Below are 144179 nucleotides of genomic sequence, written 5' to 3' on the forward strand. Positions count from 1 at the left end.
TTTTCTTTCAGTCTATTGCTTGTCTTTTCATTTTGTATGTAATAACATTTGTCATATAAAACTTACGCATTATTTTATAGTTCAATTGTTAATCTTTTATGGCCTCTAGATATTTTGTCTTCTTTAAGAAGACTTCCACTGTTACAAAAAATATTCTTCTATTATTATTCTTTAATTTCGCTTTTTGATGTTTACACCTGTAATCCATTTTAAATTTAGTTTTGTGTATGGCTTTAAATATGGACCATAACGTTATTAACATTATTTTATCCTCAAATGGATTACTAATTTTATATGCTGTCCTATTCCCTTTGATTTGGAATGTCCTCTTCATAGAGTAAATTCCCAAATGTACGTGGATGTCTTACTCTCTGTTTCATCTAATTGACGTATCTATTTTTTCCTTTCCTGAGACCACACGGTTTTAAGTAATACAGCATTAGAGTGAGTTTTAATAGGTAGTATGACAATATCCCATGCTCACTGTACATTATTAGAACTGTCTTGGTATTCTTATGCATTCTCTCTCTTCCACATACATTTATGAATCAGATCGTCTATTATTTAGTTATTTATTGCCAGTTTTTAGATAAATGTGGAATTTATAAACTAATTTGGGCAGAATTGACTTTACCCTTTGACCTTTTCATCCAGAAACATGTTATGTCTCCCCATTCACTTAGGTTTTCTTTTATTTCCTCCAGTACAGTTTTACGATTTTCTCGATATGGGTATTTCATATTTCATGTTAGATGTGTTCCTGGCTGTACTAGGGTCTTCTTGCCATTGTTAATTGTTTTCTCCTGATGTTTTATAATTAATTAGTTCCCCTCTTTATGAAGTTATTGATTCTTGGAGGTTGCTTTTGATTGTGGTTAAATCACTCAGCTCTCCTAGCAGTTGTCAAAGTTTTCAGCTGAAATCCTTGGGTTTACAAGCAGGTAGTGCTATCATCTGAAATAATGAGAGCTTTGTCTCTTCCGTTTCAACATCATGCCTCTTCCTTCTTTATCTTCCGGTGTTGGCAGCACCCCGGTGACCTTGGGAATGTGTGCTTGGTTCCCCAGGTCCTAAAGTTTCATTATTTGCTATTTCATGTTTTGTCACAACGAATATCATTATTTGTATGGTATCCAGAAGTCAAGTAGCGTGTTTAATGACTGCATGCTGGGAAAAAATTTAGCTTGCAAGCTCTTCCAAATACATTGGTCTTAGAAATTTTGCCTGTTTTATAAAAATCACAAAATAAGCATTATATTTATTTTGTTTCATTAAGTGTTTCAATCAGATTTTTATATTTCCTTTATACTATATTTATATAATAGAGTTATTGACACAGCAGTTTGGCTGAAGGTCTGTGTGGATAGAAGAATCACAAAAATGCATTTATTTATCCGATCTCACCTTTTAAATAATGTAGAAGATGGAGGTAGCTTCCTTGATATGAAACCTTTGCCCCTGTCATAAAATGCTACCACAGAGACTCCCATTAACAATAAAGAATTCTTCCACACCCTCCCCTCTCTGCTTATGTTTCCAAATGCGGTGACCTTGTTTGTAGTATACATTCGCCTTCACCTGCTCATGGTAATTTCAGCCTTTTTCTGTTGTGGAGCAGAACCCTAGCGTGGATTTTTGCCTGTGTTCCCAGCAGTTTTGCTTTTCCTGCTAAATGCACGAATCCGAATTCCAGTAGAGTTGCTGAGTATTCCAAATGTGAAAAATACATCCAGAATGCCCTACTCTGCCAGTGGGGTAGAAAGGTCCCTCCAGGCCGCCTTGCTCAGCTCAGGACTGCAGGAACCACCCCCTGGCTCTTTCTCCCCATGGCCCGAGAGACACAAAGATTTAATAAACTTCAAAGCTAATTGCGCCCCAGGCTCAGCTTTCTGCAGCAGAAATCTCTTGCCCATCAGCCGAGGAGCAGTTCCTGGCCCCCACTCAGCTGGCAATATGCCTCCTGTCAACATGCTGACTATTTCATAGTGCCTTGGCTTTGTGGGTTTCCCTACCCTGTCAGCAGCTGGCTGTTCTGTTAGCGACTTTGGGAGGAAACCCCTCACTGTGGGATGACGTGGAAAGCTACATCTAGAGTCAGCAGAGGGGGAACACCATGGCGGTTAAGAGCATGGGTTTCCGTGGGGTTTCAACTTGAATTTGAATTCCAGCTCCTTCACTTAGGAACTGTGGGTTGTTGGACAAGTAAGTTCACTTCCCTAAGCCACAGCTTCCTTATGTGCTACAGACAGTTCATCTTACGTGGGTCGCTGTGAGAGTTCAATGAGAAAGGAGAATAAGACGCCTGTAGCAGTACACAGTCCATGGGAAACATCAGTATCAGTTTCCGAGGGCTGCCAAAACAAAGTGTGGCAAATTGGGTGACTTAAACAATAGAAATGTACTCTCATAGTTCCAGAGGCTGAAAGTCCAAAATCAGTGTGTTGGAAAGGTGGGTTCCTTCTGAGGCCGTGAGGGGGGAGTCTGTTCCAGGCCCCTCTCCCAGCTGCTGGTGGTTTCCTGGCACATCTGTGACTTTCCTCGGCTTGTAGAAGCATGACCCCGATCTCTGCCTTCACCTTCCCATGGTGCTCTCCCTTGTGTGTCAGTGTGTCTAAATTTTCTCTTTATCAGGACACCAATCATATTGATTAGGGGCCCACCCTAAGGACTTATTTCGACCTGATTACTTCTGCAAAGACCCTGTCTCCAAAGAAGGTCACATTCAGAGGTCCTGGTGGTTAGGACTTCATTATATAAATTGGGGTGGACAGGGAACATAATTCAACCCGAGACAATATACAGTACATATTATCAATTTCAAAATTTTCCATAATAAATCAAAGCCTGGAGAATTGTCACCAGATGAAAGATGCACTTTCTCCGCTGGGCCGTAGACATTCTTGAGCAGCCAGAGAACGTTTAGACAGAAGAGTCAATTTCTGTTGAGCCGAGTCACAGGGAAAGCTTGAAAGTGGTGAGAAATCCAAGGATCTTCATCTTAAAGGAAAGCAGCCAGTGAAGCTCAGACAGGAGACTTCGGTGCTCACCCGCTGTCACCGGGAAAGCGCGAGGGAGGAGAGAAAGGAAGGCTCCCCTGCAAAGCCTTTGCTCAGGCAGCTGCAGGCAATAGCTGTGTCTATTAAAGATGTTCCATTTTAACAAGAGCCAGGTAACAGGCTGGAGTCTTGTGGGGGGGCTGGGTTGCTAGGCAACAGCTTTATCATTTCCTGGGAAATCCACAAACCATCTCATTCCCCTTGTGAACGCCTCTTCTTTGGTAAAGGTTACATTTAGAGAATTGCTGATAGTTTAGAACTTTTGCGGGGGAGGGGTGCAGGGCGGGAAGGGAATGTATATATGTAATCAGTTCACAAAACCTAAATATAAGTCCCTCCTGTTGGAAATGACATGGTGACAGGTCCTTTGTTGCTTTTTGGCCCTTTTTTGTATTGGGTTGTGTGAGCACCAGGGCAGTCTGACTATTGGTCCATAGCAGACGTGGAAGTTAAGGATCTATGGGCTGCAAAGTTTAGGTGTGATGTCGAGCCTCTCTCCTTCTTTACTTTCAGATTTCAAGTGCTAGTGATAAAAAAGCAATTACCTGTTATCTTTTGTTGGAAAAGAAGATAAGCACCAAACCCACTTGCATTACCCTTTATTTTTACGTCCCCACGTTTGTTTAATCTCAGGCATTCCTATTCCAGCTTCTGAGGACTTGGCAGTATAATGGACTTGTCAAATCCAGCCCTTGGAAGCTTTCTGTTTTAGGGGAAATACAAAAGCTGCCTGATGGAGGACCCCGAGTCTCCTCACAGGCCAGGCTTCCTGCTGCGGGATCTTCAGGGCTGCCTTTGATTGGCAGATGTTTTATCAGACTCGGGCTCTGAAAGAATTCAAGGGCAATCTCGTCTGGAAGAACACAAATGCAGCTTTACGCATGGTTTGCGGGGGACGGTCTCGGTGTCGAGACCACAGGCTGAAACAATTTTTCTTGAGGCCAGTGTAGCTTGGTGGGGCAGTTTGGTTGGAGTCGGGCAGGGCTGGGTTTGAATCCCAGCTGCACTCAGGAAAGCGGAGCAACCTTTACTCTTTCCTGAAGTCCAGGACAGAATCGAGACTAGGGATGACTGTTGGCAGAGTGTTTGCTAAAGCAAGGCGTGTTCACTGCCCACCGCCTCTTACTGCCACCGCCCCGACCTCAGCCCTCTCCCAAGTTCAAACTTGTATCGAGGCCAAGTTCAAAGTTGTATCATGGCCCCACATTGACAGAGAGAGGATGTTCTGTGACAAACACTGCATCTGGGTGTCCCAGACTGAAGACCTGGTTTCTGATCTCAGTGCCCCCTGATCCCAGTGTAGGACCACCGCAGAGACCCCTTCCGGAACCGGTAACATGCAAATGGGGGCTTGCCTGCTCTCCTGGTCGCCACCCTCTTGTAGGATTCTGCTCTACCTGTCACCTAATCGTGGGCTCTGCAGTGACAGCTCAGATTGTTCTTGGAGATGAGGAACCCCTGGCAGGAATTTTAGCACTCATGCCTAATGTGGGCCTGAGCCAGCAGGCGTTAGAAGTTCAAGGGCAGCCGTGCTTCATATGGGGGTTTTATGGCTCATCACTATTCAGCCGGTGTTGCCTAATGGCGGATGCTCAGAAGGGAAAGTCCTGACTGAGGAAGGCGAAGAAGGAGACTGCGTCTCTGTCACCTGCAAAAGAAATAGCCCTATTTTCTCCTCATTTATTTCTGATGGGAAGATGCAAGACAGACTAAAGAAAAATGAATTTTTAGAAAAAACTCTCTATTGAATCAGCATTCCTGTAGCCATGGTTTAAATTGTGAATACTTTCCTCAGTATTTGCTTTCCATCCAGTCAACTCGAACAGTGCACTTGATTGATAGAGGTGTGAGCACAAGTTCGTGTTTTACAGCCTTGTAGCAGGAGTCTGTTAAGATGGTGGGGATCTGTTTACAGATTTCCTGAGACCGAAATGAAAATAGGTAGCTCTTCACGAGCGGGAGCTTGGTTGCCCTGCGCAGGCTACCTGGGTACCATTTTCTTCTCAGTGAGGTGGAAGTGGCCTGTTTCTGCTCCTGGGGGATTGGAGGGGGCATGGGGGGAAGGTGCTAAAGGGGTGGCTGTGACTTCCACATAGACTCACCGAAGGAAACAGCCATGCGCAGACCCCTGGGTATGGAAAGGCGGTGCTCTGTTCCCACTGTGTGGGTGCATGACGAAGAGCAGCTTGCTGGAAGTTTCCAAATCCACCAGAGACTCCCCATTTCTGTCCATTAGCGGGGTGGCTGGGAAGCAGAAGGAAAACAACAACAACAAAGAAACCTGGAGTTCATTCTAGAAATTTCTATATTCTTATGAGAAAAATGAAAGTCATGTGGACCCAATGGCACTATTATCTTTTCTCCCTTTGGGAGTGAAAGAGAGCTGGAGGGAAGCTGTCTCTACGGATGTCATAAAACAGCTGTCTGTGTCTATTGGATCTTGGTTACACCAGCAATACTCCTGTGAAATGAGGGACCGGGTATCCCAAACACAGCAGTAGCCACTGTTTGGCAGAACAGCTTCCAGCCATATCCAAAGAACTGAGAGATTTGGAAGCAAACATGCCCAGTTACAATGTTAAGAGCAGGCGTGGTGGAGAATGGCAGATGTGATGCCAAAGAAAATGAAATGGCAGAGAAGATGCCCAGAAATTCCCAAGGGATAAACCAGAGAAGTAGTTAGGGCACAAGAGGTGGGCGTGCTGAGGCCTATATTGGAAGCACAGAATATGAGATGCCAAACAGACTGGGTTTGCACAAGCAGGTGGCCCCTGATGTCTCAGGGGTCGGGGTGGGGCCTTGGTGGGACGGGACTTGTACCCTGGATGTGAAAAGCCAAGGTCTTCTCCAGGGAGGCTGATCTGGTGAGCAAGGAGGAGGTTCCTCAGCAGGAGGGCATAGCTGTGTCTGGAGCTCCAAGGAAGGGGAGGGGAGGGAGAGAGAGCAGGTGCCTCCTCGCGCTCACAATAGGTCACTGTATTTCCTCCTTCCTCCGCTTTATATGTAGATAACATCCTGGGGGCTCTGGTCCAGTCTGGCCCCAGCTCTTACCGGGGATCCTGGCCTCAAGAGATGCCAGGTGAACACCGTGGTTTGGGTCCCACCCCTGGAGAAGCAGCACATGTCATTCAGCCCAGTTCAGCAAACATGTCATCAGCTCTTAAATTGACGGGCAGCTGCCACTTCTCAGCTTCTGCCGTGTGCCAGGCGCTTGTGCTGAGAGTTTCCCGTGCAGGAAGCAATTCCGTCAATTCTCATTTCACAGATGGAAAATGGGCTCTGAGAGGTTAAGTTTGCTAAAGTCAGAGTTGGGGTCAGGTCCTCCAATGTCAGAGTCCATTGCTCATTGCTTTACCTCCCCAAGCACAAGATTTGGGGTTGGGGGGGATACAAAGATGGAGGCTCTTGCCCCCAGGAGGTTACGGTACACTGAGGACCACAGCGCAATGTGGAAGAGTGCCCTGGAAACACAGAAGAACAACTGGTTTGTTTTTTTCTGGGGGTGAAAGCTTCTAGAGGGAAATAGTTTGAGCCGAGCCTTAAATGATAAGACAGATTTCCACTGAGTTGAAAGGGACTTACTTCTATGTTTAGAGAACTTAAGAAAGATATTACCACCTTGACATGGGTATGATATGGTTGGGAAGAGATTTAAGCATAAGCATATGTGAGTATTATCTGTGAAGCCGAGAGAGGATCCCAGAACGCCGCTGTCGGGAGTCCTGCTGGCTTTATATGGGGCTTAGCGATATAGTAGCAAGATATATATTTTTTAAGAACACTTGCTTTGTGCTCACTCTGCATATGAGTCCTGACTCCACTTATTGGGGTTGATCTGGGGTGACCCCGCTTTGATCAAGCCCACTAAAGACACCAGGCTCGAGCTCAGAGAGCGTGAGGGAATTGTCTTCTCTGAGTTTCTGGGGCCAAGGAAGCGCTGGGAATGAGAAAAAGATGCAGTGGTGATGCCAGCCACTGGGAGGGGGCCGCAGAGCTCAGGCTCCATGGCCTCTTGGAAGGTGAAATTGGCAAGGAGGCAGCGGCTCACCCACTGAGCATCACGACCACCCAAGAGAATCATCATAAAGTTACCCACCAAAGGCAGATAGAGCCAGAGGTCAGGTTAGAGACAAGGAGGCTGGGATGGAATGACAACATACAATATATGTGTTTTTAAATATTTTCTTGATTGATTTTGTTGATTTTCCCTTCCCCCCAAAACCAACTTTTGATTTTGTTGTTTTTTTCTGTTATTGTGCTTTTTTCTGTTCTTTCATTGATTTCTACTCTTATTTTAATTTGTTTTTTGTCATCCATATTAATATATGTACCTGTAGTTTATATATTTTCACTGACGGATAGTTAACTATCTCGCAATTGATTTATAAATTCTCCTGTCAAAGAACATTTTCGTTGTTTCCAGTTTTTTTTTTTGCCATTAAAAACAATGATGCTGGGGCTTCCCTGGTGGCGCAGTAGTTGAGAGTCCGCCTGCCGATGCAGGGGACGCGGGTTTGTGCCCCGGTCCGGGGGGATCCCACGTGCCGCGGAGCGGCTGGGCCTGTGAGCCATGGCCGCTGAGCCACGGGAGAGGCCACAGCGGTGAGAGGCCCGCGTACGGTGGAAAAAAAAAAAAAAAGATGCTACGGACAGTCTTATAGACACCAGTGCAGATGAGGAAGAGTTTCTTTTACTTACATACCATATTTCACTAATTCTAAGATGTATTTTTATATTTTAATATATCTGAAATCAGAATGTGTATTAAAATTAGTGGCATCTTAGGATATAAATTAGCAGTTTTTTTCCGTTTCTTGGTGATGCATAAAGTAATTGTACATCTTATAATCAATGAACTGTTAGATGTTGATGAAATACTGTAAATAAGAGCAAAATTGCTCATCCGCACCTTTACTGGGTTATTTTTCAAGTATCAGTTTATGCTCAGCAGCCGTGCACGGGAATTGCTGTTACCTCACAGCTTTACTGATATCTAATATTGTTGATTTTTGGCCAGTCAGATAGATGTGACATGGTCTCTTGCTGTGATTTTCTTTTCCTTCCTCTATTTGCTAATGAGGTTGAATATCTTTTCAGCTGCCCAGTGACCATTTCTCTTCTGAGAAGTGTCTGTTCTGTCCTGGCCTGTTTCTTCCATTGGGTTACTAGTATTTCTCAAATTAATTTACAGGAGTTTTTAAAATTAGTTTTGATGCTAATAACCCTTTCATTGTCTGTTATATGGGTTCCAAATATCTTTTTCTAATTTGTAGTCTGTTTTCTCTCTTTATCACATCTATTGATGGTCAGAAATTCTTGAATGAAAAAGACTTGAATTTATTTAGTAGTGTTTGCTTTGGGAACATTTTAAAGATATCCTTTCCTACCCAGGATCATAAGGATATGAACTATTTTATCCCTTAAAGGTCTTTAAGTTTCATCATTCATATTTAGGTTTTTAGATGCTCTGGAGTTGATTTGTGGGTGTGGTAAGAAGTATGGAACTGATTTGGTTTTTGAAGTAATAACTAATTCTCCCAGCATCAGTTTTTATATTTTGTTTTTATCCAAACCACCTCATTATTTTTCACATTTTCTTATATGTAAGGATCTCCTTCTGGGTTCTTTATTATTTTCCATTAGTCTGTTTCCACTTATTCCTGTAGCAGTGCACTATCATTTTTCTACATCTTTAAAGTAACTTGATATCTGACAGGGCAAATACCTCTCCCCTGCCTATTTGTGTATCTTTCTCCAAATAGTAGCCTTATTGATTTTCCTCTCTAACTAGGTTTGACATATCGCCTCACACTCACAAAGAGACTGCCGTCATCCGGACGTCTCAGAAAACCCCACAGTAAGCTGGGAATCAACCACTGGGTCATGCTAGAGGCCTTACTTCCCAGGTGGTGGGAATGTTCTTTAGAAGGACTCGAGAGTCTACCCTGCTTGATGAGGTCAGAATTGCTGAACCTGTTTTGCAGATGAGCAAACAAAGAGAAGGTCAGTGACTCGTTAGGTGACTCGGCTGGTCCGTGGCGGAGCCGGCCTTGAGTGCAGGTCAGCTTCCTGTGTTTCCAACGCAGAACTGCTGACCTGCAAACACAGCAGCGTCTCCCGTGATTCCTCAACCTCATGGGCCGCAGTGGATTTTGCTCCCACTCCCCAGAAGAGTTCTCAAGGCCAGCAGTTTGACTCTTCATTCAATTTCATGTTCAGTCCCACCCAGCCCCACTGGACCGGCTTTTCTAGCTGCGAGAGCTGCTCTGCTCACTCTTTCTTCCCAAGCACACTTCTCATTTACTTCTTTATCCTATTTTTGGCTTTAATGATCTGTTCCTAGGTTTCTAACTCCCTCCCCCAGATTGGTAAGTGTGTATTATCCCTCCTTTTCCCTGGACACCTGGAAGTGCTAAATCTTGGTGTTCGCACCTTTTTTTCACCTTCTTGAGCCACTGCCAGTGGCTTCTCCCCTTTCATGTCTCTGTGCAAGTATAGAAGAAAGGCCACGCTGGGGCACTGGCAGAAGAGCTGTAATTACTGAAGCTAATGCCGAGTCTCTCCAAAGTTCAAGTTCATTAGTGAAACTTCTTTTATCTTGTCATTCTAGTTTCTGATGAGCATGTACTTATTTTGCAATCAAGAGTAAAAATGTTGAATTATAATAATAACAGCATCATTAACTTTTGCCAGAATGTTAAGCTGCATATAATCTCCATGAAGGCAGAAATTTTCTCTCTATTTTGCCTGTTGCTGTGACTTTGGGGTCTAGACCAGTGCCTGGCCCATGGTGATGCTATAAAAATATTCGCTGGATACATAAAGAAATGAATTTTATTGGGTATTTTCCACGTGAAAAGTCACATGCTGAGGGCTTTCAGTATGTCTCCTCTCTTAGCTCTCACACCAATCCAGTGAATTGATATCGTTCGTGATCCCTGTTTGGGAGATGGGGAAGCTGAGAAGTTAGGTGGATCGTCTAACTCACAAACTTTGTAAGTGTTCAAGCTAGATTCAAGCCATATCTGTGGAACCCCAAGAACGTTCTCTTAAGCCTTCATGCAGTAATGCTGCTATCATTGAAGGTACATAGAAATGAGATGCTGCCTTAGGGGGGTCTGGGAATCACTGTTGTTCCTTTCACTCATTTGAGGGGAAGGTGAATGGAGACCATGATAGTCTTCCTTTTCCTAGAGCTGCTTTTGTAAAAAGACAAATAACCCAACTTAAAATTTGAGCAAAGGACCTGAATAGACATTTCTCCAAAGAAGATTGCAAATGGGCAGGAAGCACATGAAAAGATGCATAACATTATTAGTTTTCAGGGACATGCAAATCAAACCCACAATGAGATACTACCTCATAGCCACTAGGAGGCTGTAATTAAAAAAACGGATAATAACAAGTGTTGGCAAAGATGGGGAAAATGGAGCCCTCATACTTTGCTAGTGGGGATGTAAAATGGTGCAAACAGATTGACATTTCCTCAAAAAGTTAAACATGTAGTTACCATATGACCCAGCAATTCCACCCTTAGGTATATATCCCATGAGAAAGAAAACCTGTGTCCACATAAAACCTTGTACACACATGTTCATGGTAGCATTGTTTATTATAACCAAAAAGTGGAAACAGCCCAAGTGTTCATCAGTTAATAAACAGATGCACAATATGTGCTCTATCCATACAGTATGAATCTTGAAGCAAAATGACTATTATTTGGCCATAGAGAGGAGTGAAATTCTGACACATGCTACAACACGGATGAACCTTGAATCCACGTTACTCAGTGAAAGAAGCCAGACACAAAAGCCCACAGACTTATGATTTTATTTATATGAAATGTCCAGAATAGGCAAATCTGGAAAACATGTGTTAGTGGTTTCCAAGGATGGGGAGTGATGGGTATGGGGCTTCTTTTGTGGACGATGAAAATGTCCTGGAATTAGATCGTGGTGATAGTTGCACAACTTTGTGAATATACAGAAACCATTGAATTTTACACTTTAAAGGCTAAGTTTTATGGTATGTGAATTATATTTTTTAAAGAATCAACTCCAGGGAGCGAGCAGCTCAGCCCAGCTAGACAGGGTGTGGTTAGAAGGTAACTTGACGGACAGCCAGCAATCCGGCGTCTTTATTAGACTCAACTGAGCAAGCCTGACGCTGCCACTTCCCAGCTGAGAGCTTCTCTGGCAAGCCGTGCCCCTCTTTGAGCCTCTGTTTCCTTTTTTTGTAAAGCGGCAGGTGAGGACATGGCTATACATATAAGGGGACAGTTGTTCTTGCCCAAGTTTTGGATCTGTTACAGCAGGAGGGGCTAGTAGGGGACACAGAGTGCTAATAGGATCTTTTCTCCATTAAACAACAACGGCTCAAAACAAAAATCACAGCCAGAGAGAATAACAGCCTTCTTCTAACTGTTCAGCACAGCTGATGAGCTGTTGGCAAATTCAGTAGAGAGGCCACTTTGGCTTTCCAGGTAGGAATACAGGATAATGGCAGCAGGCTGTGAGCATCTCCAAGCACGGGTATTTTCCTTGAATGCTGGGCTCTTGGGTATGGTCCTGTGACAGCAGCTCTCTCCCCAGACCCCCGATGTGCAGTGCGCGGCCCATGGCTCCTATAATGGGAGATTTACAACTTGGAGCTTCAGACACCGCACGGACCTCCTTTGTCCAGCTCATGGCAGAACGTGTAATCATCTCTGTGGGCTCCCGCCCCAGGCTCCAGACAGGCTCTGGCCGAGGCAGCTGAAAGCACAAGAAGCAAGAAGCTCCACAGCCCCACCAACAAGAGTTACGTCGCCCTCCCGGAGGAGAGGAAATCCGTTCTGACACCTTGTGAAAATGCTTCGGTGACTTGTTTACAGAATGAACCCGAGCTGACAGCTTCTCCTGGTCTGTCTGGAGCACGTGGCTTTGCAGCTGGGCCAGATGTGGCTCCAGGTTCTTCTGCAGGAGGTTCCAACGACGTCCCGTTTTTCTTCTTCATGTGTCGCTTGTGATCCAGCGCTGGGCTAAAGGCACACAGTCCGCCCCTGCTCCTCCTGCTGTGAAAGCTGCCTGTATAACCAGCAGGTGATCGGGACCCCACTGCAGCCTGGATCTCAACTGGGGGGACGGGGGGGCAGAAGCGGTCACCTCTGAAATCAGCCCACTCCATGACGTTCAATACAACGTAGTGATGATGCTTGTTCAGTGAGCTCGATGTTCCTTGAAGAAGAGAGGGTGTCACGATGCCATTTTCCAGTTTATGAAAGAAGCAAGCTGAAGTGGAGATGCCGCTCCCACACCCCCTCCCTCAAATGTACCCGGCGCCACCCCCCCTCCCTCAAATGTACCCGGCGCCACATCCCCTCCCTCAAATGTACCCGGCGCCTCACGGCCCAGCCACCATGGACAAGACCCCTGGCAGAGCCAGGTGGTGTCCTGGAAGCCACGCATGTGACATGACTCCTCGTGTCACAGATGGGGAAGCTGAGCCCAAGAGGTGCTGAGTGGCTCAAGAACAGTGTCTTAGCTGCTTGTCTGGACTTGTCCTGCTGAATCGTGCTGTGTTAGGACCAAAAGAAAGGAAAAATCCTCCTCTTTCCGCCTCTCCCACTGCTGCCACTTGCTGCCCACACACAGGCCCTCTGCTTAGGTGAGGCTGCACGTTCCCAGAACGTTCAGCAGCCCCCTCGCCCCCCCGCGCAGGCCCTGGGCTGCTCTGACCTGGGCTGCCTCCCAGCTCACAGGGTCCTTTCTGGGGGTGGGGGGGTGGGGTGGGGAGGTGGCACCTTCTTTCCTTTTCAGGTTGGAGCCCATGTTGAAGACGTTTGGGTTACATGTCAGAGACAACCTGTGCTTAACTGCTTCCCCCTGTCAAGGGCTTAAAACAAGACCTACTCCTTCTCCCCGTGCATGTGGGTAGGAAGGGAGGAAAGGATAGTTTTTTGAAGATGACTACTAAACTTATCTACCCATGGGGCTATCTCTTTGCCATATGTACCCCTCAAAAAAAGACTCTAGTGATTGCTAAGAAAATGTTGGGTTATATGACCAAGGCAGGACCACAGAATGAAGGGCAGAAGACAACCTGTAGGAAGAACTGAAAGCAGGGACTTGAAGTGATATTGGTGCAGCCATGTTCACGGCAGCATCATTCATAATAGCCTAAAGGTGCAAGCAACCCAAGTGTCCGTCGACAGATGAATGGCTAAACAAAGTGTGGCCCATCCATACAATGGAATATTATTTACCTCCTTAAATTTTTATTAAAAAAAATTTTTTTTGGCTGTGCTGTGCAGCATACAGGATCTTAGTTCCCTGACCAGGGATCGAACCCGCATACCCTGCAGTGGAATCATGGAATCTGAACCACTGGGCTGCCAGGGAAGTTCCTATTCACCCTTAAAAGGAAGGAGATTCTGACACATGAAACAACATGGATGAAGCTTGAAGACATTAGGCTGAGTAAATTAAGCCAGGCACAACAAGACAGACACTGTATAATTCCACTCATCTGAGGTCCCTATAGAAGTCAGATTCATAGAGACAGAAAGTAGAATGGCCGTGGTCAGGGGCTGGGGGAGGGGGAACCGGTTATGACTTAAGGTGGACAGAGTTCCAGTTTGGGAAAATGAAGAAGTTCTGTGGATGGATGGGGGTGACAGTTGCCCAACACGGTGTAGATGCATGTGCTTAATGCCACAGGACTGGACACTTAAAAATAGCTAAGATGGTAAATTTTGTGTTTTGTGTATTTTACCGCAAGTAAGGGGAGGGGGGAAGCCCGTAAGAGGAAATAATCAAATCCGTGTTGCATTGAAAAAGGTCTCGTGATGCGTCTCATTCCTTCATCGGACTCTGAGCTCTTTAAAGATGGGAACTCCTATGCTCTATTCATCTTTGTTAGCCTAGCACCTGACCTAGGTCCTCAAAGACGTCGGATTCCCAGTAACTGTTGGCAGAACTGAGGTTGTGGCGTGACCCCGCCAGTGCCGCCCATGTGAGCGGGGCCTCGCGGTTTAGAGGAGTGACGCATGCGCGCGAGTTGCGCCCGGTGGTCTCACTCGGTCCTCCAGGGGTGACCCTGCTCCTGCCACAGAAAGGCAGACCCCAGAGCCATGCCCGGGCACCAAGGGCAGAGGCACGGTGCCTCCAGTTCCGGGTGTCTCAGAAATCAGCTAGAGCCCAAGTAGACAGAATTAGTGAGCAGGTTTTTATTCGTTATTGGGCAGGTCTTATTATACTCCGTCATTTTCTGGAAGAGATGAAAATTATGTAAAACTGCAGCTAATAACACATTCCGTTCTGGGGGGTCCCGATGTTGACAGGCAGTGTGCTGGGCCCGTGAAAACTTTTCATATTTCTCAGCCCTTCAGCTTGCCCCTTTAACTGAGGAGCAAACAGCGACAGTGAGGGAGCTCCTCTGACACCCAAACCCAGTCTGTTCCGTCCACTTTCTCAAGCTTCATAGGAGAGGTTAACAGATCCTACAGATTCTGCTCCCTTTCTACCTTTTCTACCTGTGCAGTGATCATTAATATTGCAAACTCTCAGCTTGAAGCTTATTGGACAGGTGATGATTGGCAGGTTACTTCAACTAGGCCCAGCTTTCTCATCTGTAAAATGGGGATAATAATTGTGCCCTCCTCCAAAGGTCCTTCTGAGTGTTAAAGGAGATAACCTTTGTATCCGATATCTGTCTTGCTGTGATCGCACAATAAATTTTAGCCATGATGGCGTAATAGTGACACTGACCCGACTCAAAGCACCTTGGGGTTGTCCGGTGAAATTTACATTGTCCTGGTGTTTATGAACCAGCTTACAAAGGTGCTGTCCATTTATATAAAGACCCATGCTATCGATGCCTTGTCCCAGGGGATAACGCCACTCTCCCTATGAAACGGTGTATTTCATTTGAAAGGCAATGAGTTACGCAATTTATCACGTCCCCCCCTTTGCCCTTGGCTGCTGCAAACGCACCCTTAGTTTGTGATTCTTCTGTGCCAGGGTCATCTTTAGCCCAGGCTTTATGGTCCAATGAGTTCTCCAGCTCATTATTTGCTTCTTTTATCACAGTTTGGCTGGTTTTTATCTGTGTTATTAATTATAAGCTACCTCAAACGTGATTGGGTATACATTAGAAAACAATATTCATTCTAATTTAGTGTCAAAGGTGTTCTATTAAATTGTAGGAATTGATCACTCTTATAATAGCTTGCACGGTAAACAGACTGCTGTGTTGCCCAATTTTCTAGATAAACCGGTTTGCAAAAATTGGTAACACATATTACAAGCAGGGTAAACAAATTAACATTGTGGTGTTATCTGAATGTATTTTAATACTAAGGGAACATTTCCACAGTAAAAATGCTGCCTGGCAAGAGAACCAGCATCATCAAAACAAGGTGAAAAATAAAAAAGTAAAAGTGAGAAGTTGAGAGGAAATGTGTATCTGACTGTAGGCAGTAGTTCTTTGTGTATCTGACTGTAGGCAGTAGTTCTTTGTGTATCTGACTGTAGGTAGCAGTTCTTTGTCTCACATCTAACAGTGCTCTGCAGAAAACTTTAATTGTTGTGCAAACGTGTTTTACTTGCTAACAAAGCCTCAGATATAAATGTCAGAGTGATGATTGCTATTCCTGCTCAGGAGAAATAGCACAGGGTGGACTCCCCACCCCCTTCCCAGTTGCCATGGAAACATTCTGGTGACTTCATCACAGGTAGAGCGTTTGGAGGTTCTTCAGGCCAGCATGGAAGGTGGGAGCCTGACTCATTCTGAGAGGAATTACAGATGTCAACTGTGGCCGACTTTTCTTTCCTTTAGCCGAGCGCATCCTTGTCATTAAAAGACCTTTGAATCTAAGTAAAATGTCTTTGAAACGTCAGTGGAATATGATCAAACTGTCAGAGGAAGGTATGTTCTGATTTTTTCCCATAGATGAAACTCTTATCAAAATATAATTTGGGGCTTCCCTGGTGGCGCAGTGGTTGAGTCCACCTGCCGATGCAGGGGACGCGGGTTCGTGCCCCGGTCCGGGAGGATCCCACATGCCGCTGAGCGGCTGGGCCCGTGAGCCATGGCCGCTGAGCCTGCGCGTCCGGAGCCTGTGCTCCGCAACGGGAGAGGCCACAACAGTGAGAGGCCCGCGTACCGCCAAAAATATATATATATATATATATATATATATATATATAATTTGTTCGTTCAGTCAACACTCAGCAAATGTCTTCAGCTGGCAGGCACGGTACTGAGCACAAGGCGAAGGTGATGATGAGACGTCCTCCAAAGGCCTCTGTCAACTTGGGGGACAGACTCAGAGCAGACAGGACAGTGTAGCGGGGACACACAGTGATGCCAGCCTGTCAGGGAGCACTGTGCTGGGTTGAATTGTGGCCCCCCAGAGACGTGTTCAAGTCCTAACCCCCAGACCTGTGAATGGGACCTTATCTGGAAATGGGGTCTTTGCAGATGAGGTCATACTGGGTTAGGATGGGCCTTCAATCCAGTGACTGGGGTCATTATAAAGACAGAGGGACTTGGAGACACAGAGACACAGGCCGTGTGAGAATGGAGGTAGGCCAGTGAGGCGGCCACAAGCCAAGGAGTGCTAAGTGCGGCCCCAGCCACAGGAGCTAGGAAGAGGCGAGGATGGATTCTCCCCTGGATTCTTCAGAGAGAGCACGGCCCTACCAGCACCTTGGCGTCAGACGTCTCACCTCCAGAACGTGAGACCACAAGTTGCCATTGTTTTAAGCTGCCTTGTTTGTGGTGATTTGTTATGGCAGCTCTAGGAAATGAATACAGGTGGCAACACAGGTTGGAAGGCATGTGGGGTGGGGGCAGGCCTAGGATCCCTTCTGAGAGGAGGTGATCTTGAGCTGTGCAGGGGAGTTAGCCCCCTGGGAAATTTGGGCAGGTGTCATCCAAGGCCAAAGTCACAGAGACGATGAAGCAGCCATATCCAGGAAGGAGAAGGAGGCTTATTTTAAGGATTTCTATCCTGATCTCCTTTTTTAAATTCTTTTTTGGAACTTGGGAGAGATTTTATTAGGGAATAATTAGAGAATTCTTTCATGGAAATAATTTTACTTAATAGACTTTTAAACTTCAAAGTCTTTGGATGATTTCTTTTTTTGAATTTATTTATTGAAGTATAGTTGATTTACAATATTGTGTTAATTTCTGCTGTACAGCAAAGTGACTCAGTTATACATAAACATACATTCTTTTCCATTATGGTTTTCCACAGGGTACTGAATATAGTTCCCTGTGCTCTACAGTAGGACCTTGTTGTTTATATATTTTATATACAGTAGTTTGCATCCGCCAATCCCAAACCCCCAGTCCATCCGTCCCCTACCACCCTCCCCCTTGGCAACCTTCGCTATGTCTGTGAATCTATTTCTGTTTTGTAGATGAGTTCATCTGTGTCATATTGTAGATTCCACATATAAGTGATATCGTAAGGTATTTGTCTTTCTCTGTCTGAATTACTTGGTATGATAATCTCTAGGTCCACCCATGTTGATACAAATGGCATTATTTCATTCTTTTTTGTGGCTGAGTAATATTCCACTGTATATATATACCACATCTTCTTCATCCATTCATCTGTGGGTGAACATTTAGGTTGTTTCGATGTCCTGGCTATTGTGAATAGTGCTGCTATGAACATAGGGGTGCATGTATCTTTTTGAATTATAGTTTTGTCCAGATATATGCCTATATCCTGGTCTCCTTGAGCCCCAGCACCCCATGCACATGGGTTCAGATTGTTATGTGTATATACAACGTATACACAATGGGGTCTTCTTACTAGCTTCTCCCTCTTGGCTACTGTGTCTTCCTTTCTTTAGTGGATTCTCTCCACTAAATGTATCCCTTTCATTAGAGTTTTCAAAGGAGCATGTGACCTTCACAAGGTCACAGACTGGCAATGTCAAGGGGATTTGGGAGTACCTGATGGGAGATGAGGCTGGTGGGGTCCCCAATTGATTGTGACCTTGCTGAGACCAGGCAGTTCAGGGAAGATTAAGCTGATGAGATGTAGCACAGCCTTTTTCATGAGATAAATCAGGACTTGGGTGTTAGCTGGACATGGGCAGTGAAGGAAAGGGTGGGTGTGGAGGGGCACCTCAATTTCTGTTGTGCGTGATGGGAGGATGCTGGCCACTTGCCAAGAAAATGGATATGGGAGAGGAATGGGAGGGGAAGGAAGGGGAGGGGAAGGAGGAGACTGCAGTGGTAGCAGCTTGAGGGGAGTTGATTGGTTCCTTTTTTGGAAAAGCTGAGTTTGAGGGGCCTTGAAGGCAGCTGGTTCTAAGGGCTGGTGCCCACAGGTGAGGTCTGGGTCCTTCCTTGGCACTGATCTGAGATTTGGTAGGAGGACCCAGAGGGAGTCAAGGAGAGAATCCACTAAAGAAAGGAAGACACAGTAGCCAAGAGGGAGAAGCTAGTAAGAAGACCCCGTTGTTCCAAAAGTCAACCATGAAAAGATGGTCCAGAGGCACCGTGTGGTTAACAGGGTCAGATCTCACAGAGGTGATTAGCTTAATTCAAATCTGAAAAGCGATTGTCTCTGAGAAACATCTACTTAGAATATTAAGAAAGGGGTATCGTTGAGGGCAGGTGAAAATACCGAGGAAACCTTGCCTCCTATCAGACTAGAAATGAGGGAAGCGTTTACAGTCTATGAAGCGGGAATGTGACTGTCCCATCTCTGTCCCTGATACACATGATAGAGATATGAAAACAAGCAAGCTCTGTGTACCAGCGAGAGGCTGGGCGTTCGTTATTTGCACACGACTTTGATGGGTGGGTTCATTAGTCAACGCGTGATGTGGCCCGTCGGCTATTTTTGTATAGACAGCTCAAGCCATGCTAGGTGCCGTGTGGGAATTGTATGCAATGCCTTCCCCGTATCCCAGGCTTCACGCAACATGCTGCTTGCCATTTCCCAGATTGGCTGGATTTCTCTGCTCTTACACTTTCCCTTAAGCCCTTTCCGCTTTTCTCTTTTGCCTCTGCTTGGGCTGCGCCGCCTTCTCCCACCCCACGTCCACTTTTGTCTAAATCCACCCCATCCCATACCTTTCCTGGGCCCCTTGGCTGGCAGGGCTCTCCCGGTGGCTTACTGGGGCCAGAAGTAGCCAGACTGTGACTTTCTCTTAGAGCTGTGGGAGGGGACAGCCTCTCACTGCCTTTGCCGCTATGTCCAGCCCGGGGCCTCCATCACCCTGAGTGCGGCATAAACTCCCGCTCAGGTGGGTCCCGTCCCTGAAGCACTCTTCCCTCCAGGGAGGACATTGGATGCCAGGAGAACCTGGGTCAGGACCTCATGCTCAGTTCATGTTGTTCTGCGCTTGGCCTCCGGGAAGGCCTCCAGGGCAGGAGTGGCTGTGGAGAAATGTCTCAGGCTGGTGGAGACAGAAGGAGTTCCATCTTTCCAACCATCACGGGAGAGAAACCCTCATCATATGTGCCCATGCACTGACGCTCCCCAGACACAGAGGGCCCTGAACACCGCACACAATCAATTCTTTAAACAGCCATGGGTGGGTGGCTCACCAGGCTGAGTTTTAGTTTGCTTCAAACTAACAGCCTGCTGCCATTCCTGACGGCTTCATTCTAATTGGAAGCGTTGATAAGAAGCCCCATTTTGATCCCCTGGGTGTGGTTTTCTAAAAGCCGTGGGATGATGGTGAATCAGAAGCACTGCCATCACCTTCTAGGGCCTAAAGTCACCATCCGTACAGGAGCTTGTTAGTCTAAGACCAGCAGTGTTCTTGGACTTGAGCTGCATGGCGTGTCCTAGAAGGCTTAGTAAAGCCCAGAAGGCTGAGTCCTGCGCCAGAGTTTCTGAATCAGTAGGTCTGCAGGTCAGTGGGTGGGACCTGAGAATGTGCATTTCTTTCCTTTTTTTTTTTTTGGCCGCCCCAGGAGGCATTTGGGATCCTAGTTCCGTGACCAGGGCTCGAACCCACGCCCCCTGCAGTGGAAGCACGGTGTCCCAACCACTGGGCTGCCAGGGAAGTCCCTGCATTTCTTTTTATAAACATTTTTATTTTTTAATGTTTTTATTGAAGTATAGTTGATTTGAATGTTTTGGGTATACATTATATATATATATATATATTTAAATATATATATAAAATATATGTTCTTTTTTGGATTCTTTTCTATTGTAGGTTATTACAAGATATTGAATATATTCCCTGTGCTATATAGTAGGACCTTGTTGTTTATTTTATATATAGTAGTATGTATATGTTAATCCCAAATTCCTAATTTATCCCTTTCCCCCCGTTCCCCTTTGGTAACCATAAGTTTGTTTTCTAGATCTGTCAGTCTATTTCTGTTTTGTAAATAAGTTCATTTGTGTCATTTTTTAGATTCCACATATACGTGATATCATATATTTGTCTTTCTCTGCCTGACTTATTTTACTTAATATGATAATCTCTAGGTCCATCCATGTTGCTGCAAATAGCATTATTTCAGAGAATGTGCATTTCTAACAAGTCACCCCGTGACGCTGAGGCTGCTGGCATGGGGACCCACGTTGAGAGCCCCCACTACTAGCCAGCACCGTGAGCTGGAACTATGTTGAGCTTCCAAGAAGCAGAGCCTGAGGCAGGGATTAGGGGGCATGAGGGAGGGGGTGCTCTTCAGGACAGAACCATGAGAGAGAGTGAGGGAGGCCTGATGGGGAAGGTGCTGAGGAAGGACGGGTCTCAGGTGCAGTCTGGTTTATGCTCTGGAACAAACAAGAGAGTTACCCTGGCTTTTGTACCCCTCAGAGTCACCACTGGCTGTGGCCAAGGTGCAGAAAAGTATAGCCTTTGTCGAGGACGGTTCTCAGAGACGAGCAAAGCCGTGAGCCTCTGACTGCTACTCTCCCAGCAGCCGGGGGCAGCAAGGCAACGGGGCAGGGCAGGAATAGAGTCAGCTCAGTGTCCTAGATCCATAGCAGGGAAACTGGAGGCCCTGAAGTTACATAAACTACACAGAGGCACACAACTAGTATTTGGACATGGACTGCCCGACGCCTGTGACAAAGCCCTGTCCTACAGGTGCGCAGGGCCCACCCACCCTCTGCCAGTTTCCTTTTAACCGGAACCATTTCCCAATGCAGAGTGAAATTGACCTGCTGGCCCTGGGACAGGCACCTGCCCCTGAGAGCTCTGGGAAAGACCAGCTCGCACTGTGGAGAGAGGGAGCAGACTGACTTGGCCACCTCCTGCCCTCGCAGCAGGATCTCTTCCAGAAACCAAGGCCAGGTGCCATGTGTCCTGGCTTCTGCAAATTTCTGTACTGGGGACACCAATCCCAGGTGCTGGAAAATGCCCAAACTCCTGTCAGTCTTGTTCTCGGTAACCTGCCCCAAATGTCCACTGGCTTTGCCTTACTCAGAGATGCCAGGGTAGGGCCACCCAAGAGAGGGGGGCTCTATCAGTAGTGACAGTTATGTGGTCAGGTGGGAAGGGATGGGGAGGCGTTACCACGTGACAGGCGCTCTGCTAAGTTCTTGATATTTGTCATCACATGATTCCTTGTAACCCCGCTAGGAGACAGGTCTTGTGTTTCCTCTGACACATGGGAGAACGAGACTCTGACAATTTAAGGAGCTTGCCCCAAATGACTTAAACTGCCCAAATGGTTAGTGTCAGAGAAGGATTTGAATCAGGGTCTTTCTTTCCCCAAAGTCTGTACTTTTAACCATTCTGGTAATCCCCCTCGTGAGGCCTTTGGGGTCATCATTCATTGATCAGGTGCCCTCATGCATGGCTGTAGTCACACCGCAGTTTTACTCAAAAACACGCTCATAACTCTAAGTTACAACTTTGCCATTTGTGTGAATTCCCACACACATTTAAAAAAATTTTGAATGTTGCAATCATGGGGTTCGTAAGCCTTTGATTCCTTTCTTTCAGTTAATGTTGCATTGGAAGTACTTTCCCATAGTGTCATCATTTTAAAGGCCCTACATTCCAACCAATACATCTACCTCAGGTTCCCCAACCAGGCTGTGATGGGCGTAATAACGGCCCCCCGAAATATGTCCACGTCCTCGTTCCCAGAACCTGTGAATATGTTACCTTGCATGGCAGAAGGGACTCTGCAGGTGGCATTAAGAACCTTGAGATGGGAAGATCATCCTGGATTATCTGGTTGGCCCAATCTAATCACAAGGGATGTGATGATGGAAACAAAGTTTTGAGTGATGAGGGGCCGTGAGCCAAGGAACGTGGCAGCCTCTAGAAGGTGGGAAGGCAAGGAAGTAGGGTCTCCCCAGACCCTCCCACAGGAGTGCAGCCCTGTCGACACCTTGATTTTAGCCCAGGGAGACCCACATTGGACTCTGACCTCCAGAACTGTAACATAATATGTTTGTGTTGTTTAAGCCACTAAGTTTGTGGCCATTTGTTACAACAGCGATCAGACACTCATACACAGCCCCTGCTTGTCTGATGGTGGCAGTCTCCCTCCTCCCTGCTAGAGATGATGACACTTCCCCACAGCTAATGCTTGTTGCGTGTTGTTATAATCTGGGCATTGTGCTACGGGCTAGCGATTTAGGTCACTTACCCTTTTTTAAGGAACTCTGTGAAGTAAGCACCACGATCTCCATTTCATAGCAAGGAACCAAGGGATGCCGAGTCACTTGCCCAGAGTCTCACAGGTAGCTGGAGACGCTGGGACTTCGTGGCCTGATTCCAGTGCGCACGGATGCCTTGGTCCTGCTCATTAACAGTCATAACCAGGGTCATTTATCGAGCATTAACCCCGCATCCCACCCCAGCCTGAGTACTTTACATACGTTACCCTTAGTGCACAGATGGCAAGGCTGGGCAGGAGGTGTTATTATCTGCACTTTATGGATAAAGAAACTCAGAGAGGGTGAGCAACTCCCCTCCTGCAGGTAAGCTGAGCTGGGATGCAGACCCAGGCCGGTCTGGCCCCAGGCCTGTGCTGACTGTGGAGCTCTTAAACGTGGTGCCACAGGACCAGAGCCAGGAGGTTTCCGTCTTCATCAGCTTTATTGTCAGTTCATCATGATGTATCGACTCTGCACAGAAATCCACGACATCTTTCAGGTCTTATATTTGCGCTTCACGGGAAGTAATCTGTGCACATCATCTTGGATGACTGTCTCTGTCACTCAATAACAGGCATAGATGGAGACAAGCCACAAGTCGAGGTCGAGCTGACGGGGGTTCTTTTGTCACCCAAGGAGAAGACGAGACATAGGCTTCGGACGGGTCCGTGGTAGCCCTTGAAATTGCCATGTCCTGACCCCTTTGCAAACTTGAAAATACTATAGCGTATCATTTTTCCCATAAAATGCTTTAAATTCTATCTGAATTCTTTAATAAACCCTTCTCATGAGTTGATAGACAATATGCTAATTTAGAGAGGGGCTTTCTTAAATCTCTTCTTTCTCATCACCAGCACCACCCGCTGGGAAAGCATTCTTTGTAGTCTTTTGGAGAATCACTTTCCCCGGAATATCTGCATTTGTGGAAGTGACATTGTGACCCTGGGCTGTGGGGATGGGGCCACACAGACCCTCATCATTACCCCACCGTCTTGTGTTTGACTCACATTCCTGCAATAGCAGCGAGACGTCCTCATACCGCTGGTTTGCCTCACAGACTGCTTTGTTCCTCTACCCAGCTTTCCGCGAGGTGTGCGGGGCAGGCTGGCTGGATGAGGAAGTTCCGTAGAGTGATTCCGTAGACTCGTCCATTGTTTTCAAGCTGGTGGATGGTAGCCAGGACCAGAGCCCAGGTTCTACAGTTCTTGGCCCACTGCCTTGTGCTTTTGGATCTGATGATGTTCTCGGTATCGCTGTGGCCGATATTTATGTGGAGGGTGGTCTACGGGGTCTCGTTTATCCTCACGGATATCATCACAAGAGTATCCTCAGATATTCCAAAGCAGTTTCAATATCAGTGTCTGAGTCGCTCAAGACTCCTTCTAAAATGATTGTGTTAAGGGGTTGGATGAAAGTCGATCTTGCAAGTTCAGGCTTTCTTAACTCCAGGGCTGTTGAGAAATCCATAGAAGTGATCCTTCTGCTGGGTGTAAACTCAGGACATGGGTGCATGTGTGAGGGCTGAACTTGTTCAATTATTCCTGAGTCTGGGAACATAAACAATGGTATGGAAGAAGGAATCTTGCAGCCTGATAAACTGAGTAATAAGGAACTCAGAGCCTCCATGGAGGGGTGGAGTGAATGAGGGAAACAGACAAGGTTTTATCAAGGGTCAGAGTACACTGGATTCACTATTGGTTCATATAATACTTGAGTAGATGACATTAAATTTTATAGTAAAGTTATATACTCCATTTTATCCTTTCGTATACTAAAAAATAGCAATATTATCTCCCTTTGCCTAGGATTACGGGACAACCAGTACAGTCCCCTCGATCACTTTGCCCTTAAAAATCTCCAGTCTGATGTTCCAGAGAAGAAATCTGACTTCACTGAGGTAACATATGTTTCTAACTTCTAGAGTAGTCAGCAAAATGCAGCTAATTGTAAAACATGATCACCGGACTACTTGTTATGTGTTTGCATTTTATTTTGTTTAGTCAAAAAGGGAATCAACGCAGCAGAAAATCTCACCATCAGTGACTAAGACTTTACGTTAAAGTATGCAGTGTGTATTCAATCAGTCCTTTATAATCTTGACCTATAATTTGTAGATTTGCAGTATCAAAAGAGAGTATGGTGATTGAATCTCAATTTTAAACCAAAATTAATCTGCTGGAGAGAGAGGATGATGCCATTTGGCATTGTGAAGGTGGAGAAGAGGTAATTTGAAATCTAAGTTACCACAGGCCGTTATAACTGCAAAAAGTGTCAGTAGTCTCATTGGGGGAAGAAAATTAGAGGTCATATTTACAAAATGAAATGATTCTGATTCTAGACAATAAAAAACTCTGTACACAGTGGTAGTATTGACAATGTATCACATGCCAGGCTCTGTCTAACTGACTCATTTCGTCCTTCCCATGATCCTGGGAGGGAGGTACCGTGGGCTCTCCATATCCACAGGTTCTTCATCTGCGGGTTCACTCAACTGCCGACTGAAATTATTTGGAAAAAAACTTCCAGAAAGTTCCGAAGAGCAAAACTTGAATTTGCCACACGCCAGCAACTATTTGCATAATATTTATATTGTATTTGGTGTTATGAGTAATTTAGAGATGATTTAAAGTATGCAAGAGGATGTGCATAAGTTATACGCAAACACTCTGCCATTTTATATAAAGGATTTGAGCATCCCTGGATCTTGGTATCTGAGGGGGTTCCTGGAACAAATCCCCCTTGGATACCGAGGGACAACTGTACTGTTATTTTACCTATTTTGCAGATGAGAAAATTAAAGCTTCAATAGCTCCAGTAGTTGACTTGACCCAAATCTCGCAGCTCACAAGCTGTCTGGCTCCAGAGCTTCTGTTCTGATCTTGCCCTAAAGGGCTGGCATAGACAAAGGCTCACTCCAGTGAACAGAACTGAAAACATGGACTTTCCTGCCTGAAAGAATTGTCTGAAGTGTTATCGTTTACAAGGCATCTCTTGTCTTTCACAAATGAAATTCTGCCTCCAACTTTTGTAATTATAAGAGAGGGTGGAATTGTAAGAATTGATCCTTCATAACATTAAAGTAGCGAGGGTATCTGTAAAAACTAATTTGCCCCCTAAATGCTTATCTTAGGTATTATCCTTTGATTTAGCTTTGCGTTTAAGAAAGTTCAACATTTTCTCAGAGACCCCAGGCCTGAAATCTCACATGATGGAGAAAAGACACTATTCTGGGACCTGAGACTTAGTCATCAATATTTAAAGCCATTTCTATGTGGAACACGGAGCTCCCTGTCTGAAGATGCAGAGATGGGTGGCACTAATTAATGTGTTCCCTGAGAACAGGAGCAGAAAGCCCAGGTTGCAGGGAGGGAATGAGTTGCAGGAGCCGTGGACCATCGAGAACCACCCCTGGCAGGAGATGCCCCGTTAAGAAGGGGAGGATAATGTGAAGGTCAACTGCTCCTTTTTTTTTTTTTCAAGAAAGATACCATCTGAAGATCTTTCCCATCTGTTTTTCACATTGAGCTGGTAAAGCTCAGCATTTTCCTGTTGATGTTAAAATTAATCAGTTTGGTCATTAATGATATAGATCTCTGGGGCCATGTGGCTGGGTCTCTGTAACGCGCCCACGCACACATTCACATATTCACACTTGGTTATTATCTATGACTGAGTTAACGCCCAGAAACCATACCTTCTGAGCATCTGCTCTGTAGTGATCTGGCTCGTCTACTCTGATCAAAGCAGCAGTGTGACTTTCACATTTCCCTCCTAACTTTGAGCTTCTAAAGCTTGTCCCTGTGTGTTTGTTATAAGGATGCTGTAAGATGATGAAACACTCCAGCCGGATGCCCTTCCTTTGTAACTGCCGTGAGTCTCTGCCTCTCCTCCAGAGCCTGCACAAGACTGATCGCTTTTCCTTTCAAATTCATCGAAGCCATAGAAGTGGTATTCAGCCACTTCTCCAGCCAAGTGATTACTTAAAAGGAATGAAATATGGAACAGAGTTTTCTTTCTTAAAAAACAATGTTTAAATTTTCCCTATAACAAAAATAATGGCAGCTTCATACAGACACTTAGGAAAATACAGGAATATAGAAATAAGAAAATATGTATATATTTCTTTCCCTTATTTTTCCCATGCATTTTTAGACATAAGACTGTAATGTATATCAACATTTATAGCTTTCTTTTATTATATAACATCACTGGCAACTTCCCGTATCATTTAAATTCTTTGTAATCTTTATTTATTTTTATTTTTATTTTTTATTTTTTTTTTTGCGGTACGCGGGCCTCTCACTGTTGTGGCCTCTCCCATTGCGGAGCACAGGCTCCGGACACGCAGGCTCAGCGGCCATGGCTCACAGGCCCAGCCGCTCCGCGGCATGTGGGATCTTCCTGGACCAGGGCACGAACCCATGTCCCCTGCATTGGCAGGCAGACTCTCAACCACTGCGCCACAAGGGAAGCCCTGTAATCTTTATTTTTAATTTCAACAGAATATGATGCAGTCACGCATGCCATGATTTACTTGCCCAGTCCCCTTTTAAAGTTCATTTAGATTCTTGCCAGGTTTTCACTGTAATACATTACACTGCATTGAATCCTTTGGATTCTAGTAAATGTGTGGAAAGATAAAAGTTGCAGGGTGGAGAGGGGGAAAATCTCCAATTTTTCTTTTTTTAAAAATTTTAATTTATTTGTAAATTTTTATTGGGATATAGTTGATTTACAATGTTGTATTAGTTTCAGGTGCACAGCAAAGTGAATCTGTTATCCATATACATATATCCACTCTTTTTTAGATTCTATTCCTATATAGGTCATTACAGAGTATTGAGTAGACTTCCCCGTATGATACAGTAGGTCCTTATTAGTTATCTATTTTATATGTATTAGTGTGTATGTGTCAATCCCCGTCTTCCAATTTCCAATTTTTCCATTTTGTCTTAAAACCATCTTTCCCTATTGTTACATACCAGAGTGAACCCATACATTTGAAAACACTCTAACATTCAGGATGAAATACCACTATGTTGGCAGATTACCTAGTGATGATGATACTAGATCAACCAAGTGGGGGTAAGCATGCTTGCAGCTAATGCAAAGGTAACTTCAGTTTGTATCTGTGGAGAGACAGGACCAAAGGCTCCACTGGCAAATACAGTTGTACGCTGCAGAACAGCTACGGAAAAGGAAAGAACTGTCTCATGGAGAAAAATACAGGTTTCAAAGCTATAGACTGGATTCGGTGCTTATCCTTTAGAGAAATAAATTGCTACAGGAATGGAAGCATCCTAACTCCCGTGGTTCAGGATATGATTTCCCTGATCATCTGCTGTTTATCTCTCTCTTACTTCAATTTATGAAAGGGAGTCCTTCTTAGTAATATGCCTTAAAGCATAAATATAAAGTTAAAAACAGTCAATAAAATGAATAGAGCTATGAAAGCAGTTACCAGCACTACAAAATCATGCTTGAAACATTTAAAAGAAATCAATATCTTAAAGCAACATTTATGAAAGAGAGAGTGTACAAAGGCAGTGTCGTGTGGTGTTGGTCAGGACATGGATGGTTGACTACAAAAGCCAGACACAAACCCCAACTCTTTTCATCTGACCTCTCTCTGACCTTGAATGTTCTAAATACAAGATTATTTATCTAATCTTAAATACAAGAGTATTTTCTTCCTTTCAAATCAAATCTTACATCAATTAATTTTATTTTAGATAAAAGACATCTTTTTTTCAAAGCCATGTTCAGTTATCAAAGGACAGATGGAGTGACACCTTGAAATAGCTTAATTGGGGAAGGTATTTGATATAAAAGATGTGCTTACTTTTTAAGAAAATTTGTCCTGTTTTAAAAGTAGTTGGTGGATAGGAATATCAAGTAGCCCCTCTGCCTCATCTCTTTCTTGGTTTCCCAGCTCCAGAAGAAGTGCAGGACCCAAAGTGATGTCGTGTAGTCTGTTACGGACAGAATCGTGGCCCCTCAAATTTATATGTTGGAGTCCTGACTCCAGAACTTCAGAATGCATATTTGGAGGCAGGGTCTTTAAAGAGGTGATTAAGGTTAAGTGAGGTAGTTAGGTAGGATGGGCCATAATCCAATACAACTGGCGTCCTTATAGGAAGAGATTAGGACATAGACACATGCAGAAGGAAGAAAATGTGAAGACTCAGGGAGAAGGCTCGGAGGGAACCAACCCTGCTGACACCTTGATCTTGGACTTCTATCCTCCAGAACTGTGAGAAAATAAAATTTCTGTTGTGTAAGCCACCCAGACCGTGGTACTCTGTTATAGCAGCCCTGGCAAACTGATACTGATTTTTAAGAGGTTAGACCTTATCTTTAGTTATTTAATAGATCTCAACGAGAAAATAAAATTTCGTAAATAGAACTTCCCATACAAGTGTATGATATAGATTGAAGGGCAAAGAGTGCAGTGTTTCCTTTTTAATTTCTCTCAGTTTATTGGTGGGGGCTTTTGTCAAAGCTGAGTCTAAACACCTGAAAAAACTCAGTAGAATTTAACCTAATAATCCCTGGCCTGGCACTCTGATGACCTGCTTGATGTTATGTCCGGTCTGTTAATTCCACGAGTCCAGGAAGTTCCCTCAGCACCCAGCACAGAGCCTGGCACATAGTAGGTGCTCAATAAATATTTGTCTGATGAGTGAATAAATAAATGGTTTGACCATGACTCTATGTTATGAATAACAGAATTTGCATCTAAAATACTTTCATTCTACATTCACATTCACAAAATGTCACTGTATTGGGTATGTAGTGGGTTATGCAACTCAAACTCAAATGCATTCATTATAAACTCCTGTGAAATATGTATAATTTTGATATAAATACCCCCTCATTCCTCCATAGGTTTGATTATATCAAATATCCACTGATTTCTGCTAACTCACAGGACAAGTCATACCCTGGAGTTACATAACATGTTCATATCCTGAGAGGTACTTTCACACCCATCATTGGTTTTGATTTCCACAACTTCCGTATGAGGCAGAGAAGGCAAACAGATATTTCTTTGGAACTGGGCTTCCTTCAGCATTGATCCCCCAGGAACGGTGTCACCCTGACATCCTGAGCAGTGACGGAGCTTCAGCAATAAGTTCAGCTTCACATCATTCATGATGTCTCTTCCCTTATCTGTTTGCGTTGGATGGGATCAAAGTCACAGTAGCACCTGCCAGCCCTAAGGTAATGAAATGGTGGTTGATTCTCTGCCCATCCTTCTGGGCCTCTAGGACCTCCTACTGTAACGCCCACAGCCCCAGCACAGCCCCGAGGGCGTCTGTCCAGTGTGGGTGGCCCCAGGCTCCGGGTCGTGGCTCCCCGACTCAGCTCAGGTGTGCGGTAAGGTTGATGTAGCCAGAGTCAGCGCCCTGTCTGCCCTTGTTCCAGGCTGAGATGGCCTTAACTCGTTCCCAGACACACACCCCTTGTTTCTGACACTCATTGTTTATATCAAGGCCAAGGCCCTCATGGGATCTTGAGCCTAAAGGGTGGGGTACCCTCTTAATGTTGGAGACCAGAGTACGAGGAAGCCTGGCGTCCCCAAAAGAATTACTGTTTGCTCCTTGCGGTATAGCTGTGGAATCCAAAGCCGCCTCCAAGGTCCTGTGGCCAGTCTGGGAGCCCCAGGCTCAGGAGGGACTTCAGGAGGTCCAGGTTCTGGCCCAGCATCCTTTCTGCCTTATCTGTGCAGAAGAATCACCTGGCAGACCCTTAAAAATACAACTTCTGGGCCTTATGCCCTGAGATCCTGATTCACCTTAGGGCTTCAGAGGGGAGGGTTTAGAAATCTGCATAAAATGCTGATTTAAATCCTAGGTGTTTTCTATGCAGGTGATCACTGGCCCAAACTTCGGGAAACAATGCTCTCTAAGACCAATGCTGCCCAGTTTCCAAGATGGGTATTTGTTTTCAAAGACCAGTGTCAAAGGAGTTCCTTCTGGGTGTGACTATGCACTTTGCAGATTGCGGGGGAACAACTATTATCAGAACGAAATTTAACTAAAACGGGAGCGATAGTGTTCAAGTCAAACAGCCTGGGGTTGGTACCAGGTGAACTTCAGTTTTCTTGTGGGTAAACAACAGCCATGGAACGTGCTAGGTGGAGGGTGGGGAGAGAGACAGAGGGGGAGGGGAGAGGGAGGTGCCTCAGGCATCCAGGTGGCTCTCAGCATTGCTGGCCTATGCAATCAACTGGAAGCTTTAAAAGCCCCGATGCTTGGGGCCCCACCCCCAAGGATTCTAGTGTAATTGTTGGAGATGAGGCCTGCGCGTTGGGGTTTTTACAAGATCGCGGATGGCTCACGTGTGTAACCTGGGCTGAGAACCGCTGAAGAGGAGGCCCTGTCTTGAAAGAGGAGGTTTCAAGCAGAGCCCGGCTTACATTGGTCATCTGGAAAAAGGTAGCCATGGTGGGGGCTGCAGAGCACAGGCTCCGGACGCGCAGGCCCAGCGGCCATGGCTCACGGGCCCAGCCGCTCCGCGGCACGCGGTATCCTCCCGTACCGGGGCTCGAACCCGCGTCCCCTGCATCGGCAGGCGGACTCCCAACCACTGCGCCACCAGGGAAGCCCCAGCCATGGTGTTTTGACTTTTTAAAAAATGATTTTCAAAATGATGCTCCTATCCATTTCTTCTTCTTCTTCACCTATCTCTCGCCATCTTTTGAATTTGCAACTTACCACGTATCTTTATTATTTATTTTTATTTTATATTGGAGTATAGTTGATGTACAATGTTACCATGTATCTTTCAAATATAACAACGTGTCAGGTGATGAAGAATGCCAGGAAAGCAAGAAAACAAAGCACAAAACAGGAAGGACCAGCTGCCCCTCTTCCCCTGTCTAATAGTAAGGACCACTGAGTAATAGTAAGGACGCAGTGAGTAAGGACTGGTGGGCTAACATCACATGAGTGAGGGTCTTCCCATCAGAAGCCCAGCTGGAGGAGAGCATTCCCCTAGTTGAGTAAATGAATATTCATCCTGCTCTAAAGACAAGGCCACTGTGCTTTCTTATCCCATCTTAGGAAACGATAATAATCTGCTCTCATGAAACGCAGGCCCTCCCCCTTTTTGAAAAGACCGGCAGTCCCATGACTCTGTCAGCATTTCTCAAAGTGTGTTCCCTGGATCCCCTATAGCAGGGTCCCAGGGATGTTGGTTAAAATGCAGATGCCTGGACCCTACCCACAGACCTACAGAATCAAAGTCTCTGCAGCCTGAGGAACCTGCAAGTGTAGCATCTCAGGTGCTTCTCAGATACCTTTGAGAACTGCTGCTTACGTGCTAAGCAGTTACGCCTTCGGGCTCCTGAGGTGAAGACTCTGCAGGCAGGGTGCGGTGAGCAGTTCCCAGGGTTGTTTTGGGTGCTGCGCGGTTCACGCGAGGGTTCATTTTAAGCACGTAGATCAATGAATGTCAACGTAGAGGCTCAGGACCGTGCATTCGCCAGTGCTGGAGGCACTCAGGCTCCCGGGTCGTTTTCTGCGCTGCTTCGTGCACCCACGTAATGAAAACAAAATGAGGGCAGCCTTCCTCCTGGTCTCAGCCTGGTTAGATGCTTTATTAAAAATCACAGCACATTGTTTTGGACACACTAGTGATTTACTGTCAGGGCCATAGGATCTGCTGATTAGGAAGCAGGGTCTGTTGATTAGGAGGCATGCGACACCTTGATCATTATACTGGACAAAAACTCCTGCTTATGCAACTGAGCATTGAAATGCAGGAACATCGCATCTGTCTTGTTCCAAATCCCCACCCCCATCCCATTCTGTTATGAGATGGTCATCAGTGTGTTAGTCTGGGCAGTTGTCAAGCTTGGGCATTTGATTGCCATTGTTTTGAGTTCTGGACTTTGACCCCTGTGATGCCAAGCCTGAGTGGGTGACTGAATTCCAGTCTAGACCAGCAAAGGTGGAAGGTTGTGCTGGGGAGTTGGGGACTGAGGGTCGGGCGGGGCTCCTTGTAATCACAGTTACTGTTTGCATGGAGGAGCATGGACTCATCTCCCATGTACCTGTGCCCCCAAATCCCAGGCCTCCTCCAGAATCCTGTCTTCCCGCCTCTGTGAGGCTGTGAACCTGTATTCAGGTGCTCCTGGGCCTGGTGAAGGTGATTATCGAAATTTGGCGATCCCCATGGACACAAACACCGTTAAATAAACTAAGAACAGACGCCCAGCAGAGAAAAACTAATTCCCCAGTCAGAGGAATTTTCCCAGAATGTTTAATCATTTCACAAACAGATCTGGGTTTCCTGCCCTTCAGATGCTCAGAGGTGTTGGATGTCAGGTGCGTGTTGAAAGGCCTGAGATGAGAAACACTTGAGTGTTAGGAACAAAGATCTCCAGCATCTTCCTGGCCCTTGAACGAGTTCCCTGCCTGCATTACAATGAACTGCTTGAATAATTGCCGTCTTTTTCCATTTGCAGGGGACTCTGGCATCTCAGAACACAAAAATGATTTCATCCATAGTCATTTCACAGCTGATTGATGAGAATAAATCAAAAGAAAATGGGGCCGAGTTGCCTGTGCCGTGTGCGTATCCCATGAAGCTATCGCTGGCTAATCGCAGCGGAGTCACTATTAACAGGGCCTTCGAGTTCCTTCCCGGTAGACTAGGAATTCAGACGCCGGCGGGGGAGCGAGGACCTGCGACGGAGCCGCCGCGCAAAGAGGAGAAGCCGTGCGGTGGCTCCCAGAAGGGATTTGCTTCCATCACCATCACGGCCAGGCGCGTGGGGCCCCCTGCCAGCACCCTGGTGTGGGAGGCTGTCGGGGACCCACTCTGCATCAAGTGCAGGGCCCAGGATGCTCTGCTTGGGGACCCCTCTGCTCTGGCTGGTGGTGCCGATCCAAGTCGGCACCATGGACCTTTCACCTGTACAGAATTCTCCAGAAACAGCTCTGTGATGGGGCTGAAGGTCCCTGAAGCCCACGCACGGCTGTGTGAGGGACACGAGTACTGGATCACCAATGTGGACAGCAGGGAGGACCATTTTTCTCCAAGCACCCCACGGTCACAGGAGGGAAAGAGCCCGCTGGTGTTCAGCTCCTGTGTCCATCTCAGAGTGTCTCAGCCGTGTCCAAATTCCGTCTACTATCTGGACAGGTCCCTGTCTGTCCCCATTGAGCCACCTCGACTCGCTGGCCCTAAGATGCACAGATCCGTTCTGTCCCTCAACCTAAATTGCAGTTCACACAGACTGACACCAGATGGCGCAGATGGCACAGCTAACGGAGAGCCAATAAGCAGCGCCTTGAAGCTGGAGCTCACGGAGGGAAACCAGAACCTCCTAGGCCCTCGCTGGAACCTAGGTTTGCAAGAAAGTTTCTTGAAGGAAAACCCATCGTTGGGGCGGGTACATTTGGGGACCGCGGGAACCGGCATGTGTCCTTGGAGAGGCTCTCCTTCACTGGAAAATACAGCTGCGGGAAGTAACCAGGTCACTGTGAGAAAAGGGAAGGAGGACCACGCAGCTCGTTGTCACAACGGTGGTCATGGTCATGCCAAGCAACTGTCCATTCACATCCCGGGCTGGAGCTACACGGCAGGTGAGTGACACTCCCATCCTCCCCGCTGCCAAGTGCAGACCCCTCCCCACTTCAGGTAATTGGTGTGATTGCCAAGGTGCGTAGTGAGTGAGTTTCTTCTACGTAACTTATTCCAAGAAGCAGTTCTCAGTAATTGCTTCATCTACTCCACTCAGAGTTGACCGCTGATAGCTCCGTGTTGATGTCTGGTTTGGATAGATTTTCTTAGATGATGCTTTTGTAGATCGTGAAAGGCCTTCCCTCAAACTTTTGTTTCCATCAGTAGCTCCAGACCATATATAATGAGTAGGGGACTCTACCCCAAGTGAAGTTCATTTAGGCCCTTGTCATTCCAAAACAGGATGAGAAGAGCCAGGGGCCGTCCACTCCCAGATGTTTTGTCCCTCTGGTATGAACATCTGCACATCTGGAAGTCTCCAGAGTTCTGCACTTTTAACTTTTCAATCGGGTAGTTGATGCTGATGCGTTGGCCTTAGAAACCTAGACCACAAAGCTCAATAATGGAGTGTTTGTGTGTGAGACTATGTATAGTAATTATGGGACATCTTCAAAAAGAGGCAAACCTGGGACTCTCCACACCAAACAGCAGAAGCAGTAGTTTTCTGATTCTTGAATTGTGTTTTCTGGGGCAACTCGGCTGGGATTTGATACCTTTCCGCCACGGCCAGGGCCAGGCAGAATTCCCAAGGTCAGCTGTCCTGGGCACCCTTTACCTTTCTTGGGAGATCGGGGGTAGAGGGGGGAACAGGCCTTAGCCAGAGGCCAGACTTCTCTCCTTCCCCGTGTACACTTCCGTAAGAGATTCTGGGTTACGAATCAGTGACTTTCCACTTGGGGGAAATATTCAAATATAATAGTGGCAAAATTGAAAATGTGGCATATGCATAATAATTTTACAGCGCAATTTTTGTCCATTAAAAGCTTTATTAATTAATAAAAATGACTGTAAAACATTTTAAAGCTGTCATGTGCGTAGAAATGTTAAATGATGCAATGAATTTTAACAAGTGTATATATATTGAATGCTCAGAGATTTTTAAGGCAATTTGACATGGCTTTCAGACTGATTAGGCTGTTGAATGCATCTGAGTCTGGCAGACTTATTGCAAGAGGGGAAACATAAGCAGCCGTCAGTGTTGCAAAGCTGGGCTTCACTCTGGGTTTTAAAGACATTTCTCAAGCCAGCCATTTCTTCTTCCTCGTTGATGAAGAGTCTGGAAATACACGACCTACATTGCTGTATGCTCCCCCATTGAAGCATACCCTAGTCTTTGTGCTATGAAATCGTAACTTGGATTTATAGCACTTTCACCAAAGGAGCCTTAAAAGTCACCAGCGCCAGATCGCAAACATTCATCTCAGAGGAGGGAAGCGGACGAGCAGAGAAAATCCCTGCGTCTTATTTTTGGCTTTGGTGCAGACAAGATTTTTGATTGTGACTTTGTGAGATGACTACTCCTATAATTGATTTTCTTAGGCAAAGAGTGCACGTTAATTTTTACTTCCCATGGGCCGACTTCCCCCAGAATAGGTCTGATCCCAAAGATTCATCTGTGGAGCATTTGAGTGGCCCTAAAGCACGTGACCTCATTCTACCATTTGAGGAAGGAGATGTGTATGGCGGCCAGGTCACCTTTCTTAGAGCTGCTGATCTATTATTTTCCAGCACGTGGAACGTGGACATGCCACACTAACTGTGATTCTGTTTCCTCATCTGGGTAACTAGAGAAGGGGTTGGATTTGGTGTTCAATTTTTCAAGCTTAAGTTCCCCTTAAGCTTGAAAAAATTTCCGCTCTATTTTTCTGAGATGAAATCTATAAGGAAAAGGGGTTCCAGGTGACTCTGGGTCCCTCAGTCATGAAGTTCAAAGCTATACAACCTTGGGCTCACTGTTCAGGACACACGTATCCATGTGTACAAATGCACACTCACACACACACACACGCACGCATGCACACACACATCCCTGTACGGTTGTGCTCTCTCATTTAGAAACTAATTTGCGATGGAATGCATTTCTTCCCGGGTGATAAGAAAGCACTTCTTGTCCATGCTGTAGAATTCTTGCCTGAAATTTATAAGCACAACTCACAGATTCTAAGTACCACAGTCTGTCCTAGTATAATCTACACAAAGCTTCAAGGGTGAGCTCTCTGACCTTCAGTCTTGACAAAGCTTTTAAACCTTAATGCGAGTGCTTTCCAACAGTGGCGATGCTCATTAAAACTCCAATGAACTGTTTGTATTTTCTCATCTGAAACTGGAATCTTGTCTGAGACATTCTTGACAGCCTCCTGTGGCTACATGTGCTGTTAGTAGTCATCACACTTTATAGTTCCTGAATCTGATTCTTTGTATCTGAAAGATTCCAAAATGCAGAATGAGCGGTATCCTTGCTAGCCAACTTACATTCAGCTGCAAGGTAGGTGCAGCCTGGGAGATTCTACAAATGGAGGCAAAGCAATTTTAGCTCTAGTCATTGGGTCCTCAGGCAGACAGTCCTATAAATTGTGTTGTTGAATGAGCCTCCAGGACACGCACCCAGAAAGATTGCTAAGATTAGGGAAAACGGGATGCCATCGAATGCTTTGTGCAGCGCAGACTGGCCATGTCTGCTGGGAAGTAACATTTTTAACAGACCCAGGGGTACCTGTTCTCTTTTCAGATGCTGAGGGCTTGTGAATTGGTTCCCTCTTTGTTCCTTTCCTTTGTCCTTGTAAGTTTGTTACTTACATCTCCACCGTTAGAAGCATCCTGCTAGCACCTGCTAGATGGACATTGTACAAATCCCTGCATCTGTTGTGAGGAAGAATGTCACCATCACCACCATCACCACCACCACCGTCATCATCATCATCCTATCAATACCCACAACATTTACTGTGGAAATCCTAGATGCCAAGCCCTGGGCTGCTTCCACTGTATTTATTACTTTGAATCGTTCAAATCACTCTGTAAAGAGAACGCCATTATTCCTATTTTGCAGACAAGACAAACGGGGCTTGAAGATTAAATAACTTGCCAAGGCCGCCTGGCCATGGAGTGCCAGAGCTGAGAACAGTCGTGTGTGTTTGGCTCGCACTGTGCCACCCTCGGTGACAGCCCAGAGTAGAGCAGGTAGGATGGTGGGGACTCTCTCAGCGGTGGGCCCCATCTCCAGTATCACCGTCAAAGGTGATGTTCAGAGACTGCTCACGGGCATATAAATAATACCAGCATTTGGTGCCCAGGTACCGTGGGTAAAATCTATTAGGAGAGTAAGCTACACAGTTAATTTCTAACTAAATGTAACAAGCCATGCCATTTGAGAGTTAAAACGTATTGGCTCAGAAATCCCTCCCAGCCTGAAATCTGTTCTCCTGGTGTTCTATGGGATGTACAGTGTTGATCTGAACGTTTCTCTCCTCACTGGGTGTTCCATGCCTAAACCAGTATTTTTTTAAAAAATAAATTTATTTATTTATTTTTGGCTGCGTTGGGTCTTCGTTGCTGCACAGGCCTTCTCTAGTTGCGGTGAGCGGTGGCTTCTCTTTGTTGCGGAGCACGGGCTCTGGGCATGCAGGCTTCAATAGTTGAGGCACACGGCCTCAGTAGTTGTGGATTGTGGACTCTAGAGTGCAGGCTCAGTAGTTGTGGCGCATGGCCTTAGTTGCTCCGTGGCATGTGGGATCTTCCCGGACCAGGGCTCGAATCAGTGTCCCCTGCATTGGCAGGCAGATTCTTAACCACTGCGTCACCAGGGAAGTCCTGCTAAACCAGTATTGACTTCGATACGTTACTTACTGCCAGTTTCACTTCCTATTTGTGGCCAAGATCTGAAGCTTTCCCCTGTTCCTAAGACAACCAAGTAGATAGAGCAAAACCACCTGCTTTTGTTAGATGCTTTTGGAGAAGACACTGCTGAATGCACTGTTTGCCCACATCTGCCCCAGACACCAATGTTCTATGTGGACCCTCTGTCTTAGAATTGCTCTGGTGGCGTTCGTCTGGGAAGACCCCAGTGGAGTTTAGTATCGCTAGTGGCCAAAGACGGGAATGACTGGAGAGGAAGAAATCTCTGCCAGTTCACGGAAGGAATGCCGTGTTTACTAGTGTTCTGACGCGATAATCTAACACATTAGTAGTGAGTGAGGTTTAGTTCATGAAGAAAGCACGTACACCGCTCAGGGGAAGCCTACGTGACACTGCACGTACACATGCGAAGTCTACCAGAGAAGCGGGCGCTACACTCAGTTCCCCAAGCCCGTGAAGACTTCTTGCTAGAGATGCCAGAAGACATTTGAGGAGGAACCCTTGTTTTACAGCTGTGCTTTTTCTTTAATGATTAAGAACTGGGGTTGGCAAACTTTTTTTTTTGGAAAGGGCCAGGTAGCAATTAAGTTAGGCTTTTCAGGCCGTGTGGTCTGTCTAGCAGCTACTCAGCTCTGCCATTGTAGAAGGAAAGCAGCCGAAGACAATGCATAAATAAATGAACATGGCTCTATTCCAATAAAACTTTATTTACAAAACAGGCAGTGGGCTGTAATTTACCTGCTCCTTGTTGTCTATCCTCCAAGGCAAAGTTTACCCTGTTTGCCTATGTTCCACGTTGGCGTCTCTGGAAATCCAGCTCTGAGATGGAGATGAATGGGCATTTAATGGGCATCTGTTATGCAGTGGGAATGGCACTTGTGGATGGGAAGGGAGGTAGGTATGGGCAGAGAACATGAGTGTTCTGTGATGCAGTCATAATGAAGGGTTTAGAGGGCTCTGAATTTAGGGTGGCCCTTCAGAGTTATTCTGATTGGGGGTGAGGAGGCTAGGCCTTTATAACCCTAGGAAGGGGATCTAAAGGGTGAGCCTTCCGGTTGCCAGAGTTGGGCTGGACTTCTGAGGACCGTCTTCCTGCAGGACTTCAAGCAACTGGGGGCAGGGTGGGTGGGTGGCTACCTTCTTTATTCCCAAGGGGGATCTGCGTGCCTCACAGCTCTTCTGCCGTTTAATCTACTCTCTCCACTCTGTGGCCTCAGAGATCTCTAAAACAAGTCAAGGATCTTGCAAGGCTGAACCTGGGGTAGTGGGGTGTGGACCTCAGCGCCTGTGTGCAGAGAATTCTGCTCTCCCACCCTGGGTGATTTTCGGGTTGGTTTGTTTGTGTTTTAACAGGCACTCCACACATCTAAGCTCTTTGGATTCCTCTGGCTTGTGCACTCTTCGCTGCCCCACTCCCCAAAGGCACCCGTTTCTCTTTCTGCCCTCTCCGCCTTCGCGCTGCTGTTCCCTTTGCCTAGGGAAGCCCCCTTCTCTCTTCAGCAGGTGCTGATTCTTCTGAAGCCTTTGATGTTTTCTTGGCCTTCTGGGAAGGCTCTCACACTTCCTGACTGGTCCTACCCTTGATGTTTAATCATTCACTCAACAAATGTATACTGAGCAGTGGCGCAGGAGCAGTGACTTGGAACAGGCTGGCAGTGGTGCTGAGAAGCGGTCAGATTGGAGGGTAAAGCCCGCCTGGTTGCCAATGATCATATGGGTTGGCAGTGCCCGTGGTGACCATAAGTGCCCGCAGGGTATATCTAACCCTCTGCAGGTTCCTGAGGCCACTCGCCTCGCAGTGATTCCCAACCAGAGGGGGACGTTTCCACCCCCTGCCAGTGCCTGGCCAGCACTCACACCAGGACTGCGTGCTCTTCTGCTGTGGGGGAGGTTTTGAAGACGAGGCGAACGATCTCAGGACGGTGCCTTCTTATTAGGAGTTTGTTAACAAGAGAATTGGGCAGAATGAGTGTGTGTGTTTTGTTTTATCATTAATAGCAAGAGAGGCTAGGGAGTGTTAGAATCAGCTGACAAATGGACAGTGAAACGGGACCCCTGGCATGCAGCAACAGCTGGAGCAGGGATGAGCAAACCTCAGCCCAGGGATTTACCGCCTGTTCTTGTAAATCCAGCTTCATCGGGACACAGCCGTGCTCGTTCATCCACACGCTGTTCTGTGGCTGCTTTTGCTCTGCGCAGCGAGTGGAGGGGTTGGGACAGAGACCGTGTGACCCACAAAGCCTGCAGTATTTACTACCTGAGCCTTTACAGGACAGGTGTGCCAGCCCTGCTCAAGGGCGAGCTCCGGGTGACTTTGGGCAGGTCTCTTCCCCCCATGGTCTCCATTTCTTCCTCTGTGGAACGAGAGATGTAAACCAGATTCTCCCTTGAACTCTCCTCTCCTAGTCCATTAGTGTATTCACTTTTCTGGCTCTGGTTTTCTGTCACAATGGCTGTTTAGACAAGTCCAATTTTCAGGTAGGAGAGATGCTCAGAGTCTAGGGGCAAAGCTCTCTCCCCCTCGACCCACATCACGCTGTTTACTCTGGGTTCTCCTCTGCCTTTTCTCACCACTCCCTTCCTGGCTTCCTCTGATTCTTTCTTCCCCCTCCCCAGATGCAGGTGCTCACTAAGGTCCATCCTTGGCACGTGGCTCTCCTGCCTCTTTTCATGTCAGCAGAAAGATCAGGCCTTTCTGCGTCATCCACCATCCTCAATAAGTGGCTGGGGCATGTGCCAACCCTGGCACCTCCTGCTTGTGTCAGACCAGAGTCCCATCTAGAGAGCCTTCCCTCACTCACGTGACATTCATTGTGGCAGCCATGGTTACCAGACCCTGGGTGAGCCTTTGGTTCCACGGAGTTGAAACGAAACCCAGGTGTGGTCTCCCCACCATGCAGGTTACAGTCTGGTGGGGCCACGGACCTCCAACTGAGACCCCTAAAAACGTATGTCATTATAGATCGTGCTCAGTGCTCTAAGGGTAGGAGACGACCGTGAGAGAGCTCAACAAGGGAGGCTTCATTTAGAAGAGGGAGTTTGTCAAGAAAATATTTCTGAGGGAAGAACTTTTATTTTATTTTTAAAATTTTCATTGCAGTATAGTTGATTTACAATGTTGTGTTTCAGGCGTACAGCAAAGTGATTCAGTTATATTAATACATATATTCATGCTTTTTCAGATTCTTTTCCTGTATGGGTTATTACAAAATATTGAGTAGAGTTCCCCGTGCTATACAACTGGTCCTTGTTGGTTATCTAGTTTATATGTAGTAGTGTGTGTATGTGATTCTCAAAGCATAGAAGCGCAGGGACCAGCCTGTGTCAAGGTTTTGAGGCAGAGATGAGCTTGGCATTTTGGAGGAGCTGAGAAGGCCAGTGTGGCTGCAACATAGCAAGTAGTGCCATGGGGCTGAAGCTCGAAGCTGGAGAGATGAGCTCGGGACACGGTTTGCGTTGGGGCTTTGAGACCAGAATAAGGGTTTACAGTTTTCTCCTAACAGCAGTGAGATGCTATGATATAGTGTACGCTTTAAGAAGATCACTCTTACTCATTGGAAGGTGAGGGATGGAAAGGGGGGAGATTATTGCCATGGAGTAGATGAGAACCATATTGGAGGCTTGAGAGGAGGGAAAAAGAGCCTGATGGTGGAATTCACAAGTCTTGAGTGTCAGCGAGGTCATGGGGGAAGTGGGGGGATGGCAAGGTTGACATCTGACTTTCCGGCTTGGGCACTGGGAGATTTGGGGGCTTCTAAAAAAGACTTCGTGTTTTTAGAGCAGTTTTAGGTTCGCAACGAAGTTGAGGGGAAGGTATAGAGGTTCCCCATATACCCCACCTGCACACGTTTACAGCCTCTCCTGCTATCAGCATCCCCACCAGAGTGGCGTATTTGTTACAACTGATGAACCTACACTGACACATCATTATCACCCAAAGTCCATAGTTTTCATTAGGGTTCACTCTTGGTGTTGTACCTTCTGTGGGTTTAGGAAAATGTATAATGACACGTATCCACAATGACAGTACCATATAGAGTCTCTCGCTGCCTAAAAATCCCTTGTGCTCCCTCCGTTCGTCCCTCCCCACCCAAACTCTGGCAACCACTGGTCCGTTTACTGACTCCATAATTTCACCTTTTCCAGAATGTCATATACTTGGAATCATACAATATGTAGACTTTTCAAATGCCTTTTTCACTTACTAATATGCATTTAAATTTAAATTTCACTTACTAATATGCATTTAAATTTAAATTTCTTCCATGTCTTTCCATTGTGTACCAGCTCATTTCACGCACTGAATAATATTCCATTGTCTGGATGTACCACATTTTATTAATCCATTGACCTAAACAAGGATGTCTGGATTGCTTCCAAGTTTTGGCAAGTATCAATAAAGCTGCTGTAAACATCCATGTGCAGTTTTTTGTGTGGGCATAAGTTTTCAGCTCCTTTGGGTAAATACCAAGGAATGTGATTGCTGGATCATAAGGTAAGAGTACATTTGGTTTAGTAAGAACCTGACAAACTGTCTTCCAGAGTGGCTGCACCATTCTGCATTCCCACCAGCAATGAATGAGAGTTCCTGTTGCTCCACATCCTTGTCAACATTTGGTAGTGTCCATGTTCTGGAGTTTGGCTAGTCTAATAGTTCCATAGTGTATCTTGTTGTTTTAACTTGCATTTCTCTGATGACATATGGTGAGAAGCATCTTTTCATTTGCTTATTTGCCATCTGTATATCTTCTTTGGTGGGATATCTGTAAAGGGCTTTGGTCTATTTTTTATTTGAGTTGTTTATTTTCTTACTGTTGAATTTTAAGAGTTCTTCATATATTGTGAATAACAGGGGAGAAGGTTTCTATCCGGGGGGGAAGATGTGAGGAGGGGTGGAGAAGATCCCAGGTGCCATGAGGACAGGTTATGTTTGAAGTGTCAGTGGGACAAGCAGGTGCAGATGGCAAGCTGGGAGTTGGACCCATGAATCTGGAGCCCCAAACAAAGCTCTAGGATAGAGTTACGGTTTGGGGAATGTTATTCCTAGAGTTGGTGTTTTATGCCACGGAAGTATGTGAGAACACCTAGGAACTGAGAAGGACAGGAAGCGACAAGGGTCTGGGAATCCTGGCATTTAGAGGTCCGGCAGGAGCAACTGTGTTTCAACTCAATACCAGTACTGCAACCACCACGGCCCCTGCTCTTGTTTCTCACGTTTTACTGTGTGTCCTGTGCTGTTCCATGTACTCCATGGCTTTTAATTCATTTACTCCTCCCTAAAAGTCCATAGCAAATGTACGTTATTTACGTTCGTCTTCCAGGCATACACAGCTGGTTGGGTGGGGGTGGGGCAGACCCCAGGCTCACGCATCTGGCTGTGTTCCGCGGCCTTCCAATGGTACCTCCCAGGCCACTGTTGTCACTTTTCTGCTCAGATTTTCTCCTGCTCTTAGTAACGGTTCCCTTACCTCCTGGATCCCGGGCTCCCAAGTTGGAGTCATCTTTGAACGCTTCCTTCCTCTCCCTTGCTGCCTCATCAGATCATCGGCAAGGTGGAAAGTTTCTCATGCCCATCCCTTCTTTCCCATGTCTACAGCCTCTAGCCTCACTCAAGCCTTTATTATCTTCATGAAATTTCAATGCCCAAGTAGATTTATTTTCCTGACTGTAAAATTAATACATTATAGGCAACCGAGAACGACAAAAAGCAAAATAAAAAGTTCAGTCCCTTTCAATAATCACGGTTTATATTTTGGTATATTTTCTTCCATTCCCTTTCTATGCATGTCTATTTTCTTACAAGTAGCTGAGATCCTGCTGCACATGTAAGTTCCCTCTGGGTCTCTGCCACTTAGTGCCATATCATAAGTTTTTCCTGATATTAACAGTACTTTACAAAGATAACTTTTGTTGACTACGAAATGGTGTGTTTTATGGATGTATCGTAGTTTAACTGTTTCTTCATTGTTGGTCCTTAAAAGTAGTTATTTGTTTTTCACTTTTTGGAATCATATCAATGTGAACACTGGGCATAGGAGGCTTTTCTGTATACTGGATTATTTCCTTCTGAAAAAACAAAAACCCTTGAAATGGAATGTATCGAAAATGGAATGTATCTAAATCAGAAAGCATCAGCCTTTTTAAAGATCTTGACACACATGCCAAATTGGACTTCAGGAGAAATCTAGGTGAAGGGCCTTTCTGTATGTGCTTGGCCAAGATTAGGTATTAGTTTGTAAATGTTCCCAAATTTCCGGATGAAAAACACTGCTCTGTTGTAGTTTGAGCTGGCATCTCTTTGGTTGCTAGTAAAAGGGAACATTTTGCCTCATGGTTGCTGCCCCTCACCTTGATCTTGGCCCCCTCGCCCCAGTGTTGCCTTCCCTCTCTAGGTCTTGGCAGGATCGACATTTGGAGCCAGACGATTCTCTGTGTGAGGGCTCTCTCTGCACTATAGGATGTTTAACAGCATCCCTAGCCTCTGCCCATGAGATGCCAATAGCCCTCCCTCCCAGTTGTGACAAACACCGACCTCTCCAGACATTATCCGGATTGGGGGAGAGATGACAAAATCATCTTGGTTGAGAACCACTGGCCTGCACTGTGCCCTAACCTCCCTATAGCCCACTGTTACTGTGGACCACCTGCTTGGCAATTCTCATCACTCACCAGACTGTGACGTACGTAGCCTCCATGCATCTTCCTAGTTCCATCTCTCAAGCACTTGACTCCCAAGAATATTATTGCCTTTCAATGTGACATACTTGCCATGTCATGGGGGGCATTTTTCTTCTTCTAGACTGCACTGACCTGGAGGTCAGAATCCAAGTCTGAGTCAATGGCAATGAGCTCTCCATGCCCAGCAGTGAGCCATGGAGCACAGCACACTTGCTCAGGACCTGGGTGCTGGGCAGAGGACTGGTCATTCTGATGACCCAACAAAGCCTTGCTGATGTCAGGGTCACTTAAAAGGTCACTCCCTTTCCTTCTTCAAACCACCTCTCCCCATGGTCATATCCAAAACCTCTCTGGCCAGGAAAGGGTGGGGAGCCACGTCCAGAGGTAGGTTGTGAAAAGTAAAGTGCAGTCTATAGCACCCCACTTCTTTTTAAAATGGAGGGAAGAAAGTCTCAAAATATTGTTTCTCTCCAAGAACTTAGTAAGAATAATCAAGTTTTGTCAAGGAAGAACTTTATCCTGCAGATGGTCAAATTTAATGTAAAAGACAGAAAATGCATGAACAATGTTACAAAAATATTTTGAAGGGTTTTTTTGGGAGGGGAGATTTTTTTCTAGTCACTAGTTTTCCATGTTAGGTTGGAGCCACGTGAAGGCATTACTGTGGATGAAGTACCACAGTTCACATAAGGGGCATTCTAGCGATCCTACACTGTTCATGGCTGTTATCAGAGAGTGTGAAAAGGTGTTCTTAACCAGGGGAGGGCGTCAGACACATTAGGGATGCTTTTTCAAACTGTCTCTGTTAGACCCTATTCTGGAATCTGAGTCAGTGCCTCCCTGCTTAAAACCTCTGTTCTGGAGAGTGTAAGGAAGGGAAAATAATTTTCCCTCCACCCTTCCAGGTTCTCTCTGGGGCACCTATAACAAAAGACAGATTAGCAAGAGAAAAACAAAGAGAAGTTTATTAACATGTATCCCTCATATGTACATGGGAGATAATCAGAAGAAAGTGAGTAACTCAGAGCAGTGGTTTAGAGCTCTGGCTTATATAGCATCTTCAACAAAGAACAGTAGTTTTGTGGAGAAGTGAAAAGACAAAGGAGAGCAGTTTTAGGCTTTCAAGGTTGTCAAAGTGGGAGGGTAGATATATGGGAGGAAACTAATGGTAGATAAAGCCTAGTTAGTAAAGTTTGTTATGTTGATTCCTCTGGTGTCATCTTCCTCAGTTGCTTTCAGCTCAAAATAATCCTTACGCCAAGTGGCATATTTTGGGGGTGGCATGTTCTGCTACTCTTCAAGGATAGCTCTTCCCTGCAGGTCAGCATGTCCTCTTTACTGTGCATCCTAATTCTCGCTACTTAGGGGTAATGGTCAGGCTGTTCAAAGTTGAAGTCACCAAGAGGTCCTGAGGGCAGGAGCACAGCACAGGTATTCTCTCTGCGGGGAACACAGCCTTTGTCACGCCACTTGCGGCTAGAACCTGCTCCCCCAATTGCCTGCTCTTTCCCACTCTGATTTTTGTGACAAGTCCCCGAAGGAACACTCAAACACATAGTCTAGGTGAGGAGTGTATAAATTGGCCCAGTAGGTGGTGGTTGTCTGTAGAATCAGAAGTTAAAGACAAACGCTACCCAAATTCAGACTTTTAAAAATCAGTTTCTCAATTAGTGGAAGCATTTGCATACAAGGACTGCGCCATTTTGGTCTTCTGTAGAAATACCCTTGTTTTCATTGTGTTTTGGTCTTGTGTCATAAGCCTACATTAAGGATGGGGTCATTCGTATTATACAGACCATTGACGTGGGCCCCACAGGGACAAAAATCTCCACTCTCCCTCTTCGAGAGTTGTGCATGTCCTGAGCAACTCTGAGTTTTAACCTCTCAGGGCATTTAACCCTTGCAGCTCCTAATGTTTCTCCTTCTACATTATCTGTTAGACAATTCAGAGACAACTTTGGGGCCCACCTCTTGGAAATACGCAGAATGTTATGGTGATATTTGGTGCTCTGGCCTTGTCTTGTCTTTCCCATGTATAAATTTATAAGTCGGCCGAAATGAAGGGAAAAAGTATAGAGTTTTACTTAAAATCTGCTCCCTCCTTGGGCAGGGGGCTGAAGTGAAGGGCCAGGCTTGCGGTTGAATGAGGTGATATGGAATCTCTGGTGTCTATTCAGCAGAAAAATGGCTCTGGTGTTTTAAGAAGATAGAGGCTTATCCATTTTTGAGTATAGGTGGACAACATTTAGGTGATTTTGTTCAGATGGCCTATGTAGATAGTGAACAAATGACTTTGAGGTCCTGTGGCATCCTGTCTTGCGCCCTTACAAATACACGTGTGTGTGCAAGACCAAGTGACCCACTTCAGTTCAGAAACGGTAGCAAAGGAGCTGTGAAGAATGGAGCATCAGAGCCCAGGCAGCAGACTTTGAGGGGGGGGGGTCCATAAAACGCACTGAACATCACAGTGTTGTGCATTTGGGAGACAGAGCTGAGGGAGACATCGGGGAGAATTTGTGATGATGTGATTGGTTGTCTCAAAGCCTGTCGTGATTCTCTGCACCCCAAGGTCTACCTTGGCCGTTGGCACTGCCGGTTGCACTGTGGTTTCTCTCCATGTCTAAAATCATACATGAAAATGCTCCTTAGAATAGGGAGTAAATGTAATCAGTTTCTTCTTCAATTCCATTGCTTTTGTAATGTTTTTTCCCTCTCTTATTGAAAAAGTAAAACACGTGCATTGTAAAAATTAAAATGTAGATAAGCAAAAAGAGGAAAGTTAAAACCAACCATAATCCTACTGTCCACAGATAACATCACTGTTAATGTTTCAGTGGATCTTCCCAAGTAGATTCCTTGGATCCTCTCATGTGTGAAACAAAATTTTATTTTTTAATTTCTCTTTCCTTTTCTTAACCAACAGAGGATCATGTAAAAGCATCATTAGAGGTTGCTTTTTCTTAACAGTAGATTGGCAAGTTCCTTCCATGTCCTACATCTTCCCCTATTAATCATTTAACAGCTATATAGGCTTCTGTTATAAAGATTTGCCTAAGCTATGTTTTGAAAATCTTGTTAAATAGATTGTTTCCATTTTTGCATTTTTATAACAATGTGTTGATAAATGTTGAGAAATCTCTGTGGGCATTTCATGTGATTTATTTAAGCCACATTCCTAGAATTTCTGGGTCAAAGGAGAGGCACAATTTTAAGGCTTTTTAGTATAGGTTTCCAAATGATACTCTGTAACAGTTGTATCAAACTAGACTATCAGTACCTAAATAGTGGCTGCCCTAAGCATGCACAAGCATTGGGTATTGACATGACAAAAACTTCCATGTGATTCTGATACGTGAAAACTATAATATTTTTGAGATATTAATTTGTATTTTTTTGATGGAGGAGTTGAACTTTCTCATGTGTTTGTTACACATCTATACTTCTTCTTTTCTCAGTTTCCTCTATTCTTTTTTGGCCTTTTTTCTTTAGTCTTTTTCCTTTTGAATTTTTATTTATGTTAAAAATATCCCTTTGTATTTATATTTTAATGTTTATCGTACTTTTTAACTTTGGATTTTGAAATAATTTTAGATGAACAGAAGAGTTACAAAGGTGGTACAGAGAGTTCCTGAGTATCCTGTATATATAGCTTCTCCTTGTCGTCGCAGTACTTCTACCTAAGCCAGAGTTTCTCAACCTTGGCACTGCCGACATCGCGGGCTGGGTGACTCCTGGTTGTGGAGGGCTGTCTTGTGTATTGTAGGATGCTTAGCAGAATCCTTGGCCTCTACCCATGAAATGCTAGTAGCACCTCCCCCTTTCTCCCTTTATAAACAAAAATGTCTCTAGACATTGCCAAACGTTCCCTGGGGAGCAAAATCACTCACATTTTGAGAATCACTGGTCTGAACTAAGCAATTGATACTTTGCTACAGTATTATTAACTAAACTACAGACTTCATTCACATTTCAACAAATTTTCCACTAATGTCCTTTTTCTGTTCCAGAATCCCATCCAAGGATACCACGCGGCATTTAGTCATCATGTCTGTTTATGGTAATTTTTGACATTCAGATGTTTTTATTATCTTCTTCGTCCTTTTCCTTTTGTTTTCACTGACAGGTTTAGAATGGCCTTTTCTAGCCTACCTTCCTCTCTTGCTCCTTTATTTAAATCTGTAATCCCTCTGGATATATTTCCTCAGACGGTGTAAGGTTGGGATCTATTTTACATAAATGGTCTGCCAGTTGTCTGTGGACTATTGATGGGGTAATCCATTATTTCTTTACTGGTCGGAAATGCCAATCATATATAGAATTTGTGTTTATACAAGGATTTCCTGACTTACGCAGTTGTTTTCTTCTAGAAATTTTCATGCCACTTGAATATTATATGACTTACAAAAGCTATCCTGTTACTCTCTATCGATTTAAAAGATGGGGAATCGTTCAGGTACTCCGAAGTGTAAAATGTTGGCATTTGATATATTGCATTACTGCACGATTCAGGTGGTGAGAGACTCTGGCTACCATTACACATTTTTCAAATTTTAATTTTATATTTCAAAAAGGCCTTCTCAGTCTGATCCTACACTCTGCTTTTCATTTTTGATTAGCTATATTGAGGTATAATTTACTCACATTAAAGTGCACACATTTAATGTATATAAGCCCATGTAACCAATACCACAATGATATACAGAGTATTTCTATCGCCTCAGAGAAACATTTGACTCCTTTTCCGTCAATTTACTCCCTCCTCCAGCCTCAGGAAATCACTGATTTTTTTTTTCTGTTGTTATTCTAGAATTTATACATATTAAGGCAACTTGGGCTTTCTTTGTATAAGGTTTCTTTCACTCAGACAAATGCCTTTGAAATTCTTCCATGTCACTGCATCTATCTCTAATTTCCACAATGTTTTGTAGTTTTCATTATAAAGATCTTTCACATGTTTTGTTAAATGTATCCTTATTTATTTCATATTCTGAATGCTGCTGTAAATGCATGACACTGATTTTTACAAATTTCATTTCCAACTTTTTTTAGTTACACGTAGAAATATAGATAATTGATATCTGTATAGTGACCTTGAATCCTACAACCTTGCTAAAAGCACTTAATTGTAGTAGTGTTTTTTTGTTTGTAGGTTCCTTAGGATTTTCTATATACTCGATAATATTATGTACGAACAAAGTTTTACTTATTCTTTTTCCATCTTGATTCCTTTAATTTGTTTTTTTCTTGCCTTATTGCACCAGGTAAGACACAGTAAAATGTTGAATAGAAGTGATGAAAGTGGGCATCTTTGACTTATTCCCTGGTTAGCTCTAAGGACTTAACAGAGATAGATAGACACATACATACATACATAGGTTTCATCTACCAGGTTCCTCTACTCCTAATTTATTCTCTTTCTTTTTTCATTCTGATAAAACATACATAACACGGCATTTGCCACCTTAATCATCTTTCTGTGCTCAGTTCTGTGGCATTAAGTATATTCACTTTGTTTTGCAACCATCACAACCGTTCATCCACAGAAATGTTTTCATCTTGCAAAAATGAAACTCCATACCCATTAGCCATTAATTACATCCCCCTACTCCGCAGTCCTTGGTAACCACCATTCTACTTTGCTTCTATGAATTTGCCTATTCTAGGCACCATATATAAGAATCATACGGTATTTGTCCTTTTATGATGGCTTATTTCACTTAGCATAATGTCCTCAGGGTTTATCCATGTTGTCTCATGTGTCAGAATTTCTGTCTTTGTTAAGGCTGAATAACATTCTGTTGTACAGATAATGCCACACTGTGTTTATCCCATTCATGTGTTGATGGACACTTGGATTGCTTCCACCTTTTGGCCGTTGTGAATAATGCTGCTATGAACATAGGTGTAAAAATGTTTGTTTCTGATTTTAATTCTTTTGGGTATCTACCCAGAAGTAGAATTGCTGGATAATGTATAATTCTATGCTTAATTTTCTGAGGGACCTCCATACTGTTTTCCACAACAGTTGCACCATTTCACATTCTCACAAGGCTGCCAGTTTCTCCACATCCTTGCCAACACTTGTTATTTTCTGGTTTCTTTTTTCTATAATAGCCATCCTAATGGGTGTAAAGTGGTATCTCATTGTGGTTTTGATTTGCATTTCCCTAATGATTCCCTAATGATGTTGAACATCTTTTTATGTGCATATTGACCATGTGTATATCTTCTTTGGAGAAGTGTCTATTCAAATCCTTTGCCAGTTTATGTTCAGATTCTTTTGTTGTTTGTTTCTATTCCTAACGTGGTGAAAGCTTTTATCATGCACGGATGTTGAATACTGAAATACTTTTAATGCACCTATTGGGATAATAATAGAGTTTTTCTCCTTCATTATATAAGTATGGGGAATTACATGGATTTTCATATGTTAAATTAACTGTTTCTAGGTTAAAATCTATTTAGTCATGATGCATTATACTTTTAAAAAATAAACGTATTGCTGGATTCTATTTGCTAATCTTTTTAGGGGTTTTTTTTTCATCTGTGTTCTTTAGGAATGTTGGCATGTCATTTTCCTTTTGAAATGTTTTTGGTTTTGATATCAGGAAAATACCAGCTTTATATAATAAACTGGGAAGTGTTCTCTTTCTGAAAAAGATTTTGGAAGATTAACATTATTTCTTGAGTGTTTTATAGAAATCACCAGTGAAGTCATGTTGGCTTGAAGTTTTCCTTGAGGGAAAGCTTTAATTATGAATTCAATTTTTTTAAATTGTTATATGACTAGTCAGGGTTGCTACAACTTCTTGAGTCTGGTAATTTGTAAATTTACCTTCTTTCAAGGAATTTCATCACAGTTGTTGAAATTATTGCCATAAAGTTGTTCATAATATTTTCTTATTATCCTGGGATGTGTAGTGATGTCCCCACTTTTATTCCTGATACTGGTAATTTGTGTCTTCTCTTTTTATCAGTCTAGCTAGAGCTTTATCCATTTTATTGATTTTTTTCCCCAAAGATCTAGGTTTTGTTCCACTGATTTTTCTCTATTGTTTGTTGATTTTCTATTACATTGATTCTGCTTTTAGCTTTATTATTTCCGTGTTTCTATTTACTCTCTCCTAAATTTCCTCCTCTTCTTCTTCTTTTTAATTTTTTTAGCTTAAGGGGGAAGCTTAGACCAAATGCTCATGTCAAATGCTTTTGTATAATCAGTTCAAGATATAAATTTCCTCCTAATTTTGAAATGTATTTTTTCATTTTCATTCAGTTCCAGATATTTTCTGTGTATGCTACAATATCACTTTTTTTAAATTATAGCTTCGTAGTAAGCTTTAATATCTGACAGGGAAAGATTAGATTACAACCATTCTTCTTTTTTGGTTGGTTTGTTTTTGCAAAATTTTATTAGCTATCTTATGTATTTATTTTAACTAGGAAATCTAAACCATTTATACTCATTTTTATTATTGATATATATGGATTTACTTCTATCATATTATTTAGGTTCTCTTTTTGTCCTACCTTTCTATCTTTTTAATAGCCTTGTATTCAATTAATTTTTTTCTCCTTCTATTTTTTCCTCTGCTAGTTGGAAGTTATACTATTTATTTTTATCATTTCAGTCACTGCTTGACATGTGAACTTAACAAAGCCCAAAGGTGATCAGTATTTTTAGTCATGTCTCAAACAACTTATTAACTTAGAGCTCTTTAGCTGCGATCACTCAAGATACATTACTGCTATTATATGTTTTGGTTCTATCTTGTTTTGTTTTTGTGATTCCTCCAAATTGACTGTTACTTTTATAAAATCAGTGTTTAGATTTACCTTATGTTTTCCATTTTCGTGCTCTCCATTTCTTTCTGAATGTTAGATCTTCACTGTTGATAGCAGTTTTCGTCTTTCTAAAGTACATGTTTTAGATGTTCCTTTTGGTGATGCGTCAAGTGAAGGGACTTTTGGTGGTGAACTCTCCCAGGTTTGTTTGGGAGTTGGGAAAGGTGGGAATTCTAAAACCACCTTCATTTCACTGTGTTCTTGAAGGAAGACTGCAAGGTATACAATTCTATGTTTACAATTATTTCCCCTCAGTCCTTTGAAAATATTATCCCAGTGCCTTAGGCATCTGCTGTTGCTATAGAGAAGGCAACTATAAGTCTAATCATCACACCTGCCTACCTTTTCTTTGAGCTGTTTTTAAGGTCTCCTTGTGTTTGGTGTTATGCTTCATTATGGTGTTTCTAGATATGGGTTTCTTTTTGGTTATTTTCAGAATTGTGTTTCATGAATCTGATGGTTCTTTCTGATAGTTCTGGAAATTTCCCAGCCATTTCTTTATTTCCTCTCCTTCATTTGTTCTATTATCTCCTTTCAATTCTGATCAGGTGTATTTCCTACTGTCCCATTCCATCCTCCTTTCTCCTTGCCTGTCTTTCACACTTTCTGTTTGACTCTCTGTGACACATTCAGTAAACTTTTTTAGGTTTGTATTCTACTTCACTCATTCTACTTTCAGCTGTACCTACATTCATCAGAGTTTTAAGTCTCAATTGCTGTATTTTTTTAAGTTTATTTTTAGGAGTGTGTTTTATTCTTTTTGAAATCACTCTGGTGAGTTTTGTAGTCTCCTGTTCTTCATAATTTTGGTTAATTCTTTTATTCCTTGAAACATAGCATTATTTTATGTCCTGTAGCTGGTATTTCTGATATCTAGGGTATCTGTGGGTCTGATTCTACAGTCTTGCTTATATGGTGGTTTTCCCTTGGATGAGTTGTGATTTCTGTTTCATACATATTGCTGCTGTAATTCTGAACTCATGCTCATTGGAACTCTATCTGTGGAAATTCTCTGAGTCCTAAATAGAGGACAAGTTCCTTCAGAGACTTCCATGCTCTCAGGTGGGCTCACATGACGCTACCTTTTCAGCTCGTAGTTGCTCACATTAGGCAAGTTGTGTGAATTTGTCCCTGAGCCTGTGATTATGAATTGAGCGTCTATGCAGTGGTGTCCAGTCCCACATTCTCAGGGGCCAGGTTTTGTCTCCTTCCCTCTATTTGTCCTCAAATCCAAAGCTCCAGATGACCGTAAATCAGCAGTTGCCTTTAGGGCAACTGGATTTGTTCTCCACTTGAGTTCTTCTTAAGAACTTAAGAAGTTCTGAAGGGTTTCTTTACTTTTCTACAAGCTGAGCTATACAGGTAAAATATATATTTATATTTATGCCCAAGGCTTTTAGTTGTTTTGTAGCATAAGGGTTTTTGGCTATCTATCTAATGTACCATATTACACGAAATAGAAGATCTCATTCATTTATGTTTTTTCTAGTAGAATTTTGTTAAGTTGGCCATCCATAAAAAAAATAATTTTAGGATTTTGGGGGGGGGTTCAAAAATTAAATCTGTAGATTAATTTAATGGTCATCATTACAATACTAATTTTCCTGTATTGAATGCCTCTTCGTTCATACAAGTAGACAAATGATGTCTGTTCTTTAAGTTTTATTGTTGTTGATATTATTAAGCTTTTTCTAACATCATTATAGTTTTTATCAAGGTATGAATTACTAAAATTTCTCTGCAAACGTATGAGATAACTGTCTAACATGTAGATAATGTGGCGATATAAATTTTTAAACCATTGATGTTGGGCATTTAGCTTGTTTCTTAATTTTCACCACTATAAATAATACTTAATGTATATCTCTGTGTGTACAGTTTTGACCACACTCTGATTGTGTTCTTAAGCTGTATTCCTGGAAGGAGAATTGTTGGGTAAATGATTTGAAATTTTTTAAGGCCTTTGATTCTATATTGCCAATTGCTTTACAAAAATGTTGCAGCAGTGTGTGCCACCAGCGGCATCGTAGGAGAGTTTCTGTCTCCTTATATTCTCTCTAGAATTGAGTACATATATCTTTACCCTTTGCTAATTTGATAGGTGAAATTATCTTCTTCTTGTTTAATTTCAAATTGCAAGTAAGACAGAATTCCAGTAGACCCTTAAACAACACGGGTCTGAACTGCGCGGGTCCACTTATACGCAGATTTTTTCCATAGTAAATACCACGGTACCACACGGTCTGCAGTTGGTTGAATCTGTGTATGTGGAACGGCATATATGGAGAGCTGACTGTAAAGTTATTTGCAGATTTTTGAAGTCAGTGCTCCTAACCCCCGTATTACAGGGTCAACTGTATTTGTTTGTTTATTGGCCGTGTATATTTCCTGCTTTGGAAATTATCTTCTATCTTCCCTTCAGCTCTTTGAGTGTTAGGGTTTTTCCTAGGAGTCTTTAATGTACTATTTTATGTCACTAGGGACCTCCATGATTAGCCTGCCCCTTTTGGGCCACTTCATCCTGAGCCCTAAGTCATTTTGAGCTTCATCTGACATTCCCACTACCGAGTTCTGACTTCTTTGTCTCTAGAGAATTGGAACTGTTGTGACAACAGAAAATAATGATGGATCTAGAGGGAACTGGCAGGTATGTGGAGAGACCTGGAATGTAACTTTAACACATTTTAAAGTTTTGTTGAAAACAGAACTACTGTGCTCTGCACTACTGGTAACACAGGGAAGAGAAAAAGAACATTCTCTGTCCCAAGTTACACACAGGCTAATGAGAAAGATAGAAATGCACAGTGAGTCAAAGTCAGGCTGTTGGGATAAAATCCAAACTCTATGCTGAGCCTGCAGAGCGAGGGGGACTGGTTTCCAATGAGCGAACGGGTGAATTCCAGGGAGAAGGTGCCATTCGTGCGATGGAGCCCATGGCAGTTACAGACATGCAGGACATCTTGGAGAATGACAAATAGAATGTATACTTGGATCCCTGGAGGCTTGAAGCACTGCAAACAGGATACGGTAATAGAGAGGTTCAGGGCCCAGCATGGAGGGTGACGCACAGCAAAGATTTCAGGCCTCCTTCAGGGGCATCGTGGTGCTCTCCAGGGCTCCAAGAAACGAAGTGATTGGAATGAAAGCCATGTTCTTGGAGCTAATGTGAAAACCTCATTCTGAAGTTATAGTCCTATATGCTTAGGCTTTCCTTACAGAAAGGCATCTGGTGGTCTCAAATCACAAGCTGAAAGCAGGCATGTATTTTCAGACAACTTGGACTAGACTGAAATATCAACGATCACGGCAGGCTCAGCTCTGTGCTTGCCAATGAGCTTTCTGCTTTTCTCCTGAGCATTGATCCAGTCAGCGCACAGGCACCGCGCCCAGGATTAGTAGAGAAAAGATTGGAAAAGGATTTTTAACATGATGTAATTGGATGTGAATCGTTAATTACATTACAGAACTTAAAGCACAAAACCTGGTCTTTACAGCTGAGTTGAATTAGTTACTCAACCAAACGAGATCAGACTACAAGTCAAAAGACTAGCAAAGACCAGAATGCTAGGTGTTCAAGAGCAGATTTCACTGAGGCTCCACCTGCCAAGCATGAAGTGCTCTTAATTTAATACCGTGCAACTCCCAGCTGTCCTGGCCTTGTGCAAAACCTGCCGGCCACATGCCTATCAACAGGGTGAACGCTCTTGCTTTTTAAAAGATTTACTTAATAACAACTTCATTGGGGTATAAACCATTTAAGTGTCTTGCATTGTGTTGCTTCGGCCAGCAATGTCTTCCAGACGGTAATCTTAAGATGCATTGAATTTCCGAACGTTGCCTCTCGCCTATTATTCAGCAAGAGCGCCTAATGTCACAGGTGCAGGAAACTTAAAATTAAGGGTCGCCCAAACCAAACTTGTTCCTTAACTCCTTTTCCAGCAGAGAAACTTCCCTTTAAAATTTGGATTAGTTTTTCTTGCGAGGAAGTGCACCTCCCGACCTTCTAATCTCAGACAAAGTCTGACCATCTTTGTCTCCCCAGTGACACATCAGGGTTTGCTGTCTGGTCTGCGTGGCCTGGAAAGCTGACCTGCTGCTTCCTTCCTGAAAATTCCCCTCACATGGCTAGTCTGGTGGTCGTGTTGGAAATGAAAAATGTGTAATTTCAAATCCAGGGAAAAGTCATAGCGACAACCACTAGCTGTTTAGGAAGTAAGTGATTTCAGTCAAAGTGTAATTGAGCTCTTTGCTTCTCTATCTCCCCTCTTCTCTCCACCTGGCTTTTGTCTAATTTTCTATCCATCTGTGCTTTTGCTAAGATAGCATGCAAGGAGAGAATGTGAAGTTGGAATTGGTCAGGTTTGCCACTCAGTTGTGAAAGTTTTGGAAAAGAAAAGGGCATGAACTGATGTCCAGGGTGAAATGGTTATAATGGGATCTGTACCTCTGAATTTTTGCTAATGTCCAGTCGCCATTTGGCGGGGATGCCCACAACCCAACATTCTCCCCTCCCCCCTTGTCCTTTTTGCTAAATGGATGTGCAGCCCCTGACAATATGGTAGCCCAGGTAAGACAAGCAGGGTTTCCAAACCCTCCTGGGCAGTGTGAATGATTTAGAAAAACAAAGGGCCGGAAGAGTACTGAAATGGCTGTGCTATTCAGGAATTAGGCTTGGTCTCAATGTTTCCTTTCCTTGAGGCCATTGAAATTGAGAGAACTCAGCCTCCTCTAAAATAATGTTTTTGTTATAAGAATGAGGATGGAATTATCCCCAAATTTAAGGCATTTATCCTTCTGTCACCAATTCTCCAACTTGCCCACTCTGTGGGCCCCGTAGCCACGTCTCTTTGCTCAGATCATACCCCTAGCTCGTAATAGGGTGCCTGATCATAGGAGGTACCTAAGAAAGACTTGTGAATTATCAAGTTAATATTCACCCCTAAGAAACCGTCAAAATGCCCCTGATGATACTTTTGGGTGGGGATTCTGTGTCTCTTCATTATCTCCTATTACCTGCTAAAAGCTTGCGAAGACAGGAGCCATCAGTTAAATGATGATGTGTCACCTGAGAAGTGTTTACTGAGTTTTCCAGGTGTCATCTGGGTACTGCAGTAAGCAAAGCAAGGTCCCTGCTCTCGTGGAGCTTACTGTTGAGTGGCTAGAGATGGGCCACAAATAGAAGCATTAGCGTGAGAAGTTTCAGGTGGGGACACAGCGTTTGCAGAGCATTAGAATCAGGTGATATGATTGAGTTGGCTACTTGCTGGCTTTTTAGGGCGGTCGGGGAAGGCATCTCTGAGTAAGTGACATTTCAGCCGAGATCTACTTGACGAGGAGTCCACCTTGTGAAGGTAGAGAGGATGAGCATTTTAGACAAGAGGAATGACTGGTGAGAAGCCCTTGATGTGATAAAGAATGGAGATGGTACATTCAAGGGACAAGACGAAAGCCAGTGGGGCTGGGGTTGGGGGGTGGGAAGCAGAGGGCAGAGGGGCCAGGGGAGGGGCCACGTGAGCTCAGGGAGGTGAGCAGATCACTGTGGGGAAGAGTTTGTGATTTATTTTAGGTGTGGTGGAAAAGCCATGGGAGGGATTTGAGCAGAGGATTGCCATGATTTGACTTACAGTTTCTCAAGGTCTCAGGTGGAAGCAGGACAGTCAGCAGAGCAGGAAAGCCAGCCAGGTGAGTGGTGTGAGTGGAGATGGAGAAGTGGGAGTGGTCGAGGTACGTTCTAGGTGGGTAGACTTAGCAGGACTTGCTGATGGATTCCATGCGGAGAGGAAGGAGGGAGGGAATCAAGGTAATGCCTAGATTTGGGCATAAATAAGACACTGAATTAAGGGACAGGGTGCTTAGCTCAGGTCCTGCTTAGTCATTTTCAAATGTATGAGGTGGTGAGTCGACCGCCGTATGTTCACAGGTCCCTGGGAGAAACCTTCATTGCCAGACTGGATGTGTCTATAGGTTGTAAGCACTGGACCAAATTCTGCACTGAGGGGTGGCCATGCTTAAAGATGCCCATAAATTCAAGTGATGGAAAAAGTAAAACAAACAGTGAAATGCTTCTAGATGGAAATTAGAAATGTTAATGCCAATAGAAGATTGAGAAAATTTACCCAATTTTTAGAAAATACTGTGCTTATGTGAGACAAGGCAGACCAGAAGTTCATTCTCAGTGTTGCAAAGTTTTGAGTTTGGCCCAGGGTGCTGTTGGTATTTTGAATGCTATTGACATTTTTATCACCACCTTTTCTTTAACCGTGTAACTACAAAAGGATGTTCGTGTTTTTAACTGTGATTTTTTATTTCATATCCAAGAGGTAATTTTAAAATCCTTACTATACATAATTATGAGCAAATCATGAAAGTCATTAGGAAAATAAAATTCCCTTTTTAGTCATTTTCTTTACAGTAAACTTTTCTGGAATACACCTTTTATTTTGAACCATAACATATGACCATTCCATAGTCTACTAAAAAAAACCTTTTGGTATCCTGGTCATCAAAGAAAAGACGGGATGTATTTTTCACGGGATAAAAGAAAAAAAGCATTACTTAAACTGTGCTCATATAAGAAATTGAGCCAGGACTTCAGATCGCCCCACACCTAAACCTACTTAATGATGAGTAACCTTATCTGCTGTGATAATCGAGAAGGATTCGGCCATGAATCTCCCTGGTTCCTTTGGTTTGTGTTTTTACAATCCCAAATAGAAACAATACATATGTTTTCCATCACCACATTTTACTTTTAGAAAATCTGGAAAATGAAATGCCTTCATTTCAGCCACATGACTCCTATTAATCTTAATGGGAGAAAGGCCTCTTCATGGAGGAAAGGAATCATCCCTGAGTGTGTAAAGAACAGCCGGCTGGTGGCCACAGTGAGGACTATCTGTGCTGCCCATCGTCAGCTGTGTCCTTGGGGGAGGGTCCTCCCAAGTCAGACCCCGCTGGGGATGTGTTGGAATTGAACTGCCAGGGTCTCTTGGGAGCTCAGCACCCAGAGAGTCTTCTCTGGCCCACCTGAAGCCCTCCAGCTCTGGGCAGGGTGGGATCTGCTGTGCTTATTGGGAAACCTATCCGTTGCTGGTTGAACCCCCTTCTCACTACATTCTCCTCCCCGATTCTGGAGCTTACGTATGTGACCCTAGAGCTTAAGACGGGACTTTGCCCAGAAATTCTGTTTCTATGCAGGGTTGACTGTGTTGGTTGCTGTCAGGGGCCTGGGGCTGGGCAGAGGTCTGTCATGAATCTCACTGTGTGTTCCTCTCCACTTCCCCCACCCCGGTGCAGATATTTGCATCCCTTTAAATCTGACTGAAGTGGTCAGGGCATCTTCGGAGGTGAGAAGCGTTAAAGGAAAAATGCGGAAGAGGCCCGGGCTGGTGTTCCCCGCCTCAGGCTCATTTTCGCATTTGAAGTTCACCCGAGGGCCTCTGATCTCCCTGCAGGTGGCTCCACGTCCTTCCCTCTTCCTTGCTCCCCAGCAGAAAAGCCGCTGCATGACACAAGGAGGGGCCCGGGCACAGTCAAGGGACAGACCAAGGCCTCTGGGGCTGGAGAGCAGAGACCCCTCCCCCAGCGCTCCTGCAGGGCCAGGAGGATGGCTCGGTTTGTCCCCCTCAAAGGACAGCTGTCATCCCACTATATAAGATGGCCCCAAACCTAACCCACATTGACCTTCACTGGCCTTCATCCAGTAAGTTGGCAGAATGGGCAGGAAGTAGACTTCGGGCATGGGGGTAGGACATGGGTCAAAGACTGAACAGACTGTCTTCCTGCCTATCTATGCCTCCTTGTGTGTATATTGTTCCTAAATTTGAAAGGAAGGATAAAGTCTATCTGTATCCCTTATGGATCATATTTTTAAGGCTGTGCCTTAGACATGGAGCACCTTAGGGCTGCATAAACTATAATGAAGGCTCACCTTGCCCAATGCATTATTCTTTCTGAGTTTTCACATTGTCCTGTGTTCTCACAGAGCAGGATGGTTATTATCCCATTGTATAGATGAGTAACTTGAGGCCAGATGGACAGGCTGACCTGTGCACCATCACTGGTTAGTGGGAGGCAGAACCAGGAGGGAGTAGAGTTCCAGGTTTCCGGTGTGTATTCTGAATTCTTTCCATCATTTGCGTTCCAAATGTCTTCCATCTTTCTGAGATGACATCTCGGTACAAACTTGACATCCTGGGCAGATTGGTGACCCTCCCTTGCTGAGGGATCACGCAGATACCAGGTAAATGGACCCGACCTTGGTGGGATTCCACGTAGCTGACGACCCATCTCTGCTCACCAACGAATTGACGGAAACTGTAAACCCTGCTGAGATGCACCAGGTTGTTTTAATAAGCATGGCGCAGGATTTTACAAACGTGTCTGTGCCGTTTTTGGTGAATCAGCAAATACAGAGATAGCGAGTCATAGAACAGAGTAACTGAAAAGTGACTTTCAACTATCTGAAAACTGTTACTCTGTGAAGTTGTTTTTTTTTTTTTTTTTTAACGTATCACAAATGACTATTTTTTAAAAGTTTAAGTTTGAGGTAATTTTCAACTTACAGTGCAAAGGTAGCGCAGAGTTTCCTTGTACCCCTCACCCTGCTTCCCCTAATGCTAAGATGTACGATGTTAACAATGACCATTTTAAAAAACATTTTCTTAAATCAACAAGATGCAATGCAGCCTAAAGACCAACTGCCTGGAAAGTCACTTTTAAGGGATGCTGTACTTAGCGCACAGCTTGACCCCAAAGAGTCCTTTGAAAAACACCAGGAGAAACAGAGTGGCTCCAAGGACGGGAGGGAACTGGACAGAACCAGGGAGTGTGAAATGCAGTGACCCACCTTCCTAAGAGAAGTTGTGGAAATCTTGTTTGGGGTGTTCAGAAGTTTTAAAGCCCGTGAAAACCAATCCACTACGCTTTTTTCTTACTGCTTTGAGATCAAGAATAAGTTAGGTATTCTGACCAAAAAAAAATGAGAGGGAGTTTTGGTATGGGGAAAAAAAGTGCACATCCTACCATCATTCTGTATAATTCACTGCCAGAGGTGCCAGTTCATATAAAACAACACTCAGCTGTATTAACTGAACATTTAAAAATGTCACAAGAAAGTGAGTTCCTATTCTAGCCAATATGAGACAGCTAGAAGGAATACAAATACATGGGGCCCCTCTCCGTTCCCCAGGCTCGTGTGTTAGATGCGGGTCCAGAAGGAGCTTGTAATGTCTTGTGATTTTGCCTCCTCCACTTTGCTCCAAAATAATGGTTTTTCAGTGAGGTGATAAGTTTATTTTTGCAAAGAAATCCCTCCCCTCTTTCGGATGTAAGGGAGATGCTTCTGCCAGACACACATACTCACTGTAGCAATGAGAAACAATTCAATATCTTCCCGTTTCTCCGTACCTAAGTGGCTTCTTGGGACAAGCCCATAAACTAAATATGTTTTGTTCCTTCTGACAAGAAGTAAATCCACGTGAAACCCGAGGGATTGGAGAGTGAGCACTTGTTGGGTGCAACGCCACCTGTTTATTTCATAGGGAGATGATGGCCTTTGGGGGGAGGGCGTGGGGAATGAAAGAACATGTGCTGTACACGCCTCATAGTCTTGGGAGATGGAGACAGAGAAAACCAGCTGGCCGCAGGGTCTCATCCTCTGCGTATAGACTGCGTCCTGGCAGGCTCTGGTTCAGGCTCTCTTGGCTGCTGGATTTATTCTTTGTTACTATTTTCACGTGGCCTGTGCTTCTCTGCAGAGGCCTTGGGGAGTCTCTCCAATTCTGATTTTCAAAAATAGTTCTTCAAAGGGTGCAGCATTCTTAGAAGAAGATGCACACAGGGCCACATGTTTCCAGCTGAGTTTGGGTTGACATGATTGAGGTTTGTAAAAAGCATCTGAGAAAACCAGAAGAATGCCGTCAGCCCGGCAAGGAAGTGCTTCCAGCGGGTGGCAATAGCGCTGAGAAGGAGAACCCAGAGCCTTTTCCACGGGAATCCCGCAGGCTTGGAATTCACTTCCTTTTCTGACATGGAACCCTCGGAGGTATTTATATCTTCTCCAAATGGGGTTTCCAGATCCTGGAGTGGAAATGAGGGTCTGGCTGGGGTTGGAGGGAGGAACCCGCCTGACCTGGGAAGGCGGGAAGTGGAAGTATTGTATGTCAGGCGATCGCCTCTCCTCCTGGCCCAGCACCACAAAGCAAAGAAATAGGGGATTCTTTACAGCCAGAGTCCTGAAACCACACGTGGAAATTGACTGTGTACAGGAAAACACTTTGAGAAAGGGAATTCTGGGATCAGAGCCCTCAAGAGTATTCTAAAATCCCTGATTTTGTAGCTCACTCTCTGGGCCCAGACTTTGATCATTTTAAGCACTTCAAATTGGCTCATTAATTTTGTTCATTTCCTTCACAACTCAGCACGGAATCAACCAGTTTCTGGCTTACGTCCAGTGACCACTGAGTTAAGGTTAAAGATTTGCTTCTTCTAACACCTGATGATTTCTATCTTCATCTTAATTATATTAAATGAGTCCCAAGCAGAATCATAGGCCCATTTTCTACTCATTTTTGAAAAGAAGGGGAAATGCAGTGTATATTCAAATGATGGCCAGAGAACAGGCAGTCCAAACAAGGATGACAGCCGTGCCGATGCTGGGGGCTGCATTGTGATACGGCAACATTTAGCCTCCGAGCGTGGAAGCCGCCGTGGGCTGTTGCTCTAAAATGTGGGAATGTCAGGATGTGCCTGTGTGTGGACCACCCGGGGGCTCACGTCAGGTTGGCCCAAGGGGATCACGGCTTTCATCTGGCCGTGAGCTACTGTGGATGAGCCCCCAATTGCTGGTTTAGCCGGAGGCCTCCCTGAACTGCCTGGAAGTGTTCGTCTCATTACAGATACTAACACATTTTGTGTTTTGCTGCCCTTTGGCTTTCAAATCAGCCTCTTCTACATCACTCTGACATGTTCATGAACTAGAAGACCCCTCTGGGCTCCATTAGTCAGCTCCCACACAGCGGCTTCATTCATCGTTCGGTCATTTGGACTTCTCAGAACAGGCGACAACACCCTCAGTTCGGTGCGGGAGCCAGAATGAGCTGTTTGGCGGTTCTACGCCTGGTCTGTCCGAGTGATGTCTGTTGGTTCTGTGGTAGGGCCACTATTCCCCAGGGGACTGAGCCCTCGTCCTTAGATCTGTGCCTTTTGCCCTTGGCTTGTTTGCCGACAGAGGACCAGAGCAAACTGGCCACCGATGCAGGCCAGGTCTGTGGACCATCTTGGGAGCCCACTAGAGTGGATTCCTAGTGGAGGCGTTTCTGGGCTGAAAAGTAAGTTCACATGGGATTCTGCTGGGCATTGCCAAAGTTCCCTGCCCTGCAAACTGCAATGAAAGGCTTTTTCTTTTAATAAGCGAGTTAAGTCCATTTGTATTCATGGAAAGACTGATGTCTGGTGCCAACTTTGTCATAAATGCATAATTTGTTTGGTTATATTTGCTATATCTCTTCATCTCTAACATATGTGTTCATTGCTTTTATTTATAATTTTTTCCTAGTTTTTAAGAAGGTTTGGATCTTCGTTCTAGTCATTACATTTCCACTGGTACCTTTTTAAAATTGTAGTTAGTTTACAATGTTGTGTTGGTTTCAAGTGTACAGCAAAGCAGTTCAGTTATATATGTATTCTTTTTCAGATTCTTTTCCATGATCGGTTATTACAAGATATTGAGCATAGTTCCCTGTGCTATACAGTAGGTCCCTTTTGTTTACCTATTTTGTATATTGTAGTGTGTATCTGTTCATCCCGAACTCCTAATTTCTCTCTCCCTTTGTACTTGTACTTTTTTTTCTTTTTTTTTTTTTTTTTTTGCGGTACGCGGGCCTCTCACTGTTGTGGCCTCTCCCGTTGCGGAGCACAGGCTCCGGACGCACAGGCCCAGCGGCCATGGCTCACGGGCCCAGCCGCTCCGCGGCATGTGGGATCTTCCCGGACCGGGGCACGAACCCGTGTCCCCTGCATCGTCAGGCGGACTCTCAACCACTGCGCCACCAGGGAAGCCCTGTACTTGTACCTTTTTGAATGTCCTTCGTCCCTAGTCTGAGAGCAGCTGAAGGGATGAGAGAGGCTGGGTAGCTGGAGAGCTGGTCTGGAGTCTTTAAGACTGTTCTTCCACATTCGTGCTCTCCTTGTGGTGCGTGGCAGGACTGCACATCCCTCCACTTTGACAGTCTGCTGTGGCCAGTGAAACTGAGCTATCGGTGGACTTGGACTTGGAAGCCCTGATGGGCCAGAGCAGACAGTCTGTGCCGTTTCTGTCAGGGGTCACAGAAGCAGAGGCCCAGGTGGAGCCTCCATGAGGATGAGCAGAGCCCCTTGGGCTGGCTCTGGGGGTGTAACTTGTGCTGAGCCCACCTGGGAAGGGGCTCCAGGGAAGATTCTGATTCAGTAGGTCAGAGGTGAGGGCTGAGGCTCTGCGTCTCTAACAAGGTCCCAGGTGTGGTTGGTGGTGACGTTCATAGACCGCATTTTTAGTAGCCAGGTACTGAGCCACAATAATGTGTTTTTGTTCTTTGTTTCTTCACCGCATTGTAACCTAACTTAGCAGTTCTCACAGTGTGGCTCCTGGAATAGCAGCCTCGGGACCACCACCTGGGGACTCAGAAATGCCCATTGCTGGGCTCTACTTCATGTCTACTGAGCTGGAAGCGCTGGAGCTGGGCTGCCCTGGATAATGGATTTCAGCAAGGCCTCCCTGTGATTCTGATGCGTGCTACCGCTGACCTGGCCGATCCAGACCCGTGCCTTGACAGGTGGGGTCAGATCAGTTACGACTTGCATTTAGTTTTGAGTAACAACACATCCAAAAAGCAGTGGCTTGAAAATGTAAGGGTTTATTTTTGTTATAAAAGAAATCCAGGGGTGGGCAAACAAGGCCCTGCTATATAGCACAGGGAACTATACTAAATATTTTGTAATAACCTATAAGGGAAAAGACTCTGAAAAAGAGTATATATATATGAATATATATATGTATACATATGTATAACTGAATCACTGTGTTGTACACCTGAAACTAATACAACATTGTAAATCAACTGTACTTCAGTTTTTAAAAAAAGATATCTAGGGGTGGGCAATCTGGGGCAGGTATGGCAGGCCCACAGTGTCCTCAGGAGCTCACGCCTCTGCTTTCTGCTCCACTTTCCTTCAGGTGTGACCCTCATCATTATGCTTGTAGAATAGTTGCCAGGACTCCAGCCATCACGTCCACATCCACAGTGAATACCAGCTGAACATCCCCTCTTGAGACCCTCCCAGAAGTTCTCCCAAAGGACTTCTGCTTTTATCTCACTGGTTGGAACAGTAGCACACCACAGCAAAGTGTGATTTTTTAGCTGGGCCCATTATCATCTTGAACAAAACGAGGATTCTCTAAGTTAAGAAAAAAGATAAGAATGGATATTGAGTAGGCAACCAGCCGCATCTACCAGAGGTGGTGGGGACTTAAGGTCTTCAGTGATGATGTTAAAGGCATGGAGAGAGCATTCTGTGAGCTGAAAGAGTTGTTGGATCTCGTCAGAGAGTAGGAGGTTTTAATTTACTGGTTCAGGGGAGAAGCAGCTCTGGGTATGGGTATATTTCAGGTATGGAATGTGGCTGTAGGAGTGGGGACTGGAGTGGAGGTGATGGTACTGGTTATAGGAGTGGAGGTGATGTCATTGGTTGGGAGGGGAGTAGGAGCGGAGGTGATGGTCACTGGCCGTAGGAGTGGAGGTGATGTCATCGGTTGGGAGCTGGATGGAAATGATGGTCATTGGCTGTAGGAGGGGCTGGAGCACGCAGTCCTTGGCGTGAGGTCGGGAATTTACTGTTTTTCCTGCTGCATCCCAAGCATTCTGCATCAGTACCTGGTACATAGTAGGTGCTCAGTGGATAGCTGTTGAATTGAAGATAAAGAGGTCAAGCAGTTTCTTTGAAAGAGTAGGTTACACACACACACACACACACACACACACACACGATTCTGGGATGAGACCTGGCTCTGAGCGGGCATTTCACTCTGCAGGAGCCTTAACTAAGATTCTTCTCTGCTGCTCTCTTTGACCCCTGGCAGGTCGGTTTGATTTTTTTATCAGTTTTTACCATGCAGCATAACCTGCTTGGTTATTCTCAGAGCACCCAGGAAAAGCCAGAGGAGGAGGAGAGATGAAAGCCTGACAGAATTATTAAACAGAATGGAGAGGTGGCCATCAACAGCAATAAATCTCCCAAATCACAGTGTGATAATGAACCCGTGCTTTTGTGCACCACTGGTATGGCGCAGGTGGTCCTGTCTAGTTATCAGCTGTACCCAAAATGGAAATGAAAGGGGGAGACAGCCGTGCATTACTCCACTAGAAATGTGCTATACCTCCCAAAGAAAACCACTGTGAACATTTTTATGAGTGACAGATTGTCAATGATTTTTATTTTTTTAATATTTCAAATTTGACAGTGATAATTAATTGCTTTTATAATTTACAAAATGATTTTTAAAAGGAAATACGCCTTACTGAAAAAAATTATCACCTCAAATAGTCACTTTTGGAAACTAGCAGCAAGTTTTGAGAAAAGCTTAAAATGTGTTTTCTGTGCTTCAGGAATCTGAGTCATGCTTTGGGATAAAGGATTATGGGACAACTGATACTTTGGGACTCTGTTTCCTTGGTGTCAGGTAGAAAGGTGTGATCTAATCATTGACTGGGACTTGTGTCTCTTATCACCTGCAAGAAAGTCCAGGTAATTCATTTATTAGAAAACAGGCAGGTTTGTGTGTGTTTTCATGTGTGCATGTGTGTATGTATGTGTGGGTTTTATTTTTGCCTTCCAAATATTTGTTTGTATGTTTTGAGATTTTTGTTCTACAGTCTTAAAACTGTAGGATAATGACAATTGGAAAAAGAGCTCCGTCCAGTTTCTCAGTGTCCATTCTAGATACTCTCAATGCATGAATGACCCTTTACTGTACATGAAAGCTGTGTGCAAACTCCCCACGTATTATCTTTTTTTTAAGTTGAAGTACAGCTGATTTACAATGCTGTGTTAGTTTCAGGTGTACAGTGCAGTGATTCAGATATATATATATATATATATATATATATATATATATCAGATTCTTTTCCCTTATAGGTTATTACAAAATATCGAGTAGAGTTCCCTGTACTATACAGTAGGTCCTTGTTAGTTATCTGTTTTATGTATAGTAGTGTGTATGTGTTAATCCCAAACTCCTAATTCATACCTTTCCCCCTTTCCCTTTTGGTAACCATAAGTTTGTTTTCTATGTCTGTGGGTCTCTTTCTGTTTTGTCAGTAAGTTCATTTGTATCTTTCTTTTTAGATTCCACATATAAGCAATATTATATAATATTTTTCTTTCTCTGATTTACTTAGTATGATAATCTCCAGGTCCACCCATGTTGCTGCAAATGGCTTTTCCTTCTTTTTTCATGGCTGAGTAGTATTCCATTGTGTGTGTGTGTGTGTGTGTGTGTGTGTGTGTGTGTGTGTGTGTGTGTGTGTGTGTTTTGCAGGATCATATGGTAACTATTTTTAGTTTTTTAAGGAACCTCCATACAGTTCTCCACAGTGGCTTTAACCCACATGATATCTTGAAACTTGACCCTAGAACAATAACAATGAACATACTGCATCTTCCCCCTTTTCCCTCTGAATACAGGTTCTTCCAATGCCAGGGCTTGCCTATTTTGTCCTAACACCGTACTGACATCTTAACAACAGTTGTTGGCACCCCCCACCGCCCCTATCTGCTCCAGGTTCCAAAAAGGGAAGGCTCCTTTTAGAGGTCTGGAGCTACTGCCACCACTTTTCCCAAGTCGGTTTTATTTCTTGGCCGTCGCCCCTCCCCACTTAGGTCTCCTTCTTTAGGGAGAAATATTTACCGCTTACAGCAGAAGAAACCTGTTTACTGTCTAGGAAGGGCTCATATGGACAGGAAGTCTCGTTTCCTGGAAAGGAAAGGACTCGCTCGTGTGTTTCCGCTGGCCCCGCTGCCTTTGGACGCCCCTTCATCCTTGCTGTCTGATCTTCAAGTTGCTGTCTGTTCCTCTGATTTTCTTCTCTTCTGAAGGCGCCAGCTCCAGCTCTGCTCCGGCCGAGTGGATGGGCTTTGGGACGTGCAGGTTCCCAAACACAGCTTCTCTTCCCGATCCGATCCTCTCCTCTCTGCCAGGAGCCGTTTATCTCATTTGCTGCTGCCCCCGCTCTTTCCCCCCTTTCTGACTCCCTGCCTGGGCTGCAACATCTCTGTGTAGAAATTTAACAGAAATATGCTGAAACAATTATTGGCTGATTTTAAACAGAAGTCTAGATCGGGTGGGAGGCAGGGTACCAAGTGGACACCTCTTTCCATGAGGAAATCAAGTTTTCATCTGCTGCCAGAAGATGAAGCCTTGACCAGTTAAAAAGCAGAGAAAGTACCCACCAGCCTCGTCCATTGTAAAAGCCTGTCGTTTGCTTTCTCTGTTGGTTGTTTCTCTATGGGTCATCAACAGACTCTTTTATGTCATCTTCTGTGTACTGTAATTGCAGGTAGTTTGAGGATTTCTCTCCTGTTAAAAGGGGAGAGAATTTCACCTGCTGGAGAAATTGTGTGTGTTTTGAGTACCCAGGGTTACCGCCTTTTCCTTCCTCTTTAGCGATATCTGTGTCCACGAATTAGCATGTATTGAGCAGAGACTATCTTGCCTTTCCCCTCAGCAGCAGCCTCCCGTGTCCCTGTGTCAAAATTGGGGACAGCAAAATCCTGCCTAAAGTGAGGGGGTCCGCGATTCACCCCCGGGCGCTGTTCAGAGTGGCTTTCCACTTGATGGATACACAGTCCTCTCCAGCTCACTTCTTTGATTTCCACTGAGATGCACGGTTATGGGGTTTGCTGGAGGAAAGCGCACAGGTGAGGCAGGAAGATCAGGTAGGTAAGCTATACATAAAAGGTAGATGCAGGAGCTTTAAAAAGGTGGTGATGGGTGGAGGGCAGTCTGGGGCCACTCAGGGTAGTGGCAAGTAACATCAGATTTTTAGGAGAGCCTGAGACCCACCGTAGTTGCATTTAGAAACTGGTATTTTTATCGATGACCCAGAAATATCAACACAAGCTTCAGTTACTCTTATTTCTAAGACAGCCTGTTGTAAGATGCTCTAGCGTTTGAGGGGAGAAAATATAACTTCCCGAAACACTAAAATGTGGGAGAAGATGTGGCCTTGGATTCAAGGAAACCCACTTGGCTTGGAAACATCTCTTTGGTTGATTGGCTGGTGTTAGAAGGCAGGAAGGTGTATGGAGCTGAGACCCAAACCCTAAGAGAAGATCTTTCTAGAGAGCTGGTTTCAGTTTTGACACCAAAACACCTGTAACAACTCTAAGCTAACTTGGAGATAAATGACTCTAAGATGTGTTGCCTATGTTATCTACCTGCCTTGGGCTGTTCAGGGTCCCCACACAGCTATGCTCTCTGGGACTGTGCGTGGTTTTCATGGTTTTCTCGCTCATCCTCTGCGATTCCACTGACAGAGTCTGGCGACTGTGCTGGTCCGCTGCTTAGCAACCGCCCTCCACTTGCGCGTTTCCTATCGTGAGCCCGAATTGCCACAGTTTTAGAATTGTGTGACAGGGTGGGGCTCGTCTGAGAACACGAAAGATTATGTATCACCTCAGTACTTGGAAAGAAGCAGTAAAGGGTCTTTTTCTATCAAATGGGCTCATTGTGACACTTTCTGGCCCGTGGAGGCACCTTGTCTTGAGGCTCGGGCAGCTTTTCCTCATTTTGTACTAAGGGTCTGCGTGCGCTGGGGGTACCCTTGCCTGGCCCCAGATTCAGGTCTCTTCTTGGCTGGTCTTGATGCTGTGTCGGTGAGGTCTCCATTCTCCCCTCCCTGCCCTGCACTTGGGGCAGCTCAGGGCCCACATTTCAGCGCAGAGAAGCGCCCTGCTGGAACTTCGCCCTGAGGTCTGCAGTTGGACATGGTGAGGTCAGGAACAGAAAATCCAGCACAGCCCACTGCCCTGACTGTACTGCTGCCCGCCCGCCAGCCCCGCCTGACACCCTGCCTGTGGTCAGCCCCTCGTTTTCAGGACTCATTCACGGCTCATCACTACCTTCCCCAGAATCACACCCCATCAAGTCTCAGGGAAGCAATGGCCCTGAGATGCTGAACTCTCTTCTCCCGAAAGCTTTTTTCCTAATGGATACAGTGATGTCTTTACCTTAAAACAGCTGGCTTTGTGCTTGCTATTCAGATTTTTGGTATTGAAAGTATATTGTTTATGGATACCTACATAGATGGGAACATTATAGACAGAAGCAGTGAGTCAGGCCACACAAAATTTAGGCACGTGGTTCTGTCCTGGTGAGTATGATCCAGAAGGGGCTCAGATAGGAAAGCTGAAGCCCAAGGAAAGTTCTGCTTCTTAATCTAGGAGGCTCATAGGTGCTCTAATATCTTTAATTACAAATATAATACATGTCACAACAAAAAATGAGCTTTGGAGGAGCACAGAGAAGCACCGTGTAATGGTCCGAGGAGCTCGTCTCTGAGTCAAAGATGAGAGTTTAATAGAGGGAATTCATGACTGTTGGGCAGATCTTTTGGTTGGTTTTGGTTTACGTCCTAGAGCCTAGCTCAGCTCTGAGTAGGTGAGTTTGCTGGAGCTAGTTGAGTAGCTTAGCTAGTAAGTAGTTGAGCTATAGAATATCAACCCAGTGGGTATCGCGTTTTAGAGAAGGGAATGGGGGTTGTGGCTGTTGAAAGGAAACCTGCGGGACCCCAGCCCCTCCAAGCATCAGCCTCACCATGCTCAGCCTATCCTCACTGGCTGGGATGCCAGGACTCAGGGACAGAGAGGCTGGAAGGAATTGCAGACAACTGGCATTTTAAGAGAAGTCACCACTCTAATCAGTGCCTGGTAGTCATGGGTTCGTTTCCTTTTTGTGTACAAGACATCTCAGAAAATATGATGAGAATCTTCCAAGAATCTCGATTATTCCAGTGGTTCCCAGGACCCTTTTTCTGCCCCCCGTACGCAGGAGGTCTGGATGCGTCCCACCCCCACCGGCAGCCGTGCCTGTCTCCCCTTAGGTGGCCTCAGCATAGGGAGGAGATGACACCTGGTCAAGAGTCACTGCCTTGTTTAAAGTGAATAACTTGTAAAACTTTATAGAGTATTCCAAAAGAAAAAGAAAGACAGCAAAAGCAAAGAGTACCACACAGGCAAAGTGTGAAAAGCAAGTCTCTCTCCCGCCCCCAGTTCCTGGTCCTGAGTTGCCCTCTCCCAAGACAATCCAGTTCCCAGGGTCTTTGGGGTCCTTCCAGAGATGTTCTGAGCAGATAAGCACTGACTGGGGAAGCGGATCTGGCACACTGTCCACTCTGTTCACTTGATAATGAATCTTAGAGATGATTCTCCCTCTACCCAGGAGCGTGTGTCTTATTCTTTTTCGCTGCTGCGAAGCAGGGAAGTGCTGTAATTTATTTAACGGTCTCCTGCTGATGAGCACAAGGTGGTTTCCAGACCTTTGCTATTACAATGTGGCAACAAGCAACACGTTGTTCACCTTTTAGACCCACTGCGTTATTAGAGGCGAGCAGAGACAGCTGATAAATTACATCCTGCATCTGCACTTGCCATAGGACGTAACCCAGCATCATTGTTTCTGGAAGAATAATGATAATGGACATTTATTAAATGTTTACTGTGTATCAGGTACTGTGCTAAACACCTTAGCTGGATCATTATTTTGTTATAGTATTACGTTGATTTTAACATTTAGTATTTATATTAATAATATGCTTACATGGTTTATCATATAAAATACGATTATATACATTCCATAAATATATTACTTATTATTTAAATAGGTAAATTTATTATAAAAATAAATATATTAAAATTAAACATAATATTTAACATTATTACCTTGTTATAGTATTATCTCAATTTTATAGATGAGGCCAGATAGCATATAAGTGGTGGAGGGGGGATTTGAACCCAAGGTATCTTCCTCCAGAGTCAAGGTGCTAAACCACCCAGTCAATTATCTACCGTCTGGAAGGTCTTTTGAGTTCCTAAGGGTACCAGGGAGCACAGTCTCTTCAGAGCCACGTGCATGAGAGCAGTGCATGTAGAGGGGCTCCCGAGTGAACCCCGGGGACATCTGGCCAGAACTGGTGACCACATGTCGTTGCTGGGTGAGCACATGCACGTCGGCATCGATGACGCCTGTCCCCTCGAGGCAGCACTGCAGCCCATCTGCCTCTCTCTGGGAGAGCGTGGCGTGCAGAAGTCAGCATGTTAGACGCGGGCTCATCAGATGTTTTGAGCACAGTTCTCATTTTATTTTTAGTAGAACCAAAAGTATTTTCTGGAAGCTGCGAGAAGCAACAAGAGGGAGCACACGTGACTGTGTCTGCTTCCCCAGTGGAACAGAAGCTGGTTAAAGATCCCCTTCCTGATGGGTCTAGCTCTCCAAGCAACAGCTGTCAGTCTAGTGACCTCTCTGAACCCGCAAAGAGTCAACAGCAAAGTGTCCCGAAACTCAGCTTCCCTTTACCTGGGTCCCTTTGCCCCTTCCAAGATTTATGCACATCTCTGCAGGAAGACCGCAGTGTTCAGACAGAAAGAGAGTTCCTGGAAGGTAAGGAGCGAGGGAGGTATAGGGTTGAGATGATTCTTCCTTAATCTTCATAGGGAACATGGTGCAGGGTCTTCCTGGGCCCTGGTTCACTTGAGCTTCCCTTAGGAATCTGCCTTTTCTCCAACTGTACAAGCAGAGAAGAAGCAGGACCAGCAGGTTTAAATAGTGGGCAAGTTCTACCTCCCAAGCAGCGAGAAGACAGCACTGCATGGGTCAGGAAATCCCAGCCCTACTGTGCACGAGGCCAGCATTGCCTGAAGCTGAGAAGAAGGCCACTCCCAGGTGCCCGGCAGGTTCTCGGGCCTCGTTAGGGAACAGTTGAGACCCGGGGTGGCTGCCCTGAAGGCAGCGGGTGCGCCAGACTGAGGGTGGTCCTCAGTAACCGACTGGCCAGGATAACGGCCGGGGCGTGGAGACCCCACATGTGCCAGGCTCTCAACAAACAGAGCGCACTGACCTCACAGTGCCTTGAAGATAGGTCCCCGTCTCAGCCTCTCACAGAAGTCAAACCAGGCCATCATTTCTCTAAAGGCCAAGTGGCTGACCCCTACGAATATTGCAGCGACCATTGATATATAAAAAAACATAGGAATAAAATAGAAAAAAGATCTGTGGTGCCCAGTTATAACAGAGGAAAATTTAGATTTCCTATCACTCTAAAGATTTTCCCGAAGAGCTGTGGATAAGGACAGAAAGGAAAAGATTATAGAGCTTTGGATTATAAAAGTTAACATATTTATGGTAATTGATAAAAACGTTTTTTCCTGAAACCCAAGTGAATCTCTAGCTCATTATTCATCAATACATTAAAGGAGTATGTATTGAATACCCACTGTATACCATCAAAGAAGCATTTATTAAACACCTACTGTGTGCCAGGCACTGTGCACGGTGCTTCCTGCCCTCCAGGTGCTCTCAGTCCGGTACCGGAGACATCGGGGTTGTAACTGTGCCTGCGATGAGCCATCAGGAAGCTGAGGACGGCCCCAGATGCTGCAAGGAGGGGCTGGACAGAGACACCTTCCTCAAGGAAATGGTTTTGAGAAAGAACTTGAAAGCTGATTAGAGGTTTAAAAATCAGACCCTAAGGTGAAGAGCATCGCAGGCTGAGGGAAAAGCACACACAAAACAAAGGATGGATGGAAAGAGCATGGTTGATTAGGGGTCCAGGGGACCGGAGTGCAGGGGTGGAGGGGGGGCTAGTGTGAATCCAGGGTCCCGTGGGTCAAGTTGGAAGGTCCGTATAAATCCACTAAAAGAGTCTGGACTGAAGCCTGGGCCAAGTCCTTGAAGGGGAAGAGACCTAATTAGATTTGCTCTGAAGGTGATTGTCTCCTGGACAATGTGGAGACCAGATGGGAGAGGGCCAGGCAGGGAGGCTGAGACTGGCTAGAGATGAGTACAGACCATGCCACTGGGGAGGACTGGCCACAGTAGTAGAGACTTTGAAGATAATGGACAAAGCTTTGTCGTGAGTAATGGAGAAGATGAGTGTGTCAGGACTGCCCTTGCGTCGCCGGATCTGTGGAGGGGAAGGATGGGAGGAAACCGTGGCTTCCCTGAGTATAGGGTGAGCTGGAATAAAGGTTCACAAGAGGTGGAAACAGTACCACAGAAAGTGTAATTAGCTCTAGCCGTAGGGGGTTGGGGGACAGATATCTGGGTTAGTGGTTAGGCCTGAAGCAGGGATGGGGAAGCAACAGGGAAATCTCCAGAAAAAAACTGGAGCAAATGCTTAGAAGAACAAGGAGAAGGATTTGCGAACCTGTAAGCAGCATGTTGTTGGTAGAGCATCAAAATTGGTGGCTGGAGGGCAACACCCACCATGAACAAGCCATGCGAAGTCTGCTTTCCTTGTAGGGCTTGTAGGTAGTAGGGAACATTGATGGATTTGGGGTGGAGACAGGATAGCTGGTCCAGACCACGGAGGATCTGGGTGTGAATGGCAGAGGTTATGATGGGGGGTCAGTTAGGACATTCATGGGACCATGGAGATGCGTCCTGTGGCCACCTCTCCACGCCCAACAGAACTAGCTGCTTCTGGGCACCTGGGCTGGCAGTGTGGAGAGAGGCATGGTGAGCATGACACGGTCCAGCCCTCAAGGGGTTAAAGCATCCTGTGACGGGCCCACTGATGCTGCCAAGTGTGTGAAGTGTGCTCCACGGCAGGTACACAGAGGAGGCAGGAGGGGGCGTTTTCCTGAAAAACTCAGCCTAGAGGTAGGAGGTCACTGGGTGGGCACCAAAGGGGCTTCGTGGAGATGGGAAGGCATGTGTACGAGGAGTGAGGGGACCACTCGTGAGTCTCAGAACCAGAGAGGGTTGGTAAGGCTGTGGTTAGGGCTCGTGTGGTGAGGGGAGTCAGGGAGCCCAGATGGGAAGAGTGGGCTGGGACAGACCTTGTGTTCCAAGTGGAGCAGTTGGTCAGTGAGGGCTAAGTGAATACGTATGAATCGCCCACTTTCACCGCCCCAAAGGCAGCCCTGCCCGAAATGCTGTGGCATGAACTCATCCTCTGATCTCTTCCACCAAGGAGTGTCAAAATGGCTTCAGGATGGAGCCCAGTCCCGCGCTGAGACAGAGTTCCAATTATGAATGTAAAGCCAGAGCTAGTCTCTGGTAGATTAAGGGGAGGGAGAGATAATTGAACACCGTTCCTGTGTCTTACATCATTAGCGTAGCAAAGATAAGGTAAATTAATACACGGTCCCCAAACAACCCAACTGAAATAATTGTACAGGACACACGTAATAGGAAGCGCAGAATAGAAAAAGTTTCTTTGCATCGGGAGCAAAGGCATTTTGAACGTCAGAAGCCAAGGGAATACCTCCACGGCATCACTAGCCAGTCTCAAGGTCTGGCTGCCTACGAACATGCCTCCCCGTGACCAGGGCAGCTGGGCGTCTGTGATGAGGCGTGATCTCGTGGGCTTAACGAGGCCCATTAATAACCCACTGGTGCTTCTATTTTCAAAACTGTCTTCTGTGTCTCATGGCCTTGAGGAACCAGGAGAAAATCACTGGGCGCTCTCTAAATGGAATTCTAATCTTCTCTCCCAGGAGATTACACGTGCTGTGACTTGGTTGTTAAAATAAAGGAATGCAAGAAGAGTGAGCAGCCCACCACGCCCGAGCCCGAGCCAGCGCCCACTGAGCCAGAAACCCCCCAGGGACCAGAGACCCACGACCTGCCGGAAGACTGTTCCAAGAGCCCGCAAATGCCCACAAGCTCCTTGACCTTGCAGGTAAGGCCTTCCGTGCATCCCGGCGTGATTCCCGCCAAGGGGAGATTTCTCCCGGGGAGCCTGTGGGCACATGACCTCACTTCTGCTTCTGAGGCTGGAGACATGACTCAGCTTCCTGGTGGCTGTGTGACTCTGGGCAGGTCCCCTAACCTCTCTGGGCCTCTGTTCCACCATGTGAGTAAGGAGATGATGATGTCTACTCCCCCAGGCTAGGATGGGGATCGCATAACATCAGTAGTGACCGTGATTGGAGCAATGACAGCATTTGTTGAGAACTTTCTGGTACCCAGACACGGAGAGGGTCACTTCATGGGCGTCAGGGCCTTGCATCCTCATGGCGCCCCCGTGAGGCAGGAGTCCCTACAGCCCTATCTTCAGATAAGAACATAAGCCTTTGAAAGACTAAGGAAGTCCCAAAGTCATGGCCTTGAGTTCAAGGGTATGGAACCTCTCATTTTGTGTCTTTCCCCAATTGTAGAAGTAATATGTACACATTTTTTAAAGTTCAAAAAATACGTAGGTGTAAAGATTAGAAGGACAGACCATCCGGAGCAAGCCAGCTACGCCTTCTGGGGGACACACGATGCATGTCAGCAGCCCTGCTGGTGTGCGGCAGGCCCCACCTGCCGGCCCTGCGCCCCTGTCCCCCAGGTGGTCCCACCGTGAGAGACTCACGTGCTCCCAAAGCAGCTGGAGCCTCCATCCTCAGGGCGGGCAGCCGGGGCAGCAGCCACGCCTGGGCCCACAGGCCGTCCCCAGGGGCCATCTCTCCAGGACCCAGTGACTCGTGCCTGGGACCTGGGGCTGGCACCTTGGAGGCCAACTGGCCAAGAGACTCCTTTCCGGGCACAGCAGCTAGGGGCGCGAACACGACACGGATGGAGCCCGCGTCGCCCTCTCCCTGGAAACCCCGAGCTCCCCGAGGGCTGGGAGAGGAATGAGGCAGAGGACGTTTACGCTGTGGCAGCACCTCCAGAGGGCCTGTGCCGAGCACCTGCTATTTGCAGAGCTGGGCAGTGGCTGTAAGGGATGCGATGTGGAGGAGATAGGGCACCTGCCAGCCGGGAGCTCACAGCCCAGCATGACAGTACATGTGCGTGAATCACTCGCGCGGGGTGGCCCGTGAAGGACCAGTAAGCTCAGGCTGAACAGGGAGACCTGGCAGTTTACTGGGAGAACCGAGACTTGAGCCGATGGGTGTAGCTGGGGGTGGTACTCCAGGCAGGGGATCAACTTGAACAGCGGTTTGTAAGGAATATAGGTTAAGACAGTGAAAGGCAGGGTGGGAAAAGCATGGGACACCCCCAGCTGAGGGTCGCCAGGCCATCTACCAAATGACGACGAGCCTCAGTTTTTGCCTCTGTCAAATGGGGATAAATGTGTCTGCCTTCCAGAATCAATGCGGGGATCCTCAGACGACAGAGCAGAGTGCGTCAGTGATGGTTATTCCTTTTCAGTAAATCTGTGTTAGGCGCTTCGTCCATGCACGGAGTGGTGGATGCGGTGAGAGCTGAGGCCGAAGAGGAAATATGGGAATTCTGACCTCCCCTATGGAGCTTGCAGAACCATTCTGCAAAGGCAGAGCTCTCCTGCCGGCTCTTCCTTCCTGGGAGGAGAAGCTGTTTCCGTTAGCTATGATTACTGTTTCTCCTGAAAAGACACATGCTTCATGCTGGGAGGAGGATCTGGTTCTGTGCTTCTTAAGGCATCCAGCTCCCTGCAGAAGCAGCTGACTCGGAACGCCTCCATTCCTCTCCCACCTGTGTCGCTTTGGAATATGGAATTTAGGGCATTCAGGTTTTGGAAATGGATTAATTGACAGGGAGGAGAAGGAACGGGCGGAGGTGTGCCTTTGCACTCACAATTTGCTGCTGGTGACTGTCAGTCGTGCTGCAGTGGGGCCCCTGGTGCTGACTGAGACCTATGTTACCAGCGTGTCTGTTGCCATCTTTCCATGAGGTGTTGGGAGAAAATTGGGATGTGCTCATGCATCAGCCTCTCGACCCAATCAGACAGGTGTGTTGCCTTTCTGCGTCATTTCTCTTAAAAAGAAAATGCTTTCCTGGCTCCTCTTAGGAGGCCCTGGAAGTCCGCAAACCTCAGTTCATTTCTCGCTCGCAAGAACGTCTGAAGAAGCTAGAACACATGGTACAGCAGAGAAAAGCCCAGCAGAAGGAGAGCCTGGGCCAGAAGCAGAGTCTCCTTCCTGTCCGCGCCAATAAGAAGCAGTTCACCGTTCCCCACCCTCTTAGCGGTAAGCTACAGGTGGCTCGGGAGGGCTGGCGAGACTGCCCGATCCTGGGGCCGCGACCTTCACCCAGGCCGGTGGTCCAAATGGTGCCCCTGCCCTGTGCAGGACTCATGTTCGCCCAAGTACCCAAACCTCAGGGTCATACAGCCTCCCCCGGAAGCCAGCCCGTCCTGAGAGATCATGTACGGGCACTGGACTCAGCAGAGATAACTTGGGACACAAATTTACCCTTTTAGCTGGGAAAGCAGCAGCCCAGGGTAGCCGGCTCCGATTCTTGTCTCCTTAACAGATATTTGCAAGAGGTGCCCTTTGCCCTTGATAGATTGCAAAACAGGTCTCGGGGTGAGAGGTTGACTCCAGCTTGTCTATATCAACATTCATCATCTTGAAACCCCTTTCCTGCCGTGAGCTCAGGGAAGGGATGGCCAGCTTGCCAAGCGCCAGGAGGCCAGTGTCGCACTGACCCTGCAAGGGCAGCGCTCATTGACTCACTGGAGAAGTCGTTACCAGGCCCCTTCTCTGGGCCAGACCCCTTTTCTGGGCCAGGCTCCGTGCTGGGAGCTGGGGAGAGTGCAGTAAGCAAGGCTGGCCTCCGTCCTTTCTTCGTGGAGCTTATAAACAGACTATTAAACCAGCGAGAATAAGAAGAGACAAGGGCACAGATGGGGACATGGGATCACATTCTGATGGCCTGCCAACTCAAATCTTAAAATCTGGAGGCCTGGGGAAACCTCCGTTTTATTTCTTTGGATAGACGAACAAGATCTTTCTTCCTAGGAAAATGTTCCGGCCCCCAGGAGGTGAAATCATGGGTCTAATTCTGAATAAAAGTCCTCTGGGGAAATAACCATATTCAATAAAATGCAGCTTAGCAAATATTACCAAGATCTTACAGGGGGGATGGGGGGGGACAGAGGACAGAGGGGTTGGAATAGGATTCCTGTTAACCACGGGCAGGCTAGGTCCCCCTCCGCCCCCCGCAGTTCTGCTGGGGGAGTCGTCCAAGACCCCAGAAAGGGCAAACTTGAATGCATCCTTCTCACGGTGAAGGATTTAGTAGTACACCTGCTCCTCAGCCCCAGTAACACTTCCCAGGATGCTAAGAAAAGGAAATCAACAAAATACACGTGCAAAGACTTTCCCTGCTTGAAAATGTGTCTCTCATCGGCTTTGGAAGCCGATTGGCAGCTACAGACTGTTTGGGTGTGTTCTCTGGCGGCTCCTTAGTTTCTGGCTCAACAGAGCGCAATCTGGGTTCGGGTACAGATTTCTCAGGTTGCCATGAGGCACCAAGCGTCAGTTACAACCGGGGGTCCCCCCAGGGCCTTCAGTGTCCAGGCTTGTTCTGGGGAGGGCTGCCAGGGTGCCCGTGGTGTGTGGGCCACTTGGCCTCCACGTTTTTGAAGATCCTGCTTGATGAAAATGGTTAGATAAACAGATGTGTTGTCAACAAATATAAAACAGTGTCACGTTAGAGCTCAACATACGTATACACAAAAAACGGTGTCTAAGAGTCTTCCTCTTCGGTCAGCTCCTGTCACTTTGTGTAGAAAAAAATGGAGACGCGTGGACATTTGGGAACTTGTTATGCGTGGGGCCATTCCTGCTCGTCCCCTGGGCCAGCTGCCTTCCGGCCGTGCCACACCGTGGGCCTCAGTGTCCTGGAATATCATCATCTCAAATATCAGAGGGAAGCTGCCTTGGTCATCTGTATCCATTTCCTAGGGCTGCAGGAAGAAATGACCCTAGACTGGGTGGGTGGCCAAAGTAACAGAACTTGATTCTCTCGTCGTCTGGAGGCCAGAAATCCAAAATCCAGGTGTCCACAGGACCGAGTCCTTCCTGAAGCTCAGAGGGAGAATCCATCCTATGCCCCTCTGCTCGGTCCGGAAGCTTCTGGCAGCTTCTAGCATTCCTTGGCATTGGTTGGCTTATAGATGCGTCATTCTAATCCCCGCCTTTGTCTCCCTTGTGTCTGTGTGTCTTTGTGTCCAAATTTCCTCTTATAAGGGCACCAGTCATTGGAGTAGGGTCCACCCTCATCCAGTATGACCTCATTTTAACTTGCATACAACTGCAAAGACCCTATTTCCAAATCAAGTCACAGATACAAGGGAGGGGTCTTGAACATATCTTTTTGGGTAGACAGTTCTATCCACTCCATCAGCCTGTGGTGATGTTTTGCCCCAAACAGATATTATCCTTACATGTTCACATTCCTTTGAATGAAAATCTTAAAATCATGTATATAATAAAAGGTGATCAGACCCAGTCTTAAATAACCGAGGCACCTTTTTATTACCCAAATTCCGAGCCGGTCCTGATGACTAGAATGCTCTGGGCAGGCTTCAGCGCACGATTTTATGGCCGCTCTTCCGATCCCCGCGGTATTTATGGTTGATGAGAGGTTTACTCTCGTGTTTGTTTGTGTTAGGTCGGCTCAATCAGACAACTTCTGAAACGAGAGCCTTGTGCGAGCTCTGGACAAGCGCAGGGAGTGCTTAAGGCTCCGTTAATCGAGTCTGCAGTACACATCTTGTCTTCAGCCTGTCTGCTGGCAAGATGATAAAAGCAAGATGCAGATGTTTTTCTTACACGCTAAATTAGTTAATAAATCATATTCGTGAACGAGCTCCGGCTACAGTGTCAAGACATCTGTTAGAGGGGAGCCTCGGATTGCTTTCCGAGCTGAGATAGCTGCCTCTGATCAGGGCCCGCCTGGCACAGACCTGAGAGGTTCGGGTGGGACCTCCGGCAGCTGACAAACACCCACTTGCGGAGGGGCTGCCGGGAAAGTGCGCACCTGATATCCAGGACAATTACAGTGAGGGCCAGAGGGCCGGCTCGGCTTCCTGTTGGCTGATGAATCCTGAGCAGCCTCTAAGGCACAGGGGCAGTGACACACGTGTGCGGACACGCGTGTGTGTGAGTTTTCAGTTGGCTCCCTGTGTGGAGATGGGGGATTTTCAGGGCCAGCTGGGACCAGAGCGAGTCTGGGAAGCAGCGTTATAAAGGTCCTGCCTACAGCCCCAGCCTGTCCTAATACCTCATCTTCTGTAGCTTGAGTTCCCAAAGCCAACACATGCCTGGCCTCTTTCCTTGTCCAGGAGCCACCTGGGCCACCTGGGCTTGGCTCCAGCAGTGACACAAGGAACATCTTCACCCATCTCTTAGCAAACCCTTCTTGAGGACCCACTGTGTGCCAGCCACAGTCCCTGGTCTCAGGGACCTCCCCACCTCTTGGGGAAAACACACAGGTAAAGAGGCAATGACCTTGGAATTTGCTAAGTGCCATGAAAGGGGGTTGCCATGGCAAACCACGGGTGGTGGACTCGCTCCCACCTTGGGATACGGTCCTGACGGAGGAGACCTCGTACTGCATTAGGATGAGGAGAGACTATGAGGGTGCGTCATGGGGCAGGGTGGGGAGGGCAGGATGTGCTGGGGGAGGGTGTGGAAGCACTGTAGGGAGAGGTCGCTGGGTGCTCAGATCAGCTATGGCTGGACCGTAAAATGGGGATGGGGAGCAGAGGGGGAGACAGAAGCGCCAAAGGGGAGTCCAAGGGGCTACCAGGCATTGTATATGCTGCTTCTGGGTTTCTCCTTGTTCTGCCGTCAAAGCTGAGGCTATGTAGCTCCAGGCAAGACGTGAGGAAGGCAGTCTAGGGCAAGGCAGTGGAGTGCCGAAGGGCAACAGATGCAGCGGTTCCTAGGTGATGGAGTCGGTGGGACTGGTGACTGCCGAGTCATGGGGAGAAGATGAGCCTCGAGGAGTCTGGGGGAAGGGCGGGAGGCCGGCCTTTGTTCTCAGCGTCTGAGGTACTGACTCTCTAACCTGTGGGCCTCTCTCTCCTTCCCCAATCAGGGCTCCACCTGCCCATGTCCCCTGAGTTACCTGGGACATAGGTGGGGCTTCCCCATAGTCTCTGCACAGCTCCTGGGGTCCCGGGGGGAGGGATTGGTCATGTTGAAAGGCTGACCGTAACCTGGAATTAGAGAGTTCCAGAGTCAGTCATTGCTTCTGCCCGGCAGGATGCATTTGAGGGAGGATGGGCTGAAAGCACGTGGGAAGCATCAGGTACAGCACCCCCAGGTAGTAGGCAGTTTCGCACCTGCAGTTAGTAGGTGGTACAGCACCCGTAGGTAGGGGCTCAGTCAGTATCTCCTGGTGACCAGTCTGTGGCGTGATCCTGCCCTCACTGCGACTCCCCCAGCCGGGGCCGCACCACCTTCAGCTTTTGAGCCTCCCTGGATTCCATGCTCACCCTGCAGCCCAGACCCCTCCCAGCCTAGCTTGCCCACCTGCCTACCTGTCCCAGTTGGTCTCATTGGCTGTCCTTCTTTATCTCCGGGAACATTCACCATCAGTGCCCCCAAACCACCTGACAGAAGCCCTGTCTGTCCCGCTTCCTCTCTGCCCTGCAACATGCTGCCTAACCCCCCCAGTCCATCTCAAGTCTAGCTTCTGTCTTACTATCTTACCCCCAAGGCTCTTTCCCGTGACTCCTGTAATGCATGACCTGGGCTGTGTGCTGACTTTCACTTCTCAGTTGAGCACTTTGCTCACTGGGAATCACTGCTGCTCGCTGCTCTGTACTCAATGCTGCAGCCACTAGGAAAGCTGGGCAGTGCTCAAACGCAGCTCGGGTTGGCTTGCCTCCATCTCAGTTTATGTCCCCTCTAATGTTTGGCGTGGTCCTCCTGGCTCTTCCAGATTGTCGTCTTAACCTGTGAGTGTGTAGGAAACCCATCAGGAAGATGGCTTCAGGAAAACCTTTCTTCCAGGAAGCCCTCCCTGACTGCTCCCACCCAGTCTCCACCTCCCTACCTCTTCCACGGGAGCACTCCTGTCTCTTGTATCTCTCTACACGGTCTACCTTCTTACCTTTTCACTTTGGATTACAGCCATGTGAGTGTGCCGGAAGAACCTCCCTGGATTCTAAGCGCCAGTGGGCACACACCACCCCAGGTCACTCTGGGAAGCACTGCCGCGTGTAGCAAAGCAGACTAACTTAATCTGAATTGCATTATCCGTACTTCCCAAGGTGAGCCAAGCACAGCCATTTAACTCACAGACCAGCAGAGGAGCGGAATTCTCCTGAAGGCACTGCAGAATTCCTTCTCCGGCTGATCTGCTTTCGCTGATGATTTTTGGCTGGAGCAGGTATTAAAATTAATTTGCATTCTCTGAGCATGTAGCTAGAAAAGTGACCCAGCAGATATGAGATGGCTGGGGAAGTCATTGCAGTAATAAAAATGTGCTGTTCATCACGCAGCTAGCACTGGCCACACCGCCCCTGTTAGTGCTGATCTGATCTCATGAATGTTTTTCCATCAATCTTCTGAATAAATATTTGGGCCTAGTTCTCCCAATATTACTCACAAAGGAATTTTAAATGCGCTTATCAGATAAAAGTCAATTGTTACTTCATCAGTCTGCAAAGAAAACAAGAAGCATGATTTAGCTAAAAGACTGTTTCCCTAATTCAGAGATATTTGCACGTACACTATTACTGGTGTCCTTCTCGGACCAATGATAAAGGTTTCGTGTTGTGTCTTTTTCTAAGAAACGAGGGAAAAAAAGATCACTCTATGTCTGTTGATTAGAAGTAGACCTATTTTATTCTAATTAAAATAATTAAACACAGAATTGTAGAATGGTAAGGGAAAATGTCTTTATGGGAACTCTCCCAATTGCCTGGATTTTATTTTCCAAATGATTTCCCTTTTATCCCACAGTGCAGTTCAGTAATAAACCTTGCAGTGACACTAAGGATATAAATCTACTTGGCAACCAGAATGAAAGTTTATTCATCATCTATAAATCACGGTATTTTGTGGTTCTCTAAATCAGCGGTCCCCAACCTTTCTGGCACCAGGGACTGGTTTCGTGGAAGGCAATTTTTCCACAGACTGGGGGGTGGGGGGATGGTTTCGGGATGACTCAAGCACATTACATTTATTGTGCACTTTATTTCTATTATTATTACATTGTAATATATAATGAAATAATTATACAATCCACGATAATGCAGAATCAGTGGGAGCCCTGAGCTTGTTTTCCTGCAACTAGGTGGTCCCATCTAGGGGTGATGGGAGACAGTGACACCCGAAGTGTGTTGCTTGTGTCCCGTCTTAATTGTCACTTGCCAATTGTCACTTGTCACTGATGGGTTTGTTTTTTTTTTACATCTTTATTGGAGTATAATTGCTTTACAGTGGTGTGCTATTTTCTGCTTTATATCAAAGTGAATCAGTTATACATATACATATGTTCCCATATCTCTTCCCTCTTGCGTCTCCCTCCCTCCCACCCTCCCTATCCCACTGCTCTAGGTGGTCACAAAGCACCGAGCTGATCTCCCTGTGCTATGCGGCTGCTTCCCACTAGCTATCTGTTTTACTTTTGGTAGTGTATATATGTCCATGCCACTCTCTCACTTTGTCACAGCTTACCCTTCCCCCTCCCCATATCCTCAAGTCCATTCTCTAGTAGGTCTGTGTCTTTATTCCTGTCTTACCCCTAGGTTCTTCATGATATTTTTTTTTCTTAAATTCCATATATATGTGTTAGCATACGATATTTGTCTTTCTCTTTCTGACTTACTTCACTCTGTATGACAGACTCTAGGTCCATCCACCTCATTACAAATAGCTCAATTTCGTTTCTTTTATGGCTGAGTAATATTCCATTGTATATATGTGCCACATCTTCTTTATCCATTCATCTTCGATGGACACTTAGGTTGTTTCCATCTCCGGACTATTGTAAATAGAGCTGCAATGAACATTTTGGTACATGACTCTTTTTGAATTATGGTTTTCTCAGGGTATATGCCCAGTAGTGGGATTGCTGGGTCAAATGGTAGTTCTATTTGTAGTTTTTTAAGGAACCTCCATACTGTTCTCCATAGTGGCTGTACCAATTCACATTCCCACCAGCAGTGCAAGAGGGTTCCCTTTTCTCCACACCCTCTCCAGCATTTATTGTTGGCAGATTTTTTGATGATGGCCATTCTGACTGGTGTGAGATGATATCTCATTGTACTTTTGATTTGCATTTCTCTAATGATTAGTGATGTTGAGCATTCTTTCATGTGTTTGCTGGCAATATGTATATCTCCTTTGGAGAAATGTCTATTTAGGTCTTCTGCCCATTTTTGGATTGGGTTGTTTGTTTTTTTGTTATTGAGCTGCATGAGCTGCTTGTAAATTTTGGAGATTAATCCTTTGTCAGTTGCTTCATTTGCAAATATTTTCTCCCATTCTGAGGGTTGTCTTTTGGTCTTGTTTATGGTTTCCTTTGCTGTGCAAAAGCTTTGAAGTTTCATTAGGTCCCATTTGTTTATTTTTATTTCCATTTCTCTGGGAGGTGGGTCAAAAAGGATCTTGCTGTGTCGGGTTTTGATATGAGTCTGCAAGCAATTGATTTATTATGGTCTCTGTGCAGTCAAACCTCTCAGCTAATGATAATCTGTGCCTGCAGCCGCTCCCCAGCGCTAGCATCACTGCCTCAGCTCTACCTCAGATCATCAGACATTAGATTCTCATAAGAAGAGCGCAACCTAGATCCCTCGCACGCACAGTTCACAGCAGGGTTCGTGCTCCTATGAGAATCTAATGCCGCCGCTGATCTGACAGGAGGCGGAGCTCAGGCTGTAATGCGAGCGATGGGGAGCGGCTGTAATTACAGATGAAGCTTTGCTCGCTTGCCCGCCACTCACCTCCTGCTGTGCAGCCCGGTTCCTAACAGGCCATGGGCCGGTATCAGTCTGTAGCCTGGGGGTTGGGGACCCCTGCTCTAGATAATGCTGGGAAACCCTGAAATTGGAGCAGTGAATCTCACATCAACAGCTAGCCTTTCAGACATGTTCTAGATGTTGCTCTTTTATGGTGAAGTGCGATTTGAGCCATTGTCACACTTCCTTTATATGGGTGATTTAAACTTGCTGTTCAAACACACACATTCTTAAGAAAATGTGGCGAAAGTACACCAGGTTTTATATATCCATATATATAAAGTCCTATTCTGTAGCTACAAATACTAACTTTGAAAACTGAGAACGAATTATAACCGTTAATATTCTGCAGTTGTCACTTCTCTCCCCAGCATCCTTAAGCCTAGACTATCCAGAATGCGTTCCCGAGGGAGACCAATCCCTTCAGACTGTTTTGTATGCTGTGTTCTCTGGGAGGTTTGCAATGCTCATGTATGTGAAGGGCACTGATAAGTTCTCTAAACTTCTTTGACCTTGGAATGCTTTTACCTGACTCTCGAGACTCCACTTTGGAAATATAGCTCTAGGAACGTTTGCTTATAAAAATATCTACCATGTTTTGCCAAAGAAACCCCAACTGGAGTTTCCATCTGCCATTTCCCACAGGAATCTGGGACTGTGAGAAGGAGGTCTTATTCTCCTTATCTGAATCCCTTTGGTCCAGCAATTCCAGAAGGTGATGACTGAGGACCCTGGGAACCTCTGGGCAGTGGGCTTGTGGTGCCGATTTCACAGTCTGTGGCCAGCTTGCCTCACTGGAAGCTTGTCCATTGACAGGCCCTGGACCTGTCTCCACGTGGGCTCCCCTGGCATCTGTAACAGTGTCATCATGCTGTCACCCAGCACAGAGTCCAGCAGAGAAAGAGGAACCAGTCAAAATCCCTTTGGAAAGCACTTCACAAATGTCATAATGTGAAATAACCAGGGAGGGTGGCGTTGTCCATACCAAGAGCTGAGAAAATGGCTAGAGGAAGCAGTAAGCTGCCGGAGAGCTAACTGTGCAACTAGGACAGTGACACAGGCAGCTGAATCAGACTATGCCACTGGGGTCTCTGGGGCTGGTGATCTGATTGTCTGTTGCCATGGCAAAGAGAGGTTCTCCATTCCCTCAGAAGAGGGTTGCCAGATGCATTAAATGGAAGTATAGAATGCTCAGTTAAACTTACATTTCAGAGCATCAGAACACCTTTCAGCCGAAGTATGTCCCAAATATTGCACGGGATACAACTTATGCTAAAAAAAATGTTTCATTGTTGATCTGAAATGCAAATTTAACTGGGCATCCTTATTTGGCGATCCTTCCTCAAATCCTGGAAACCCATGTAGGGACTTGGCTTTTTTCCTTATCACTCTTACCTTCTCTCAGTGTTCCACAAACGTGAGCAAGCATCAGAATCACTTAAAGGGCTTGTGAACTCACAGACCACTGGTCCAGCCCCAGAATTTCCGGTCCAGCTAACCTGGGGCGGGGCCAAGGACTTGCATTTGTACCAAGTTCCCAAGTGATGCTGAGGCTGCCGGTTCAGGGGAGGAAAGGGAAGCAGAAGCCACACAGATGTTATTAGCATTTATGTGAAAATATTAGCCTCACTTTGAGAACCGCAACCGTCTATCTTGTGCAGAGAATAAACAGTCCATTGATTCCATCAGTGACTCACTTCACAGGCCTCTTACCTGTTTACTCTGAGACCTAGGCTAAGCGACTGAACGGCAAGGCCTCAGTTTGCTCATCTATAAAGACGGAAGACCTGCTTTCACGGAGAGTGGTGCCAGTTACCATTGCTGCTGTCACTGGCATCTCCACGGTTAAAGTGCACTTTCATACGGACCATCCCATGAGACCTTCCAAGGACCTTTAAAGCAGATACTGTCCCCGCACCAAGCAGAGGAGGTACAGAAGGTCAGCGAGCTTGAGTGGCCTGTCCCAGGGCACAGAGCACCGAGCTGAGGCCTAGACTGACCCAGACCTGCAGACTCGGATCCCAAATGGACACCTTTTTCATGGTATGGAGGGTCAGGCGGGCCAAAGGAAGCATCAAATGTACATCATAGGGACTTCCCTGGTGGCGCAGTGGTTGAGAATCTGCCTGCCAATGCAGGGGACACAGGTTTGAACCCTGGTCCGGGAAGATCCCACATGCAACAGAGCAACTAAGCCCACGTGCCACAACTGCTGAGCCTGCGCTCTAGAGCCTGTGTGCCACGACTACTGAAGCCCCCGTGCTCTAGGGCCCGTGCTCTGCAGCAAGAGAAGCCACCACAATGAGAAGCCCGTGCACCGCAACAAAGGGTAGCCCCCGCAACTAGAGAAAGCCTGCACACAGCAACGAAGACCCAGTGCAGCCAAAAAATTAATTAAAAAAAAAAAGGTACATCATAAAAGCACGATGTTTAATGTACTAATGCTCGTATTATTTTCATGAAGCAGAAACAGTGAATTTCCTGCCGTGTGTAGTGAGGTCACTAAGAACAGGGGTCATTACATCTTACAGTCTGGGTGGAGTTGTCCAGCTCCTTTGGTTTGCCTTTGAATTCACCAGTGTGCTCATTGTGGGAAATGCTGTGCATCGCTTTGCTGGCCCCAGAGAAATGCACGTTTTAGGCAACTGATGGGAGCCCTTGACGAGGGTTCAGTTTGTGAGTGTCTGGTCTTGAGTAGGGATCTGGGTTAGTTTGTGAATCTCTGATGCTGTAGACAGTGGGGTAAGCTGAATATTCATGACATCAGCTTGTTCGGTGGCTCCTTGGGAACAGAGTTGGCCAGACTGACAGCCAAGTAAAGTGAATCTAGAACCATAAAGGAGAAGACCCTGGGGGGCAGGGGGGAAGCAGCTTGCGATGGAGCTCTTGGGTCCGAGAGAGAGAGTAGGATGGCACCGGGGATTGTATTAAGTCTCCTTTGAAGCAGAGATGTTTCACTTGGGGATCTGGTTCCTCTAGGTGGAGGAGCTGAAGCCACGGTCCCTGGGCCTCATCTGCCTGTGTTGCATCAAGGATTCTATTACGAGGACCTGCAGGGAGGCTCGTGGGCTGCCAGTGCGCTTGGCAGACTGGCAAGCCCGCGATCCTTCTCATCACCGGCCCCGTCAGCCAAGGGCAGACCCTTCCTCAAATCCATCCTTTAGCTCCCAGCGCCCTATCTGTTCATGGAAGCCCTGAAACGGGCTTCAGTCCTGCTCTAGACTCAAGGATAAGTCTGTCTGTGCAGGAGCCAAGCTCTCTGCAGAGAGCACTATTCACTCATCTTAACCAGGAGCCTGTGGTCCATCTCATTTCTTGACCTGAGCATGAAAAGAGAAATAGATCTCCCCACAGACCTCTGGTTTATTTTTCATTTCTTAATTCTGTATGCCTTTACCTGAAGGATCGGAGAGGCTCGTTGCCTTTCTGAAGTGTGACGTTAGTATCTCTCTTTTGTGTCCGAATGGGAATTGAGCATTATTTTTATATAAATGAAACGTGCAGCCTCCGCCGGCCTTCCAGGCCCCTAGAATGGGTTGCTCATCTACAAACTGTCATTCAGGATCCCACAGAAGGATAGAAGGGATTTCAGAAAAACGAGGATGTTTATCCAGCACAAGATTTTATCATCACAAGAGCATTTTGAAGGCAAACAACCTATGAGTCTTCAACTCGCTTTTCTACAGTGTAATGCACACCGTTTAGTTTCTGGAGGGTTAATTGGTCCAAGGCAGGCCACTCGGCTGCTACCCACGTCAGCAAATTGGAGGTCCCAGCGAGGTGAGCTGAATGGAAATGATGTGCAAGTAACTGGATGTAACTCCTGAAGGCCATGATGTAATTATTCCAGAGGCAGGAGGGCCAGCTGCTCCCTGGCTTGGAAACTGACATAATGAACAGCCTCGTGACCTTCGAATACTCGTGTATTGGGGCCCCTTTTCAGGAGAAGAATCCTCTAGAGATTTTCTTCCCTAAAACATATCCCATTTCCATTCCTTTTGGGAGGCCCTGTCTTTCCTAGAAGATGCCGGTCAGTGTAGACTTGGCATCTACCCTCCAAACTGGCTTGTTGGCTCCCGGCTGGATTCTCTCCCACAGGCATCTCTTGGGTTTGGTGTTTTTAAGCTAGGGGAAGCAAATTCTAAAAGACCCTTCAAAGTGCTCAGGGTGACTGCAGAACATCAGCTTCTGCGAGGGCACTGCACTAATAAATCCAGTGTGAACCTGATTATCATTTAGATGACTTGTTCAATAGGGAAAATGAAGCTTTGCCATCAGCTGTAGATAAGGACTCTGTGTGGAGGAAAATGAGCTCTGGCCTCATAAACAACCAGTCATGCTGGTGTCTGGGGGATCCTTGCTGCCTCCTGCTGACACTGTCAGCTAGCTGCCTGGATGTTGAGGCCACCTGTCCCCATCTGTGCATGCGTGTTTGCACGTGTGTGACGTGAGGGCTGTAATAAACACCCGCGTGTGTTTATAGAGATTGATGGGATGTCAGGACTTGGCTTTGACTCAGCTGCTCCCCGAGAACAGCCTCAGGAGCACCAGACTCTCGGTAGCTCGTTGTGTGCTGACCTGAATCGGGCTCAGTGTGTCTGGCCTTTGCCACGCGAAGTTAGCAACAGGCCAGTAGTTTGGATACGATGATAAGCCAGACACAAGAGATTCAGGTTTAAAAAAAAAAAAAAAGAAGAAGAAGTGTTTTCCAGGAAGACAGAAATAGGCAATTTACCTTAGTAATTTGCTTGGGGGGTGGGGAAAACCCCTGCTGTGTTTGAATGATAAAACAGGAGGTAAATACAAGGGCCGTTCTTTCCTCTGTGTTAGTGAATTAGAACACGTACAGCTTCAAGGAAAATCCAGAAAAGACCCATAAGCTAGCAGAAAATTGTTCTCACCAGTCACTTTAATTTTATAAAGGTAGAATTTCCATTAAAAGGGAATTGATAGATGAGCTTTCACTGTATTTTTGAGCAAAGTGCGTGCAGGATGGTTTCCATCTTATGAAATGAGGTCCTGCTGTATGATTCCCTGAAGAGCTGTCTCTTGCTGCAGGCTGGTCCCCATGGTCCTGCTCTCTCTCTTTCTCTTTTTAAAATTTATTTTATTCAAGTATAGTTAATTTACAATGTGTTAATTTCTGCTGCACAGCAAAGTGAGATATATATATGTGTGTGTGTGTGTGTATATATATATATATATATATACACACACACACACACACATACATACACATTTCTTTTTCATATTCTTTTCCATTAAGGATTATCATAGGGTATTGAATATAGTTCCCTGTGCTATACAGTAGGACCTTGTTGTTTATTCATTCTATATATAATAGTCTGCATCTGCTAACCCCAAACTCCCAATCCATCCCTCCCGCGTAAAGCCTGGTTTTCTCTTCCACCTTCATAACTCTCATGGCTCATGTTCGGTGAGTGTAGGTGAGTCCTGAGTCCTCCCACTTCCCAGCTGTGCTGAGCGCTGCTGTCATCTTTTGCTTACCTGGCTGCAATGGTCTGACCTATCTCCCTGCTGCCACGTTTGAATTTTCTCCACCCAGTTGGCGCGTGTTCTGAACAGCTGCTGGAGTCGGCCTTTAAGAATTCAAATCAGATCCCCTGCTTAAAACCCCACGTGGTGACTCCCTCTTGTGAGAGCACTGGAATCACAACTAACTCCGGAACAATTACTGACAGGAAGACGCTGGAACTCACCAAAAAAGATACCCCACATGCAAAGACAAAGGAGAAGCCACAGTGAGATGGTAGGAGGGGCGCAATCACAATAAAATCAAATCCCATAACCGCTGGGTGGGTGACTCACAAACTGGAGAACACTTATACCACAGAAGTCCACCTACTAGAGTGAAGGTTCTGAGCCCCATGTCAGGCTTCCCAACCTGGGGGTCTGACAACGGGAGGAGGAATTCCTAGAGAATCAGACTTTGAAGGCTAGTGGGATTTGACTGCAGGACTTCAACAGGACTGGGGGAAACAGCGACTCCACTCTTGGAGGGCACACACAAAGTAGTGTGCGCATCGGGACCCAGGGGAAGGAGCAGTGACCCCATGGGAGACTGAACCAGACCTACCTGCTAGTGTTGGAGGGTCTCCTTCAGAGGCAGGGGGTGGCTCACCGTGAGGACAGGAAACTGGCAGCAGAAGTTCTGGGAAGTACTCCTTGGCATGAGACCTACAAGAGTCCGCCATTAGCCCCACCAAAGAGCCTGGTAGGCTCCAGTGTTGGGTCGCCTCAGGCCAAACAACCAACAGGGAGGGAACCCAGCCCCTCCCACGAGCAGACAAGTAGATTAAAGTTTTACTGACCTCTGCCCACCACCAGTCCCTCCCATCAGGAAACTTGCACAAGCCTCTTAGATAGCCTTATCCACCAGAGGGCAGACAGCAGAAGCAAGAAGAACTACAATTCTGCAGCCTGTGGAAGGAAAACCACATTCACAGAAACATAGGCAAAATGAAAAGGCAGAGGGCTATGTACCAGGTGAAGGAACAAGTTAAACCCCAGACAAACAACTAAATGAAGTGGAGATAGGAAACCTTCCAGAAAAAGATTTCAGAATAATGATAGTGAAGATGATCCAGGACCTCAGAAAAAGAATGGAGGCAAAGATTGAGAAGATGCAAGAAATGTTTAAAAAAGACCTAGAAGAATTAAAGAACAAACACCTAGAAGAATTAAACAAACAAACAGAGATGAACAATACAATAACTGAAATGAAAAATACACTAAAAGGAATCAATAGTAGTATAACTGAGGCAGAAGAACGGATAACTGACCTGAAAGACAGAATGGTGGAATTCACTGCTATGGAACAGAATAAAGAAAAAAGAATGAAAAGAAATGAAGACAGCCTAAGAGACCTCTGGGGCAATATTAAACCCAACAACATTCACATTATAGGGGTCCCAGAAGGAGAAGAGAGAAAGAAAGGACCCGAGAAAATATTTGAAGAGATTATAGTCGAAAACTTCCCTAACATGGGAAAGGAAATAGCCACCCAAGTCCAGGAAGCACAGAGAGTCCCAGGCAGGATAAACCCAAGGAGAAACACACCAAGACACATAGTAATCAAATTGACAAGAATTAAAGGCAAGGAAAAATTATTGAAAGCAACAAGGGGAAAATGACAAATAACGTAGAAGAGAACTCCCATAAGGTTAACAGCTGAATTCTCAGCAGAAACTCTACAAGCCAGAAGGGAGTGGCATGATATATTTAAAGTGATGAAAGGGCAGAACGTACAACCAAGATTACCCAGCAAGGATCTCATTCAGATTTGATGGAGAAATCAAAAGCTTTACAGACAAGCAAAAGCTAAGAGAATTCAGCACCACCAAACCAGCTCTACAACAAATGCTAAAGGAACTTCTCTAAGTGGGAAACACAAGAGAAGAAAAGGACCTACAAAAACAAACCCAAAACAATTAAGAAAATGGTAATAGGAACATACATATCGATAATAACCTTAAATGTGAATGCATTAAATGCTCCAACCAAAAGACACAGGCTTGCTGAATGGATACAAAAACAAGACCCATATATATGCCATCTACAAGAGACCCACTTCAGACCTAGGGACACATACAGACTGAAAGTTAGGGGATGGAAAAAGATATTCCATGAAAATGGAAATCAAAAGAAAGCTGGAGAAGATAAACAAAATTGATTAACCATTAGCCAAACTCATCAAGAAAAAGAGGGAGAAGGACTCAAATGAATAAAATTAGAAATGAAAAAGGAGAAGTTACCACAGACACCACAGAAATACAAAGCATCCTAAGCGACTACTACAAGCAACTCTATGCCAACTCTTCCATAGAATTTCTTCAACTCTATGGAAGAAATGGACAAATCCTTAGAAAGGTATAAACTTCCAAGACTGAACCAGGGAGAAATAGAAAATATGAACAGACCAATCACAAGTAATGAAATTGAAACTGTGGTAAAAAATCTTCCAACAAACAAAAGTTCAGGACCAGATAACTTCACAGGTGAATGCTATCAAACATTAGAGAAGAGCTCACACCCATTCTTCTCAAACTCTTCCCAAAAATTGCAGAGGAAGGAAAACTCCCAGACTCATTCTATGAGGCCGCCATCACCCTGATACCAAAACCAGACAAACATAGTACAAAAAAAGAAAATTATAGACCAGTATTACTGATGAGTATAGATGCAAAAATCCTCAACAAAATACTAGCAAACAGAATCCAACAACACGTTAAAAGGATCATACACCATGATCAAGTGGGATTTATCCCAGGGATGCAAGGATTCTTCAATATATGCAAATCAATCAATGTGATACACCATATTAACAAATTTTAGAATAAAAACCATATGATCATCTCAATAGATGCAGAAAAAGCTTATGACAAAATTCCACACCCATTTATGATAAAAAACTCTCTGGAAAGTGGGCATAGAGGGGACCTACCTCAACATAATGAAGGCCATATACAACAACCCACAGCAAACATCGTTCTCAATGGTGAAAACCTGAAACCATTTCCTCTAAGATCAGGAACAAGAAAAGGATGTCCACTCTCACCACTATTATTCAACACAGTTTTGGTAGTCCTAGCCACGGCAATCAGAGAAGAAAAAGAAATAAAAGGAATACAAATTAGAAAAGAAGAAGTAAAACTGTCCCTGTTTGCAGATGACATGATACTATATATACAGAATCCTAAAGATGCCACCAGAAAACTACTAGAGCTAATCAATGAATTTGGTAAAGTTGCAGGATACAAAATTAATGCACAGAAATCTCTTGCATTCCTGTACACTAATGATGAAAAATCAGAAAGAGAAATTAAGGAAACACTCCCATTTACCATTGCAAAAAAGAGAATAAAATACCTAGGAATAAACCTACCTAAGGAGAAAAAAGACCTGTATGCAGAAAACTGTAAGACACTGATGAAAGAAATTAAAGATGATATGAACAGATGGAGAGATATACCATGTTCTTAGATTGCAAGAATCAATATTGTGAAAATGACTATACTACCCAAAGCAATCTAATGATTCAATGCAATCCCTATCAAACTACCAATGGCATTTTTCACAGAACTAGAACAAAAAAATTCACAATTTGTATGGAAACACAAAAGATCCCGAATAGCCAAAGCAATCTTGAGAAAGACAAACGGAGCTGGAGGAATCAGGCTCCCAGACTTCAGACTGTACTACAAAGCTACAGTAATCAAGACAGTATGGTCCTGGCACAAAAACAGACATATAGATCAATGGAACAGGATAGAAAGCCCAGAGATAAACCCACGCACATATGGTCACCTTATTTTTGATAAAGGAGGCAAAAATATACAATGGAGAAAAGACAGCCTCTTCAATAAGTGGTGCTGGGAAAACTGGACAGCTACATGTAAAAGAATGAAATTAGAACACTCCCTAACACCATACACAAAAATAAACTCAAAATGGATTAAAGACCTAAGGATAAGGCCAGACACTATCAAACTCTTAGAGGACAACATAGGCAGAACACTCCATGACATAAATCACATCAAGATCCTTTTCGACCCACCTCCTAGAGAAATGGAAATAAAAACAAAAATAAACAAATGGGACCTAATGAAGCTTAAAAGCTTTTGCACAGCAAAGGAAACCATAAACAAGACGAAAAGACAGTCCTCAGAATGGGAGAAAATATTTGCAAATGAAGCAACTGACAAAGGATTAATCTCCAAAATATACAAGCAGCTCATGCAGCTCAATATTAAAAAAACAAACAACCCAATCCAAAAATGGTCAGAAGACCTAAATAGACATTTCTCCAAAGAAGACATACAGATGGCCAACAAACACATGAAAGAGTGCCCAACATCACTAATCATTAGAGAAATGGAAATCAATACTACAATGAGGTATCACCTCACACCAGTTAGAATGGGCATCATCAGAAAATTTTCAAACACCAAATGCTAGAAAGGGTGTGGACACAAGGGAGCCCTCTTGCACTGTTGGTGGGAATGTAAATTGATACAGCCACTATGGAGAACAGTATGAAGGTTCCGTAAAAAAACTAAAAATAGAGCTACCATACGACCCAGCAATCCCACTACTGGGCATATACCCAGAGAAAACCATAATTCAAAGAGACACATGCACCCCAATGTTTATTGCAGCACTATTTACAATAGCCAGGCTATGGAATCAACCTAAATGCCCATCGACAGACAAATGGATAAAGAAGAAGTGGTACGTATATACAATGGAATATTACTCAGCCATAAAAAGGAATGAAATTGGGTCACTTGTAGAGACGTGGATGGATCTAGAGACTGCCATACAGAGTGAAGTAAGTCAGAAAGAGAAAAATATCGTATACTAACACATATATGTGGAACCTAGAAAAATGGTACAGATGAACCAGTTTGCAGGGCAGAATTAGAGACACAGATGTAGAGAACAAACGTTTGGACACCAAGGGGGGAAAGTGGCAGTGGGGGGTGGTGGTGGGATGAATTGGGAGATGGGGATTGACATGTATACACTAATATTTATAAAATAGATAACTAATAAGAACGTGCTTATAAAAATAAATAAAATAAAATTAAAAAAAAAAAAAAACCCACCTGGCTCTCCATCTCTTACTCTGGAGGAAAACTCAACAGACTTGCAGATCTCCTTAGTAGGCTTGCAAAACCCAACACTGATGCTTCCTGTCGCCTGCTGTTACAGAATGCAAGTTCGTGTGCCTGACCCACAGTTAGGCCAAACAATACCGAAACATAGAGATTTAGTGCAGAGAAAGGTTTATTGCAGGGTTATGCAAGGAGACGGCGGCTCATGCCCCCAAAAAGCCCAGACTCCCCAAAGGGTTTCAGCAAAGCCTTTTTAAAGGCAACCTGAGGGAGGGGTGTGGTTGGTTGTTGCAGATTTCCTGGTGTTGGAATCCTTTGTTCTTGCAGCTGTCGGTGTAGGTCAGGTCACGATGTTCCTGTAAACCTCCAACAAGACAAATGTTAGTCTCTGTTCTGCAACTTTTCATCTCTATATGAACAGAAAAGTATTATACCCTTAAAGGTCAGAGCCTTGAGAATGGGTTTTCCTGTCTATTTCAGGCTATAGGCAACATTCTTAACTCAGAGCAAAAGCAATAGAATACAAAGGTTAAAGTAAAAGAAACATTGCTGATATGGAGTCAGATTCGTTCTTCCCTATTACATGGCGCCCCCTAGAATCATCGGAGATTCTGGTTCAGGTTCCAGTGCCCACGTGTGGGAATCGTGGTTAGACTCTGCAGGCGGTGGTAAAGTGTATAACCTGGGTGGAGAACCACAGTGTCTTTGCTTTTACCTCTACTCCTGGCCTGCCTTCTCATGCCCTTATGCCCCCTCCCTCACACTGTATGCACTGTGTCCCGGATCCTTCCTCACTCTTCCCTCTACTGGCCCCCATGGCTGGCTCCTGTGGTCATTTGGGTCATGGTTTAAATAACTGCTCCCTGAGGAGCCTTCCTGACCACCCCGGTCCTCCTTGACCATGTGGCCATGATTCTTTTTCATCACAGCACCTACCTGATACTTTGTAGCTGGTTTGTTAATTATCTGACTCCTTCTTCAATAATGAAGTCTCATGGTGGCAGGATCTTATCATTTTTATTTTCTTCTGAGCATTCCCTGGAGGCATAGTAGTGGCTCATTAAATATAGGAGGCAGGAAGAAGAAAGAAGAGAAAGGGATTTTGGATTGGTCTCCTGGGAAATGGACCAACACGTGTCAGGGCGACCAAAAGATGAAATCTGCAACCACGGGTTGGTGGCCGTGTTCTGAGGTGAGGGCATGTGTGGACAGGGCTGGACTGATCTGGACTGAAATCCAGCTCTGCCACTCACTCATTCACTGCATAAACCTGAGCAGGAAACCCTTGGCCCTTTGAACTTTGATTTTCCAAACCCTAAAATCAAAAGAAATATGAGTATGTCACAGGGTTGGTGTGAAGATCTATGGCGATCCAATAAACACTAGCTGTTTATTATAAGTAGTAATGCTGACCCTCAGGTGTCACCCTGCCCCCTCCCCTCTTCCTGCCGCTTTCCCTCTCAAAGTGCCAAATAGGGTTCTTTTTACTCTAGCGAGGCTGGGAGCCATTAGCGACACACTTGATTATTTCAAACAACTTCCTCCAGGAAGGTAGAGCCTCGCTTTCTTCCTCTCTTCCATCCCATCCAGACAGCATCCCCACTATCCGTCACATGGGCCTGGTGCTGTTATGAAAACTCAGAGTCAACAGCAACCAGCGAGGTGCGGGGTGGAGCCCGCCAGCTGGGGTGGGCGCTCTTGGATACAGACATGCTTGTTTTGCACCTAACGTGGGCTGCTGGGCCCAGAATTGAAACTTGTGCTGAGACACAGCGGGCGGAGAAGAGTTCAGAAAACAAAACAGTGGAGGTGCCAGATAGCTCACGTTTGCTTTTGTTTCCTCTTGGAAGTAAGACCAGAGCTTCATTGTGGTATCAGGTGCTCAAAAGAAACAAACCGAACCAAAACAAAAACAGAACTAACTTCTGAGGGGAGACCACATACGATTGAACTGAGATTATAGAAATATTGTAAATGCACTTTGTAACGTTTCTGTTCCCTTGGGGTACCGTGCATCTGTTCACGTCACCCTTCCCCTAATCCTGACTGGCTCCCGAGGAATGCTGGTGCAGACCCAGCGGGGGAGTCTCTGTCGGAGGCTCCTTCTCCGTGCCTCAGTGGGGGTCTTCAGGCGGACGCGTGTTTGCTTGTCCAAGACGCTGACTGCCTTAAGGTGACAGCCCATTTCTTTGGAATGCTGCTGGGATTTTCCCGAGGTCCTGGGCTCTGGCCAGGCCCTGTCTGGAGGGTGAGCAGAGGGCGGGCGCTGGGAGGCGTCTCTGCAGATCAGTCTTCATGGCGACATTGACTCTCCTGGTTCACACGGCCCAGTGCCTTTCCAAACACTGGGGACGTTTTCCCTTCCCTGGGAAAACTCTTCTGATTTCTTTCTCTTTTCTTCTATTTTTCCTTTGAATCTTGTCTCTGAAGTTGAATAATGGCGCCACGTTTTTCTTTTATGTTTATAACCAGACAGGATACAAGTTCAGCCACTGTGTTGTTTCCATATTGTAAATCGGTAGCTGTGTTACAGTTCCCCAGAGGGGAAGAGATGTCTTCGTATCCACGCCTCTATCCCACCTTCTTGTATATTCCTGGAAAATTCGGTATATTCTCAAGCCTGAGAAATCTTCGGTGGCTCCGCTGGAGTATTGAGCGAGGGGGGACAGGCCCAGGTGGGGGAGACTCATAGAAACATGGTGGAGTCTTGGCTGGGGGCCACAGGGAGCCCACTCTGCAACTCCATGATTGAAGGACATCGAGTCACCTGTCTGCTTGTGCTGAATGAAGGCAGGGGAGCTGGTTACCATCCAGGGGTTCCAGACAGTATGTGTGGCAGCTGCTCAGATGCATCCCCATGCAACAAGCACCCCCATGCAATATTTCTGGGTGCCAGCCTCTTGGCTAACCCGTAGGGCTGAGTCTCACGGGGTTTTCAGAGTTATCGCAGAAAGGTATACACAGTTTTTGAAAAAGCACAGACCATTTTCAAGCGTGCCATCTGTAAACATCTTGTGATGAGCAGTATGTACTTTCATTAAAAAAAATTCCAGACTCACAGTCATCTTTAGCCACCGTGTACTTTCTTAAAGGGCTCTAGGCAGACATCACTCTTATGTTGTCCGTTACATTTTCTGAGCTTGGAAAGGGCTAATCCCTCCATTAGAAAGGATGCAGAGGCCGAGCCTCCCTGATGGAGACTACAATTGTGAGTGAAAGTTCCTGCTCTGAAAGTGTTCTAGCAGTTGTGGGAGATTTCCTTGTCCTCAGAGGCACCAAACACCTAGTGTGGAGATATTTTGTGGATGGGATGACCTCACACCCAGGGCCCTGCACCCAGAGCGACACTGAAACACATTTTCGTGCCGCAGTGGCACTGCCCCAGTAAACTCTGACTCTTTATTGCTAAATGCGGCATGCAAAGGAGTCACTGACCATAAAGTCAATTAGATGTTAACCTTGAACTTCATGCCCATGTTTAACTGTTCGTTGATTTCAATACAACTGTGCATGGTGTGTGTGTCTACTGAGTCCTGCTGTGTTTGTAACAGACTGGGCTTAGATTAAGGATGGATAACAGAGAGTGAACTAAGCCCACCACGATGTTTCTCTAGAAATGTGCAACATCTGTACCTTCTGAAATTAATCCTCTGTCCACTTTTTTTTTTTTCCAGATAACTTGTTCAAACCGAAAGAAAGGTACATTTCAGAGAAGGAGATGCATATGCGATCTAAAAGGTACTCGATTATATTGTGTGCGGTCAAAAAAAGTGGGGGAGGAGGGAGGAGGGATGGCTTGATGGATCCAGGCACTGTCCAGCTGGGCCACTGTTTCTAGGTCCACGTTTAAGCTCTGAGGTCTTCTTGGCCGTGGATTTGAAAAGCTGTGGCTGAAAGAAGTGGAGTTGTTGAATCGCGCCTCTGAATGCTAATGTCGTTCTTGGAAAAACCTTAGGAACGTGGTGGGTCTTGGATTCTGAGCCAGTCCTGTAATTGGTCTCTAAGAGATCCCCAGACTCATAACAGGAATGCTTCTGCACTTTCCCACCGTTGCTCTGGGCAGGTGCTGTTTGTCACTGTGCACCTTCGCAGGTGATTTTATGAGGAGGAGAGAAGCTAGGTCTCCTGAGGGCCTTGACAGTGGCAGAGCCTGGACAAAAGCATCCAGGCTTGGAGGCCGATGGTGCGTGGGGCCAGCGAAGCCACAGAGGGCCACGAGCCGGCCTTTTTGGCACCGCATCGCCGGCGGGCTTGGCGGCCCTGCTGCCCGCAAACTCTCCCTGTCCTGCTTGGCTCGTTGCTATTCTAGACGCCCACTCATTCTCGCCAACACACAAAGGCTGCCATTCTTTCTGAGACCTGGCCTCCCAACCCAAATGTCGTAACTTGACAGAGTTTGCCAAGTTCATCCAAGTAAAATGCCATTAGTTTATAATAAAGTATCTAGCACTGGGAGGACCTATAACAATTTAACCAAATTGATAGCACAGCTTAGAGAAGCCGTTAAAATAGGAAGAATACATTTCTCCCCACTCCAGGCGCAAAATCTCTGCTTTCCCATGATTGTATTGTTTCCATGACGATTAGCCAACTTTGATTAGCTGTAGGGAACCTCTTTGTAAATAAAAAAGTAAAAGCGAGGAGAAAGGGGACCATCCCATTAATGACCCAATGCGCAGCTTTCTAACTGGGTTTTTAAAGGGCCACTGGGTTTCAAGACCTGCCGTTTCGGAAGTGCAAAGTTGTGTATACCTCATGCCAAAAGCATTCCTTTTTCCATTTGGTGGAAAATGCAGCCACATCTTCCCCTCCTGGTCCCTAAGTCCAGAGCTGCTCTTATGGAGACCTGAAATTAAAATGTAGATCTCAAAGCAGCCTTCGTGGACAGAGCATCACCATATCATTCTACTGAGAGGAGACTGAGGCTCTGAGAGGACCGATGAGCAGGGTGATGCTGTTCCCCACATCATGGCTTCCCTGGCTGGAAGCCAGGTCTCCTCAGATGCGGTCAGTAACGGGACTTCCACTCTGCTCTGTGGGCTGTGCCCTGGGTGGGCTCAGACCCCGGTTCTCAGACCTCACGCACCCACAGAATCACACTGGAGCTTCCTTTTCTTTTGTATTCTTTGTTATCGGTTATATTATTAAATTACATTTTCATTAAAAAAAATTCAAACAGAGGAGAGAGAGCTGAAGTCCCTCGTGACTGACTGGCCCCCCTCCTGCCCCACCTCCCAGCCTTGTACTTTCTCCAGAGACACCGCAGTTATCAGCATCCTATATATCATCCCAGGCCTTTCTCTCTGCCTGAAAATAGACGTTTATTTGTACGTCTATTTAGACGTACAAATTAGAGATCTATTTAGTATCTAATTAGGTAACTATTATTAGTTATCTAATTCTTAACCATAAATGGGATCATGCTATATGCAATATTATCTTTCTGTAGCTTCTTTTACTTCGTGTCTGTGAGGTCTTTTTCTGTGTCAGAAGACATGGGTGATTCTCCTCATGGATGCAGAGTGGTCCATTGTACAGACGTGCCATAATTTATTGAGGATGTTAAGAAAATACTGCAGCAGAAGCTCCAGGGCTGAGGCCTGGGAATTTTTATCCTAAACTCCCCACAAGATCAGATGGTCAAGATCGGGAAGGTGCGTGTCTGTGGATCCAGAAGGAGTTCCACTGTGGAGCTTTGGGACGTGTCAGATTTCCTACTGACCCTGACAGACTTCTCCTGGTCCCCTCTAGCATTGCTCTTCGATGTGGCAATCGTGTGTTCATTTAGATCATGTCGATGCCCTCAGTGTGCCAGGCACTGTGCCATGTGCCAGCAATTCCCAGGTCACTCTACACTACATGATTGGGGAACAGTGTTGCATGAAGTCAGACAGACCGAGGCCGGACTCCCAGCCCCTCATTCACCAGCCGAGGGACGCCACTGGCCTCCTGACCTCGCTGGGGATGGGTTCCTCACTCCCATAACAGCAGGACACTGGACGGTGTCTCTTCCAACTGTCGTGAGGGCTACCCGGGAAATTCATGTCAGATGGTTAGCCTAGTAAGGAACCCTCTTGCACTGTTGGTGGGAATGTAAATTGGTGCAGCCGCTATGGAGAACAGTATGGAGGTTCCTTTAAAAACTAAAAGCAGAACTACCATATGACCCAACAATCCCACTTCTGAGCATATATTGAGAGAACACCATAATTCGAAAAGACACATGTACCCCAGTGTTCACAGCAGCATTCACAGTAGCCAGGATATGGAAGCAACCTCAGTGTCCATTGACAGATGAATGGATAAAGAAGACGTGGTCTACATATGCAATGGAATATTACTCGGCCATAAAAAAGAATGAAATAATGCCATTTGCAGCAACATGGATGGACCTAGAGATGATCATACTAAGTGAAGTAGGCCAGACAGAGAAAGATAGATATCATATGATATCAATTATATGTGGAATCTAAAAAATAATGATAGAAATGAACTTTCTTGCAAAACAGAAAGACCCACAGACATAGAAATCAAACTTACGGTTACCAAAGGGGGCAGGGCGGGAATGGTAAATTAGGAGTTTGGGATTAACACATACACACTACTATATATAAAATAGATAACCAACAAGGACCTACTATATAGCACAGGGAACTAGAATCAATACTTTGTAATAATCTATAAAGGAAAAGAATCTGAAAAATAATATATATGTGTATGTATAACTGAATCACTGCTGTACACCTGAAACTAACATAACATTGTAAATCAGCTATATTTCAATAAAAAATAAATAGATAAAAATTTTTAAAAGGTAAATTCATAAAAAGATTATTAGCCTAGTGCCCTATAGCCAAGACAATGTCACCTGCTAATATTGTCATCATCAATCCTTGTATAGTTTGTGATTATTATTTTAAGAGGGCAACATGTTAAACGAATTTTGTCTGGCTTTCAAACATGAGAGAAAATAAAACAAGAGATGTTAATCCAAGTGCCACGTGTACAGCACCCCAAAAGCTCAGGCTACAGTGTCTCCTCTGTGTCTGTGGATTCCAGCAGAAATCTTGTTTGGCATCAGTACGTAAACAATTTCTGTAGGGAAGTAAGAAGAAAGGGCCCAGAAGAAGGGTCCCTCAGGCCCTGCTTGTGTCTTGGAAGCTGCTAATTTTACACCAGGACAAGAACATAATATCAATACATATGCCTGAGAGGTATTTGGAAACAGCTTAATTAGGAATGCAGTAGGTAAAGAGGCAGACACACACATATTTTATGGGTGTGTCATTCCAGTACAATTCCTGCTACTTCCATTGATTCGCTGCTCCTTTTCTAAGTCATAGGGAGACAAAAATTGAGTGGCAAAAAGGTATTTGGTAAAAGGTAAGTTTACGCTCAGAGTGGCAAAGCGTAGGTCTAGAATCTTTCATTTTACAAGCAAGTGGTTAATTATCGTAGAAGATGGAGAGACAAGAAAAGTGACTTCTGATTAAACACCCGGCCTCTCCAGCTTTGCCCTGGGTGGGGCTCCATCTGCTGCGTGGCCCCTGCCTGGGCAGTCCCATCTGGAGATGGTCAGGGGAGCCCCGGGTCTTGGGGTCTCACAGATGCGAGGTGGCCCATATGCAGCTGATCGTCCCTTTGAAATGGAAGAGCCTGCTGACAAGAGAGGACACAGATCCACAGCAGACACACGCTATCTCGCTACCATTCAGAATGTTTTCTGAATCTGTTTCAGAATCTATAATAACTTGCCGGAAGTTAGAAAGAAAAAAGAAGAACAAAAGAAAAGGGTGATCTTACAGAGTAACAGACTCCGGGCCGAAGTCTTCAAAAAGGTAATGGCCCGGCCGCCAGCAGGTGTGACGTGTGTGTGGTGCCCAGATGCTGACTCTGAACTTGACTTCTTTGTCTCTAATTCCCTAGCAATTACTGGACCAGCTCCTTCAAAGGAATGCAGTCTAACCACAGGCTGCCCTGCTGACCCTCTACCTGGACCTGGGACGACTTCAAACGCTGGATAAGCCATTAAACTTAGCATTATCTTCATGACGTGAAATACTTATTTTACTTTTGATTTTTTTTTTCATAAAGGAAAGCATAGCTTCCCGAATTGCTGACCCAAACCAAGCAGAAACAAAAACCCTTGAGGAAATGGATCATCAGACCGCAGTGGGGTAATCAACTCAACTGAACCCACTCGATACGGTCCCTTCATTTTTTTTTACTTCTGAATTTTATCTTTTGCTTCTGGTTTTTCCCCCTACCATTTCCACTCAGGCAGAAAGGTCTTCTATGCTCAAGCGGGCTTAGATCCCTGGGAGCTGGGGGGTTTTTTTTCATTGAATTTCTAGGACCTAAAATACATCACTTTCAAAATACCAATCTCAACTTCTGCCAGTTCTGCAAACTCCAAATTTGGGGATATCACATAGTGTGTTTGCAACCTCTCTGGGTGTGTGTGCCATGAAATACTGAAGGCAAACTTTGGAACTAGGCGGGCGCTCTGCCAGGGGCTGGGGACAAGTGACCTGTTTCTTGGTGACCTGGGGTGATCAGAGCAGCCCTCACTACTCCCACCCTGCTCCCAGGACCTGCCTTTGTTTAGCAGAAGAGCCTATTTCCATGGAAGCCATGAGGGCAGAACTGGCTGAAAAAAGTTGTAGGTAACTTCAGTGTTTTCTGTAAACCGTCCAGCCCCCAGAAAGAGCTGTGTTGCTGAAAATGGCCTGATGGCTCCAACTCTAACGTTTGTTCCTCCAAACAATTACAATGTCCATTATTTATAAATGTGCATTTGGGGAGTGAAGAGCAATAGCTTTATCAAAAATGGAAATAAATGCAATTATTACAAGAATTAAAGTATTGCTCTTTTCCGTGTTCTGTGTTATGAACCAAGCAGCCAGTACAGATGGTGCTCAGAGAGAAATGTCACCAAGGTCCAGTGGGGACCTCTGACCTGCGCCTGTGCCACCACCTTCTGACCATCACAGCCCCCAGGTCAGGGCCCTTGTTCTTCCCGATGCCTGGGGAGAAGGTCTTCCCCAGAGACCTGGCCTGAGAGGTGTCGGGATGTTGTTGAGAGCAAGGTTAGGATCCTGAGGTCCCCACATCTCACCAGGAATCTCCCCGGGAATGAGAAGGCGGTTTAGGGGATTAGGCAGGAGCCCTGGTGACACTTCTGCCCCTTTCCCTCCTCCCACGGCTGCATACACCATCCCCTCTTCCTGGAATGCCTCTCCTCTGCGTATCTGCTGGAAAGCTATTTGAAAGCTCAGCCTGAGTTCCCTCCTGTCGCGTCTCCTCTGCCTGCGGTATGGATGGGCACTTCACTCTGGGTGCACGTGGCATCGGAACCTGTGCCGTGTTGCCCAGCAAGGTGATCTGACCACATGCCAACTGTGAGTGGAGACTCTGGATTCATGTCCTGGCTGCGCTGCGCCCTGGTCTGTGGCTGTAGGCAAGGGTATCAGTCTGGACCCCCTCAGGAGAGAGGAACCTCACAGCGACGTGAACGGGGAAGTTTAACGTACATGGTTATAAACCGTAAGAGAGGATTGGAGTGATGCGGGATTGGCTACTGAGCAGTAAAGAGAACTCAAAAGAATACAGGTGGGAATAGCAGTTAAAGGAGCAGAGCTGCCCTGAGGACAGGTGCTCCCCGGACTCCTGGGCGAAGATCTAGATATTGTTGGAAACTGTCTCCTTGGAGGCACTCTGCTACAGCACCACCTGAGGGAGGTGCTGGCGTAGGCAGCTGGCCACCGAGTGCCGCCGGTAGCTTGACCTGCAGGAACCGGGTGGGTGGATGGGGGGGTGCACGTTTGCAGGGACCTTGAGCCACTGTCCCTGGTGTGGGAACCATGCCCTTCTCCTCCTGCAGTGTCTCCCCCGCTCCCTCTACTGGCAAAGCATGGCGGTGTGCCAGCAGGTAGAGGGGAAACATTGCAAGGGCCTGGATCCATTTTAACAGAGAAGGCAAAAAGGCTGCCTTTGGAGGTGTGGGATGATAAACTGACTGGTGTGGCCAGTTATTTAACCTTGCCTCAGTTTGCTTATCTATCAGATGGAGATAGGTTTGTTATAGGAATGGAATAAGCCAGTGTGAGCTGAGTGCTTAGAAGGGTACCTGGCCCAAAGCAAATAGCCTGAGTGTGTCCTGTCATAGGTACATAGACGTGGAAGTAGAGTGTCCTGATAAACCCTGAGCACAGAGCCAGCAGGTGTTCATTCTCATAACCCCTCAGCTTGGCACTGAGAAGATGTACCAAAAAGACTGTTGAATTTGTAGACGTTGCTACAGCAGAAATCAGTCGTACAAACCGGACGCTTTGCAAAGTGTTGTCTCTCAAGCTCTTCTCACTCTTAGAGACAATTTCAACAGCACGGTTAGGCTTGCCCTTAAGCTTAATTCGGCTTTTGTGAAGTTACTAGGCCTCTTCTGGATTCTTCTTTTCACCGAATCTGATATTAGTTTAGGGCAGTCTTTGTTGGGTAGCTGTCCTGCCACACCTTTTTCTTATTTTTCTTTATATCTTCAGAGAGTTTCCAAAGCTTTCCCTAACCAATCATTTAAATTCAGGGCCCACCACTTCTAGACAGTTCTGTGACACTTTCTAAAAAGTGGATTTATGTGAGCTAACATCTAAATAGCTCAGAATGCCTCAACGGAGCCAGCTTTCAACAGTGTCCACGAAGGGCTTCCCCCCTCTTTGCAAACCTGATGCCAAGTGTTTAAATCAAAGCCCACCTGAGATTAAATGCCACTGAATAATGTATTTCTTAGGCTGGTCTTAGCTAAGGTGCCTGAAGTAAGTAGTGGGTAGGAATATACGCTGTCTGGCTTGAGCCGGGCTTCCCTCTGGACAGCCAGCTCAGGACAAGGCTGCACATTAAAGTTTTGGTTTCCGCTCGACTGATTTCTTCTCTATTATTGTAGTTGTTGTTTTTTTTGTTTTTGAATGCTGATGAGTGAATTTCAGGTATCCAGCATTTCTTTTCTGTTATAATGAGGTTGTAACAGAAATATAATAATGTTATAATAAATATGGAAGTAAAGGTTTGAATCATAATAGCTGTCCCTCTAGTTCTGTCAGGAATTGGTCACCCACGTGCTGGATTCTCGTATTAAAATTAGGCTTCGGGAAAGACTAGGGTTTTGAAATTCTAAGTAGAATTTATCATTGTAACTTCAATAATCAAATTCTGTCCTAGAGCTTTCTTTCTTTTTTTTTTTTTTTGCGGTACGTGGGCCTCTCACTGTTGTGGCCTCTCCCGTTGCGGAGCAACAGGCTCCGGACGCGCAGGCTTAGCGACCATGGCTCACAGGCACAGCCGCTCCGCGGCATGTGGGATCTTCCCGGACCGGGGCACGAACCCACGTCCCCTGCATCGGCAGGCAGACTCTCAACCGCTGTGCCACCAGGGAAGCCCATAGAGCTGATTTCTTTACCACTAAGTTTGTTTGGGTTCTGGCATGGAGCAATCCTTCAATGATAATGCAAGTAGCAGGAGTTAAAGTTTTGTAGCTGGTATTTGTGAGCTCGGACCAGGCAACATTTGAGATGGACAGACCAGATGGTCCCAGCACCAGCCTGCCTTCCTGTGGTCTCCATGACTTCACGTTGAAGGAGAAATGCCTATTTTGGTGATTTGTCCTCTCTGCCAGCTGGTAATGGAATAATGGAAAAACAATTGCCTGGGTTTTTTTTAGCCAGCGTCTATTGCCAATCCAACTTCCTGGAAGCTGTGTGCTCCCTGGATGAGTCAGCAAATGCTTGCTCAGATGAAACAAGGCTCATTGAAAGAACTATTTGCGAAACAACCAACTGTTGAAGAGCGTTTGAAAATCCTATTCCCTCAGAAGTCCTCCCACGTCAGCACTTGTCGGTATAAAAGTTGCAGGCCATGGACCTGGTCTCCAACCACATCAAGTGGCCAACGGTCTGAGCATGAGGCCGAACAAGAGGAAGGGGATGTGCGGCCACCTCGCCCCACTGGAGGGACTCTGACAGCAGGGACAGGCGGGTTCTGGGTGAAGGAAGTAAGAACGTGATGGCAAAAACAAAAAGGATTCACTGTGGGTTTGTGTGAGAGTGTGGGCATGTGCATTAAAAGCAAAGGAAATGACCTGTGAAGTGATTAAAATGAGCCTATCAGCAGATGGTTCTCCGTTACAGAGTTCACTGTATTTGTACTTTCATCAGTACTTGGTAATGACCCACGAATGTCTAGCTAAATAGAAACCCTTTGGAATCGGCTGTCCCTGAGCTGAACGAGCCACCCCAAGGGCTGAAACCCTTTGGAAGTCGCTCCAGCCTCCTCTGTCCCCCGTGGACACGATGTCCCCCACTTCTCTGGAGAGCAGGCTGTCAGAAACTTCCCTGAGAATCCACGGCCCGTCTCCCCACCGTCGGGCTGCTGGTCTGGGAGAGGAGGGCTCCTCCACGCAGATGTTTTCTCCACATGGAGCATAGTGACGATATTGGCACGTTGCCCCCCCCCAAATGGAGGGTTTCTTTCAAGTCCGTCGGCTGCCTCAGGCAGAGTTCTGATGCTGGGACCCCAAGAGACTGTCTGAGGTAGTTGTCTGGGGTGTGCGTAGCGGGGCAGGCGTTGAAATCCTTCCCGTTTCTCTTGCTTCTCTAAGAAGGTTTTCACATCCGCTTCAGGGCGGCTGCTGTCACCTGCCAGACTGCAGCTGGAAACGTGACTTCAAGCAGTGGTCTTTCTCTCAGATCTTCACACATCAGGACCTTGACAAAGGGGTCGGGGGTGGGGAGACTTGCCTTGCCTCTAGGACCTTCAAAAAGGCTGGCTTGTTCTTATCAAAGCTTAAAAGGGAAGAGAAAGAAGTTTTGGGGTCTGACTTGCAGCTGGGGAAAAACAATTAAGGATTTCTTTAAATCTTTTGGATGAGACAACGCCAAGCGTGAAAGACATAAGAAAAATGTCCTGTGGATGACTTTCAGAACATCCTCCCTTTGTGCAAATAGCTGAACTTTGCTGACATGCCTGAAATGGGGCAACAGCTGTAACTGACATCAGAGGAAAGATATTACAACCGTTACCCATGTTAACTGGATACGACGTGTGATATCTTTTCATCAGAGCCGACGGGGCCGCCTGCCTTACTTGCCCACTGATGTCAGCAAGAGGGAAATTATAAATCTTTTCACTGCTGCCTATTTATAAAGAAATAAACCCACACTGTGTGTTAAATCCACTGTGGTTCCTCGTGACTGTTGTTATTACACGGATACTGAAGGAATTAGCAATGATCCACTTAACGGTTATGTGTTGCCAAATCTGTGCTTACCATTAAAAGCTCACGTACAGAATTTTTGTGTTTGTTTTTGTTTAAAAATATACCTGGAGGCTGCTTAGGCCAGATTTAATTATTATATGCTGACATAATTGCAAGTCCAAGTCTTTCTCTCTCAGTTGAAACGTTTATTAAATCAAAATGACAAAATAATCCAGGATATTTTTCTGGGTTTTTGGTAGCCCGTGACATTTCATTAGCAAGGCTAAGCCTGCGTCTCTGCGATGGATAAGAAAGATTTGTGCATGGATTAAACTGGGGTGTGTAGACATCAGTATTTCTAGATGGTGAAATTGATTCTAATTGGTGATATATGCTTTTGCGGAACTTGTTTCAGATTGGGGTGTTTCAACCCTAATTCTCAATTAGTAGTCAAGCAAGATTCCTCTACCTCCCAGCCCCCGTCCCCCACGAAGTGGTCTTGGATTGGTCGACAGTGAGCATCCTCCGAACAGAAAAGAGGAGAGCTTGAACAGAAAACTGCTGAACCCAGGATCCCATCCAAGTGTTTCTAAAAATGATAGCTTAGAATTTTTTTTTTTTTTTTGAGTGTTAACCACGTGTCACACAGGGAGACATTTTCCCTCTATCCATCTTAGGTTCTCAGCACTCTGTAACAAAAAACAGACTAAGAAGACAAAGACAAACAAGTTTATTAACATGTAGTCTCATATACACACGGGAAGAACTCAGAGATGAGTAAAACAGAGTCTCAGATGTGCTTTCAGGTCCTCAGATAGCAATGGACCCGTTACTGACTGAATGTTCGTAACTCCACAAACTCACTCTGTGAAGCCTTCACTCCCTGTGGCTGTATTTGGAGATGGAGCATCTATAGAAATAATTAAGGCTAAGTGAGGTCACGCGAGGGTGGGGCCCTGATCCGGCAGGACTAGTGTCCTTATAAGAAGAGATGGCAGAGGGCTGGCACTCTGTGTCTCCGAGGGCACAAGGAAGAGGTCGTGTGAGCACACAACAAGAGAGCGGCCGCCTGCAGGCCAAGGGAAGAGACCCTGAAGTGAAACATACCTTGCCGGCACCTTGATCTTGGACTTCTCAGCCTCCAGAAATGTGACAGATTTACGTTAGAAAAGCCCCTCGGTATGTGGCATCTCATATGGCAGCCCGAGTAGACTAAGACAGGACCCTTGCTGTCCTCTGCATCCACGCTCTTCCTTGCCTGTTCTACCGGCATCTGCTATCCAGGTCCATAGCAGGTGAGCTCTCTGAGCTTGAGCCGCGGGTTTGCCTCTTGGTGGGTGTCAAGCCAATAGGCACAACCGAGCCAAAGACTGGGAGAAGGAAGGATTTATTATTACTTGCGACAAGTAAGGAGAACACTGGGGATCCTTCCTAAAGCAGAGTCTCCCAGAACAGCAGAATTGGGGAAGTTTTAAGCTAAAAGTATGTGCATGAGGGGGCTTGCGCAGAGGAGAATTCAGCCTAGAATTGGGGCAAAGGTCCACAGGTCCAAGCTTTAGTTGACTGAAGTCAGGAGGGTCAACGTCATCATTCTGTCCTGGGGGCCTTTGTTCCCGCAGAACTCAAAGATATATTGTCATGTATATCCCTTGAGGAGGCCCAAGGACTCTGTTTTATCACTGCAATCTTATTTGACTGACTTTTCTCCTGTTCAAGGGCAAGCCTTGCGGCCAGGCTGAGATCAAAAAGTGGCTTAGGCCAAAATGAGTTCTTTTATGTCAAGAAAGCCATTCCTGCTTCTCTTTCTCCGGGGACCCCTAACCTATCTGCTTACACGGAGACTCCCCTAGACCCCCAGTCCCGGTGCTTGCATCCCTTGTCTACAAGGGCACTTTGCTCTCACTGGCATAACTCCCTTGCTAGTTTGCCAATCAGTACCATTAGCTTCCCTGTCTACCCATGGAGCATACAGGAACTTCCCAACTCCTTCCTGCATGCCCCATGGAAAGGTCTGGAAACACGCTGGAGAAACAAATCCCTTCTTCTGTCCAAACTAGAGGAAGTGGATTTCTCCTCTATGTCGTATTCTAGATTTTCTCTGCCTCTGACATATAGATAGATAATCTCCAAGATCGAGTCTCTTAAGTGGAGCCCTTGCCATGCTAATGAAACCCAAGGAATTCTGAAAATTACCTTCTCCTCCCCCACAGAGCTTGGCTTTCAAGACTGTTGTCTCATGAAATATATTGAGAGAGTGGGTTTCAGGGCTCAAGTTGCTCCAGGGTCTCTTTTTGTTTTCTGAGATGTCGCCATTCCTTTCTTTCCTGGGGGAAAAAAAGTCTCAAGGCTAATGAACAGACACATTGACAAATCATTAACATTTCACATGGGCGGTAGGTGGGTAGGCTTCTGACTGGACCGGCTTCCTTTTAATAGGAGGTGGAGTGGTGGTCCGTGTGTGCATGAGTGTGGGCTAGGGGGCGGAGACAGTTTCTAAGTCAGATAAGAATGGACTGTTATGATGTTAAAATCACTCTTAAAAATCCCTAAGTGCTATCTGGAAGGCAGACTAACTTCTCTCCATGCTCTGAAACAGATCCATTGAGCACCAGCTAAAGAAACCGGCATGTTTAGGGGATGTGATACACACAAAAAGTTTCTTTTAAAATTACTAGAATCCCACTCAGCACCGTGAGACGAGACCAGAGATTCCCACCTCCCATCTGGTCCCCCAGCAGGGCAGAGGCCTGGGGCATCACCCCTTGCTGTTTAACTTGTTCCCCTCCCTCCTCTGAGCTGGTCTCTGAATTAAGAAAAGCCCACGAGTGTGGCGTGACCCCCGGAATAATCTCCAGTTTACATGAGGAAGTGGAGTAAGCGGGGGAGGACGGTGTAAGTGGCCCAGGTAATTTCATGTGGGTGGGTTGGGCTGAGTCCTGAACCACGCCAACTTCCCTCCAGAATGTTCGAGCTCTTCATGCTGACACCATGCTGCACGTGTGCACATGTGTCTAAGAATGAAAGGTGCAGACGTACTTTGGCATTTCACTAACATTTTAAGTAACATTACTGACAATGAAGAGACCAGGAGGAATAGATTATCCTTGACGATTTTAGGGTCCCTGGCTGGGCCGGAAAATTAAACTGACAAAGACAGATTAATAGGAGAAAGCAAATTTATTTCAGTTTTCCATGCCATGGGAGCCTTCATTAGGAAATGAACACTTGGGAGTACCTTCAAGATGACAGAGGGGTAAGACATAGAGATCACCTTCCTCCCCATAGATACATCAGAAATACATCTATATGTGGAACAACTCCTACAGAACTCCTACTGAACACTGGCAGAAGACCTCAGAGGTCCCATAAGGCAAGAAACTCCACATGTACCTGGGTAGGGCAAGAGAAAAAAGAAAACACAGAGACAAAAGAATAGGGACGGGACCTGCACCAGTGGGAGGGAGCTGTGAAGGAGGAAAAGTTTCCACACACTAGGAAGCCCCTTTGTGGGCGGAGACAGGGGGTGGAATGGGGGGGAAACTTTGGAGCCACGGAGGAGAGTGCAGCCACAGGGGTGCAGAGGGCAAAGTGGAGAGATTCCCGCACAGAGGATCAGTGCCAACCAGCACTCACCAGCCCCAGAGGCTTTTCTGCTCACCCGCTAGGGCGGGCGGTGGCTGGGAGCTGAGGCTCGGGCTTCAGAGGTCGGACCCCAGGGAGAGGACTGGGGTTGGCTGCGTGAACACAGCCTGAAGGGACTAGTGCGCCACGGCTAGCCGGGAGGGAGTCTGAGCAAAAGTCTGGACCTGCCTGAGGCAAGAGACCATTGTTTCGGGGTGGGCGAGGAGAGGGGATTCAGAGCACCGCCTAAATGAACTCCGGAGACAGGTGCGAGCCGCGGCTATCAGCGCGGACCCCAGAGACGGGCATGAGACGCTAAGGCTGCTGCTGCCGCCACCAAGAAGCCTGTGTGCGAGCACAGGTCACTGTCCACACCCCACTTCTGGGGAGACTGTGCAGCCCGCCACTGCCAGGGTCCCGTGATCCAGGGACAACTTCCCCGGGAGAACGCACGGTGCGCCTCAGGCTGGTGCAACGTCACGCCGGCCTCTGCCGCCGCAGGCCCGCCCCGCACTCCGTGCCCCTCCCTCCCCCCGGCCTGAGTGAGCCCCCGAATCAGCAGCTCCTTTAACCCCGTCCTGTCCGAGTGAAGAACAGACGCCCTCAGGCAACCTACGTACAGAGGCGGGTCCAAACCCAAAGCTGAACCCCAGAAGCTGTGCGAACAAAGAAGAGAAAGGGAAATCTCTCCCAGCAGCCTCAGGAGCAGTGGATTAAACCTCCACAATCAACTTGATGCACCTGCATCTGTGGAACACCTGAATAGATAACAAATCATCCCAAAACTGAGGCGGTGGACTTTGGGAGCAACTGTAGACTTGGGGTTTAGTTTCTGCATCTAATTTATTTCTGTTTTATGTTTATCTTCGTTTAGTGTTTAGAGTTTATTATCACTGGTAGAGTTGTTTATGGATTTGGTTGCTCTCTTCCTTTTTTTATATATATAGATATATATATTTTTTTCCTTTTTCTCTTTTTGTGAATGTGTATGTGTATCCTTTGTGTGATTTTGTCTGTATAGCTTTGCTTTTACCATTTGTCCTATGGTTCTGTCTGTCTGGATTTTTTTTTTTTAGTATAGTTTTTAGCACTTAATATCGTTGGTGGATTTGTTTTTTGGCTTGCTTGCTCCCTTCTTTCATTCTTTTTCAAAATTTTTAATATTTTTTAATTTTGTATTTTAATAACATTATTTTATTTTTTTCTTTCTTTCTTTCATTTTTCTCCCTTTTCTTCTAAGCCGGGTGGCTGACAGGGTCTTGGTGCTCCGGCCAGGTGTCAGGCCTGTGCCTCTGAGGTGGGAGAGCCAAGTTCAGGATATTGGTCCACCAGAAACCTCCCAACTCCACGTAATATCAAAGCTCTCCCAGAGATCTCCACCTCAATGCTAAGACCCAGCTCCACTCAACAATCAGCAAGCTACAGTGCTGCACACCCTATGCCAAACAACTAGCAAGACAGGAACACAACCACACCCATTAGCAGAGAGGCTGCCTAAAATCATAATAAGATCGCAGACACGCCAAAACACACCACCATATGCGTTCCTGCCCACCAGACAGACAAGATCCAGCCTCGTCCACCAGAACACAGGCAACAGTCCCCTCCACGAGGAAGCCTACACAACCCACTAAACCAAACCTAGCCACTGGGGGCAGACACCAAAAACAATGGGAACTACGAACCTACAGCCAGTGAAAAGGAGACCCCAAACACAGTAAGTTAAGACAAATGAAGAGACAGAGAAACACACAGCAGATGAAAGAGCAAGGTAAAAACCCACCAGACCAAACAAATGATGAGGAAGTAGGCAGTCTACCTGAAAAAGAATTCAGAGTAATGATAGTAAAGATGATCCAAAATCTTGGAAATAGAATGGAGAAAATACAAGAAACATTTAACAAGGAACCAAAAGAACTAAAGAGCAAACAAAGAATGATGAACAACACAGTAAATGAAATTAAAAATTCTCTAGAAGGAATAAATAGCAGAATAACTGAGACAGAGGAATGGATAAGTGGCCTGGAAGATAAAATAGTGGAAATAACTACCACAGAGCAGAATAAAGAAAAAAGAATGAAAAGAATTGAGGACAGTTTCAAAGACCTCTGGGACAACATTAAATGCACCAACATTCAAATTATAGGTGTCCCAGAAGAAGAAGAGAAAAAGAAAGGGACTGAGAAAATATTTGAAGAGATTATAGTTGAAAACTTCCCTAATACGGCAAAGGAAATAGTTAATCAAGTCCAGGAAGGACAGAGAGTCCCATACAGGATAAATCCAAGGAAAACAGGCCAAGACACATATTAATCAAACTAACAAATATTAAATGCAAAGAAAAATATTAAAAGCAGCAAGGGAAAAACAACAAATAACATACAAGGGAATCCCCATAAGGTTAACAGCTAATCTTTCAGCAGAAACTCTGCAAGTCAGAAGGGAGTGGCAGGACATATTTAAAGTGATGAAAGGGAAAAACCTACAACCAAGATTACTCTACCCAGGAAAGATCTCATTCAGATTCAATGGAGAAATTAAAATCTTTACAGACAAGCAAAAGCTAAGAGAATTCAGCACCACCAAACCAGCTTTACAACAAAGGCTAAAGGAACTTCTCTAGGCAGGAAACACAAGAGAAGGAAAAGACGTACAATAACAAACTCAAAACAATTAAGAAAATGGTAATAGGAACATACATATCGATAACTACCTTAAATGTAAATGGATTAAATGCTCCAACCAAAAGACGTAGACCAGCCGAATGGATACAAAAAAAAAGATGCGTATATATGCTGTCTACAAGAGACCCACTTCAGGCCTAGGGACACAAACAGACTGAAAGTGAGGGGATGGGAAAGGATATTCCATGCAAATTGGAAATCAAAAGAAAGCTGGAGTAGCAATTCTCATATCAGACAAAATAGTCTTTAAAATAAAGACTATTACAAGAGACAAAGAAGGACACTACATAATGATCAAGGCAGCAATCCAAGAAGAAGATATAACAGTTGTAAATATTTATGCACCCAACATAGGAGCACCTCAATACATAAGGCAAATACTAACAGCCATAAAAGGAGAAATCGACAGTAACACAATCATGGTAGGGGACTTTAACACTCCACTCTCACCAATGGACAGATCATCCAAAATGAAAATAAATAAGGAAACACAAGCTCTAAATGATACATTAAACAAGATGGACTGAATTGATATTTATAGGACATTCCATCCAAAAACAACAGAATACACTTTCTTCTCAAGTGCTCATGGAACATTCTCCAGGATAGATTATATCTTGGGTCACAAAACAAGCCTTGGTAAATTTAAGAAATTTGAAATCATATCAAATGTCTTTTCCAACCACAATGCTCTGAAACTATATATCAATTACAGGAAGAAATCTGTAAAATATACAAACACATGGAGGGAAACAGTACACTACTAAATAACCAGGAGATCACTGAAGAAATCAAAGAGGAAATAAAAAATACCTAGAAACAAATGACAATGAAAACACGGTGTTCCGAAACCTATGGGATGCAGCAAAAGCAGTTCTAAGGGAGATGTTTATAATCCCTCTTACAAGATGTATAAGAAGTTGTATAATCCTACCTCAAGAAACAAGAAACATCTCAAATAAACAACCTAAACTTACACCTAAAGCAATTAGCGAAAGAAGAACAAAAGAACCCCAAAGTTAGCAGAAGGGAAGAAATCATAAAGATCAGAACAGAAATAAATGAAAGAAACAAAACAATAGCAAAGATCAATAAAACTGAAATCTGGTTCTTTGAGAAGGTAAACAAAATTGATAAACCATTAGCCATCAAGGATAAAAGGGAGAAGACTCCAATAAATAGAATTAGAAATGAAAAAAGGAGAAGTAACGGGCTTCCCTGATGGTGCAGTGGTTAAGAATCACCTGCTGGGCTTCCCTGGTGGCGCAGTGGTTGAGAGTCCACCTGCCGATGCAGGGAGCACGAGTTCGTGCCCCGGTCCGGGAAGATCCCACATGCCGCGGAGCGGCTGGGCCCGTGAGCCATGGCCGCTGAGCCTGCGGGTCTGGAGCCTGTGCTCCACAACTGGAGAGACCACAGCAGTGAGAGGCCCGCGTACTGCAAAAAAAAAAAAAAAAAGAATCACCTGCCAGTGCAGGCAGGGGACATGGGTTCGAGCCCTGGTCCAGGAAGATCCCACATGCCGTGGAGCAGCTAAGCCCGTGCACCACAACTACCGAGCCTGCGCTCTAGAGCCCACATGCCACAACTATTGAGCGCATTTGCCACAACTACTGAAGCCTGTGTGCCTAGAGTCCGTGCTCCACAAGAGACACCACCGCAATGAGAAGTCTGTGCACTGCAATGAAGAGTAGCCCCCGTTCACCGCAACTAGAGAAAGCCTGTGCGCAACAACAAAGACCTGATGCAGCCAAAAGTAATAAATTAATAAAATAAATAATTTCTTTTAAAAAAGAAAGAAAAACGAAGTAACAACTGACACTGCAGAAATAAAAAGGATCATGAGAGATTACTGCAAGCAACTATATGCCAATAAAATGGACAACCTGGAAGAAATGGACAAATTCTTAGAAAAGCACAAAGTTCTCAGACTGAACCGGGAAGAAATACGAAGTATAAACAGAGCAATCACAAGCACTGAAATTGAGACTGTGATTAAAAATCTTCCAACAAACAAAAGTCCACAACCAGATGACCTCACAGGTGAATTCTATCAAACATTTAGAGAAGAGCTTTCCTTCTCAAACTCTTCCAAAATACAGCAGAGGGAGGAACACTCCCAAACTCATTCTATGAGGCCACCATCACCTTGATACCAAAACCAGACAAGTATGTCACAAAGAAAGAAAACTACAGGCCAGTATCACTGATGAACATAGATGCAAAAATCCTCTACAAAATACTAGCAAACAGAATCCAACAGTACATTAAAAGGATCATACACCATGATCAACTGGGGTTTAACCCAGGAATGCAAGGATTCTTCAATATATGCAAATCAAACAATGTGATACACCGTATCAACAAATTGAAGGAGAAAAACCATTTGATCATCTCAATAGATACAGACAAAGCTTTTGACAAAATTCAATGCCCATTTATGATAAAAACCCTCCAGAGGATAGGCATAGAGGGAACTTACCTCCACATAATAAAGGCCATATATGACAAACCCCCAGCCAACATCATTCTCAATGGTGAAAAACTGAAACCATTTCCTCTAAGATCAGGAAGAAGACACGGTTGTCCACTCCCACCACTATTATTCAACATAGTTATGGAAGTTTTAGCCACAGCAATCAGAGAGAAAAAAGAAATAAATGGAATCCAAATAGGAACAGAAGAAGTAAAGCTGTCACTGTTTGCAGATGACATGATACTATACATAGAGAATCCTAAAGACTCTTCCAGAAAACTACTAGAGCTAATCAATGAATTTGGTAAAGTAGCAGGATACAAAATTAATGCACAGATATCTCTTGCATTCCTATATGGAAATGATGAAAAATCTGAAAGAGAAATTAAGGAAACACTCCCATTTACCACAGCAACAAAAAGAATAAAATTCCTCGGAATAAACCTATCTGAGGAGACAAAAGGCCTGTATGCAGAAAACTATAAGACGCTGATGAAAGAAATTAGAGATGATGCAAACAGATGGAGAGATATACCATGTTCTTGGGTTGGAAGAATCAATATTGTGAAAATGACTATGCTACCCAAAGCAATCTACAGATTCAGTGCAATCCCTATCAAACTACCAATGGCATTTTTCACAGAACTAGAACAAAAAAATTCACAATTTATATGGAAACACAAAAGATCCCAAATAGCCAAAGCAATCTTGAGAAGGAAAAATGGAGCTGGAGGAATCAGGCTCCCAGACTTCAGACTGTACTACAAAGCTACAGTAATCAAGACAGTATGGTACTGGCACAAAAACAGAAATATAGATCAATGGAACAGGATAGAAAGCCCAGAGATAAACCCACGCATATATGGTCACCTTACTTTTGATAAAGGAGACAAAAATATACAATGGAGAAAAGACACCCTCTTAAATAAGTGGTGCTGGGAAAACTGGACAGCTACATGTAAAAGAATGAAATTAGAACACTCCCTAACACCATACACAAAAATAAACTCAAAATGGATTAAAGACCTAAATGTAAGGCCAGACTATTTACAATAGCCAGGACATGGAAGCAGCCTAAGCGTCCATCGACAGATGAATGGATAAAGAAGATGTGGCACATATATACAGTGGAATATTACTCAGCCATAAGAAGAAACGAAAATGAGTTATTTGTAGTGAGGTGGCTGGACCTAGAGTCTGTCATACAGAGTGAAGTAAGTCAGAAAGAGAAAAACAAGTACCGTATGCTAATGCATATATATGGAATGTAAAAAAACAAACAAACAAAATGGTTCTGAAGAACCAAGGGGTTGAAGAAGAAAAAAGACACAGACGTAGAGAATGGACTTGAGGACACAGGGAGGGGGAAGGGTAAGCTGGAATGAAGTGTGAGAGTGGCATGGACATATATACACTACCAAATGTAAAATAGATAGCTAGTGGGAAGCAGCTGCATAGCACAGGGAGATCAGCTCGGTGCTTTGTGACCACCTGGAGGGGTGGGATAGGGAGGGTGAGAGGGAGACGCAAGAGGGAGGAGATGTGGGGATATATGTATGTGTGTAGCTGATTCACTTTATTATAAAGCAGAAACTAACACACCATTGTAAAGCAATTACACTCCAATAAAGATGTTTAAAAAAAAAAAAGGGAACAGTTAATGAAATGGTTAACCCTGAGCCTTTTATTAGCTTTGATGAAGAGTGAAAGTCATGGGAAAATGTAGTAGGACAGAGGGTCTGAGCTAAGGGTGGGAAGCTGTGGGGAACTTAGTGAGGCCTGTTCATTCGGATTCCCCTTGGTGTCCATCTCTGAGATAAGGATGCTCCTTTCCTCTGGGTACAGAGAGGGCATCTCTCCCATGAGGTTCTTATGACTGCTTCAGGGAGGAAGCACCTGCACCAGCCATTTCTCAAATTCTTTCCACTTAAAATATTCAGTTTGCCATATTTTGGGATAGCACGTTCTGAACTCCAGCAGACTTTAATTATGGTATAAGATTCCTCACAGCTTCAGGGAAATAAAATTAGAAAATATTTGCCTTGGAAATTTGCATCCTTAGTAGTGAGATGTTAGGTGTGGCAGAGTAAGGAAGAATTAAGTAGTTTTCTCATGACCTGGGAGAAAATGTGATGTTTCAGACAGACTGAAAGCACCCCAGGGGCGGAGGTATGTCTTGCTTCTCCTCCCCAGTACCTGGCAGAGAGCTGGGCACCCATGGGTGTCAGGATGTTCTCATTTCAAAGTTATCAGCCATCTGGGCTTACTTTTTTCCATTACATCTGGACCTCACCAGCTGTTCCTCACTTTTCTTCCTTCTGTGTCTTGCTCCATCTGGGAAAGTGAACACTGCATGAAGTCTCTCTTCAAAGTCGAAGGTAATAGGACAGACAGACCCTTTTCAAGTTCTAAACAGAAATTGCCAAGTTTAAATCACATTCTGAGAAATGAGAGAGACTTCCTCTATATACACGTAGAGAAGTGACATTCACATGCCCTGGCTTGATTCTTCAAAGCCGACGTTTTGGCATTGATGGTGCTCAGAGCCGTGAGTGACGTGCACGATGGGTAAGGAAGTGAGGAGGTACCATCAGCACAGTCTTGACCAGAAGTGGAAACAAACTTCTGGATTCTGAAACCTCCAGCTTACATCAGTGAAGGAACTTAATTCTCAATAAAAAGTAACAGCAACCTTTCATCAAATATAGGTCACAACTGCACTGTTACAAAGATGTGAGATTCAAGGTTTATAACTTTCCCTTCTTTCTGTAGAAATATATATTTTCCTAAATCCATATATTATTAATAACCCATAAAATGTTAACTTCACCGAAAAATGCATTATTAACAACATAATCTGTGTAATACACACATTGGTTTTCTCCAGACACTTTATTTAGAAAACCCAAGCTCCCTTTTTCCTGATGTTGGTGAAAGAGACCATTCTACAGTTGTTGATTTGTAATGATTCATGAACTTTGTAGTCAAGGAGTCAAGACAGAATCAATAATTCTGTCAAAAAAGCAAGATTTCAAACCAAAGATTGCTCCCCAAAGTTGAGAAAGCAGAGGACACTGTAGGAGTAGTATGTCTTTAGAAATGCACTACATGGTTTCTGGTTTTGTTTTTGTTTTCTGTGGGCACTTTTAAAAATAGGATCTAAGGTCCTGGAACCACTGTAAGGCCCACCACGGGGATGCTATTGTGGTCTCCCATGTATGCGCTCAAAGACATCGTGAAAAGATCAGTAGTAACAGTCGACCCGTTGCCTTGAGCGTGTGGACCATTTTCCACTTCAAAACAATGAGCTGGCTTTGCTCTTTGCTGACAGCGCCGCGTGTTATCAACTCTATGAATTTTCAGAAATGGTTACTGTTAGAAGTTGCACAACGTAATCCAAATCTCTGAAGGGAAAGAAGGAAGCTGTTGCCTTCCAGATTCACTTGCTCCTCTTGTGGGGCTCCCAGGATCTGGAAAAATCTCATTCCCACTGCCTCTGAGCACGTCGCCCTGGGAAGGGCAGCTCCCACATATGGTTTGAATTCAATAAGCCAGATCCTCTGAGAGGCACTAGGGTATCGCTGAGGACATGACTTCTTGAATTCTCATTTGCAGCCTCGCAAATAATGTTCAAAAGTCATTAGACCAGAGAGAGTTTTCATTACCCTTCATTCGAGTCAACAGCCATCACTCATGGATCGAGTGCCTCCTTGGGGTACCATGGGGGTAAACCAGAAGGGATGCAGGGCGGAAAACCAAAGTGGCTGGAAGAAAACATATAGATACATAATGTATAAGCATGTGGAAGGCAAAACCTCTCAGATGAAGGCAAAGGAAGAAGCATTTCTATAAATGTTGAGCTGTAGTAAAAAAAAAAAAAAAAAAGACAGATTTGATGGTACAAAATGAGAAACTGTTGAATGTCAAAAGACACTGTAAGCAAAATATAAACGGTGAATAGCAAAGTGGGACAAATATTTGAGCTACATGACAAAGGGTAATAGCCTTTACGAAGGCTTCATGCAGGTCAATGAAGGAAAAAACACTCTAATAGAAATATGATGAAAGGACACCGACGGGCCCTTTACAGAAGAAAGGGAAACGGTCACGAAACTCGCACAAATGCTAAACATCACGAGTATTCGAAGAAATGCCATTAAAACTGTTAGCTGAAAACCGGGTTTACCTCTTGTTGGGTGTCGAGCTAAAAGACACAACCACAATTAGGAGAGGGAAGGATTTCTTATTTGCAGCCAGTAAGGAGAACACCGGGGGTCTTTCCCAAAGCAGTGTCTCCCCCAAACAGCAAACTGGGGAACTTTTAAGCTAAGGGTATGTGCATGTTCGTGAAGGGGCTTGAGCAGGGGAGAACTCAGCCTAGAATTGGGGCGGAGGTCAACAGAGTCCAGTCTTTGGTTGAGTGAAGTCTGGAGGCTCAGCACCATCGTTCCGTCCTCCCCCTGAGTGGGGGCCTGAGTTCCTGCAGAACTCAGAGACTGGGTCAGATGTCACGTACGTCCCTTGAGGAGGAGCTAGGACTGTTTTATCTCTGACCTCTTGTTTCTTGACTACTTTTCCTTTGTTCCTGCTTTCCCTGACTTCCCTTGAGATCGTTGATTACCGCGAGCTGTTCAAGGGCAAGCACTGTGGCCAGACTTAGCTCACAAAGCGGCTTAGGCCAAAAACAGCTTCTCGTATGTCAAGAAATCCATGCCTGCTTCTCTTTCTCGGGGGACCCCTACCCTATCTGCTTATAAAACGATGAAACAGCTAAACCTGTCAACATTTCCTTTTTTTTTTTCAAGATTGAACAAAAACTGTAGTGAACTCACAGGGAACAATGTGACTCCAAGGTGTGGGTCACCACCTCCCTGCTTCTGCCCAGATCGAAGACATCTGTCGCCTGCCCAGCCCCCGGCCCACCTGCCCTCACATGAGGAGCAGCTAAACTACAAGGCCCGGAGTGCGGGCCAAAGACTCCCGGAGCGGCAGTGGAGGGAATCAAAACTCAGAGCTTTGCAACGGAGCTGCCAGGCTGCCGAGAGGCAGGCGGGGGGAGACGGCTGCAGAAGGTCACACTCAGATGGCAACTCCGGGCCCTCCGGGTCGGAAATGCCAGGCTGCACTCCCTGCAGTTGGAGCCCCTGAGGGTCTCCCCTCCCCCCCAGCACCAGCGGAGACCCTGCTTCCGTCTTGGGCTGCTTTAAGCAGCTTCTGTTTCTGGCAATTGATGAAGCGATTCTTCTGCATTTCGAGTGGTGAAGTTAATTAGCAGAAACCTGTCCGGGGCATTTGCCAATTTGTGTTAGCAACCTTTCTCAGTAAGGGAATTTACCAAAGATGTGACTATAGATTTCTTCTATAATCTATACACTTAATGAAATATTTTTAATCGTGAAAAATTGGAGACAACTTGAAAGTTCCACAGGAAAGAAATTGCTTACATTCATAAGATGATCTATAAAGGTCATGGCAACATATTGATGGTAGATGGGATGTTATGCAGCCTGCTGCTAAAAACACTAAATAATGTGAATTCCAAATTGGCAGAAAATGGAGTTTTTATGCAAAGAAAAAAAACCTCTGAAGGTATATTACCCAAAATCTATTAATGTTTTATTTTGAAATAATATCACATTTATAGGTAAATTGCAAGAATAGTATAAAGAATTCTCACATCACGTCACCCAGGCTCACCAGCTGTTCCCATTTTGCCAATGGTTGCTTTATTGTGCTCTCTTTCTCTGTCTCTCTCTCTCTCTCTCACACACACACACTCACACACACATTATAACTCTCTATAAAATAATATATAACTTTATATTGTATAAAATTTCATGTGTGTATAAAAGGTACATTGTATAGTTTGTATATAATTTTAAATGAATGTATGTTTCAGATGTACACAATTTATATTTTATATGAATGACGTGTGTATAATGTATGTTATCATATACATAATATTACACGTTATTTAAAACTGTATACTTTTTACTGAACTGTTTGATAGGAGGTTAAAGAAATCATGCCCTTCTCCCCCTAGTGACCTTCATATGTTGTTTTTATTTTTTATGATTATTTTTTACTTTTTAAAATATTTATTTAATTAATTTGGTTGCGTGAGGTCTTAGTTGCAGCTTGCAGGCTCCTTGGTTGTGGCTCGCTGGATCCTTAGTTGTGGCTCGTGGGCTCCTTAGTTGTGGCTTGCCAGCTCCTTAGTTGTGGCATGCGAACTCTTTTTTAAAAAATTTTTTTAACATCTTTATTGGAGTCTAATTGCTTTACAATGGTGTGTTAGTTTCTGTTTTATAAAAAAGTGAACCAGCTATACATATACATATATCCCCATATCTCCTCCCTCTTGCATCTCCCTCCCACCCTCCCTATCCCACCCCTCTAGGTGGTCACAAAGCACCGAGCTGATCTCCCTGTGCTATGCGGCTGCTTCCCACTAGCTGTCTATTTACATTTGGTAGTGTATATATATCAATGCTGCTCTCTCACTTCATCCCAGCTTACCCTTCCCCCTTCCCCTCTCCTCAAGTCCATATTCTACATCTGCGTCTTTATTCCTGTCCTGCCCCTAGGTTCTTCAGAACCTTTTTTTTTTTTTAGATTCCATATATATGTGTTAGCATACAGTATTTGTTTTTCTCTTTCTGACTTACTTCACTCTGTATGACAGACTCTAGGTCCATCCACCTCACTACAAATAACTCAATATCATTTCTTTTATGGCTAAGTAATATTCCATTGTATATATGTGCCACATCTTCTTTACCCATTCATCTGTCGATGGACACTTAGATTGCTCCCATGTCCTGGCTATTGTAAGTAGAGCTGCAAAGAACATTGTGGTACATGACTCTTTTTGAATTATGGTTTTCTCAGGGTATATGCCCAGTAGTGGGATTGCTGGGTCGTATGGTAGTTCTATTTTTAGTTTTTTAAGAAACCTCCATACTGTTCTCCATAGTGTCTGTATCAATTTACATTGCCACCAACAGTGCAAGAGGGTCCCCTTTTCTCCACACCCTCTCCAGCATTTACTGTTTGTAGATTTTTTGATGATGGCCATTCTGACCAGTGTGAGGTGATACCTCATTGTAGTTTTGATTTGCATTTCTCTAATGATTAGTGATGTTGAGCATTCTTTCATGTGTTTGTTGGCAATCTGTATGTATTCTTTGGAGAAATGTCTATTTAGGTCTTCTGCCCATTTTTGGATTGGGTGTTTGTTTTTTTGATATTGAGCTGCATGAGCTGCTTGTATATTTTGGAGATTAATCCTTTGTCAGTTGCTTCATTTGCAAATATTTTCTCCCATTCTGAGGGCTGTCTTTTCATCTTGTTTATGGTTTCCTTTGCTGTGCAAAAGCTTTTAAGTTTCATTAGGTCCCATTTGTTTATTTTTGTTTTTATTTCCATTTCTCTAGGAGGTGGGTCGAAAAGGATCTTGATGTGATTTATGTCATGGAGTGTTCTGCCTATGTTGTCCTCTAAGAGTTTATAGTGTCTGGCCTTATCCTTAGGTCTTTAATCCATTTTGAGTTTATTTTTGTGTATGGTGTTAGGGAGTGTTCTAATTTCATTCTTTTACAGGTAGCTGTCCAGTTTTCCCAGCACCACTTATTTAAGAGGCTGTCTTTTCTCCATTGTATATTTTTGCCTCCTTTATCAAAAATAAGGTGACCATATGTGCGTGGGTTTATCTCTGGGCTTTCTATCCTGTTCCATTGATTGATATTTCTGTTTTTGTGCCAGGACCATACTGTCTTGATTACTGTAGCTTTGTAGTACAGTCTGAAGTCTGGGAGCCTGATTCCTCCAGCTCCGTTTGTCTTTCTCAAGATTGCTTTGGCTATTTGGGATCTTTTGTGTTTCCATACAAATTGTGAATTTTTTTGTTCTAGTTCTGTGAAAAATGCCATTGGTAGTTTGATAGGGATTGCATTGAATCATTAGATTGCTTTGGGTAGTATAGTCATTTTCACAATATTGATTCTTGCAATCTAAGAACATGGTATGTCTTTCCATCTGTTCGTATCATCTTTAATTTCTTTCATCAGTGTCTTATAGTTCTCTGCATACAGGTCTTTTGTCTCCTCAGATAGGTTTATTCCTAGGTATTTTATTTTTTCTGTTGAAATGGTAAATGGGAGTGTTTCCTTAATTTCTCTTTCAGATTTTTCATCATTAGTGTATAGGAATGCAAGAGATTTCTGTGCATTAATTTTGTATCCTGCTACTTTACCAAATTCGTTGATTAGCTCTAGTAGTTTTCTGGAAGAGTCTTTCGGATTCTCTATGTGTAGTATCATGTCATCTGCAAACAGTGACAACTTTACTTCTTCCTTTCCGTTTTGGAATCCTCTTATCTCTTTTTCTTCTCTGATTGCTGTGGCTAAAACTTCCAAACTATGTTGAATAATAGTGGTGAGAGTGGGCAACCTTGTCTTCTTCATGATCTTAGTGGAAATGGTTTCAGTTTTTCACCATTGAGAATGATGTTGGCTGTGGGTTTGTCATATAACACTTTTATTATGTTGAGGTAAGTTCCCTCTGTGAGTACTTTCTGGAGAGTTTTTATCATAAATCAGTGTTGAATTTTGTTGAAAGCTTTGTCTGCATCTATTGAGATGATCAAATGGTTTTTCTCCTTCAGTTTGTTGATACGGTGTATAGCATTGATTGATTTGCAGATACTGAAGAGGCCTTGCATTCCTGGGATAAACCCCAGTTGATCATGGTTTATGATCCTTTTAATGTGCTGTTGGATTCTGTTTGCTAGTATTTTGTTGAGGATTTTTGCATCTGTGTTCATCAGTGATATTAGCCTGTAGTTTTCTTTCTTGTGATATCTTTGTCTGGTTTTGGTATCAGGTTGTTGGTGGCCTCATAGAATGAGTTTGGGAGTGTTCCTTCCTCTGCTCTATTTTGGAAGAGTTTGAGAAGGATAGGTGTTAGCTCTTGTCTAAATGTTTGAATTCACCTGTGAAGCCATCTGGTCCTGGGCTTATGTTTGTTGGAAGATTTTTTTTTTTTTTTGCAGTACGTGGGCCTCTCTGTGTTGTGGCCTCTCCCGTTGCAGAGCACAGGCTCCGGGCGCGCAGGCTCAGGGGCCATGGCCCATGGGCCTAGCCACTCCAGGTCATGTGGGATCTTCCCAGACCGGGGCACGAACCCGTGTCCCCTGCATCGGCAGGCAGACTCTCAACCACTGCGCCACCAGGGAAGCCGGTTGGAAGATTTTTAATCACAGTCTCAATTTCAGTGCTTGTGATTGGTCTGTTTATACTTTCTGTTTCTTCCTGGTTCAGTCTGGGAAGGTTGTGCGTTTCTAAGAATTTGTCCATTTCTCCCAGGTTGTCCATTTTTTTGGCATAGAGTTGCTTGTAGTAATCTCTCATGATCCTTTGTACTTCTGCAGTATCAGTTGTTACTTCTCCTTTTTCATTTCTAATTCTGTTGATTTGAATCTTCTCTCTTTTTTTCTTGATGAGTCTGGCTAATGGTTTATCATTTTGTTTATCTTCTCAAGAATCCAGCTTTTAGTTTTATTGATCTTTGCTATTGTTTCCTTCATTTCTTTTTCATTTATTTCTTATTGATCTTTATGGTTTCTTTCCTTCTGCTAACTTTGGGGTTTTTTTGTTCTTCTTTCTCTAATTGCTTTAGGTGTAAGGTTAGTTTGTTTATTTGAGATGTTTCTTGTTTCTTGAGGTAGGACTGTATTGCTATAAACTTCCCTCTTAGCACTGCTTTTGTTGCATCCCATAGGTTCTGGGTCGTCGTGTTTTCATTGTCATTTGTTTCTAGGTAGTTTTTGATTTTCTCTTTGATTTCTTCAGTGTTCTCTTGGTTATATGGTAGTGTATTGTTTAGCCTCCAAGTATTTGTAGTTTTTACAGATTTTTTTCCTGTAATTAATATCTAGTCTCATAATGTTGTGGTTGGAAAAGGTACTTGATATGATTTCAGTATTCTTAAATTTACCAAGGCTTGATTTGTGACCCAAGATATGATCTATCCTGGAGAATGTTCCATGAGCACTTGAGAAGAAAGTGTGTTCTGTTTTTTTTGGATGGAATGTCCTATAAATATCAGTTAAGTCCATCTTGTCTAATATGTCATTTAAAGCTTGTGTTTCCTTATTTATTTTCATTTTGGATGATCTGTCCATTGGTGAAAGTGCGGTATTAAAGTCCCCTACCCTTGTGTAACTGTCGATTTCCCCTTTTATGGCTGTTAGCATTTGCCTTATGTATGGAGGTGCTCTTATGTTGGGTGCATAAACATTTACAGTTGTTATATCTTCTTCTTGGATTGATCCCTTGATCATTATGTAGTGTCCTTCTTTGTCTCTTGTAATAGTCTTTATTTTAAAGTCTATTTTATCTGATATGAGAATTGCTACTCCAGCTTTCTTTTGATTTCCATTTGCATGGAATACCTTTTTCCATCCCTTCACTTTCAGTCTGTATGTGTCCCTAGGTCTGAAGTGGGTCTCTTGTAGACAGCATATATACAGGTCTTGTTTTTGTATCCATTCAGCCAGTCTGTGTCTTTTGGTGGGAGCATTTAAACCATTTACATTTAAGGTAGTTATTGATATGTATATTCCTATTACCATTTTCATAATTGTTTTGGGTGTGTTATTGTAGGTCTTTTCTTTCTCTTGTGTTTCCTGCCCATAGAAGTTCCGTTAGCCTTTGTTGTAAAGCTGGTTTGGTGGTGCTGAATTCTCTTAGCTTTTGCTTGTCTGTAAAGATTTTAATTTCTCTGTCGAATGTGAATGAGATCCTTGCTGGGTAGAGTATTCTTGGTTGTAGATTTTTCCCTTTCATCACTTTAAATATGTCTTGCCACTCCCTTCTGACTTGCACAGTTTCTGCTGAAAGATCAGCTGTTAACCTTATGGGGATTCCCTTGTATGTTATTTGTTGTTTTTCCCTTGCTGCTTTTAATATTTTTTCTTTGTATTTAATTTTTGATACTTTGATTATTATGTATCTTGGCGTGTTTCTCCTTGGATTTATCCTGTATGGGACTTTGCGCTTCCTGGAATTGATTGACTATTTCCTTTCCCATATTAGGGAATTTTTCAACATAATCTCTTCAAATATTTTCTCAGTCCCTTTCTTTTTCTCTTCTTCTTCTGGGACCCCTATAATTCGAATGTTGGTGCATTTAATGTTGTCCTAGAGGTCACTAAGACTGTCCTCAATTGTTTTCATTCTTTTTTCTTTATTCTGCTCTGCAGTAGTTATTCCACTATTTTATCTTCCAGGTCACTTATCTGTTCTTCTGCCTCAGTTATTCCGCTCTTGATTCCTTCTAGAGAATTTTAAATTTCATTTATTGTGTTGTTCATCATTGTTTGTTTCATCTTTAGTTCTTCTAGGCCCTTGTTAAACATTTCTTGTTTTTTCTCCATTCTACTTCCACGATTTTGGATCATCTTTGCTATGATTATTCTGAATTCTTTTTCAGGTAGACTGTCTATTTCCTCTTCATTTGTTTGGTCTGGTGGGTTTTTACCTTGCTCTTTCATCTGCTGTGTGTTTCTCTGTCTTCTCGTTTTGCTGCCCTAACTGTGTTTGGGGTCTCCTGTTCGCAGGCTGTAAGTTCGTAGGTCCCCTTGTTTTTGGTGTCTGTCCCCAGTGGCTTTGGTTGGTTTAGTGGGCTGTGTAGGCTTCTGGTGGAGGGGACTAGTGCCTGTGTTCCGGTGGATGAGGGTGGATCTTGGCTTTCTGGTGGGCAGGAAAGCACTGCGTCCGGTGGTGTGTTTTGGGGTGTCTGTGGACTTATTATAATTTTAGGCAGCCACTCTGGTAATGGGTGTGGTTGTGTTCCTGTCTTGCTCGTTGCTTGGCATAGGTTGTCTAGCACTGTAGCTTGCTGGTCGTTGAGTGGAGCTGGGTCTTAGCGTTGAGATGGAGATCTCTGGGAGACCTTTCACCGTTTGATATTACATGGAGCTGGGAGGTCTCTGGTGGACCAATGTCCTGAACTTGGCTCTCCCACCTCAGAGGCACAGGTTTGACACCCGGCCAGAGCACCAAGACCCTGTCAGCCACATGGCTCAGAAGAAAAGGGAAAAAAAAGGAAAGAAAGAAGTATAAAATAAAGTTATTAAAAAAAATAAAGAATAATTAAAAAGTAATAAAAAAACAGAAAAAAAGAAAGAAAGAAGAGAGCAACCAAACCAAAAAACAAATCAACCAATGATAACAAGTGCTAACAACAAAAAAACTGGACAGACAGAACCCTAGGACAAATGGTAAAAGCAAAGCTATACAGAAAAAATCACACACAGAATCATACACATACAGACTCCTAAAAAGAGAAAAAGTTAAAAAATATATATATCCTTGCTCCCAAAGTCCACCTCCTCAATTTGGGATGACTTGTTGTCTATTCATGTATTCCACAGATGCAGGGTACGTCAAATTGATTGTGGAGATTTAATCCGCGGCTTCTGAGGCTGCTGGGAGGGATTTCCCTTTCTCTTCTTTGTTCTCACAGCTCCTGGGGCTCAGCTTTGGGTTTGGCCCTGCGTCTGCATGTAGGTCGCCAGAGGGAGTCTGTTCTTCGCACAGACAGGACGGGGTTAAAGGAGCCGCTGATTCGGGGGCTCTGGCTCACTCAGGCCGGGGGGAGGGAGGGGTACGGATGCAGGGCGAGCCTGCGGCGGCAGAGGCCGGCATGACATTGCACCAGCCTGAGGCGCGCCGTGCGTTCTCCCGGGGAAGTTGTCCCTGGATCCCGGGACCCTGGCAGTGGCGGGCTGCACAGGCTCCCCAGAAGTGGGGTGTGGATGGTGACCTGTGCTCGCACACAGGCTTCTTGGTGGCGGTAGCAGCAGCCTTAGCGTCTCATGCCCATCTCTGGGATTCACACTGTTAGCCGCGGCTCGCGCCCGTCTCTGGAGCTCCTTTAAGCTGCGCTCTGAATCCTCTCTCCTCGCACACCAGGAAACAATAGTCTCTTGCCTCTTTGACAGGTCCAGACTTTTCCCCGGACTCCCTCCCGGCTAGCCGTGGTGCACTAACCCCCTGCAGACTGTGTTCACGCCGGAACACCAGTCCTCTCCCTGCGCTCTGACCGAAGCCCGAGCCTCAGCTCCCAGCCCCACCCGCCCCAGCGGGTGAGCAGACAAGCCTCTCGGGCTGGTGAGTGCCGGTCGCCACCGATCCTCTGTGCGGGAATCTCTCCGCTTTGTCCTCCTCACCCCTGTGGCTGTGCTCTCCTCCGCGGCCCCGAAGCTTCCCCCATCCGCCACCCGCAGTCTCCGCCCGCGAAGGGCCTTCTAGTGTGTGGAAACCTTTCCTCCTTCACGGCTCCCTCCCGCTGGTGCAGGTCCCGTCCCTATTCTTTTGTCTCTGTTTATTCTTTTTTTTTTCCCTACCCAGGTACGTGGGGAGTTTCTTGCCTTTTGGGAGGTCTGAGGTCTTCTGCCAGCGTTCAGTAGGTGTCCTGTAGGAGTTGTTCCACGTGTAGCTGTATTTCTGATGTATCTGTGGGGACGAAGTTGATCTCCGCGTCTCACTCCTCCGCCACGTTGAAGGTCTTGGCATCTGTTGTTTTTATTTTCTCCCTCGTTTTTGTTCTCTATTTTCCAAACTTTCTACCATTGTAATTAGATTAAAATAACTTATTGTTGTGTCCTAAGACATAACTCACAACTGTTTACCTCTCAAATTTTTAAAATAATTGAATAACTACTGGCTAGACAATAAGTTGTTAAGTTGATTCTTTTGAAATCAGCTTAGAAATACATATCTAAACTTTAAAATATACATTTAGTTTGAACTAATAATCCTACTTCTGGGATTCTATTCTAAGAAACTCCTTTAAATTTCAAAAGGGCGTTATTTTAAAAATTTAATTACAGTATTCTTTTTTAAGAGAAAAAAATCTGAATAAGCCAAATGTTCAACAAGAGAGAAGTGAAAATTAGTCTATCCATTTGAAGAAACCTTATATATGTGTCAAAATCACACGTGTGAAGAACTTATTACCACTGGGAAATAAATGGCAACACGTGACTGATGGTTTGGCTGGGTGGGGTGTGTGTAGGGGGGATCATCCTGAAAAGCCTCAGGGGGCCCCCAGAAAGAGCCCCCCCTAAATGGGGAGGCCACCTGGTCTGCAGGCCAGGCTCAGTGGTCCTGTTGGGAAGGAGAGGCCAGAGAGAACCGTTGCGTCCCAAGCCACGCTTGCTGGGAGACCCATCTGCCAGGGCCAGCGAGCAGGGAGGGGCTCCCACCCCCCAGGAGCACAGCAGAGAGGACTTGCCTTTCTCCTCATTCCCTGCCCAAGGCCCTTCCATAACCAACGGCTGCCTCCTCTCCCACTAAATCCACCTGCAGCCTCAGAAGCATTCTCCATACAGCATTCTGGAAGGTACTGCACCCCCTGGAAGTGACCCTATGAAATAAACCTGCGAGCCAAGCCTTGGAGGTAAAAGTGCACGTGGAGACTCATGGGCCGTTAATCCTGGCGGAGCGTGTTGGTGGCGGGGCAAGTTCACCATAGCCAGGGCCATCAGTACCCTGATAGGAAAGGCCCACCTACAAAAAGGTCAGTTTTCAGAAACAGTGGTCACTGACCTGGGGAAAATGTTTCTTTAAGAATCACGTGCATGGTCATGATTTCATTTTCATTTCACTCTAGGCTACGTAGGCCTCTTTGGTTGCGCCCACCCTTCTTCTCAAAGGTACTTTAATGACCTGATTTAGTGTCCTTGGGAGGGGCCGCTGTCTCCCAAGGTCCTGAGCCTAGCCCTTTGGTTTGCTCAGTGGATGTTCAGCTGTATGTGAACATGGCCTGATGCAGCCGTGACTTTGAAATCGGAATGCTATTCTTTGCCATCCTTCTGGCCGGGGTCCAGGATAAACACGGGGATGCAGGCTCTCACTCCTGAGTAGACCACAGGTAGCCAATGGCCCTGCGCAGAACAGAAAGACCTGCTGACACAAATTTGGTGGATGCCAGGCCAGGATGTGAAGAAATTGGTCATTCTCTAATATGATTCGTCCAATCTTACAAAAAACAATCATTTCTAAAATGAACAGAACCATAACTGTTGCTTGAAAAGAAAATCATGAAACATAGAGATATTCTCAATGCCAAACACATGATCCCAGCAGTTGAATGTCCTCAGGGATGCCTCTTTAAGTTCAGATTGGAAAGATTTAGAAACTGCAGGAGTCTCAGGGATTTGCAAGCAAGCCCTCTACATCTGTGTCAGGATGTTGGATCCAAGGGGTGAGCCCTCTGAAAGGCAAAAAAAGACACAATCCCCAGGAATAAATTTCCAAGTGCAAGTTTAAACTTTAAAATCAGTTTCATTTATACCGAATGAGATCTGCAAGGAAGTGACATTTTAAAGTTTCGAGCCATTCAAGAGTAGCAAAAACAACCGTCTTGTGGGCCAGAGCCGCTGTTCTTTGATGTTTGAAAGGGCAGCAGACAGAGTGCCCAGGTGGAATTACGGCTGGATCTGGAGAGTTGAGGAAAGAGGATGAGAGAAAGCATTTGACACTTGCAGACTTTGTCTGCAAACAATGTGACACGCGGACACGCCCCAGAGAAAGCGAGGGCCAGGGGCAGCTGTCTGCTATCTCCCCTGCCTGGGAAGATGCGAAACGTCCCAGAAGGACAGTGATGTCCAGCACGACCCCGCCCCACCCCCTCCGCCCCCCGAGTCTGGAGACCAGAGTAGGAATTGGTTCATTACTCCAGGATAGAAAGTCTTCCAACTACGATGAACAGAGACGCTGAAGTTCCCATCCTGTCCTGGAGAGAGAGCGAGGAAAAGTGGCCTCTAGGGCTGAAGCTCTTGGCAAAGATACGCAAACCTGGCCTGGAAGGGAGCCCTGGCAGAGAGTTCCCCGACTCTCTTCCGGTGGCTCAGAGGAGGAAAACAAACTCCCCACCCAACCGTCTGCTGCCCGTTTAAGCAGCTGTTTGGAAGTCAAGTGTTTATAAGAAAATGCAGACCAGAAAACGCTCTGTGGCTCATGGCTCGAGAACCTGTAAGACTGGTACATCGTACCTGATGACGGCTGTCTTTCTGCCGAGACGTGCGTGTGAGCTGGTAGTAATTAAACGCGCGTATTTCTGTGTCAGCGAATTTCACTTCCGCAGCGGGTTGTTGTCACAGATTAGAATGATCTCCATCTTTCAAAAAAGCCTTCAAGGTCGTGACTGTATGGATGCCGCTGTCATTGGACTGTGGTTTTCTGGTGTCGGGGTGTTGTTCTAGGAAAATCTGGTTGGCGCAGTTCTTTTCCGGAATAGCGACGGGGGCTTTTTTTCAGAGGGAAGTCATAAGTCAGTTTTCAAAAAGGCATCTCCTGAAGGAGAGTGATCAGACCCAGATAAGAGGACGGCCTTTCAGAGGTGCTTTCCCAGCGCTTCAGTGCAGCCCTGTCTACTTAGCTAAATGTATAAAAATATCTCTGGGCTAAAATGTGATTATCTAGAGATAATAGAAGTCGAGGTGGTTCTTGCTTTTTTTTCTTTGTACTTTCATCTAGTTTAAGAATTTTTATCGTGAACGTTGTGTTCGCTTTCTGTTGCCACTGTAACTAATAACCAAAAACTTAAAACAACATAAATATTTGACTTCACAGTTCTGTAAGTCAGACGTCTGGTAGGGGTCTCCCCCGGGCAAAGTCAAGGTGTTACAGGACTGCATTCCTTTCTGGGGGCTCTGGGGATGAATCCACTCGTGATCTCGTTCAGGTGGATGGCAGAATCCAGTGTCTTGTGGTGCGGGTCCCTTAGGGTCCCTGTTTCCTTGCTGGCCGTCAGCTGAGGGCCATTCTCAGCTTCTAGAAGCCGGTCACGCTCCTCAGCTCCAAGCCCCCTTTCTCATCTTCAAAGCCACTTCGAATCTCTCCTGCCTCTTTGTCCCTCTCATCTCTCAGAACAAATCCACTGCCTTTACAGACACTGGGCCCACCAACAAATCCAAGACAATCTCCCTGTTTTAAAGTCTGTTGATTAGCAAACTTAATCCGTCTGCAAGCTTAATCCTCCTCTGCCTTGTAACCTCTTCGCAGGCAATGAAGATCATGGGACTAAGTCCTGCCTCCCGCAAATGTTTATTTTTAATTAATGAAAATAAGTCCTTGAAAAGGGAGCCAAGTTCAATGAGGTGAAGGAGTGGCCACCATCTCTTAGACTTTGTAAAATCAATCATAGTCTAGTTTGGCTACAGAGGGCCCATCACTTCTGTGAATATCTAATTTTCTTAGAAACCTCTGGCTTCTTGAACTCTCAAGCAAAATTCCAAATCTCTTGGCCAAACTTTCTTCCGCTTTTTCCTTTAAGAAGGAACGTCTTTGATCTCGGTGACAGGCATGTTTTCCCACATAGCCACCCCCAACTCCCAGCCCACGTGCCAGTCCTTCAGAAGTCTCACCTGCCCTGCTGGTTTGGTGTGTGACTTTCTTTGGCCAATGGACAGGAGCAAAGGTGATGCAGGCGGAGGTCTGAGAAGAGTTTGCACAGTAGGACCTTTCCTCCTACTCTTTGGACCCCCAAGACCCCCATGTGATGAGCCTGGGCCCACAGGAGAATGAAAGATGACTCTATGTAGAGACGCCCAGCCCAGCTCAAGCCCTGAGACCAAGCAATCTGCTAGCTGCCAGAAATTCAAATGTGGCCATGCTAGGCTATCCCGACCCACCCTACCTACCAGCCAGCCATAGAGACCCAGCAAGCCAGCCGGCACCCAACAAACACCCTACTGACCCAGAGAGTCATGAGACATAATACTCACTATTTCTTATTTCAAGCAACTAAATTTTGGAGTCGTTTGTTACATAGCTAAGTCTAACTGAATATAATTTAAGAAAAATTTGAAATTGTAAAAAAGTTTAATAAGGGAACAAAGGTCACCCACATGGGCTTCCCTGGTGGTGCAGTGGTTGAGGGTCCGCCTGCCGATGCAGGGTCACGGGTTCGTGCCCCGGTCCGGGAAGATCCCACATGCCGCGGAGCGGCTGTGCCCGTGAGCCATGGCCGCTGAGCCTGCGCGTCCGGAGCCTGTGCTCCGCAACGGGAGAGGCCACAACAGTGAGAGGCCCGCGTACCACAAAACAACAACAACAAAAAAGTCACCCACAATTCCATCAACCAGATATAACCAGCGTGACTATTTAGTGTATTTTCTATCAATGTTTTTCTTTAAAAATTTTTATACAATTTTAAGGTGATTTTCCATTTATAGTTATTCCAAAATATTGGCTATATTCCCCTTGTACAATACATCCATCAATTTTTATATTTAGTTAGTTACATAGCTAGAGAGTGAGAGAAGAGTGATAAATAGAAAAGTGATAGAAACACACAGAATTTATATGTGTTATATCATTTAAATCTTACTTTTTCCCCCCTATAACTACTAATTAGCATTATTTCATGTCATTAACCTTTTCTGGAAAGTAGGGCATTCATTAACTTGGAAACATCTTTCAAACAACCATGGTTTCCCTTGTTATCAGTCATGTGTACAAGTTCCTTTACCAGGTTGTGTACCTGTGCATCCAAACAGCATACACACTCAGTCTAATTGGCTTAAAATGGAACAGACCTTTACCGGCCATCTGATGCTGTCCAAATGTATCTGAATAATTGACTGGGACTAGAGCTTTGATTGGGCAAAGCTGTCCTTGGAGGCAGGAGACAGTTCTTACAACCTTGGCCTTCCTGTGATGTGTGCACCGCCCTGGCTGCAGGACCCGGCCTGAGTGGGCAGGAAGAGCTGCGGGGATGAAGTCCTTCTTGGATGTTTTCTCCTGAGCAGCCTACCCCCCAGCCTCACTCACTGCTGGGACACTGACCTCCTGCATGGAACTCCCTCTGGGGGAGGAGCCAGCCCCTCCAGGCACAGGTCTCCTAGGGAGGCCTGGCTTCTCTAAGAGCATGGGCCTTGTGATGAGATTTGTTCCCATTCCAAGACCTAGGAGAAGAGGCACGTTGAATGTGACCTACAGCTGGGGTCACTTTCAAAAACGGGGTTCAAGAGCCGCAAACAAACTCATAGGCAGGTGGGGATGGCGGGTGTTCCAAATCATATTGACAAGTTTCAGGGGGAAGCCTTTTCCTCTTTTTTTTTTTTTTGCGGTACGCGGGCCTCTCACTGCTGTGGCCTCTCCCGTTGCGGAGCACAGGCTCCGGACGCGCAGGCTCAGCGGCCGTGGCTCACGGGCCCAGCCGCTCTGCGGCATGTGGGATCTTCCCGGACCAGGGCACGAACCCGTGTCCCCTGCATCGGCAGGCGGACTCTCAACCCCTGCGCCACCAGGGTGGCCCAGCCTTTTCCTCTTTTGCTGGCCTCTCTCCTGCTCCACCTCTCCTCCTGCAACAAAAAACCCAGGAATCTGCCCGGCAGAAATCAACTACCCTCAGCAGGCTGGAGGAGTGAGGGCCATCCACACAGGGTTTCCTTTCCCTGTGGGAGCGGGGAAGGGAAGTATGAGAACACTTCCACAACCATAGATTGTTTTCAGCCTGAACTGGCAAGTGTTAGCTTCTCTAAAATTCCCAGGAGAGACTGGTGTCATGTGTCACAGCAGTGGTCACACAGCCCTTCTGGCGTCTGCTTGTGCACAGCTCCAGGGAGACGGGGCTGAAGGCTGTGCTGGGATGGGGGAAGTGGAGGCCAAGGGCATTTGCTCAAAAGCACGCGTGTGACAGTCCTAGGGGCCCCCTGGAAGTGAAGGGCTGAGTCTTGTGCCCTTGTGTGGGCGTGAGAGCCAGCCTAGGAAATGCAGTAAAGACACACATAAATGCAGTGCAGTGCGGTGTAGAATGCAGCCTCGTTCTCACCTCCAGGCTGGTGTGACTTAAAGAAACACTGATGAGACTGGAATTACATTCCAGAGATTTCCTCAATCTCTCTCCTAGCTGTCCTCTTCTCAGCACTCAAGCTCTCTGTTTTCATTCTGTAGTAGTCCCTACCTGCAGAAATGCTCACAGCCAAAGTCACAGATGTCAGCCCACTGGTGTAGTCATTTTGCTGAAGTTCAATGAAAGCAAATATTTGCCTGAAAGATGGGCTTTTCAGTTTAATTGGCGGTGGTTACAATTATCTATGTAGGCACCCAGGTGATTTTAACACAGCAGTGGATTCTCAATCCCCCATTATGCAAATGGCAAGCTTCAGGTGCACGTGTCTATTACAGACCAAAAGCACATCTCCATGATCATCCTCCTCTTGGCGTGTGCATTTGGACCATGAAGTCACGCTGGGAATTCTGAACTCAGACACAGAACCAGGGCAGGCATGGTATTTGCATCCCATCAAGCCTCCATACAGAGAAGATTGCTGGTCTTGGCAAGTATTGATAACGTAAGAGTGCGTAAATGCTGTTTTCTGTGATCATGGCAACGTGGTGGCTGGAGGGGAAGAGGTGGACTTTTCAAAACAGATCCACATTATTGAAGCTCTGTGCCAACCAGGGCAGCTTCCTCCTGGGACCTGAGTTCTGCTCCTTTGTGACTCCAGGCCCGGTGCAAATGTGGCCTTGGGGATGGAAAATGTTTCCCAATCCCTGAGAGCTCTGAGACTTTTGGGCCAAACTCTCCCTGTGTTACAGCTATGGAAATATGTTCCCATGGTCCAAAGAATTTAGTTGTTTATATAAAATGTGTGCCAAGTCCTCCCAGGTAAGTAGGTTTTAGGCTCTTAAGAATATTGACTGATCAATTGATTGAGTCATTCATTCATTCACTCCTTCATTGGATCAAACATTGATTGAGCAATGACTGTGTCCCAGGCCCTGTGTTAAATCCTGGAATTCCCAAAAGAATAAGACACTGCCCTGTCCTCGAGGGATCTGGAGACACACAGGAAACAAAGGATTCTGCCAGAGGTGCTACGAGTTGTGACAGAGATGGCAAAAATGCTGTGGGGCCAGAGGAGGTAGCGCTAATTCTGCAGGAGAACACAGGTCCGTTCAGAGGAGGTTTCCAAAGCAGGGTGATATCACAAAGTTGGAAATAATGACAGTTGTATCACTGTGAATATGAAGCAACTGGGACTTTCACATTTTGCTGGTGAGGGTAACAGTTGGTACAACTTTGTTGGAAATGCCTTGGCATTTACCTACTAAAGGTAAATACATGGTCATATTCCTATGACCCGGCAATTCCGCTCCTGTGCTTACACCCACAATAAGTGTGTGCGTATACCTACCAGGTGACATTTACGAGAATGCTCATTGCTGGTTTATTCACAATAGTTAAAACTGGAAGCAACACAAATTTTCATCAAATAGGATGGATGAAGAAATTGAGGCCTATTCGTACAGCGGACTACTATGCAGCAATACAAAAGAAATAATGTGCCTACTGCCACAGGCAACATGTGTGACTCTCACAGACATAATGATGAGTGAAAGAAGTCAGACACAAAAGACCACCCACTAGGATACTATTTATATCTATGGTGGTAGAAGTCAGCATAGTCATTACACGGGGCAGAAGTGCTGGAAATATTCTACACCTTTATCTAGGTGGCAGTACATGGGTTTCATACATACATGAAACTCATGAATCTGTATACTTAATATTTAGACACTTTACTGCATTTAAGTTATAACGCAATAAAAATTTTTAAAGACAAACATCAAGTAACAAATACAAAAAACAGAATGTGATCACTTAATGTCAAAGAACACACAAAGGATCCCCAAGTTTGTAGGAATTAGGAACAATATGTTGGGGGAAAAAAAAGCTTTTATTTTTAAATGTAAATGTTATAGTTCTAGGAAGAGCACACACGGGATAGAGAGCACCTTGGGACTGACCTCATCCACATGACAGTGGCCCTGGACAATGCCTTCCTGGACCTCACTTCCTGCAGTTTTAAATTGGCGTTAATAACATTTAAGCTAATAACATCTGAAATTTTCTAATATAGTATCTGTACATAAAAACGTCAATAATGGCTGAAGCAAATATGTCAGTGTTTTCCATGGTGACTCCCACATTTTTTAAGTGTGAAAACCTATTTCAGTTTTTTCCAACGAATTTTTTTATTTTTAATTATAAACATTTTCAAGCATAGAGAAAAGTAGAAAGAAAAGTATAATAACCACACTAGTACATCCATCAAGCCATTTAACAATGTTGACATTTTGTTATATTTGCTATGTTGTTTTCCTGAATTAATCTTTTTAAAAAATCCATCTTATTATGGAAAGTTTAAAATATTAAAAATATAAAAGAGAGAATAGTGTAACAAACTACCATGTACCCAACATCCAGTCCCAGTAATTATGAAGTCATGTCTAATCTCGTTTCTGTTATAACCCCATCTACTTTTCCACCTCCCGTCCCCAAATTATTTAGAAACGAATCTCAAATATGACATCATCTCATGTACAAATGTTTAAGTTCATATTACTAAAAGAAAGAACTCTCTTAAAATATAACCACAAGACCACTATCATACCTTTAAAAGTTAGTAATAGCTTCCTCATATCGAGTATGAATTCAATATTCAAATTTCTACATTTCTGTCATAAAAGATTTTTACAGATTGTTCAAGTCAGGAGCCAAAGTTCACATACTGCATATTGTTGCTATTTTTAAAAATTCTTTTTGAATCCATATGTTTCCCTTATTTTTCTTGCAGTTCTTTGTTGAAGTAGCCTTGTCCTGCATATCAGTGTTTCTCACACTTTAGCATGCAAAAGAATCACCTAGAAAGCTTCTTAAAATACAGATCCCTGGGCCCCAGCCCAGGATAAGTGGCTCTGGGGTAGAGCCTGAGAATTTGCATTTAACAAGCTCCCAAGTGATGCTGATGCCAGTCTGTGAACCCATATTGACTAGCATTGCTCTAGTTTCCCACAGTTCGGATTTAACTAGCTGCATCTCCAGGGTATCTTTGAATATGTTTCTCTGCTCTTTATACTTTAAAAAAATTTACTTGGCTACGTTTAAACATAGTATTTGTAAGCTTTCATCAAGACACACAATGTCTGGTCATCTCTCCTTGAGACATTCATTAGTAGCTTCCAACGATTATTCCTAGATCTGTAATTTCCTTAGGGGTTGCAAGATGGTGACACACTAATACTGTTGTTTCTTCTTCATTTATTACTTGGTGTCTACTTCTATAAAGAGGGCCATTTCCTTATCAAGCATATGACTATCCCAAGATAGAGTTTATACAGAAAGCAGGATAAATGCTTTAATCTTTCTCTTCATTAACCCATTTTCAAAATAGTGCATTGGTTCCCTAGCATCCTGAGACACTAAAGAGATGTTTTTTGTTTGCTTGTTTTTATCTGTCCTAGTGAATTCATAAATACACACACATTGGTTTCAACTCACTCAGTTATTGTTTCTGATGCTCGAACTGCCCCATCTCTGACTGATGGGAGCCTTGTCAGGTTAGCTCCTGGGTCCTTGTGACATGACTCTAGTGACTCACTAGCTTCCTTTCTTTCCATATGACAAGACTTTCCAGGCTTGCCTTATACATTTCTTGGCCCACAGCTGGAATTGGCCATTTCTCCAAGGAGCCCTGGTTGCATTTAATATGAGATGGTACATAGAGACCACAGTCTAGATACTAGAAGCATTCATCAGTGATGGGTTGGTCATTGTTCCCAGACCTTTTCAGGGAATAAAACTAGAAAAAAATTTTTAAATAAAACATGTAATGAGTTTAAAGATTACTTCAGTTAGAATTTAGAGGATATTTTATTTGATGCCATCAATCTTAAATCTCAGAATCACCACCCTAACCCTACAGTCAATAATAATATTGTTAAAAACCCTTTCAGTTGTTTTATCTTTTGTATGTCCTTTTTATTCTTAGGGTGTGTCTTAAGGATGTATGGTCAAATTTTAAAGTCACATGGCCTAGTTTTTACCTTAGAGGTCATGCCACAAGTCAATACGTAGCTAGGTTTATTTGTTCATTTTGCTTTTGACTTTTAGGGACTCCTTTTTTGAACATTTCAATTTGTTTTATAATTATGTAAGAATATTTTTTACAGTTTCAAAATAAAATCTACAAATCAAAGTATATTCAAAGAAGTCTCACCTATTCCTTCCCCTCTGTCATGATCCTTTCTTGCCCTTATATGGAATAAGTTTAATACTTATGGTTTTTTGTTCTTTTAAAAAACAACATAATAATAGTATAACGTTATACACATACACATACATTCATATCACATCTTCATGGATACATGGTAGTATACTATACACGCTTTTCTCCACTTAGCTCTTTTTTTCTTTTAATATATCCAATTTTTTAAAATTAGTGGATTTATTTTTAGCTGCGTTGGGTCTTTGTTGCTGCGCTTGGGCTTTCTCTAGTTGCTGTGAGCAGGGGCTACTCTTCATTGTGGTACGTGGGGTTTTCATTTTGGTGACTTCCCTTTGTTGCAGAGCAGGGACTCTAGGCATGCGGGCTTCAGTAGTTGTGACACGCAGGCTCACTAGTTGTGGCTCACAGGCTCTAGAGCACAGGCTCAGTAGTTGTGGAGCACGGGCTTAGTTGCTCCACGGCATGTGGAATCTTCCCCGACCAGGGGGATTGAACCCGTGTCTCCTGCATTGGCAGGTGGATTCTTAACCACTGCGCCACCGGGGAAGCCCTCCACTTAGCTCTCGACACCACTTTATAATGTTAAAAATGTTAACATTGGTTAGTAGTTCCACTTTGGGCATTCATTGATTAAGAAAATAAACAAGGAAAAAAACTTCATTGCATTCAGTATCACTTTTAAATAGATTTATTTAAATGAATTTATTAATCCTGATGCATTGATATATAATTGGAGAATGTTAGTCCACATGTCTGTTCAGCCTACAATAAATAATACTTGGTGCAAATCTCAACAATCAGAAACCACAAAAGAAGAAAAACTGATTTTTAATTGTTTTATTTGTTTAGATGTCCTCCTTTAAAAAAATTTTTAAATTTTGGAATAATTTTAGATTTACGGAAAAGTTGCAAAGATAGTACAGAGAGTTCTCGTATACCCT

At 45.0% G+C, this 144179-nt stretch overlaps 1 protein-coding gene and 1 long non-coding RNA gene across 2 annotated transcripts; both read left to right on the forward strand.

Moving 5' to 3' along the window:
- The first annotated feature begins 15813 nt into the window (after positions 1–15813).
- C16H10orf90 (chromosome 16 C10orf90 homolog) lies at positions 15814–105179 on the forward strand. The gene is made up of 9 exons (XM_033842190.2): positions 15814–15962; positions 24453–24544; positions 33122–34244; positions 72959–73249; positions 76309–76493; positions 78570–78747; positions 100795–100858; positions 104859–104958; positions 105047–105179. Exons 1-9 carry the CDS (start codon positions 15917–15919, stop codon positions 105083–105085), a joined length of 2118 nt encoding a protein of 705 aa, XP_033698081.1. The 5' UTR covers positions 15814–15916; the 3' UTR covers positions 105086–105179.
- On the forward strand, positions 45048–55201 carry LOC141276775 (uncharacterized). The gene is made up of 3 exons (XR_012326822.1): positions 45048–45099; positions 48723–48772; positions 55148–55201. It is a non-coding gene; the product is annotated as an uncharacterized lncRNA (long non-coding RNA).
- Positions 105180–144179: the final 39000 nt, after the last annotated feature.

Source organism: Tursiops truncatus, chromosome 16 (assembly GCF_011762595.2).
Source record: "Tursiops truncatus isolate mTurTru1 chromosome 16, mTurTru1.mat.Y, whole genome shotgun sequence".
NCBI lineage: Eukaryota > Metazoa > Chordata > Mammalia > Artiodactyla > Delphinidae > Tursiops > Tursiops truncatus.

Excerpts from the sequence above, each read along its gene's own strand:
- C16H10orf90 (XM_033842190.2), top strand. The coding sequence starts at position 15,917 with ATGTCTTTGAAACGTCAGTGGAATATGATCAAACTGTCAGAGGAAG. Across the intron at positions 34,245-72,958 it reads GGGCTGGAGCTACACGGCAG|TAGAACCAAAAGTATTTTCT; the intron begins GTGAGTGACACT and ends TTTTATTTTTAG. Across the intron at positions 73,250-76,308 it reads AGAAAGAGAGTTCCTGGAAG|GAGATTACACGTGCTGTGAC; the intron begins GTAAGGAGCGAG and ends CTTCTCTCCCAG.